This window comes from Embiotoca jacksoni, unplaced genomic scaffold (assembly GCF_022577435.1).
Source record: "Embiotoca jacksoni isolate LCO1_2020_lvr unplaced genomic scaffold, fEmbJac1.0.p SCAF_1, whole genome shotgun sequence".
Taxonomy (NCBI): Eukaryota; Metazoa; Chordata; class Actinopteri; family Embiotocidae; genus Embiotoca; species Embiotoca jacksoni.
Window position 1 is genome coordinate 21,494,435 of NW_027185229.1, and position 121,340 is coordinate 21,615,774.

A 121,340-nucleotide genomic window follows, 5' to 3' on the forward strand; every position below is an offset into this window, starting at 1 on the left:
AGCATTTTTCAACCTTTCCCATTTTGCCAAGGATCCCGAAACGTATCTGGGTTTGGGATCCTGTCCAAAATGTTGTCAGACAATTACAGTATATGAACACTGTGAGCTTGCCAGTTGTAAAAACAAGCACTTCCAGTGGGCATACATTGATGGGATGCATTTGCCGTAAAGTATTACATAGCAGCCTGTTCTGTGGCTGCTGGCTGAAAGCGCTCTCGCTCAGTACTGGACCAATTTCAGAAATTGTTCTTACCATTAGTCACTTGGAGCCCAAATGGTGGCAAAATAGGGTCCAGATTGAAAAATGCCCTTTAAGAATGAGGATGTCATCTTCATTTGAAGAGATGGAAAACCAGAAAAAATATAGAAAACTGCCCACAAAAAGGCTGACACAGCTGTGCGCGTTGTTACAGGTCAGCTTACAGAAAAAGCAACTTGGCATATTTTCTTTGACCCATGTGATAAATGTAAACTCCACCTTGACATTACTACAGCAGTGGGATGGATACGTTGCTTCATGCAGATTGGTTTGTGCAAAAAAAAAAAAAAACCCTCCCAGCAGAAAATGGCTGAAATGGACAGTCAATAATGGCTATTCTGTCTGATTATCAGGCTACTTCTAATTGCTTGAGTTGTCAAGTCTGCACTATTTTTTGTTAAAGTTACATTATATGGTGTTTACAATGCAATGAAGTCAATTACATACAATATATGGAGACTTGATGTTGAATGACATGGAAGATACAGTTGAACAATTCTTCAGAATCAACTCATGCAGCACAGAAATGGATGCCACATGGTTTGTAGGATGGTTGATTTAAGGTACATGCAATTTTCAGCAAATGGTCCGAAATATGCAAAGCAACTGGTATGGTCCTTTTTAAAACTACATCTACGTCCTCAGAGCCTCAGAGCCTTAGAGTCAGAGGGGATTTTGAAGAGCTACTTGACTCTACATCGCAGCTGTGATTCGGTTGTTACGTTTGTGATCTCGGTGTTGCAGATGGAGCCAGTTTAACACTCTTCAGTGAGCACTGGATGAAAATCAGTCACAGTGGAAAGAAAAGTGACAACCTTGGCCTAGGCATGCATCAATTTCTGAACAACAGATTGTATCCCACATGGCCCCATGCAGGGGGAGACTGCCTCGGCTTTTTAACCGGCATCTGCTCTCTGTTCTCCTGTTTGATCCTGGGCATGGCATGGCACTTTTTCTATTATGTTACCAAACTGCGATGTGGCAGCTATAACACAACATGTCCTTCTGCCATCAATGTCAACTCCCCAAAAATCTCAAGTGCCACTTCACAAGACGTGTGGCTAATTTGGAGCAGCGAATCAAGAAGTCCCAGAGCAGATTATGTTGCAAAACACGCAGCCATACAAGGCCTTTTTGTGGGCCGGTGGCTGGACAGAAAGAAAAAAGGAAATCGGTGTCTGCTTTGAAGATGATTCCAAATGAAATATTTTGCCAGTTAAGGCTCCTTTTGAAAATGGGTCTACAGTGTGTCAATGCCAGATGATTTCGGGCATTAGGGTCCAGTTTACAGATTTCTTTTTCTTTCCCTTTCAAAGGAAGCAACAAATTTGTTTATTGAATGACATGAAGATATCAAATAGAGGAGTCTGACTCTTTCATTTAGGGCATGAAAATGTGATGAAACTCATTGTGACTGCCAATTTTCACTCACTCCCCTGTGACATGGAGAGCTTACAGCAGTCTGTTGCAACAATTTACGACAACACACGGAGAATATTGTGGCTCTTGCATCTTTTTCTTTTATGAGCCTTCCACCCACCACAGAGTTAGAACAGTCCTCTTTATAAGAGGAAAAAGAAGAACTGTCTTGAGCTCATTAAGCTTAAAGCATCTGTCCCAGATGCTTGGACAGAGAGGAGGGATGCGTACACATGCCTCTGGTGTGCTTAGAGCTTAGAGCCCACACAGATTAATGTGATTTAAAAAGATACACATGCACTGGCAGCTGAAAACTAAAAGCCAGTAAATGAGAGTTAGAAATGCAGAAATGTGTCAGGAAACCAGTGACAAAAACAACATTTATTTTTTAAATAATTTTTATAAGAAAATAAATTAGATTTGTGTTTTAAGCGTTTACATTTGCACATTACAAATGTTTAAATTAACGTGAATAACGTATAAAAACGTCCTTCAGTGCTCCCTGCTATAATAACAGGAGTAGTAGATACAACAGAACCTACCAGTTCTTGCTTCAGTCGTCTCAGACACGCATCCATGTTCCTGCTTTCTGGTTTGGAGAGCTGCTGTTCCATTTGTATTATTTTTGCTTTAATAAAAGGATTTCAGATGAACCGCTTCGCCAGTCACCGCTGGAGCATGACTATGAAGGCTTTCTCCTGGGCACCCAAATGAAAACAGCGCTCTCGTAAAGAGACGAAAACAATTTGCAATTGGAGATACGCAAATCCTGTTGAGGAATGCGCGCGCGGCTCGTAATGAAGCGAATTCTGTGATTAAAAGAAAAAAACAAAAACAAAAAAAAAACAACAACAAAAAACTCCCGATAACGGAAATGTGTTTACTCCAAAAAATGATAATGAGGTCCTTCTTGTGGTTGAACCAGGACACTCGGTCCGTGTCTCCTCCTCAGCTGCTTGGCTGCTGTTAGACTGAGTGTGTGTTGCTCAGTCTGTTTTCCTCCCTCTGCTATTTTCCCATTCATGAGGAGCGCTTACGTTGCCCATCCAATTTCCTCCAATGAGTGAGCCTCTCGGGGCAGACTATCTCATTTAAACTGATAAAACCGGGAGCCATCATTTATTATAGCCGCGTAGATTTGTCCACAGCAGCTTTAATGATTTCACAGAGCTATCAAGAAAAAGACAAAAACATCTGGAAATGTTTGAATAAAGGCTGAAAGATAAGATAGTTTGGACTGTTGATACAGCATGAAAATCAAAATATCTGTCCCATAACAGAGACAGAGTAATAGCCACTATTGCAGCACACTGAACTAAAAGAGGAAGTTAAAGGAGGATGTGTCTAAAAGAAACCATATGTGTCATGCAACGAGCCATAGGGACAATTTCCTGGCCACCTTCACTGCAGCCAGAGAGGAAACACCTGAGCCAGGGGCTTTTGTGTGACTTGGAAGTGATTCCTTATTAGCATAAGGGAAGGAAGAATTGCATTTACAAGGCAGCTATTCTGGAAGTTGTTTATCACTCTCTCCCTCACAGTATCACAAATCATTGTGCCATTAGAAGGAAACCAAACTCAGGAAAATTAGTGGAAACTATTTTAATAGTTAATACAACTGCAATTACATTAAGGCAAATATTATTATGTCCTGCTGTCTTTATGTCCCCACTACCTGAAAGCCGAACACGGTGCAGGATGTCAAATTTCTATCCTTTTAAATTGATCGATTTTAAACTTTCTAGAACCTGAAATCTGTCATTGAATGTCTGGTCAGATGTGTTATTACAGTTAAATAGTTCCTTATTTCATACAAAAGGATTCCAATTTTATCTGGGTAAAGTTTTTCAAAGTTAAGTATTGTATTCACACTACTATCCAAAAATGGTGAGAGGTGCAGTAGCTATGTGGCGTTACTGTGGTTATATTACACTACAAACACAAACAAATCAGACCCTAATCTATTGTGTAGATTAGTAGTGTTCATCCAGTTCCTCAGTCTGTCAAGGGAAGAGCCAGGAAACTTGGTGCCTTCTGACCTGCTTTTTGTCCTCTGAAAGTTTTAGTAGTGGGCCTGATGCTGGTGATGCATCCCAGATGGACTGATGCAAAGAGGGGAAGAGAAGGAAGTAGATCAGAGGCCACTTCCAAAAGCAATGAAATGGGAAAAATTAATAAATCATCTGAGCATGACTCAACTTCTGAGAGAGAAGAAGAGCGTTAACCCACTTGTATGTTTTATTCTCTTATCCTTTATACATTTTCAAAGTCTGGAAACGATGATAGTCTTCCTCTGTGTTGTCATGGTCGAATTATAACCGTTTCTGTTTTATGTCATTTCGACTGCAACTTAAGAACTTCTTTTATTGCTCTGATTTATTGCAATTTATGATGATACAAAAAGGAGCAAATATATACATTTAAGAAGCTGAACTGCTATTATAAAGGCTTTTAAAAACGTTCTCAATCATTTTCTCAGCAATGGATTCTTACAAGAACGGTCTTTTCTGACATTTGGGAGGTTGTTAGTTTTGTTGTCAGTCAAATCTGAGCAAACTGCACCCTTACAAGCGGATTAACTTTTGAATTAAAAGTCAAATTTTTGAGTTTCTAAAAAATAGGACTCTGAAATTGAATTGCTGCAAACCATTTTCTGTGCAGTACACAGAAAATGAAAAAGTTCAGAAATTCAATCTGCACTGAATGTTTGAAGACACAAACGCCTCTCAAATAAGTAACGTTTTCAAAGAGCCCCTCTGAGAGTGAGTGGGCTGTATATATCTGGACTGGTACGATGACATGTGGGTCTATTTAATGTCAAGCAGGCTGCCTCATGATTCACATGATACAGTTTCATCCCAAATGGGACCCCCTGAGCTGCAGCTGCTTCTTGCCCAACAGCCCACTTCCTCCCAGCTGTCCACATAAGCACACAATGGAAAAGGAAGCATCTCCTCAGATCACTCAGCAATGAAACATAGGTGGTACATGCAGAAGACGCAGCAACTGTCTTAACTATAAGTCATCCTCTACAGATTATTAAAAAAATCTTTAATGTAACTCAGTGAGTGTAATGACTTGTTTGGTTGTTTTGGTTGTCAAAACAAAACATAATCGTCCCTACAGTGAAACCACATGGTATGGTATTATGACTGCATTTAAAAAAAAAAAATCATAGCTACCATTACACACACACACACACACACACACACACACACACACACACACACACACACACACACATATATACATATGCATACACTGTCTGTGTTGTGGTTGTAAACAGAAACTGCTACTGATCCCTGCTCCTGGGAGTAAAAATGGAGGAGATTTAAAGCTAAGCTATGAAGCTGGAATGTGTTTCAGGTCAGATTTCTGTGTCTTTCTCTTGAGAAAATCATATGCATCGTTTTTATGAACCAGAAGTTTGAATTAACCTGGCTCAAGGACAGAAAGAAGAACCCGTGCTATAGTAACAATCCCAAAACATACTAAATAATTACTTTTCTACTGTAGTCACTATAAATTGTGCACCAGGTTCAAGAACATACTTGTGTCCCATACTGTACACGCAAGAGCCCCAAGGACTCACAAACTTATCACGTTTATGGTGTAGGAAGCGCTTTTGTAGGAAAGGCCCTAATTTCAAAACCCCAAATTATCACAATGTAATCTGTGAAGTCACCAGCCCGAGTCAATCAGTGTGAGCTGAGAGCTAACTCTGACTTCAGGACTCACCAACCATGTTCAAAGTTCATATAAATTATGCATCAGGTCTGTTAATGGATTTACAGTGAATGTGAAAGCGGCTATCTCTGTGAGTTATGTCACTTATCTTTGCTGTAGCAGTGAGAGTAATTGAAAGAGATCAGCACGTCATTCTTTCATGTTTTAGATTTAGCAGTAACAAGACCAGGCACTCTGATGATGCAATGTTCCCCAGTTAGTGTGATAAGAAATGTAATAACTGTCATTACTAAACTGTTAAATATTTTCATAAAACCATGTCTCATGTCTCTGAACTGACAGGTTATTTCTTAATATTATGTTGCTACATAAAACCAGCAACTATTGGCCTACTTTACACAGGGACTAATAAAAGATGTGATTATGTAGAGAGTAAGAGGGATCATTTTTAGTTTAGTTAGTTATTACTTTATTACTCATTACCTGTCAAACAGAATGTACCAAATGCTTATTGTGATTACAGATAAAGTAGAAAATGTGACAGGATCTCTGAGTTTTACAATGAATTCAGTATGTTGATTAATCAACATGTTAATTAATTTTCTTTTCTAATTTCTGTTTGGTTGTCTTGGTTCCTATCAGTTGTTTTCTATTTTTTAGAGTTTGCAGAATTGTATCTCAGCTGTTGAAATGTGTTGTTTTGAACACATAATTAATGTAAAAAAAAGATGATTATTTGCTGCACATTTATCACAATGATGACATTTTGTACATGCTGTATTGTCTTTAATATACTGGACATATGTAATATGCCTACAGCAGACAGTTACCTATATTGATTATTGACCTTTAGTACAGCGTGTACTGATAGTCTTTATCTAACAGAGATGTTAGTTTGCTGCCATCTAGAGGTTTGGATGCATCACTACAGGACTTGCAATCATTAGTTTAAGGAAGCGTTTCAGGCCTTCAGCTGAAACGTAGTTGTTTTAAATGTCCCTCGCTCATTCACTGTCCCATCTTTTATGTCTGTTCTCCAGTCAAAGCATAAAAATGTGATGTTTCCAAAGCACTGTGTCAAAGTGGGGCAGCAGTTTGGTGGGTAACAGGGATTTTTATGATCTCTTCATTTGCATTGGATTTTCACAAGGCAGACAGACATGTTTTGTCAAAGAATGTATTTCAGTGTTAAAGAATCATAGGGCTAAAATTTGCTTTTATGTTCCCCTGACCCAATGTTGTGTTTTTTTTGTCCATTTTATACTGGAAAAGAAAAAAACAACACTTGTATCCTGATCTCACAGAACAGCATAAGACTCAAAGCTTTTACATTAAAGCAAAAAAATTACTCAGAAATATCTAATCTCAAAAAGACCTCATTATGTTTGAGTTGTTTCCTCTCAGCAATGAAACAGATTTGTAAAGCAGTTGGATACGTGGGTGTTTTCCTCCAAGCAGAGTTAGTCATAGTGTGTTTGAGTCATCTGGTGCCTCTCTGTGACGACGTCAGCCAGACAACCTCTAATTATGGGTATTATGATGGTCGGGATGACATATGTGGCCAAGAGTGAGCTGACAGTGAGAACACCTGGTTAGACACATGAAAGAGGTGTTTCACAAATGCCTCAGACCTTGTGTAGCTCATCATGTTACATTATTCAGATACTGTTTTTTTTTTTCTTAATGTTTCTTTTTCATCTCTGCCTATTGAGGTTCTGGGTTTACATAACAGGACTAGATTAATCATCTGACTGCGCCTCTTTTGATGGACAAAGTTTGGATATTATTTAATATGAAAGATAATAATACAGTTGGGGTTGTGGTCTATACGTTACCAAATGTCATGTCGAGTGTAATTGAGTGTAATTAAATGTATTCTCTGCAGTTGGGTGTCCTGCATAAAACAATTAAAAGTTAATAAAGGAGGTTGTAAAGTTCAGCAATTAAATTGTTCTGTGGAAAAGAGAGAAAATGGAAAGTAAAAGATGGTGTTTGTTTGCGTGTCAGTACGCTTGACATGCAATACAATTACTTGGACACAATCTTTGAATCTTTAATCTTTCAATAACTCAATTTAAAATATTAAAATAGTTTAATATAAAACAATAGTTACAATATATTTTGATAATTGTGTATTGGAAATGTGTTCAGTATTGCCCCACACTCAAGAAAAGGTGAATTATACAGTTACCTTTTGCGTTGCACCTTTAGTTCCCAAAGTGAAAATCAGCTTTGAAGAATGTTGAGTCATAAAAACCACAATAAAAACAACTGATAATGAATACAGATTTCTCTGCAGATATTCCTCCACTGCGACAGGAGAGAGAAGAAAGACGAAGCTTAAATGTTGTGGCAGATTTTAATTTTCATCTGACACTTCATAGTTGTTATAACAAACAAACTTGACAGAATACTGTATACACAGCAAACAGACAGAAAAGCTCAGTTCAAAAGGATAAAAAGATAAGAAACAACACAAACAGCGATGCCAAGACTTTTTAAAAAAGTGACCCAACGATGCTTTTGAAATCAAGTCCATCATATAATGACAAGTATCATCGTACCTTAGTCACTTTGGTGTCAGAGAGGTGCTCTCTCTAAAAAAACCAAAAAAACAGAACAGTTGAAGCATAATGGGGGTCTATGATGTTGCGAAAACCCTATTGTACAATTACCGTTTCAGTGGTAACAAAGATCCAAGTTATGAACAACATGACTGAGCCGACGCTCGATATTTTCAGCAATAACGGCGTGAAAAAAAATCTAAAGGGTTTATAAGTTTTTCCTAAAGCAGCATAAAGAGTACCTCTACTGTGTTGTTCGTATAGAGGATGGAAAAGTGACGGTTTTGGCACAAAACTTCAACTTCGGTTTTAAAACATGACAAAATACGGAAATGCAACGCAAGATATACCAAACACAGCAAAAAAAAAAGAACTTCACTTAGTTCTTCATGGTTCACAAACACATTACGTTAAATCATCAGTTTCCACATTAGCAAAACAAACAAACCAAAAGACAAGGAAAAACACTTTGTTCATTTGATACGGATAACTATAGCACACTTGGCAAGTAGCCACAAACTGTTTCAAACAACAGGCATTTACCAACCAATGAGCAGCAGGTAGGTACATGAATAATTTATTCAGGCAAGAATAAGGCCAGAAACCAGACCATAGTTTAGTTCATTTGCAGTTGTTGTATACATTTGGTCTTCTTATTAATAGCTTATTCTTACACATCAATTTATTGTTGACCTAAACAATCTTACCTCAAGGGTCACTTACTGGCTTTTCCCTGCGTTTTCAGCTTAGTAGCTGGTATGATTTCATCTATAGCACTTTTAGTTAAACAAGTGCAGTGAAAAGAAAAATACTGAAATCTCTGAAAAAGGAGGTAAGTATACCTTGCATTGGGATTGTTCTTCTAAACTGGCTTATTCTTTTTTTTAATACTTTTACATTTCTTCATACTTCTCTGTGGCAGTTTGATGGAAGACACAAAATAGTACAACAGACTTGGGCGCCAAAGAAAATGCCAGTAGATTAATTATACAACAGAAAGATTTCACAACAAAAGACTGATGACATTGAGGCTAACTGATGTGTTGACTGGTTTGTTTTTCCCCTTTTTTATTCAAAAATTAAAAATAAATAAGGTGAGAAGATGACCTAACAATTCTAGGCAAAAAAGAGTAAATGAATGCCCCAAAATTATTTTTTACTTTTGGATATTTTCTTTTTTTTAAATTTCTACAAATAATCAGGTTTTAAGCAGCTTTAAGTTTCAAATTCTGTTGAGAAAGCTGATCTGAAGATGAATTTGCGCCGCTCCTGCAATTGTACAGACAATGCTAAACCTTCTTGGTATTCAATAATTAAAATGTCTGTGATGATTACAGACAGTATCATTTTCAGTTGCCTCAACCTTCAGCACACTTAATGAATTTATAAAAAAAGAAATCCTTTATTTTAAATCCTTCTTTTTTGAATATTGAATGTGTGCTGGCGATATTGATGCCAAAGCAAACATCTATCATTATTGGTATGCGTGATACTGACCCTGCATTACTGGATTTTTGGATTGCAAACCATATTTGTAGTATTGCCTACTTGAGCAAACCTGTTCCTGTGTAATTTGCCATAGACATTAATGAGCAAAGTTTTTTTGCTGGGTGACATGTTAACATGAACATTGTCATTTCTTGTCAGTCAATTCCACGTACACTGTACTGCTACTGTACACAATCACTAGTATTTTATACATGTTCATCTGCAGCAAGAATGGTTCCAAATAATAGGTCTGGGCAATATATCGATATTTTATCATATCATGACTAGGCGAGATATAGTCTTTGATTTTGGACATTATAATAATGCACAAGTGTTGTCTGAATTTGCCAGATTGTTTTACCTGTTGTATTATTTGCCTTTGCCCACTTAGTCATTATATTGGTATATATATAATATATATATTTATATTTATTCATTGAGTTTGAGTAACATGAGTTAGTGTCTAAGTACCTCAAGAAGGAAGTGGGGAAGTGTTGTTGGTCTTTTTAGATGACGTGTTGACAATAAGATGCATCTGGAACAACTCCAGCCTCCTCCTTTGATCAAAATATCACACCTTCACTTCAAAGTAATCCTGCGGTCAGCCCAATGTATTTTTTCTTTTTTTTTTTGCCATCAGGTTGAGGGCCATTGCTTCATTTGACCTTAGTATGAAAGCCATGAAGAGTGTCAGCCTGCTGTCAGTCACCAGTAAGAACTTTAAACATGAAGCAACTGAAAATGACATGATGAATAGATATCATTTCCCCCCAAAAAAGAGCATCCTATACTCTTTACAGTGTCCAAAGAAATTAACAAAGAACGACGATATTAGCAGCATCGGGTACCGCGACTTTTTCAAATGATGCTGTAAAGAAAACTAAAACTGTTTTGATTCCTTTTTTTTGTTACTCAAAATACTTGGACAAACAACACACAACACAAACAAGACCAATCAAATTCCAGTAAAGATAGTCAACATCTTTGTCTTTCTTTAATATTTATAATCGACAAATACCCCTTTCCCTGCAAATTTGTGACATTTCAACAGCGTCTGCTGATGTTTATGCTAATTGCACAATGTCTTTCACTCTTTTCCACAGTACCCGCTGTAAAACATCTCTACTGCAGTTAGAAACTATTAGAAATGCAGCAATTCTCTCCATATTTACAGTACATACACAACATGACAAGTGGGTGATTCTCCGTTCACATATCTACATTCCTCTACCTCAGTAACTGGTGACTCCTCTGGAGTACAGCTCTCCTCTTGTTGACCCTGTGAGAAGGGACACGTTGCACCCATCAGTGTGTTACCTGCTGCTCCTTCCTCCTCCTCCTCCTCCTCCTTCTCATCTTCTTTTCGTTCCTCCTGCTGAGTTCAGCCAGAGAGTCACAGAGCAGAGACTTTGATGATGTTGGTGCCAGCTGAGCTAGTTGTGGTCTGGATGCTCGGGGTAGCTGGGTGACCTGGAGGCGGCGGCGGCGCCCTCCGCTGCGGGGGTCCGTGGAGACCATCGCCATCAGGGGTTAGAGCGGGGGGCGTCGGGAGGCTGATGATCGCTGTGGTGATGCGGCCGCTCCTGCAGTTGATCCTGCTGCTGTCATCTGTTTTTAGGTTGAGGTTTGAACGGCTGTTATAAGAGAGAGAGAGAAAGAGAGAGAGAGACATGTATGATTGTGTACAATGTATGAACTGCATACAGATTGTAGCTACATCAAGTAATTGATGGATGGATTAGTTAATCAACAGAGAATTAATTGGCTGGTATTTTGATAAATAATTAGTTGTAATTAGTTATCTTTTTTTTTTAAAAGCAAAACTGCAAAACTTTCTCTAATTTCCGTGAGGAAATTCACCTTTTCTCAATTTTTTTTTTATAAAACTGTAAATTAAATATCTTTTTGTAAATTTCAAAATAAGGGGTTTGAAGACTCCAGAGAATTTTTTAGCATTTTATAAACCAAATATTCAACAACTAATTCTGAAAATTAGTGGAAGATTATTCATTACTGATAATATTAGTTAATTGCAGCCCTATACATGTAGTATCTTTTTATCTGTTTTAAGTTAAAACAAACTTCCAGCATGACATCTACTGCCTCCAAATGATCAACTAACCCCCCGTGATAACTCCACAACTCTTTCTTCATTTTTAAGTTTTAAAGCTATAGGAGCAGAAAGAAGTAAGGCCCTTTTTGTTTCCAGTTAGTAGTCCTAAATTACAACCCTGTTCCAGAATTTTTTTTGACTCTGTGTACAATATAAATAAAAACAGAATGTGATGATTTGCAAATCATGTAAACCCATATTTAATTGAAAATAGACCAATAATTTAAGTATAATGTTCTGTAACTTAAAATTGCAAAGAATTTGGGGATTTAATCATCTTTTTTGAATTTTTTTTTTATGTTTAGATTTGCAAATGAACACATTGTTTTTATTTACTTATGGGAGTCCACGCGAGCTGTAATTGTTGATTGTGTGTTCAGAATTTTTTTTTTAAACGTCTACATACTGCTGATAAATACTAAGTAGGAGGACATAACATGAACTGTTACCTAGAGCCATATACCTAAGATGTAACTCAAGATCTCTGCACATACAGTCTTAATGGCCTGACATCACTCCAAAAAAATTGAGTAACAATTTTCTTAATTTGGGTAAACAAACTCTTGCAAACTATAAAAAAAAAAATATATATTTTTGAATTTGGAACATTCTTCCGAACAATCTAGTAGCAAGTCTCTGACACTGCTGTCATGTCTGTGTGTTTCTGATGTTGAGTATCACCTTGCGGTGTGCGACAGTGGGTCACCGCAATGTATATGGATGGCACTGAGCTCCTGCAGCGGGCCGTGGTGTGTTGGGACGAGATGGGCCGGTGGCAGGCTGGCGTTGCGCAGAGGAGTGTTTTTCTTTCCACTCCGGCCACAACAGCTGCCTACAGGGCTGTCATGGCTGGATATCGAGGGGCTGCGTGAGGGATAGGTCTGCAGCGGCGTTTCTAAACAGTTCTGCTCGTATAATTGCTCATCCACAAACTCATGAGACTAAAGATAGAGGATGGTTGCAGAAAAAACAGAGGGAGAGCAGAGAAGAGAAGAAAACACAGTAAGTTAATACAGTCATGGGACTTGATGCCTGGAGTGCTATACCATTTCTAAATCAAATATAATTCAAAGTATCTAAGAATAAAATTATGATACAACACATTATTCACAAAATCATGCACATGGCTCATTTACTATATTGGCTACCTGCTGACAGATCCAGTGTAACAAATCTTTGTTTTTTTGCATCCAACATTTTTTGCAACAGTAGCTTTAAATATTCTAAATGTGTGCAAACTAGGCATTCTCTTCTACATGGTATGGGATGTTACTGTCATTAATCAGGTTTAAGCCCATGTTGTCTGGGCCTGATCACTTAAACCTCATTGGTGTGGCCTCAAATGCTGCAGTTGAAACTGCACTTGTGATTTAATCAGAGCTCAGTTGCTGTATACTGTAGAAATCACCTAAACTCATCAAGAGGCTACTGCAGCTGAAATTTAAAGGCCCCACATTTTACACTCTACCAGTGTTTCATTTTCAGTCTTGATATCAATAGGAAGATATTTTTGTGGTATTGGGTGCCAAATACTATTTCAACATAGGTTTAGATTTGGTCTTATAAGCTTCTCTCTGGAGCTCTATGAAGAACAGGTTATTTTGTGTCTGTGTCTTTCAGGTGAATTGAAATCAGTGACCCTCTCTTCTGATTGGCTGACTCCTTTCTGACTGACACACACCCTGGCCAACCACAGGTTGTCTTCAGTCTTGTACCTTGTTAGCTGTGCGACAGAATGACTGTTCAGTGTTTTCTTCCACATCAGAGGTTTGACAGTGGGCCGTGCTGAGAGCGGACATATGACGTGAGCGTGAGTTTATGACATCACAAACTTATGGAAATCCAAACACCTTATTTAAAAAGTTGCTAAATACCGACTGTGTGCATTTATCACTGGACTAAGCATTTGGACACTTTTATAGTATTTATGCAGCACCCAGACATATTTTATATTCAACCAGAAATGGAAATTATAATTTTTTAAATATGGCACCCTTAACATAAATTTAATACAGACTCGATTTTAACAACGGCTCAAGGTTGTCAACTTTCATAAATAAATAAATGAACCCATGCATAAATCATGTGTTACTTAAAAAAATAAATCAAATGTTTTACCATGTATGTTTTTTTAGGGCAACACTGTAACAAGTGGTAAATTTAGAATTAATTTCACTTCACTTCTTTCCATATAAACTAAAAGAAACATAGGGGCGAATGTGCAACATTATGATTTACAGTTGACAGAAATATACAATGTTGTACAATGCTGCAACTTATGGTGATATTTAACTGTCACAAGTGTGAGTAGACATGTTTTATCAAAAGTGAGGAAAAAAAACCCTCAGCATGGACTCAGGGTACTGTTTCCCACTAAATGTAATTCATTTATAAAAGCAAGTTCATTATCGTTGAATTTAATCATTAGATAACTGTCATGGATGAGAATTGCAATAATCATACAGACAACATCACTCATTCAGACTGACTAATTGAATAACATTATAGAAATGTGCTCAACATGACAGAGACATCTGTTCTGTACATGCTGATAGGTCGTCTGAAACACGTTCTCACAGCACGCTAAATAACAAACCTGCTGTGGGCAGCTCAGACACCTGGTTTGCTTTATCTGTAGTTCACCTGTGGTTCATCTAAACTTAGGCTTAATTTGGCACAGAAATCGGTTGAAGTTTTTGGCACAGCTGAGATTTTGGATCTACAGGGTGAGTCAAGTACAAGCTTCTGACATTTTGCAAACAAAAAAGGTTCATCATCACGAGTCATTGAGGAGTGGTGAACATTTTTATTATGGTCTTTTAACAGTGAATTTCAACTTAATCAATGTCCTTTCACCAAAAAAATAATATTTGTGAGTATAAAAATACATATGTAGGAGGTTAAAGTTAAAAGAGATAAATGTGCACTTACAGTGGTTTTCTCTAGACAGTGCAGTAGGTGGTGGTGTTGGCTCTCTAACAGAGAGGTGGATTTTGTCAGCTTATGCTCATCCTCTTCTGTTCCCTGTGTATCAACACACACACCCCAACACAAAAGCACACGCATACATGCATGCACACACAGACAATTGGTTGAGGTGTCAAATTATTCAGGACATTGCTGGTGTACATGGCCTCGGACATCGATCACTCTGCATAGTCTGCTGCTAAAATGACTGATATTTACTGAAGACTCTGAAAATGAACTTTGTCTTCAGTAATGAAAGTCAGTGATGCAACGCTTTCGTTCTGCTTCGTGTCGTCCATTTTGAACTATCTTGGTTCATGCTTACTGATTTCGCTCTCATTTTTATTAGGAGCAGGTAGCCAACAACTCCTGCTGCTTGCTTTCAAACCATTTACTAGCCAATTAGTTACATAATAGACCACATTTCTGCTCGGTGGGAATTGATCCCTCAGCCTTAGGTCTGCCTTGGCAAGTGGTTTGTTTATGATTTATTTTCTATTGTGCAGTTTTTCTGTCACCAGTGCTGTCATTCCCTTTGGGTTGGTTACTTGTCTAAGCAAGCAGGGACAATAACTTCCCGTTTCAGTTTATTGAACAAAGAATATATAAATTCTAAAGCTGTGTTACTGCCAGCTTTCTTACTTAATTATCTAAGTAGGTACCACTGAGTGTTATTGATGCTGGCTGCTGAATAGTTATTGACATCTGAAGCTTCAGAAAGCAGAAAAACAGAAAGTATGGAACCATTTGTTGGTATTTCTCCAAACAGGGCTTGGTTTCAAAGCTCAGCCTCCAATGTAGCTTAGTCTCAAAGTTGTCACAATTGCCAAGTAACATGAAAACTGAAAACAAATTAATTCCCTCCCCAAACCGTGTATTGTTACTCAGAAGATTTGCGTAGGAGGTGATCCAGCCCAAGGACTCTCATTCAGATTCCAGGAACATGAACAATACAGTGATGTGGGTATGAGAACAACACATTTTCTGATGTCTTGATGCATGGATTTGTCCTCCTAAGAGAGAAGACTTTTACAAACTATACAGCTACAGACTGAGTCTAGGTTAAGGTTTAAAGGTACTGTGACATATACAGCCACTGAGCTACGTTGATATTTCAATACGTGTCGTAACTAATGGAGAATAACGCTTTAATTTGTCCTAAATTTGTTTTTTTCGGAGAGGGGTTTAATGTGGATCAAATCTGCCAAAGTAAGTGTAAGACAATTTAGAAATATATTATTATGGGTGTTTATAGGTAAATTCTGATGATCTATTTTTTATAGTAAAGACTCACTAACCTGGCAAGAGTGTGTATTTCTGGCTCACTGAGTAGGTTAAACACAAGTTCATCTCGAGCTGGATCCATGTGCCATATCATGTTCCTACATGGCAATGTAATCTCCAAGATTTTGAGCATTTGAGTCACATCATCTTCAACTTCACAAGATGGGTCCTGTTTCTTGTTACTTTAGAGCTGCATGATGTAATTTTTCTCCACTCACCTGGGGAGTTAGCATTTTCAAGATCTTTCTCAAAGTGGATCTGCGACCCAAATGTCAAGTTCCTGAAGATGTCATGCAGGACTGTAATTTGTGGAATTTCATCGCTTATCCAAATGATGACTTTAAAATCCCATATCACTTTAGTCTTCAACTGAGTCAGCGATTTATAAAGAGTAGTGTAAAAGATTTAAATTCCAAAAAACATTTGAATTCAGTGCTCTTTGGGAGTTGTTTTGCTCACTGTTTCACGTGGAGGATGATGGTTAATATTACTTTGGTATGCATTTAGTTGAGATGGGTCCAGGATGTGGTACAGTAGCTTGGTTTGGGATAAACGTTACTGTGAGGTCAGGACTTCTAGAGAGCTGTGTGTCATTAAATCCTTACAAATGTGAGTCCGCCTATTATTCCATGTTATTCCTCTACACAAACTGAATGCAAACAATTCAAAGTGTGAGTGGAAGCTTTACTTTCAAATGGTAAAATAATACTATTAGTGAAGGTAATTATTTTCTTAAATAATGTAAAGTAATTGAAAAGTTTTCTAACACAGATCATCATATTGCCTAACGTCAGTTGTTATACTCTGAAAACATGTTGCTGCAAAAAAAAATAAAAGAAGGAAAACAAAATCATTTTGTTCAACTTTTTCACTTCTTATTCTCTCATCTACATTTATTTGTCACAGTTTGCGTGTCGTTATTTTTCCAGCACTGGCACAGGAGCAGGACGTCTCCATTTTCTCTCCTTCTCGACATCGATCTGATGAGTTCAGTTGTTTTTCTAACCAGGGAAACATCTGTCATGAACACCAGACCAATTTGAATTATTTGAAAAAAACCAAAAAAACCAAAAAAAACCACATCAGATTTGGGAAGCAATTCAGATGTCTGGAACCAAGCGAAAAAAAAAACATTACCAATGAGGGCGCAGAAGAAATCCTGTCAAATATAAAAAGTGAAAATTAAGTAAACAGCATCACAAGGGATAAAGATGTAATGCCTTCTTATGCAAGATTATCATAATACTTAACGAGATTATCAATAAATCACCTTCTATGAAAATAAGCCCGTGATTTGGGTAAAAAAAATTAACGGCTGTCAAAAACTTTAAAAAAAAAAGCCCCAAAATGCAAACGGACCTGCAGTGAACTTCTAATTCTACTATGCTGTGAGACAGCCAGTCATTTTGTCTGACTGACTGTCAGTGGTGACAGCACTGTAATTTGATGCGCTAGGACTCCGGCAGCCTCATCACAGACACAGAGGGATGGGGATCGCTCAGCACTCACAGATGGCATTTATATGATAATTCTAACCACTTCCAGACACCCATGAGCTTTCACACTGGACTTGATTAGATCCAAGTGGATTTCTGTAACCATCTGCAAGGAGAGGAGTGTGTCACTGAAGGCAAGACTGATGGATTGGGAAGGATATAGGCAATTTGCTCATGCATTATCAAACACATTTTCCCATGGTGGTGAGAAATATGTAAAACAAGAGAAGAGCAAAAGTGCAGTAGGGCAGAGTTTTTTTTAAATTGATGTTTGGTGGCGGACATCTACAGGAGAATAATGAGAAATTGCTTGACATTTCAAAAAACATTATTATTTATATTTCTGGGGAGAGACAGATTCTCGTGTCCGAGTTAGAGCCAGGAGTTTATTAGCCTAGCCTCGCATAAAAACAGGCAGGGAAAAACAGCCTCGGTCTGTACAAACTTGAAAACTATCCTAAAGTTAATCTCTACCGTCTCATTGTTCAGTGGCACAGCTCTGTTTTGAAGTTGGCTTCAGTTTTTTTTTTCAATGCACTGACCACTTAATTATCACCATGAGCTACTCAATTAAAAACAACCTCTGTTGTCTGAGCTCGCCGGTTTCACAGACATGGATTAAACCAAATCTGAGACTTAAAAGGCAACTAGATAAAAGTACTTTGTGTGATTGCACTGATAACACTTGCACAGGAGATTATTGGCATAACACCTCTGCTACCACCCTTGTCCTGTATAGCAACAGGAATGTAATGACTCCAGTTTCTGCTGCTCTTTTATGGCCTCTAAATTACTCTTGAATTGTCTGATGGTCAATTATGGTGGTAATTGTTGTCATTGTGTTTGTGTGTGTGTGTGCACCGCAGATGTGACGTTGTTGCTTCCAAGCAATTGAGTTGCAGTGAACTGAAATAATTAATGAAGAGGTGTTTGACAAGGAACAATATGATTAATGTCTCATACTGAAATTACAATCTGCTAGCATGGCACATAATTTTTAATGAACACATCTGAAACGACTTCCTGGAAATCATTGCACCCACTTGGTGTAGGTGCTTCTTAGCTCTGAGAGGGTCAAAGGTCAATCTCACCGTCAGCTCCAGCAGTTCGTTGAGTAGTCCGTTGCGTTTGTTGTGGAGGAAGGCGTTGGCGCTGCCGGACTTGGCTATTTTTATCCTGGCCAGTCTGGTTTTCTGGGCGTGGGAAGAAGAAGGGGTCATAGCATCAGACAGGGTAGGCGGGAAGTCACAGAAGATGACTAATGCCTTATTTAATGGTGAGAATCTGCCAACTCATCAGCCAAGCTCTGTAGTAATCTTCACAGCTACTACTGTACTTCTCTTTTCTCCACAATTTAAATGTTCTTTCTTGAAAATGACTGTTGTACAGATTATTCTGCCTGGTTGCTCACCAACATTCACTACTGTATATGACCAATAGTATGTGAACAGCCACAAAGTACATGCATATGGGCTTGTTGTATAATTAATTTCAAGTCCATGGGCATAAATAAGTTGCTATATACCTACAGTGGTTTTGGCGCATTTAACCACCAAAGCTATAATGATGTTGGATAAAGCCTTATTTTCCAGTTTCTGCCAGATGGTGTTGAATGGTGCTGAAGCCGTAACTCCGTACAGGCAAAAAAATATATTCCATAAATGTCCATAATCTCTTTTGGCTTTGTATTTAAGAGCACCGCCATGTTGAAATAGGAAGCCTTGCCTGAAATGTTGACACAAAGTTAGAAGCACACTTTTGTGTTACTAAGATCAACCCGCTAATAACAGTTATAGACCAAAAACACAGAAGAGTATAAGGTAAAACAACAAATTTATCTGTCATTATTTTGATAATTTAGTTTCTAAGCAATTATGCCAAATATTAATAATACTGTTGTAGCTTTCCTACTGTGAAGATTTGCTGCTTTTACATCATAGGAAACCCTGACAACCTGTCTTGGATGTACACTGCCTTTGCAAAACCAGCCCCCCCTGAAACACTGTACAAGACAAAGCAAGCATAGATAATGAATGGATGGAGATCATAGAGAGCTGATCATTACAGGGATTTTTGACTATTGGTCAGACAAAACAACATGTCTGCAGATTAAATTGAGATTTAAAATTTTGTGATGGCTACCTTTTGAAATGTTCCTGATATTTTACAGACAAACATTAAAAGTTAATGAAGAGAGTTATTAAAATAATTGTTTAAGTAGATGCAGGCCTAATTGAGAAAGGGATGTACACATACTTTTGGCCACAAAGTACAGACTGCATTGATTCAACATTGTTTGGATACATGTCAAAAGAAATGTTGAATTCTTTTTTTCAATGAATTTTTTTCTTTCATCTGTGAAATCAGCCCACATATTTTCGAATGTTTGATATGTTCTCTCTGTTCCTTCCAGTCCATTGATACTGTGTTATTTAAAATTTATGTTTGTTTTTATCAGAATTTCATGTGGACCCCGGAAGACCCATAAACTCAAGCTAATGAGGATCCAAGAAAAGGATAAAGAATATTTCTTTGAAAGTGAGTTTTTGTATCAAGTTGTCAAAGTTCTCAGTCCGAACTATTTCAAATTGATCATTTTAAAATATGAAGATTCAGATTAAAACATAAACCATCAGATAAACACCAAAAACTATCAGGAAAAAAATGAAATAAAAAGAACTACGCTGAAACAAGGAACAAATATATATGCAACATGGCCCAACTGCTGATGCGATTCAGACACGGCACTAATGTATGGTTTATTGCGTTAGTGCCAATTCTGCCCATGAGAGACTGAGGAGTTTATAACAATGCATCTGGCTGCTAAATGTAAAATGAGTTTGATTTCAAAGCTTGTTTGCCAACATTCATCAGTTTAATTTACTCTTTCAAGGATGAGCGAAAAAACTGCCATGTGATTAACTTTTTACGTCTCCCTCTGTGTTGTAAAAAAAAATGTAACTCTAAAAGATAGATGCAACAAAACAAAGGAAACAGAAAGGGAATGAGACAGCAATTGTATTGGAAATTTCTTAAAAATAAAGAAGACATCAGGACGTCTGTATACCAGGGCCTCAACCCCTTGTGGACACATAAGGTTAGCGATTCCTTTAACCTTGTCCAGCTTCTCTCTCTTTCCCCCATTTCAGAAACAGCAGACACACAGAGCAATATCTGCTTCCCCGACATGCATCAAAAGTAATGGAATTAGTTTGGAAACTTCAAAAATTGTCCGTCAGACTGTAGATATCTGTGAAGGTGTAAGAAATGCTGGAAACCGAGATGTCATGATAGAGGTTGTGTATGTATGTGTACAGTATGTGAAAAGGAGGAAAAAAGACCATTGACTGCTTCTTTCTTTGTAACTTCAGAGTGTGAATGAATTTGGAAGTGAAATTTGCTGTTGTGTGCTGTCTACTTTTCTTATTGATCAAAAGCACTACTTGACACAAGAAAGGGAAAAAATATGGAAGTATAACTAACTCTGATCTTTCTATAAAAGGAAGAGCTCTGCAGTTAGTTGCATTGATGTTCTGCTGAGCATTGTGTCATCTCTGATGCTTAGCTGAGCTCAATAGGTTCTCTAAGAGACTTTTATTCTCAACACATTCTGAACTGATGAAATCTCTTCTTTTTCTGAAATCCAGATGTATGACCAAGGCCCACTCAGTTCATGTCCAAAGGCGATCTGGAGTATTGAGACAGATTTTTAAGTCAAACTGGTTTAAAATCAAGATACCAAATGGTTGATGAAAGTGTCATAGATGGATCAATATTTGTCTCCCTGCAGTAAAAATGATTTATTTTCCAACTGAGCTCTGCACTGTCTATTTTCATGCAACAATAACATCATATATGCCATTGGCTGAGCTGCAAGCGAGGCCCTTTCCAGGCCGGTCTGCTTTTGATAACCTCCAAATCTTATTAATTTATTTAAAAGTTTGTTTCAACTCCAAAGACAGTTTTCTGGTTCCTGCTCCGTCCACTCAATGAAAATATTACTTAACAGTTAATTACTATAAATCACAACCCAGTATCATGCTAAAACATAATACACCTGCCAGTCCACTAGAGGATAGCATGTCAGAGCCACATTTTGGCGCACTTAGGCATGAAAAGTACATGCATGTGAGACCAGGGTCAAAGAGGGAGATCATGTGATGATGTACAAAGAATAGGGGTAGTTTGAAGAAACAAGCATGGGACTTTCACCTGGACGATTTTTGTTTGAGTTGTCAAAAAGCAGAAGACAACATGGATTAATTATAAATAACTTGCATAACGTTATGTATTTACCTTACATACCGTACGTTAAGTTGCTCATGTGACATACATCTACTTTTGTTAAAAGGCCTCTTTCAACCAAAACCACAATCTTTTCCTAATCATGTGGTTTTTGGTGCCCAAACCTGAGGCTTCTTACTTATCACGCCTGTAGGTGAAATGTGATACTGACACTCTAGTGGCCTGATGGCTGTATTACACAATTTGGCGGTATACTGGGTTGCAAATGCTTATGGAGCTGATTAGCTAGGATGTTGTCTTACAAAACTCATGTTGAACGTGTTGTACAACAGTAAAAATTCAAATTGAATTCTTAAATCTGAACAGAGATGATTTTGCCTTTTCAAAACCAAAGAAATATGTAAAAAAGTTCAGATCAAACTCATCTCTAAAATTTAAATGGTGATGGAGAAGTATTTCTCGGCTGGAGAAGTTCTTTGAGGTAAATTACATCCAATTGCACCCAAGTTTCAGTCTGTTCGGCCTGGATCTCCTCACCACTGACTTAAACACAGTGATGATAGATTCTGGTGATTTTTACTTCATCTGTGGTCTTGATTGACCGTACAAGTCATGGTTCAACATTACCACCCACAGTCCGACAGTCAGACTACTGGAATATGGCAGAAAAGCTTTCACCTCTTGAGCCTTGAAACTTCTGCTTTATAGACACCTCTTCCTTTTTCTTTTCTTCTTCCTTTTGCACTAATCAAACCATTTTCTTTCAGACTTTCCCTTGCTTTCTCTAACTGTCATCTTCGTGTTTTCTCTTTCTCTTTTCCCCCTCGTCTGACCTTCCTCTTTTCTCTCCTCTTCCATCGACTTATTCTGCCCTCAAGTCTTCGGTCTTTTTTTCTTTTTCTTTTCAACAACCCGCCATCTCTGTGTGGCTCCACTTGACTTTGCTGTCCCATTACAGGTGTTACCTCAGTCCACTTACTACCTCGACACTCACTGGCAGTCTTAACGCGATCATGCTGCAATGCAGATTTGTGCAGGAATAAAAAAAAAGAAACCTATCTTCTTCTGCAAGATTTCTTTCCAACTTGTCAGGAAATTAGGATCATTAAAGGGGTTGTTTCTGGGACTAATTACGTTCTCTGGGTTATTGAACCTGAAAGAGAGACACTGTACCCTACACACACTACAGTAGTTAGTTGGCAGTGACTGTCATTAAATCCAATTTCAATTCTCGACTTTCTATTTTCTGACTGAGAAGCTACAATGGGAAAATGGGAAGACCTTTTTGTGAAGTCAAATCCCTTGATGACCACTACATAATTGTAAGGGGAACCTGGAGCAGCGTGTTGTGATAGAAGAATGAAGGCAAATGAGATCCAGAGAGGAAGGTGAGGCCAGGAGAGATGCAGTAATAAAGGGAGTAGGAGCAGATAAGCAGGGTTAATATAAAACAGATCTCCTTGTTTCCCTATTTTCTTTCTTCTTGTTCTGTTTTCAAAGTCAAACCAAAGGAAAAAACACAGACCGCAATATGGCTAAAGAGGGGGATTTATGTGTAACCGTTGAACAAAATGTACTGTGTGTGTGTGTTTAACCCGTCATACTGTAACACAAATGCAAGTAACTTTTTTCATTGCTTAAAGAATTGTAGCATGTGCTGCAAAGTCCAGCCTCCCTTTGTTCCAAAAGTACAGATATCTTCTATCTCTACTTTATTTCATTATGTGTACAAAACATCTGTGCCAACTTTTCCTTTTAGGTAAAGTGCCATTAATGCAAATGCTTGGAAATGATAAAAAACACCTATAGTAATGACTTTCCAAGTGAATTGTAATTAAAACGGCAAGCAGTGATATGCGGGCCCTCGCATGCTGCACGTCGGGGAGCCAGCGTACCTCAAAAAATGAAAAAAAAGTCATTCAACAAAAGAGTCATGACTTTTGTTTTTTCTATTTTGGACGAATATGATTTATTTTCATATTTTGAACGACTTTTTTTGTCATATTTCGAACAACGTGCTATAGTATGACTTTTTTTTCCATATTTTGATGACATGCTATAGTATGACTTTTTTTTTAATCACTTTTGGACGACATGCTATGGTAGGACTTTTTTTTTTTTTATCATATTTTGGATGATGTGCTATAGTATGACTTTTTTTTCCCACATTTTGGACGACATGCTATAGTATGACTTTTTTTTATCATTTTGTTTTTATCATTTTGGATAACATGCTTGGTATGCAATTTGGTATGACATTTTTTTTCCCCCATATTTTGGACAATGTGCTATAGTATGACTTTTTTTTTTTTTTTTTTAATCATTTTGGACATGCTATAGTATGACTTTTTTTTTTTTTCCATATTTTGGACGACATAATGTGACTTTTTTCACATTTTTGACAACATGCTATAGTATGACTTTTTTGATCACTTTTGGACAACATTCTATAGTATGACTTTCACATTTTGGATGACATGCACTTTTTTTTTTATCACTTTTGGACGACATGCTATATATAGTATGACTTTTTTTTGACATATTTTGGATGGCATGGTATAGTATGACTTTTGTCATATTTAGGACAACCTGCTAAAGTATGACTTTTTTTTCAGAATTTGGAAGGAATGCTATTGTATGACTTTTTTGAAATATTTCGGACGACATGCTATGGTATGACTTTGTTGTCATATTACGGATGACATGCCTGTTGTGTGCCTTTTGGTATGACTTTTTTGAAATACTTTGGACGACATGCCATATTGTGACTTTTTTGTCATGTTTCCACAGCATGCTATTGTATGACTTATTTTTCATATTTTGGACGACATGCTATGGTATGACTTTTTTGAAATATTTCGGACAACACGCTATAGTATGACTTATTTTTCATAATTTGGACGCGATGCTATAGTATGACTTTTTTTTCATATTTTGGATGACATGACTTTTTTGAAAGTATGAAAAATTGTATTTCATTTTGCCAGCAGGTGGCGCTATGACTATGACAGAATATTACCATACAGGTGTCTTCAGGCCAGGACTTTTATCAAAGATGTAATGTTTGAGGAAGATTGGAATATGTACATAAAATTTATAGCAACTTGTAGTTTCATGGCAAGACACTCAAAATGGCTGCCATGCCATGGGCACACGATTCGTTGAAAAAAACAAATTCCTTTGATAACTTTTCATCTCCCACGTGTTAAGATAGGACAGAAAAAAGTCCCTAAAATAATAAAAAAAAGTGGTTACTGACACTTGCTTCATCAGTGGGAAATATAATTTGATTGGAGTAGCTTCATGATTTATGTTGTAGTAAAACATTCTGCAGCTGAGGTCTTTTATGTTTAGTGCCAAACCATTTGTAAAAATTAGCAGAAATTTGTGTTTTTTTTCTTGATGGCATTGTGTCATTAAACATCTAAACTCGCCTAGATCCCCCCCCCCCCCCCCCCCTCTCCCTGAAACAGATGTTAGAAATACCATCAAGTACTACTTTTTACTAAAGTTGTTAAGTGGTTTGATCCCCCAAACTAACATTTTAACTCTGGGATCACCACTTCACAAAACCACTACGCTTATTAATTTTTCTGCTCTTTCCTCCCACTACTTGACTGCTTACTGGTCAAACATATTTCGCTCAGAACAGAACCTGATGAGAGGGACACTGGGCTGCATAAGAGTCTAAGGGAGCACAGTCCATTGTGTTTGGACAAATTCAAATCAGAAAAAAGAAAACCATCCATACTAGATTTTTAACAATTCAAATCAGACTTTTCCCTCCTTGATAGCTATCAGCAGCTCCTCTCTAACTTAATGGCACTCTTATCTCACCCCGAAAAAAGGTCAAGCCCACTGGGGAACTGTAGCGAGTGGCTGGCTAACATTTGGTACTTGGATATGAACAGTGTGTCTGAGGAAGGGAAAGATAGTGGGTGTGGTAGCATGTGTGAAAGGATGTTAAATTAATGTGAAGGGTAACATTACCCTTCCCTGTGTGTTTGTGATGGTGTTGAAAATTGTGGGATTAAGTCGATTGGAGGACTGATTTAATGTAGTTGGACAATTCTTAATTGGGGTCAATCCCTTTCACCATCACCTCTCTTTTTAAGTTTGCAAAATGCCTCATCATAAAAAATAAACTAAAATCTTTTAACCCTCTCGCATTATTTTAATGATTTTGAATATAAGAAAAAGGCTTCCAAGGTTGTTTGTTTTTTTTAGGTATAATGATTATTATCAACCCACCCAATGTTACCACTTAATCCTCTCATGCATTCTCATTAACTTGATAACACCTCATAATCCTGGTGCACTTCGGCCTTTTAAAAATCAAGAGTGTGCACTCCTAATGGTCAGGTAATATCCAACAGTTATTTAACCCACACATAACCCTTGCCTGTCCCTTCAGGGCAGATTGGATGGATAAAGACAGTAACTTTTACCTTCTGAGCACGCCGTTTGTCTGCTCTCTGGTTCTGGTGGTAGATGCGGCTGAAGTTTGAGACGATGACGGGGACGGGCAAAGCGATCACCAGCACGCCGCTCAGAGAGCAGATGGAGCCGAAGATTTTTCCAGCTATTGTCTTTGGTACCATGTCTCCATACCTAGAGATAAGACGAGTTCAGCAAAGTGTTAATTAATGCAGTGTTAGTTCATATTGCTTTGTGTAGTTTATTTTGTGGTTTATATTAAGTTGCAGACCTGCAGTTCATCTTTTAACAGCCGGGTGTGTGCTGGACGGTGTGCCTAGTTTCTTTTCTCCTGTTCTTACTTTCTGTTAAATGGAGCCTTGTTAATTCTGTTCCCTGTCTTTTTACGAACTGCAAGGCCTAAGGTGGTGGGGTTGGTGCCTCCCGGTGTTGGTGTCTCACTTCGTGTGCTGTGTGGTTGTGTCCTGAACCCTCACGTCTGTTTGCGTGTGTGTGTGATTGTGTGCACACGTGTGATCGGGGTGCCTCCTCTTTCTGGGATCCTCACTTTTAACGGTCCACCTCTCCACTGGTAAGCCGGTAAGCCGCAGCCCTGAACATCTCTTTCAATGATTGTATAGGTTAAGGCTCTTTTATTAGTAGTTAGTGCTTAAAATTATATTTTATTGAACCACTGTGTTGAATATTAATTTTGTCATAATGAAGAATATTTGTTTAGAATGGAACCACGTCTCCTGCGCATCAGTATAACGAGTGCTTTCTGAGTTCTTGATACTGTGTGGGGCAAAACTTATTCTTTAGGTGAAATTCATAAAGTGGCTTTGTCGTACTTTCTCAAAACTCTAATTACACCCTCCTTCCGCCACAAGTAGTTGGAGCTACAGATTTTCAGAGATCTGCACTCTCCGACTGCCCTTTTAGTTCTCTGTGGGTTCATCATCACAGGTGACCCTCATAGACACGTAGTAATGTGATCCATATTTAACGTAAAAATATTAATTAGAAGACCTTTTACATACAGTGGATGGAAAAATATGTGATTTCAGTCGCAGCATTATAATCTTTGCCTGTTTCCCTTTCTTTGTTCCCCATTTTAATGCCTAGTGTTCTCTGCTTCCTTTGGGCCTCTGATAATTTGATTACACAGACGAATGGTTGCTGTAACAGGTGAAAAGAGGCACAGAGCTAGAGCCACTTCTATTTACACGACTCAGACCGGGCATAACAAAGCCATGCCGGTGGAATCCAGGGCCAGAAGGAGAAGCCAAGCTTGACTTGCTGGTGAAAGCTGTGGGCCATGGTGCCATGTAGTGAAACAAATTAATTTGAAAACAGACTTTTGGGACAAGTTTGTAAGCTGGTGAGAAAAGGCAACAAAATCATCTCTTGTAGAGTCCACTGACAAAGTTTAATGCTGTGTTCCAAATGGCGTACTTGTGCCCTAACACTCACTATTTTGAGTGCATAAATGCGTTCACACTGTCAGTACAGAAACATGTAGTGCATGACAAGTACCAGGATGATGTACTCAAAACGGTCCAATTTTTTTTTTTCTTTTTCACTACTGCTGCTGGACAGAAGAATCAGTGTGTTTATTGAGTTTGTTAAACAGGAGGCACAAAAACACATTAGTTTTTGGGTCAAATAATTTAAGCTGCAGATATTTTGGCAGGTGCCGTGTTCACATGCTAAGGTTATTTACTGCAAGTACAGAACAGCAGTGTACGATTTGAAACAACACTATCCAGTCAAAATTCCTGCACTACACGGGTATGAGTCCTAAAATGGAAGAGCACTATTAATTAGTGTACTATGGCAATTATGCCATTTGGAACACGTTATAAGTAGTGACGTGAAGCAATGGAAAACAACGTTCGCTGGTGCACAACAGGTACCATTTGCAGTAGGTAGAGAAACAGTGTAAATAGAAAGTAAGACGGTAAGAAGGAGCATATCCTGCGTACCGCACTGTTCTTCCAACCCAAGTCCTTGACAAACCGGTTTCCAAAAGAGCCACTTTAAAAAAAAGCTGATCATGAGGGTTGGTTTTAATCCTGTAGGTTTCACTAAAACACTTGCACTTATCAAAAGACCCTTTTTCTTCTTCCTTTCTGATTATTTGGCCTCTTAGTCTCCTTTGAGTTTCCTCTCCATTGCTTTCTCGACACAATGAGACTCTTGACAGGTAAGACCCATGCACTGTTGACCGCTGTGCCCCTTGAGGACTGCTCAGACGTGGGTGTGCCCTGACTTTCTACTTTCCTGACTGTTGTTTTTTTTGGCCCAAAGCTTCCACTCGAGCCTACTCTCCATGCTGAAAAGCGATATAATCACTAGAGTTACCTACCTCCTGCTTACTATCCACAGGCTGAAGAGCTGAGGGATTATCACAAACCCAGCCTTCTGCTCTGCCTGAGTAAATACGTGAGAGGGAAGAATACGATATTCTTCAAATCCTATATCAAATTGACTTTCATATTATTTTTCTTTTAAAGATGAGTAGAGATGATGCAGAACTCAATTAATGACAAAAATGACCTTCACTGAATGAACCGACATCCTGTTTCAACCTATTTTTAAGTTCATAAAGCAAAAGATCAATTGATCATATCTTGTTCACGCTTAAACCTTGCCCACACTAATACTGATATTTATCTAAATGGCTATTTTTTACCATCGGTTTAAAAAAAAGAAAACAATTTAAAATGTATTTTTTTTTATAATGCTAACCGACTTAAAGAAATGGGTATTTATCCACATTGTTGTTGTTTTAGACACATGCTCAATACCCGAAGCAACAACTGGCATGCAAAAACTGAGGTGTGACATGTTACACCATTTTACATGTCTACACAGAATTATTTTTTTAAATCTGCACTTTTGAGGGTGTTTTAAAACATCTCAGTTCTCTCCTGTTTTGGTGTTGTAGTATTTTAGACTTTAACAATGTCTTTATTCGTCAAACCTAAAAAAATTGATTGTTGCCTGCTTTGGTCATGAGTTTAAAAAAAATACAAATAAAAAATGGAGTACATGTGTTATCTATCCCTTTGAAAATACAAAGCTTTAAGGCAGAGCTGCATCAAATGATGGTGCAAGCTTAGCCAACATCAAGATGGATCTCAGATTTATTATTCATGTTCACAGAAAAAGAATAATAGATTTTTGTTACTCTTCCAATAACAGACTCTTTTTTTTCTGTGAGTAAAACGGTTTCTTGTGTTGTTTAAGGATTCAGGGTAGGCAAGTTAGATGTGAAGAGCAAGAAAGGAAGAGTCAGAAATATGAAGGATTATTACCCAAGTGATGGAGATTTGACCACAGGGCATGTTGTTATTGTTTCCGAGTTCTCATCCAGGCTGCCAGAAAATCAGACAAATTATTTTATAGCTCACTCCGCATGCTGTCTGTCAGGCGATGGAGATGACATTATCCTGGCTGCGTTTCAGACTGCTTTGTTGTAATAGTGTTTGACACTTCACATCCATATGATGTGTCAATAATCATTACAACTGCAATACTGTGGAATATTCAAAACGTTTCTCTTTGCAGTGAGTTACTTCACGACAGGGTGTCATATTTCGAGGGAAAGTGTGCGCCAAAACACTTAAATGATGAATAGTTTGGTGCGATTACTTTTGTGCTGGCACCAAAAGGATTTTGACTTCTCATTTAATTCTGCTGCTATACCTTCCTCCACAGTGCTGCTCACCTGCTATGTAAAATATACATGTACTCTGTCATTAAAAGGTCTTCCAGACAGTCTTTTTGTATCTTTCAAACAGTTCTCAAACTTGTTTCCAAATAATTGCTGACCAGTTGATGACTGGATCAGTCTGATGGTGGAAAAAAAAGAAGGGCTACATTTAAAAAAAAAACCTTCAGCGTATGCTTTAACCCATTTGCTGCACATCTGTAGCTTGCTCGTGTGTGTCCACACTAGCAGCGTGTCTCCACACTGACAGCGTGTCTACAGGGGTAGTACTACACTACTGCAATTTGTTGAGAATTTAGATTTTGTCGGAAAAAAGCTTTAGTTGCAAATTAGACCTCTGGTTGTGAGTCAAAAACTTCTGGTTGCTTGTTGAGTTGGATGTAATAAGATAGAAGTTTTTTTTTTTTGGTGGCTTTTACTTGGATGCACAACATGGCTGTAGACACACACCTCGCTCCCTCTCACAGACAAGAGATGTGTGTTGAGCTACATGAAGGTCATTATATTGGTCTTTTCTATTGAAATACTTTTAATGCGGTAGCACAAATTTCACCTTGGCTATAGTTCACATTGTCAATGCGTAGCATGCCAATCCCTAAAGCAGCATATACCTTGGCAGGCTGCTCTTACACATACCGTTTACGAGATATTTCAAGTTGATGAGGTTACAACTGTAGTTTCCCACAAGTGGTGCAGATCCCTTCAGTGATGTGTGATGCTCGTTTTCAACAAAAGTTTCCTAAGAACGGCAAATTAAATGATATGTGCCGCTGGAAATACAAGCACCGTACCACTATGTATCCCGCTGAACGGATTGGCATGCTGATGGCATTGAAACATGAAAAAAACCTTTCATTAGAAAAGAGCAGTATTGTCAACTGACCCTCATGTAGCTCAACACACAGTCCTCTCCTGTTGGGTATTTACAGAGGGAGTGAGGTGTGTGTCTAGGTGCTGTGGATCCTAGTCAAACCCACCGATATAAACTCTTTTTTCCTTCATCAGTGTAGGTCCTGCCCATTATATCCAACTCAGCTCGCAACCAAAAGTGTTTGACTCGCAACCAAAAAGGTCTAATTTGCAATTAAAGCTTTTTGTGGCACAAGGTAAAACGCTCAAGTCTGTAACTAAAACAAAAGAGTAAGTGATAGTTTGTTTGTAACCCAAATAATTTATTTTTCAGTTCATATATTTTTACTAACAAACTTGATCTTTATTTGCTGTGTCAGAAATCTGCTCTCCAAACAGTTTTTGTTTTTTTTATAGTTGCATGGCTGCAACACGATGACTAGCACCAGTAGACCACCAGGAACTTAATGGAATGGGCATGATTTCATAGAAAAATAAATGATAAAAGCAGCACGCTGAATGTATCCAAAGGTAGCAAATTAAAAGTATTGATTTTTTTTCAAAAAATCTACTTAAGCTTGAGTAAATAGTATTCTGTATTAAAACTTCTCATAGATCTACAATTAGTACCCTCATCACTCCACCTCTGACCATTTTTTTGGTAAATATAATAGTTTGGCAAGCCAGGACACCTTCAGTTCATTTATAGCATTTTCTGAGACATTTGAGTTATCCGATGGCTGCCTTTTGCATTAGCAAGCACATACATTTGTATCTGTTGGAGTTCGAGGAAAAGTGACAGCTGCAATGTGAAATGTCATAAATTAGAAAACTCCTCACTCAAATAAGTGATTAATTATGGAGTTGACAAGTCACTGACATTCAGAAATATCAATATTTACGTAAAAATACGACAAAACAGTACAGGTCAGGCAGGTGCTTGTCTTCCAAATCGGCAAATATGGTGAATATATGATTTGCCTCGATGTCAGGACTATAGTTGTTAACTTTTCCAATTCAATGTACTGATACATCATGACAAATAGGTCAGATAAACAACAGCAAATGATGAATTGTTCTGTGGAGGACTGAAAGAGTACTTAAATGATGCAACAAGGTACAAAATGGAACAATAGGGCAATTTCTCTGGTAAATGGACTTTAACTGGCATTCATTAGGCTACTTTGCTTTTTCCACCTGTTGCATTTTAAAACAGAAACCTGAGGTGGGAAAATCATTTATTCAGTATCCTTTTTAATCTCTTGCTTGTTTTGTTCTTTATTAAACGAAGCTCTGCTGTTACTTCCACAACACGTGGAGTGAACAACATGCTCCTGATAGTTCTGTGATGGACAACAAATATAACAGACTTGGATTGGATGTACTGCATCAAAAAGGCACTATGAAACCAAAGCAATCAATCTGGCTGAATGATTTCTGCTTATGGGAGGCAGAATTGAAAGCAGCAGAGTCAAACCAAGTCAAACTTTTTTTTTACAGCTGAGGTGAGAACATTTAAAATCGTAAGAGCAACCACAGGACAGAACTAGTTTTTAATCATACAGGGCCTGTGTTATTGTTGGTTTGACAGGTGATTTCGAGCTTACACTTAAATTTCTCATTTTATTTATTTCATGAAGATTGATTGCCTATATGAGGGTATCTGAAAAATAACCTGAAAATCCACAAAATGACTTTTGCTTCTGGACATGTAAGTCATCAATCAACACACACAAACACATTGGTACTTCCATCCTTGTAAGGACCCTTACCCTAACTTTAACCATAACAGCTTAATGCCTGAATCAAAGCTAAACCTAATTCAAACCTGAACCATGAAAACAAGTCTCAACTTTCAAACAGACGATTGAAGGTGTGTCAGAAAGTGGCCCAATCAAAGGTTTTAACACATTTATTTTACTGTATTTTTTTGTGTATTTGTGTGATTTGCAGGTCAATAGATATTTTCAAAATGTTGTTTTTGTCATGATTTTTTTTACTCTGAATGCAAATATCACAGTAACGTATTATTTTTTCAGCTGGAGATTGATTGTTCTAAGCATTAGCTTGACGAACGCACATGCATCAACCAATCACATTTTGCAAAACAAGAACAGATGTGACATTACACAAACTCAGCTCAATAACTTCAAGGATTAAAGGAAAAGTCTGCACAGTGAAGATGGTCATATCTCATGAGTGGTCATGGTCATATTGCAATTGGATTTCGCTAGTTCGTTAGGTGAAATACTACCGCAACGTATCCGGCGCCCTCAGTCTCTCAGTCAATACTCTCTTAACTCCCCTTCCTTTTCTCTACCTTGTAAAATGGGATGTACCTGAAATCTTTGAAAAGACAAGTTCATCATCACTGGATGATGTTGAATCCAACATTTTTCCCAAATAATGAGCTGGTGCAAATCATCTCAAACGTTTTTTTTTTTATATAAACTTTTTAATTTGAGTGGTGCAACTGTTACAAATTTGTATTGCCGCAGGTATGAATTGGTTTTAAGTAATATATTTACAGGTGTGTCATTTGAATTTATGTGTTTTTATTTGTGTAAAGAACTTCTGAGTTAATTATAGATGGCTCCAAATCACACACACACACACACACACACACACAATCTGTTACTGCTTTGGTACTCAGAAACAACACAAAAACAGCTAAATAACAAAAATAGACTACCTACGGAGCAGTGGAGAATGCAGCACGGTGGGTGGTGTGAAAGAAGTTGGAGGATGATGATGCTGATTGTTTTTAATACTGCTGCTGAGGTAATTTAATGGACTACTTGAACCAGGCTCAAGAATAATTTTGAGATCATACCAAATGAATAAATTACATATTGATGTTGGCATGACAGCTGAGCCCTTTGAAATGATTCTTAAGGCCTCCTCAGTGCATGGAAAGACTGAGGAGTGTTCAAATGTTTAAAACCCCATTATGACATGACCTTCTCTTGATTCTGGCAACTGGCCTTAGCACCAGGGAAGATTTTGAAGGAAGAATGTAAAGGGCAAAAACTTTAAGCTCATGTCTGCCCTTGCATGAATTTGAGTTGTTTATTATTCACCGATAACATCGTTATACTTTGTAAATAATCAAAGGCTTCTGCTGTCCATCTGGTGCAATTCATTTTAAACTAACAAGACAAAGATGACTAACAATTTTTGTTCAGGTGGTTTTGCTGACAGACAACACCAGAACAACAGGGATATTTATATATAATTAGTCTAATGAGGTCAAATTTATCCCACGTTGCAAAATTGTTACTTTAAACCAAACATCAAAGCCAACATTTGCCTTGTTTTTAACATGAAATGTGCACATGTAAAGTTTCTGAAATGATCATTTTCTAAATAAGGATGTATCACTCTTTCATGTCTTTAAAGGATTAACACATTCATATAAATCTCCTGCATATTTGCTAAGCTGCTGAACCCTGATTGCTTTTTGTCACACTCACACATTTGCTGTGTGACAGTGCAGGTTAATAGAAGATCTCCTTGCATGATGTTTACATAATCTGCTTTGAATCTGAATGCTCTAATAGTTTGCTGCTAGAATCAGCGTTGGATGATCCCACTGTAGGTAAGAGTGCAGAGTTTAGAGAATGTCAGCCCACTTTGTCGGCTACTCAAACAATCACTTAAAGAACACACAATGATTGGGCATTGTTTTGAATACATGAAAAGAACTAAGTCATGTTAGGTAACTGCTTGCATTAAAATCAATATAGATTTTACAGTGCGTTTTGTGTTGATGTTTATTATTATTGATTGTGTCTCATTTGGAAGGAGGATTTTTTTTTTTCAAATAGTTTGACTGTTATTGGCAGTTATCATCATCATATGGGCATAGTTAGTTCGGGAGACAGTTATCAATGGTATATGACCATTAGACAGTAAAAGTGATGGGGGTACCAGACCTTCATCCTCAGGGTAACAATAATTGGATGACATATACCAGAAACCACAATTGCTGTTACCCCGGTAACTCTGGGTTGTTACCAAATGAAACTGAGAGATGAACCTCTCAAGCTCTTGGCTTTTTTAAATTTCCATCTTAAAAAAAAATTCAATCAGTGTCCACTACAAAACTGAGGCCAAAATAAACAACCTTGGGCTCTATGAATAAGGGACCCTTGTGGGAATACTGAATTGCAATAAAGCTGCTTGTTACCCAGCCAAAATGACATTTGATAGACTGCAGAAAAAAAATGACCTTTATATTTCCACCTATTCAAAACAATAAATTATGGAATATTATAACAAGTGGGTGACACTGATGTTGATGAACCTCTTCTAAAATTTAAAGTTTTATGCAACAGAAGTGAAGCACAACAAAGCTGTATCAAATTTAGTGATACTAGTACAAGGTGGGCTCTTAAATTAATGTGCCACACTTGGCAACCTTCAAAAAATGGTGCTTGTTGTGGGACAGATTAGTTCCTCGTTGGACCTCCAGGATTATAGGGATTAAAGATTACGAAATCAAAATATACTTTCTCACTGATAAAACTGGGCCCCAATTTTTTTATTTGGGCCAAAATTAGTAATAATAATAATAATAATGAAGGGGGGGGGGCAGCCAGATGATCAGACAGGTTTGCAAAAAAGATAACATTTTATCCAGATTGTCTGACCACTTAAAACAAATTGAACAGACCGAGTAAAAAAATCTCACTAATAATTCCTCATTGCACAAGATGTGCATGTACAATTACAGTATAGGTCAAAGTTTAACCGAGTTGGGAGACAGATGTTTACATCACAGACAGTTTTAGACAGACATTTTATCAGTCACCTTTTTTTTCCTCTTTCAATAATTAACTGGAAATTATTGTTCTCACTATCAATAGAAATGCCCCAAATTTTAATGAACAGACATAATCCTTTACTGCTCACAGCATGAGCTACAGCTGTGTGGTGGAGCCAAGATTGGTTAATAGAGCTCTGACTATGTAATCTCTGGAATGTTAATAGGCACATAAAACACACTCGTTTTTATATTTTTTTTCTAATAGCAATGTTAACCAGTTTGACAACATAAAAATTACAAGTAAAGTCACATGATGAAAACGGTGCTGGTTGCTGAAGCCTCATTTTGAATGTGGGTAAAATTAAACACTTCCCTCTCCCTACAGGTGAGGCAGTATTCACAGGTCAAACACCTCCCCTCAGCATTACCGTGGTCTTGTTTGTTGCCCTCTTTCACATTTCAGGACACATTTACGACCTTCTATTTTGTTCTCATCAGCACAGAGCCCAACCTGAAACCAATCTGCTCCACTAAATCTCCAGACGGTGAACATGAGAAATGGCTAACTTGACCATCTATCCAGGGGGAAATGCAACACAACCTGCTATACCGATATTCACACACAATCTCACCTTTCTGTTTTCTACAGGAGGGAGGCGATAGACGGGGTGATCACAACGGAAACAAGAAGGAGGAACAATGGGGTGAGATGGGATTAAACAGGAGGAAAAGAAATAACCCGACGTGTGTTGTTACATACATGGGCATGTGAGGGATGTGGGATATTAGTCCGTGTGACCTGCTGCCACTGGAAAGAAAGCACCATCCATCATGACCTGTGTCGTGAGCTCCTGTTTAAATTAGAGGCTGGTCTATCTCACCAGGGAGCATTAACATCAAAGGACAAACTATCCTGCCACAGAGGGCAGCTGAAAATGACCGAAACAATAGAGTTTATTTAAAAGCATGAATAAAGCAGGTTCATCTGAGGTTTATTGTTGGCGAGAGGATGATATATGAGAGACCAACAGCTGCATAATAGCTGAAAATAAAAACAGTCAAGTAGGCCTTCTTTTTTTCACCTTTTTTTACTCGGGGAAATCTTCCTAGGCAGACCTGTCCTTTTGGACTCCCTGCTTAATATTCATACCCCAACCCAGTAATGCCACTGTCCTCTTCAGGTTAATAATTAGTTTCTTAACTCTCCAGTTTCTCTCTGCTAGTTTGTGTTTTTTAAAGTGCTCTCTTTTAACCAAACCAAAATTGCAGTTATAGTGAGTTTAAAAGAGTACACCACTTATTCAGCATTGCACTCCTGTAAGACAGTTTGAAAAAAGGACCAAGATTGTTGCAACACAACCAGAGATACAGATAATATCACAGAAGAGCTAGCTGCAGACAAAATAGCGCACATTACTCCTTTCTTAACACTGTAAGAAAGTTGTTCAGTCAGGAGCCGCTCATACAAATATATGTGTTTTGTCTCGGTTGGGCTGTGAGGCGATTTTGGCATAGTGGAAGCCTGGAGTCAAGCAACCTCTGAGATCTGGCTCAAAACTATTTTTACACACACAATCATTGAAGAAGGAGCACCTGTAAAAAGTAATAAATAAATTTTTCTGAATGTCACAAACCTCTCATTGACAACGTTTTCCAACAGCAGAGCAGGTCTCTTTCTGCACTACCGACATGCTGATTTCTCAGTCATCATTTTGAAATTTCAGAGAAATGATTAATGATTCATTTTTTGCACTTATATTAAAATAGATTCTAAAAATTAGACTGCTTTGGGGAAATAATGGCTGGAATGTAAATATATAGATAGCGTTTATCATATATAAATATTCATTTAAAATGAAGCTTAGAATACCTATTTTCACAATCTACATAGCAATAAGGGACATGGGCAAAAACACTTCAACAAACAGTTAATTTCACCTGCACCTTGCAGGTGAAAACTGTGTATGGCTGGTCTGAAGTATGCCTGAGGTGCAAACATTATTCTTTTATAAATAACAGTTAATGTCTGGAATTTGGCATTTACAGGATTTCTGTTTGCACAATGTTCATACCTCTGGCCACTGGTCATAAACAGGATATATTCCTCAATAAATGTTTCTCACATTTTTAAAGTTACTGCCAGTGGGTTTACTGAAGCCAATACTCATACAAGCGAGTCTCACAGACAAAAATAAAAGATTTAGCATAAGAATACAGAAACCTACCCTGTATAAGAGCCAGTGTTAGTTAGTTCTACAACTTTATATCAGTATAGTGCTGCATGTATTCCCACTTTCCCCTCCACCCTGATGGATTATAAATCTGAATCATCCTCTATTCTTTGCCTCATGTTTGTCAAGGCTGCACAGACTTCACCATGGAGTCTCTGTCTATGCTGTTAGAAAGGATTCATTGACAATTTCAGCTACACAATCATCAGAAGTAATGAAGCACATTGTCCCGAGGATGTGACAGGAAATACACATTTGTCTTTTGTTTCACTCTGCTGCAGAGAGTATATGGTGTTTGCAGCTCAGAGAGGGGCTCGGGCAGCAGAGCATTCAAGAGAAATGGTGAATCAGTGGTGGGCAGGGCAACGGGATTAATGTTGACTTATATTTATAGCGATAAAAAGACTACATTGAAACAACATTAAGCCTGCTAAACCTGGCAGACAATAACAACATTTTTGCTGGAGTCATTAAGGAAGCTTTGCTCTGAATTAAATTATTTTTCATGATGAACAGAGGGTTTAAAGGATTGTACTATATGACTGCAGTGAATAGCAGACATACTTATCAGGGTTGAATAATTCAAATTTCAGCGTGTTTGGAATGTTTCAAAGTGATGAAATACTGGGTAAAAACCAACCAAATGTTTGCAAAGACACAGTCAGTATTTTAATCAGGGACTGATGTATCTGAATTCAAACACTTCAAATCCTTTCTGCGCAAAACTTCTTCACCTTTCTTAATTAGTCAGAGCCATTGTTAGAGGTCTCTCTTGTAATTCCATTCAAAGACACATTGCAGCAACCAACTCGTAATAACTACACAGCTTATCTGGTTCAGTTGTTGGGGGCTTGATGGCCTGTAATCGGCATGTATTGTGTGTCTGTGAAATCATTACTTTTGTTACAGTTCTGTGTAAACATCTTTGAGTCACTCTGAAACAAATTGCAAAAGATGAATGCTTCAATAAATACAACAAAAACAAAAACATTCTGGTTGCCATTAATCATCCCATCTACAGTACATCCAGAAAGTATTCACAGCGCTTCACTTTTTCCACATTTTGATATGTTACAGCCTTATTCCAAAATGGATTAAATTCAGAGACAGGATTGTATCGAGGTACAGATCTGGGGAAGAGTACAGAAAAATGTCTGCAGCATTGAAGGTCCCAATGAGCACAGTGGCCTCCATCATCCGTAAATGGAAGAAGTTTGCTTCAACAAAGTATTGAGCAAAGGCTGTGAATACTTATGTACGTGTTATATATTCGTTCTTTATTTTTAATAGATTTGCTAAAATTTTAAACCAACCTTTTTCACTTTGTCATTATGGGGTATTGTGTGTAGAATTTTGAGGAAAAAAAATGAATTTAATCAATTTTGGAATAAGGCTGTAACATAACAAAATGTCGAAAAAGTGAAGCGCTGTGAATACTTTCCGGATGCATTGTATGGTGCATGCACACAGCAGACCTTCCCACCTTTATTTGTCCTTAGAGTCAGGAAACTTGTCCTTATATAAGTTAATATGGACTCAACCTTCTAATTGATGTTGTCTGTGAACTTTTCAATGTAAGAATATGAGCCATCTGGTAAGTCGAATGTTGGACAAGAGGAGCCATAATTGTAGCCAACGATTTCACCCACTACCAATTAGTTCCTCATCTCTGCTTGAGTTCTGCTTCTCTTCCTCCTGGCCTTAATCACCATCATCAGGGGTATGTATCCAGGGGAAGGAGCAATAGTACTTGATCATTGGCTCATGAATTTCCTCCATAGTGTGATGGAATGCCTCACAATTAGCTATGGATCTGGGGAACTTGCCTCTTGTGTCGTATCAGGGGCAAGGAAATGAGAATGTGTCAATTAATAAGCAGGACATGCTGTTTTGTCATTCCCCACTAGCTCTCCTTAATGGGACAACCTGGTAATTCTGTGATTGAGCTCCTTCACTGACGCTATAACAAACTCTGCACTGATTTTACAGGAACCAGAATGAATTGACATAATATCAAAGAACATCTGGGTATAACATGCCCACCCTGTCTTAAAAATTACTAAGTAAGTAGTTTGCATTTAGAAATTACATTTGGAAGGAAAGCTAATGCCAGTCAGAAACATTTATAGTGACCAATTTTGGTAGCATTATCATAATATCATGACAATACGACTGCCAGACAGCTGCATTACGACAAAACAGACACAACACGGACACATTTAGGAAGAAGAAAAGTATTAGCAGTCAAACTAAAAAAATTAGACGGTGAAGCCAGAGAGTAAGGAGCTGTTATTCACCCAGATGGTCAACCAGACACGGCTGATCACAAGTGAGTAAGTGTACTGAGATGTTTGCTGGATTATAGCCACCCTTCTGGGCAAGACTCTACAAACAGCTGTTCAGTACATTTCATCTTCAAAATACAGGGTTCATATTAAGGGACTAATTCAGCAAACCTAAACAAAGAATTAAAGAGAGAACGCGGTAGGTTTCTTAGTTTTTTTTTTCTGAATATACAATTTCAAGATAAAAGGCAATGAAAGAATACACTTTAAGATATGAACAAAATTGTGAGTTAATTAAAACCAACTGGCTAATTGGGGAAAAAGGAGTTTAACTTACAAAAAGTAGTAATAGCAAGTGGCTAAACAGAAGAAATAGTTGATTTAGTGAGCAAGAAGAGCATTGTGACTGATATTATGAATCTCAAGAATGTGACTGTTCTTTGAGTGCGCAAATTGAAATTTCTCATGGTGGCATTCATGCCGCTGCATGGGATTACCGTTCTCCAAAGTCAAGGACACAGAACTTTACAAAACAATCCATTTAGCTATTGTGTTTTGAAATGTAACACGTCTCTAGCTGATTATTTTAAAGAACAAAATGAGAAGCGGAAGATGAGAAGAAGAAACTGAACCCCACCCAACTTTGTTTCAGCAGTTAGATGAGCCACTGCTAATTGCAGAGAAAAATTCTATTCAGATTAAAATTTGTTTCAAACATCAAGCCTTCAGTCAGTGCCAATCTTTACATCAATGCAAAACTAAGGTATGCAAATTACACAACTGTTCATCAGCACGCAAGGTAATTAATTAGCAACAAAAAAGAAGAAGGGTGCGACCAAACCACATGCTGTTGCAAACAAGTGAGAATGTTAATCACACCTGTGCAACCAGTGGGGGAGTTAGTGTGGAGTTCTGGGAAGCTTGCTGCAGAGGTGTTAATTAGTATTACCATAGTGACTATTAAAATGAGCTAGCATCTGCACACTGTTCCACAAAACAAATTTTCACAAAGTACTATTTACCCAACACCTCATTTTACCTCTGGTGGGCTTACGAACCTCCCAGTGGTGAAACTGCCGTTTCCATTTTTTTCAGTTCCATATTTCCATCAAACACCTTCCCATGTATCTACCCTTCACTTGCAGTATATCCCTTCTCACGTTCAACCTCCAATCAGCTGGCTCTCTAGCTGGCTCCATTAGAGAGTATGAGATGGGAGCAGAAATGTAAAAGCTTTCTTTGGGATCTTTTTAAAAAGCCTCCTAAGTAGGTTACATGAGAAAGTAGGTTGCCAGAAAGGCTCAAGAGAGCCAAGGAGCTACTGTTGTATCACTCGAGAGGAGTGGCATCCCACTTCAGGAGTCCATATAAAGAGATGGAGGATGGGAAAGGAGAGGTGAGGTATTTGTGATGCAGCAGGTTGAGTGTAATTGACCTCACATGTGTCCTGGAGCGCAGGGATCAGTTAGAGTGGTGTGATTGCAAATTCAAACCCTTAAATGAGTCTTTTTTTTTTTAGACCATACCCATTTGGACAAAATAATCAAATCACATCTAATACTTTACTTTATTATGATCACAAATTTATTTTTTTAATATATAATCATTCTTTTTTAATTTATAAAAGGTAACAGTCTCGAAATATAACTTATTTTTGCCCTATCTTAGTCAGCTCTGTGAGAAGAGTTACTTTATATATTCCAACAATTGGGAGAAACCACTGTGTTTAAAGGACACCCTCCAGTTAAAGCCCTCTGTTCTCCTGAATCTGTCTTCTGCATATTTTAAACAAAGAAACATCCCCGAGACGCCTTTAGATTTACAGCAGTTCACTTTCACTGTGGCCAATTTAGCTTAACAAATTTAATTTCCTCATGATACTATAAGAAGTAATCCTTGCTAATTAAATTTTAATTAAGCATGAAATTTTATTAGACAATTATATTTCTGTGTGGGGCAGAGGATGCATGCTGTTATGCAGCAGGGTTGTATGAAAAAGACTTAAAAAGAAAAAAAAAGAGAAAATCTTTAAGTGACAAAAAAGATACAAATGGATGTTTGGGAAAAGAGAAAGAGGGGGAGAACATGCAACGAAGGTTTAGCTGAAATTAAACCGGCATGGATATAACTGCAGTTACACGTCTTAAAATATGATCTTAACCACAAGGCCACTTCACATCCCATAAAAGTAATGCATTGAACAATTTGATGGTAATGAAAGTGTTAACGTTGATTCAACAACTGCATAGAGTAACTTTAGTTTACGTTGAATAACAGCATCCAGTGTATGGTATGTGTTAGTAGGTCTCTGGTTTGTTGAACACAACTGACAGCAGAAATTCTGCCTTTATAAAAGGTAAAAGTGCTACACAGCTGTTGTTGCTGCAGTTGTGTTCATGTTGAATGTGTTAACTTCATGGGTGACATCAAAACAATTTTCTAGATGAAATGGGCAAGTCATTGCCATGGTAACACTATTACTTCACTTCAACTCTCTAGTGTGTCTATAAAAATATGACTGAGAAACAACTATCATGAGTGTAAAGTGATTAAGCTCTATAACAATGTACAATAATTATGCATTATCAGCATTAATACTTAAACACGTTAACTTTTAGGAGAAAAGCTTATACACATGATTAAAAAAAAAAAAAAAAAATAAAAAAAAAAAAAGCTAACAGCCTAGACTTTTCAACAAGATTGTTAAGAACACCTCTTTGTCACTTCACACGTTATCCAAACATAAGTCAGCAAAACAGAGAAGAGGTGATTACAGTCTAAAGACAAAATGGAATTAACTAATTGATAAGAGGTCAAGTGTTTTTTTTCTTTTAATGAGGGACAAAACTTCTGGGAAATAAAAGGAACCAAGACGTAAGAGCTTGAATTTTAAAAACAATGGAGGCTTTATACAAAAAATATTCCTACTTTTTGAAATTTATATTCATTGAAGGTTCCACTTGAATTTACTAAAACTGAAAGGCTACAAACTCAAAAAAAAAAGTGAAAGAAAACAGCTGGCCTTTAGGTCCACCAAGGCAGTGAGAAATAGTAAGAATTAGGAAGTATCATTTTATCACACATGAATGCAAAATAGTTCGTTTCTGCCACAGAGGTAAAAAAAAAAAAGCATAACAAATAGTTTCTGGCAATTTCATCATAAAGCCAACCTTGAGGATGCTTTCCAATATATGTCATATTTAGGTGTTTTTCATTTAATATTAGAAAAATTTCACAGCACCACAAAAAAAATAATGAACGCTAAATGCCGTCATGAATGTCAAAAACATATAAATGGCTTAACAATATTTACATAATGATGTGAGATATCTGTGCCGTGGATGTATGCAATTAGCAAGAATATGATCACACACTTGTGCGATGAATATGAAAGAAATCCTTGTTATTCCATCACTGCAGCTAAATAAAGACGGTATACCCCACCCACAGCCCTCCGTACAGCTCATTCACAACAGCAATGACTTTCTTTCCTCTGATGTTTCTAATTAAGGAATCGGAGCCACAGGCACTTTGTTTTTCCCTTGTTGGTTCAGTAAACTGTGCCCCCAAGCTGACTGAATTTATACCAAGAAAAAAAACAGCAGCACAGGACTCCCTTCCCTGCATATTTTTGGAACACAAAAAAGTGACAGCAGATTCAATATCAGCTCTGTACATTATAATAGTTTAAATTTGGTGATCTGTAATAAGAAATATTTTGTTTTACAGTTTTGTTTTGTTTTTAGATAAAAGGCGCAACAAAGCCTTAACTACAACTATAATCAACAGTTTTAAATCAATAATGTATCAAATGACAATGTCACAACAATGTGAGTGTGTGAAAGAGGATAATGTGAGAATTATCACCTGAATTTCCTGTTTCCCTCATCTTTAGCATTTTACTGCTTCGTGTCCTTCAACTGATTATCTAACTGTGCGCTCTGCAATTTTAGGCTTTGTTGGCTTTGTTAGCACTCTACGTTTTACGCTGTAGCTTGCAACGGTTTTCAAAGCTCTAGAAACCCATTGTACACTATATGCACAGTACAAAATGACAGACGAGTGTACCTTGATTGCTGGTGAGTGCCGTGGAGAATTTAAAACCCCAAGAGCAGATATTCCATTCAGGAGTTGGTATAGCCCCAAAACAGGTATAAAAAACATTACGTTAAATCAACTCCAAATTAAATGTTAATGTTGATCTGTATCTGATAAATGTGTAAGTATGCAACTGTTTTTTCAGAAGTTTGACCAAAAAAAACTTAAAAGTTGTGTTCTTAACTGTCCCACTACATCCAGGAGGCCAAGTTAGGTCATTGCAGGTTTAAATTTGAATTCACTGTCAAACATTTTATTGATATATAAATTGCTCTATTATTACACTTCATATTATTTTTTATCATTTTATTTTCTTAATTTGACTACAAAGACTGTTTCTTGGGATTATTAGTTATATTCCACTGATTTGTTAGTTATATTGTCGCTTTTCTTGAATCAACAATATTATTTACCCCATTGGCATCAGTTAGGTCCCGCTTTATCTTACAAAACACATTCGACAGTAATTAAAAAGGCTAAAAATCGAGTAGCAAAGTGGTGGCAATCTTCTAGTTTGAAGCTTTTAGCGTTTGTTGAATAATGGAAAACACATTCCATACTGAAACATTGTGTACATACTTATTCACATGCACCTACATCATTACAGAATCAGTAAGGGCATGTTAATTATCACTGATGCCTGAAATCCGATCTGACAACTTACAAATAACAATGTGGACAGTCAGCCATAAAGAACGGGATATGAGAAATAAATCAGATTTACCTGTAGTGTGAGCATATTCTAACAAGGTTATTAACTGTAATAAAATAGTGGAGTATAGTGAATTAGACCGGCTGAAATTCAACACCCTTAATTACACGACATTATAGGAAGCGATTTTTATAAAAGACAGTTTCATTTTGAAAAAGCATTGAAGCTCTGTACATGCCAAAATACTTTTACGAAACAACTGGATTGTCAGAGCAAGACTGGAAGTTCAAAGTCAGTGCACATTATTCTTGAATAACACAGACTAAAGAACTCAACTGAACCTGTGCTGTGAGATGAGGTCAGCCAGCAGACATTTCAAATGAGCAACAAAGGCATTAACCAGCTAAATTATGAGGCGCAACAACTGCACACTAGCCAAAGAGGTTGTTATGATGTCAGTTTTAGGTGTACGCTTAGGTAATTTCAAGACTATTGCCATCTGTTTAGGCTTGTGGCTCCATGTACTAAGCCTTTAAACAAATACTTTTTACTTTGCCATTTCCTTGAGCAGCAAACATCTGCTCAGCTGAGATATGTTTTAAATATTAGGCAGCGGTGCTTCCCCAAGCTACCTGGCAGTTGCAAAATGAATTATACTTGACATTTTCCATGAGGGTGATAATGCTGGGACTCTGCTGGAAAGCATGTTTATTTTCTTGTGTTATTTACATGCAGGTTTATTGCCTTCTTTGCTCAGCTGGTATGAGTATTGTAACTCAGTTGTGAAGGGATGTTCACAAAATATAGTCCTGTGGGTTGTTTGTGTTTGTGGGATATTCACCTTTTCTTTATTCTTTGACTTTGTATCTCACCTTGTATTTCATTTCATTCTCTTCATCTTCCAATCTCTGTCTAAAATCACTCTCCTCCCATGAGTCCCACCAACTGCAAGCAGAAGTGTGAGCAGTATGCAACAGCATGGACATGTGAGCTATCCAACAGGGAAGGAAGATGCAGATCAAATACACGTGTCAAATACAGATCCAGTTTTACTGGACTATAATCTTTTAGTATGCATATTTTATTTTATTTTTTTGCCAATAGCTTTTATAGTGACTTCACCCATTTGGTTTGTGAACACAGTTTGGAGATATTTGAATATTTGGGGATGTGCTAAAATGTACTGCTCAGAGTAGGGGACCATTAACAGGTACCATATGTACAACTGTATTAGCCACACCTTACTTTTTATGGCATACTGCCATTTGACACAATAAAAGGTCAAATATATCTGGAAGTAAGTATTACAAACATACATACATTATTTGTTGTCATCACTAAATAATTTTTCCTCTAAGCCATTGGTATAATGATGTAGTATTAGTCTTATAAGCACAGAAAATGTACAATGGATAAGGATGGTGTATGTAGTCGTGTTTGAATGTCCAAGTCAAGTGTGTGTGTGTCTGTTTGTGCGTGCGCTTATGTGCCTCAAACTGATTACATAAAATAATGTCATCATGTGGAGGTCACACATCATTACGTGTTTGCAGGCTGTTGTTAAGGTCTGGACATCTGCAGGAATGTCGGCAAGGAGAGGTGGATAAAAAAACAGAATGAGGGGAGCGAGATCCATAAATGGTGAAGGGCATGAGGGTGGACAAGGCCTGCTTGATGCTTTTAGTGGGATTGTTATGAACTGAGATACATGCTAGGCAAGTCAGACTTGCACTGAGCTTGAATTAATGTCTTAATAAAAGAAAAGACAAAAACAGTCAATTTTATATTCATAAGAAAAAGAAAGGATTCACTTTGATAAGCTTTAATGATTTGAATAGTCAATCAAGAAGCCTTATGCTTAAGTTAAGAAGTTGTTTATACAGTAGCTGTGTCATTGTTCATAGAGCAAAGCAGGACAACAGCAATGCAGGCTAAAAACTCAAACAAACCCAGACTCGCTTTGAACTTACTACAGACTGAACTGTTGCAATGCTGAATGCAGGAAGCTGCTTAACGTTCCCAACTGATCGGGATACCCTTTTTATTTCTGAGTAAGTCTGGTATTTTGAGCAAAAACTTCAAAAAGCGAGGTCTCCAGGTTAAAAAAACGTTTAAATAATCATTTGATGAAGGACTGGGAATTTGATGTTCGACACTGTTTCACTATAAAAGCACATACTGACTAAAGAGCCACCAATTACATTTTAAATTAATTATGTTCCTGTTGAATGTATGACTCAAATATGAGTATTCCATGGCAACATAAGCAAAAAAATAAACAAAAACTAACAGATTAAAATGACAACAACAAAACCCTGTTATGCTTCTATGTAGCTAATTAAAAAAGTTGGGTTTCAAGGACTTAAAAATTCAAACAACATTATGCAAATCTAGATAGAATATTTCATTTAAGAGTAAAACCACATTCTCCATAGTTTCCAACAGATCATTCGTATGACTATGACAACAATGCATAGGTTGAACTTCTTGAAATTCTCTGACAAGGTGGGAACTGGAAATCAATAGAGGTTATGCTTAACGAAGCAGCAGAGCTGAAATAAAAAGTGGGTATAGAACTGGATTTGATCAAATCAGTCCCATAATAGCATGAGGAAATCAGATGATAGAAATGACCGAAGAAAAGATAAAGGTCATATCTACGCTCTTCAATGTATCACAGAAAAAGGAAAAGGTTTGCGCTTCGGTATGCTAGGCCCTGCCCGAATGCCAAAAACAAAAAAGCAAACAACAAAAGGCATAGCACAAGAGTCAGAAATATGCCGTTATCGATTCTTCTGAAGCTCCATACCCCCCCTCACACCATGTCTCTTCCATCATCCCCCTGCTTTCATCTCATAGAAGCTGGGGTTGCTGAGAGAGAACAAAACGTGCTCATTCTATTCAAAGCTCTTCACCCACTGTGGTCCTCAGCAGGAGAGTCTATAGCCCAATATACCCCCCATCCCTTCCCACTCAGGCTTCGAGGCCTCACCTCATGCCCTTTCCGACTGATCTCAACCTTTAGCAGTCAGCAGAAACCCCCGAGGAAACCTGCTCGCTGCACCGCGTTTTCACGTTGAACGCAGGGTGCCTGTCAGAGGTGGGCAGGGTTATATTCTATATACAGACTGCAGGACCAAGTTAAAGAAATGCAACTATTACCTGTAATCTATGTGCTTGAATTACAGTGTGGCTTTCAGGGTCAAAGGGGATTTCTATTGAATGGAAATAAAAGGAGCTAACAGGCCTAAAAAGCCGACACATTGCATTTATTTAAACTAAAGTAGTGCCCATCGCTGGTCAACACAATGTTTTTAAAAGAGATACACTTGTTATTAGGGTATAACTGCCAGAAATAGGCTTAGAATTGCGCTGTTGTTACTTTTTTAAATAAAAAACTAAAAAGGTGGTACGTAAAGCACTTTTTTATGTTGAGGTAAAAATCGGTTTGAATTTTTCTATTAGGCATGGTTTTTAATTTATATTACACCTAAAATATGTTCAAATCTACCTCTAAAGTGTACAAGTGTATGATTTTCACTTATATTTAGCCTCAGAAACATCCCTCTTTAGTGTCCAGCAATAGTCTGCCAACATACAAGGGCTCCTCTTCACTTGGGACTGCTTTTTTCATGAGTATACTGGAACTAAAAGTCCATTGGTGATGTTTGGATTTAGCATACAAAAATAAACAAAGGACAAAATCTTTGTTAACCAGTGTAGTAACATGTATATCTGTATGAAAGTTTAACACAAAAATTAATCACAAGTGAGAAATGTGTGAACATTTAGGATGGGTGGGCAGGCAATACATGGTGGAATGTGCTGATGGCGAGGGTATTTTCATGACTAATCACTACAATGCACAAACTGAGAAGAGGCCTGGGTGTTGGGAATCAATCATTATTTCATCATCCACATTACAGACCACTGAAAACCTACATAAGCACACATTTAAAACTACCAAACCGATAATGTTAATTACACTTCCTTTATTTCTTTGATAATTCATCTAATCTTTTCATCTCATCTCAACATAATTAATTTCAGTTTTAGGAATGCCACAATATGAAAAAAAGAGACTTCGCTGGAGTCCGTTTTACTTACAAAATCTCCGACGTCAACACAAGTCGTCCGTATATATGGTGGGATCTCCCACCTACACCTGAAATTGTGTTGCTCCCTCGTACTGCTACTGATTCCACATTGTCATAAATTATCCTGTTAAAGGAGCGGTAAAGTAAGTGGGACATTATTTTTCTGTACAAGCACAAAAGAACAACAACAGCGCATTCCATTTAAGACAGTGGTATGTGGCATAATACAAAGGGTTTAGCAGTGTTATACCACAGGCATGGACATCCTATTGAAGCATTTGAACTTTAAGTTTGTTCACTTGTGCTCTGCAATGGCTATGACTGAAATCAAATAACTACGTCGACCGTTGCCCCCACTCACGGGCACTGAGTGCAATTCACCTAGAACAAGGACCTGTAATTTACAAATCACCTTTGTTTTGCTGTCTGGGGGCATCTTTGGTGTCCAGCTGTCACTGTCTGAAACAGGCGTTTGTTTATCGCAATCAAACTGAGCAAGTAGAGGCACTGCAGATTCCACAAATTACATTCTTACTCTATTGGGCAACACAGCGTTCTGAAATTAAGACTCTAGTGGCTACAGAGCATGAGAGTTGAACTTATTTTCTGTTGTAAACACAAGGAAACAGAAATTAATCTCAGGACACATTGTGCAGCGGAGGTAGAACTCAGGGGAAATAATCTTTTCATTTTTTTTTCACCTGCCTATCTGTTTTCAGAATTCAATTCATTTTTTCTGGTAATACAAGACCTGCCTCCGTGGAATTTGGTGGTCAATATTATTAACTTTCTAACAGAATCTACTGTTCCCAACATCTGAGTTTACAGTCTGTGCGTACAAAAGTTCCACACGCCCCTAAATTTTACATGCTGTAAAAAAAGACAGCCCTATTGTAGAGTATTGAAAAGCAAGGCTGTGAGAAAAAAAACTGTTTCGTTATCATCTTAAAAGGCAACTGAACAGAGAATTCAGCATTAAAGAAATGTAATGCAGCACTGACATACTGTATGTTTTGAAAGATTCAAGTCCGTTGAACTTCAGACCTCACTTGTCATTGCAGGTGGTTATGCAGCCTTGAACGAATATACATTGAGAGGTGCTGTGCTGCAGAGTATAGACAGTATTTCAAAACACCTGCTGTAGATAGGAACGCAAAACGGATTGTTTTAGCCTGCTTTGAGTTGGACTAGTCTGATGTGGCAGTGGGTATAGCAACGCAGAGGGCCCCAGCAAAACAAACAAACAAAAAAAAAGTAGGATCATTTGGTAAAAAGGCAAAACTTTTGCCAGACTAAAATGCGCTGCCAACAAGACACCGTGTTGGCCAATCAGATACTCGCAAAGTGCACATTAATGGTAGGTAAATATTGTCATGTGAATACCATATTTGTGCTATTTACCTCAAAATCATTGCGATGGAAGATAAAACACTTGTCGTGACAACTTTCCAGAGTCTCTACTGTTTTCACTCTGAATCCTTATATTATAAATCACTATAATCTTGTCACCTCTTCAAACTATTGTTACTCAAAGGAACTTTCTGGATCATCCTCACCCGTACCTAAAGCAACACAGCCACCAAGACCTGTTCATTTTAATGCAGGGTTTTCTGTCTGAATACCCGCTTACCCTTTGAAGCAGATGGCTAATTGCTAGGATGAAGCCATTGTCCCAAAGCTTTAAAAAAAGAGTAGTAGTTTATAACTACAGACCACAGTCATCTTCAGAAATCAATTAAAAATGTCTTTACGTGACACCTTGGTTGACAATGAGGTGACTGTTACTGTAAATATACTAAGTTTTATTGCTCATTAAAAGAAGGGATTCATTTGGATTTCAATAAGAGCTAACAGGATTTGCTGTATTCTCCACTGTCCATGTATTTCTTACAGTTCTCCAACAAGTTCTCTTAATTAGCGCAATACTATTGCAAGCAACTTCAGATCAGACTTCGTTGATCATATTTAATATTTGATATCAGCATATATAAAATAATGGTGAGATCAGATACAGAATTTCTGCCCTGATGTTAGTCCTTCTGTCATAAATACAAACGTTAAAAACTAAGACTGTGAAAGACAATGGAGTTAACTAATTTAGCTAAGCCTGAACAAAATATTGTATTTTAATTGATATTGCCCTGTTTTCACTTGAACACTTTTCATTTGCAGTGATTTAAGTAGCTGGACAATTTACAATGCAGCCTGCCGGCTGCTCACAAATGGGGCAACAAGACTCATTTTACATTTTGGAGATGAAGCCTGGCATATTTATTATTCAGAAGCATAACTTCCACTAGCCTGCAGCATACAGTATATTCTTCATCAGATTGTACAAAATTTCTGTCATAGTATTGCTTTCATTTTCTGACTTATGTATGAGGTGAAGTAAATGCACACATTTGTAAGGATTGGTTGTGTTGAAAGGATGTCCTGAAAGTGTGATAGTACAGACAGTACAAGTAAGGGAACACATGATTATAAACCCAATTTCATGTCTGTTGTGACTACTATTGAATCACGTGGACCTTGTGAGTAGTCAAGGCACTCAGTGTAGGCAGTGAAGGATGAATGCACATTGAAACTCCGACCATATTGAACTCGGTGTTCATGGGGGTCCCTGGAAGATCACCGAGCAGTGTGATCAGGAACTCATCTGGCTCAGCTTCTGCCTGAAGCCCAGGGGACCGGAGCCTTGTGTTAACAGCATGACAGCGTATGTACACTGCACCACCAGAGTTCACTTAAAAAAAATTCACTTTAACAGATGGCCTATTTGGCTGCAGCTCTTTAATTAATACCGACGAGGCTCTCAGTTTCCATTAAGTTTTCGGTTCTATCATCACTCTGAACTGCATTTTTATGCGTTTTGTTGTCATATGTAAATTTGTTTTGTAGCTGCTCATAACTGACTCCAAATATGGCCCCTGAAATTGTCGGTCTCTCTTGTTTAAAGAGGAAATCCTAAAAACATAATTTTCCATACCGGTTAATCCTAAAAACTAAAACTAAACTCAGTTCACCTGAAGTCCAAACAGCTTTGTACAAAACTCTTATTAGAATATAACTGACATATTTTTGCTAGATCTGTAATATTATCCAAAACCTAGAAAATGTGTTTTACCTTTCAATAGTCACTGTTGTTTAATTTTCTGTTCAAAGCTCTCGATATTCAACATTACAGCAGACATCCTTAACCTGTATATCAAGTAGTCAAACTGATATAGTCTCCCCAAGCAGAAAGGCTCAATTTAAGTGGTGATAGTGTTAAAATATATTCAACCTTGTATTTCCCTCAGCAACTGTGCAGAGGGAAATACAGTAAAAACACACAGGTTCATCCATCTCCTGATATCACCTAAACACTCCCAGGTGCCTCCTGTATTTTTAGCTCTTACAATTAAATCAGCATACCTCTGTGCAGCTTTCAACTGCTCACTTTGGCTACTGTTGAATATCTCTCTTCTATGGTTTCCAGGGAATTTGATCATTTGTTACAACGCCTGTATACCAAGATGTTCCACACTGGTAAGCCTACTTTCATCAGTACTGAGTGAAGAGCAAGTAGATTGAGAGCATGAAAAATGGTCATATGGCGAGGTCAAAAGGCTGCACAGAAACACTGCCTCTCATTAGCTTACTATGAGCCATGGTGAGGGGACTCTCGGTCTGGCTGGACTCTGATAAGAAGGTGTCAGCTGGTAGCAGAGACAGAGAGGGAGCTAGTTTTCGCCACAACTGCTGAAGGCAAGTACAATCTTGAATTCATTAACCATGTCTTCATTCACTTATATTGTGTTGGCTTGAATTCAGCTGTTCTTTATCCATTTCAGCAAAGCAACAGCTTTAAATACCCTGTTACTGGTTTTACTTGGCCTATTAACTTGTGCTGGGTTTATAGACCTGAATAAACCAGAAATATCCTAAATAGCTTTTGTAGTGTTTTTACTGGCATTAGTCTTAAACCCTGAATACACTTTATTTTATTTTTTTTGGTTTCACAATGTTTAATGCCGTCTGTGGCTTTCTCAATTGCACTGTTTTTGCTTTGGTTTTGTGAAATTAATTTGATGAGATGTTGGACCTAGATTATTACAAAAAATACAGTTTTGGGGAGTAACTAGATACATGTATTTAAAATATAAAATAAATGTTATTGTAATCAGTTTCAGTTACTGCGAAAAAAAAATCTGTAATTAAACAACAGTTAATTTTCAAGATGTTGGTGAGTACAATGGGATTATTTGTCCAACTTGTTTTTTGGTAAAAATTTCATATGAAGAATATAATATTCATTCTGTTACTGGAGCTTGTCTTAGCTGACTTTGGGCAAAGGTTGGTACACTCTGGACAGCTTTATCCATCTTTGAATACAATGACACAAAACTGCCTAAAGGTCACAGAATTGTTTTTTTCTGTTGGAGTCAATGGCCTGTGATGCTCTTTAGGAGCTCAGCCTGCATGAGCAGGGTAAAAGTAATGATGCCTGCCCGTGGTCCTGATTTATGTTTACGTTTAGCTGTGTTAACATCTTACTTCCATGGCTGTACTTTTGATATATGATGAGGTTTGTGTGAATATATGGCGACACATCTATCCGTCTTTCTATGCAGCCTTGAATGCTAAAGTGATATTTGTTAGCAAATGTTTTATTGACGAAGCTGTGATTGCTGCGCCTGCAGGATGCCACCTGTTTGGATGTGGGTGGATATCCATCACTGATCCTGACATACAGAGTCATTATCATTAATTTCCTCCACTCTCCTCTCTGGATAACCATTTTCATATCATCAGGTAATGTTGTGTGGGTTTTTTTGGACAGTAGAATCACATCAAGTAATTCATGGCATTCACTATCAGCGTGGCTCTTAGACCATTCAGTATGTGGTGCAGGGATCGGGCAGTGAGGAAACAAATACAGCAGTCATTACTTTCATCTGCGATTGTGACTACAGGAGCCCTGAGTGTCAGTTAACATCAGTGTTGTTTGCTTGTTTTGTAAAATGATGCCGCTGTAGTTTCAAGAAAGACTAAATGTTACAGTTAATGGGTTTCTAAAATTCAGCTGCTTTCTCTTGTCACCTGTTTGCTATGAGAGTCTGATTCATCATGTAACATGTATTTTCCAAGAGATGATCCATTGTTTGACGGTAAATTGGGTCTAAATGAAGAAGTGGGCGCTGAAGTAATAGAAGCGAGAGAGAGTGGGAGACAGAAAGAAAGACTTAGTTATGGGAAGAGTTGTGGGCGGTGGGCTCAATAAATTCATTTTCAAAGCTTAAAGCATTTATCGTGCTCGAGTGGTCATCTTGTGGCTCATTCATAAAAGGGCTGTGCCATCATCATCAACCACTCAACCATTAACACAATACAGTCCCCTTGTGTCTCATCTCTGGTGTGCTAATACTTTACAGTGTGAATTAGAGATGTGTTGAAATACAGAGAAAAAAATGGCCTGGTCAACAACACTAGGTTTTTGTTTTGACAATTTCAACACCAGATGCTCTATGTGGACTCTAAAATGAGAGGTACAATGAACTGAAAGTTTAAAATGCTACTCTGTTAACAAGCAAACCAAGTGGCCCTACTAAAGTGTCCCAGATGCAGCAGATTCCAACCATGAAGTGCTTTGAACTCATTTGTGGAAAGTACATTCACTCAAGTACTGTACTTAAATACAATTTTAAGGTACTTGTACTTTACATGAGTATGTCTATTTTGTGCTGTATTGTATTTCTACCACTGTAATTAAGAGGCACAACATATAATAATAAACAAATAAATCCGGATGTGTTTTATGTAAGATAAGACAATTGTACCGGGGGAATTCACAAGCTACACCAGCAGCATATAAAGTAGTTAAAGTCAAACTAAAGGCAGTAATTATAATCTGATAAGATATGTTCCTGAAATGAATGATTCGGCAAAAATGATTTCTGTTTCTACACTGTGGTATTCCTGTGTCTGCTTCAATAACTGCCTGCATTTTCATTATTATATAGTTTACTCTTTAGTGGTGGACACTACAACAAAATGTTTTGGCTCATGCAATGTGTATTATTCAATATATTTTCTGGCATTTTCAGTCTACAGTCCCTAGTGAAGAGTTTGACCATGAACAAAGAGCAAGGGGTATGGCATGCATGAACTGTATGGTGTTCCTGTTTCGAGGTGCAAACCTGGGAGGAGGACACAGGGTAATAGCTGCTACATCTGATTTATTATTGCTGACCACTGCAGCTGAGGAAATTGCGTCTGAAATTTAACAGCCAATTTGAAACGGTGAGAAAAAGAGAGAACGAGAAAAATGTTGCCATAACAAGTAGATGCTGCAGCAAAGTACAAGATGCATTATGAAGTTGTCAGCACAAGTTATTTAAAGTTATTAGATTGTTTCGCACAAAAATATAAAAATATAAATAAATACATATACTATATATAAAAACAATATATATATATATATATAAAAAAGATAAAACACAGTATGTTTTGATTTTACTCTTCTACTTTGCTGAGTGCCCCTCTGTTTGTATTTTTCCTGTTCAATGAAAGACGACTGAGGCAGCCTGTTATACTTATTGAGTAGCTTTGTTGTACAACTTTCTTATTTGTATATATATTATGAGCAAATAAGTTATCCTACCATTATTTTTCACAATTAATCCACTCACTAATCCTTTTGTTAAAAGGACATTCAGCTATTAAAATATTTCTTTACATACAGTATAGACCTCCTCAACCAATTTTCAGTCAAAGAAACACACACACACACACACACACACACACACACACACACGCACACAACACACACACACACACACACACACACACACACACACACACACACACACACACACACACACACACACCAATTGAACTGCTATTGAGCTAATTTACAGCTGCAATCTTGCTAAAGTGAAAAATTGCTTTGGCCAACTTTGCCTCCCTTGACAGTAATTTGCAACAGGCTTACTAAATAACCACTGGAGTCTCGTGGATGGCTATCAGCACAAGAAAAGTGCTCAGAAGTTGTACCCTTTATGACTCTTCCTGGTGTAATTAATGGTGGAAAGGAGTGCAGAGAAAAACGGCTTCATTTTGCAGCTCAATCTCATCGTGAGGTACTGTCAAAATTATTGTCTTGCTGCACGGGCAGGATTTAGAAGCCAGAACAACTAGTCTCTTAATTGTTAGAGCAGGCCAGTATAGTAAAATACAGACCTTACCAGTTAAGATTGATCATTTGTCTTCAAGTTTACCAGGTAATTGTCAATTTTTTAAATTGTTGTCTGAAAGACCATATTTTATGGCAGCAGTGGCATCTGAGCCAAAACTCTCACCGTCCCAATACTTTCCAAAAAGAGCACCAAACAAGACAACCTGTCTATTGTACTGAGGACAGTGAAGGAACATTTCTGACAGCTCAAGGGAATGAAGCATTGTGCTGCCACTTCGTCTGAAGAGAAAAAAGGCCACGGACGAAAATTTAAACAGAGTCAGGTTGGTCTCTATGGCAACTCCTCACTTTGAAGAGCTGCCCTGGTTCTTCCAGTTTGACTTGGTGCTAACAAGATGTTTCTGGCCAAGTCTAAACATAGACGACACCTCACAATTTTGGATAATCCTGACCACCCTCTCCACCACCTGCTGCAGGGACAGCGGAGCACTTTCTCCAATAGACTCCTCCAGCTCCGCTGTCACAAGGACAGATACAGGAGATCATTCCTGCCCACCGCTATCAGACTATACAATAACTCACACCTCGCCAAATCCATCACACAACAATGACACCCTTGCACTGCTGTTTTGTTGTTGTTTTGTTTTAATTCATTTCACTGTTGTTTTGTTTAGTTTAGTTTAGTTAATATTATTCTATTTTATTTTATTGTATAGAGTGTGCATTTTTTTAATATATATATTTTTGCCCTGCATATGCTGCTGGAATGTAAAAATGTCCCTCTGAGGGATTAATAAAGTATCTATCTATCCATGAGGAGGTCTTATTGAGATCACCATGAGTTATTGGAAATGTAAAACTTAATTTTGGGAATTGCATTCATACACTAATATACATCACAACTTATTCTAGACTGCTTCTCAAACCTTTGTAGGCATGTGCAGGCAGTGCACCCAACTATAACTACCCAGCTCTTCCTTAACCTTGTCAATCTAGATACTTCATGCCATTTGGTATCCTCATGCAATCAACTGTTCTCTCTTAGTTTCTATGTCTTTCAAATTCACCAATCTAGCACAGCACATATTTTTAACAGTAGCAGATTTGTTGCATTTTTTTTTTTTTTTAAACAGTGGGTTGATAATATTCTACAAAGGTCGAGCACTGACTTTGCTGGTAGATTTTAATTAACATGTAATATCAGGTTGATATTTCTAACTGCCATGGTAACACGTTTACATTAAAATGTCAGATTAGTGTTTTACTTTTACATGAGAGAAGGCAGTGAGCCCTATTAAGATTTACCAATGATATGCTAAGTATTGGCTTCAGAAGTAATGCCGCCGTAATACTGCAGCTGACGGGGTAGCATCCTTATGTTGGGAACTTTATCTGCATTATGATCTGCTTTATCATCAAGGCATGGTATTTTTTTGAACCCTTAAACAATCTATTCTGCAATCATACAACCATCTGGAGTTATCAGGTTAGTCTACTCTTTTTAAATGAAATCAAACATTTAGTATTTACCCTTTCAGCCACAGTTAGTATTGCATTATTCAGTAAAGATAACCTTATAGCTAACAATGACATCAAAATTATTGAGGAAAAATCCCCTGCTCCTGTTAAGAGCAAAGAGCAAAAAATCTACAAAATAAACGTTTTCTCTAAATGTGATGAAGATGAAAGACAATTAAGTGAGAATCCTTCAATGTTTGAGAACAGAAATCACTGTACAGTTTTGGACTGTACTTGTGTTTTGAAAACGGATTGTAATAAATTGACGTAAATTTATTTAAGTCAAATTAATACAAATCAATCATCCTGTGTATGGTTCCTAATATTGTGCTAAAAGACGTGGAAGGGATTTTTTTTCTGGCTTGATGCGCTTTACATACTGCAGGCAGAAATGCCGTCATTGCTGTTGATGTTGAAATTATACTTGTGGAAGCACTTTCCAAAGACAGAAGAATGACTCCGATAACATACACAGCAGGCATGTGCACTTGCAATAAGATGTCATATCAATTTAGACCTAACCTCATCTTAAATACAGAAATGTAATAATTGAAAATTATAAATAATGCCGTTATTGTATTTTTAAAGTCTGAAGTGATTTTCTTCTGTGATTGTGGAAGTTCTGACAAACATACCCACCATTGGCTGCTTTACACTTTGTCATAGCCACTGAAGATTACAAAGACCTCCAACCATTGCTGAACTTTCATTGTTCCCTTTTCATGATTCAACAGCAGTACATGAAGAGACGTGCCAGGCTTTATAGAAGGTTTGTGGGCACAGACATGTGGGAATAGGGGGAATGCATTATGATGCATTAGGCTAGAGTATTCCACTCTTTAAAAGCGGTGCACTCTGAGACTTATCCCAGGATGAAACTAATTTCCTTGTGCAGCAGGTGTTTTTGCCACATGTACAAGACCTTGAATGAAATGACCTTGGGAGGAAATAACATATTTGGTTACCTTGTTACTGTGGTCCTCGGAGAGTCATTGCCCAACGAAAGAAATGGTTCAGTGACATTGTGAAGGCCAAATAAAGCCAGCTGCACTCTACAGAGACGGTTTGACAATATGCACACTGGCAGCTGTATGGGCTTCTGATTTTAGTCTTTCCATTTCATTATGGTGCTTCTGTCACCCCACTTTCACCCAACTATGTCCAAAATGCAAACATTTCCATCCACAACGAAGTATGTCCTTAAGATTTATGTAGACTGGGTCTCTGTGGGTTGTTTAAGTTTTATGAGATTTGTTGCCTCTTAAGCACTGAAGACTTGATTTGGAATGCTTGAGAAGTTACTTCTACCTGCAACAAATGATTTCAAGCATCAGGAGAGTGGTTTACACCTATCTATGTAAGGCGAGTCATTTTAAAGTTTGCATTTCTGAAAGAACAATGGTTGGGTACTCATGTTGGTGCTACTTCAAGAAAAGGGCTAACTACTCCTTGTTGTATGATCCTTTAAAAAGACTCAGACGGTAGCCATAACAAACTTATAATACCAAGATTCGTTTTTTTTTTTGTTTTTTTTTTATTAATAGTAAGCGTTCTATGTCCCCACAGCTGGAGAAATCAATCTGGAGATAGCAATGTTTCTAGAAATGTTATATTGGTGTAATAAATGTTAATACTTATGTAATTCTGTCAGCTTACCCGTTTCGTCATTATGGCATTAACTAAATATAGTGGTGAGAGAAACTCTCATGTAACCTCATAAAAAGGATGTCAAGGATTTCCAGGAGCAGAGCCGCTGAGGAGAAGAGGGTGAGGAGGAGAAAGATATTTCCAGAAACAAGACAAATAAATCTTCACAAGGCACCGTTTCAACAGGTGGAACCCTATAAATTATGCATGTGACCCAGACTTTCTACTATTTAAACAGTGCACAGTAAAAAAGTATAAATTATTAAGTATTTGATAACTTGGCTGCTACTCACCTTTAAAGCATGACAGTATGTCAGCCCATCAGCACTGACCTATCTAGGAATATTTTTTGGTTTATTTGATAACACCTCAAAATCATTAATACATTTATGTTACTGTTAAAATTAGGTGAGGCATACTCTCTGAGAGTCTAGTTTTACCTTACTTGCCCCCAAAAAAGCCCACCTTGCCTGAGTCTTCTGCGCTTTGTTTCAGATGCGTTATGTTCCTTCCGCCTGTGTAACTTATCAAACAGACACAGCAGCCTGGAAGCACAGTTTGCAAGGCATCTGAGGCATACTTTGTGTAATATCAGGGAAGTAAACATCTCCTTTTTACGTGTACATTTGAGGGAGCGTTGCACAAAAACAGCAGTGAATATTACAAGTGTATTTAACCACACATCCCCCAAGATGAGGTTACGTTTTGTATAGAAAAATGCAGGATGAAGGTATACATTTAAAGAAGACTCTAACAAAGAGTGACAGCAGACTGGTGACAAATGCACTTCAAAAAGAATATATGGTAGCTGTACTGAATTTATTAAAATACTAAAAGGAAAAATATTAATTGTCAGGTTATTGTTGGATAATTATGCAGCTGAGAGCAGGCATTAGCTTAAAAACGTAACCTATGCTGGTGCAGTAAAGCTCTGTGGGCAGCAGTTGCAAGAGGTACAATATTTTCCATGTGTACTGTTAGTTTAGTGTTCAGCAGTTTAATATTTCAGCATGCTAACTTTTGCTGATTAGAACAAAACACAAAGTAGAGCTGAGGCTGAAGGTCATGCCATGAGTTTGCAGGTTTTGAGTTACAAATGAAACTATTGGACAAATGCAGAAGGAAAAGTGTAGAAAGGACCACAGTTATTACAGTGAGGGGAACATTGATGTAAGATCATGGCAATCCATTTAGTAGTTTGAGACATTTCACAGGAAAAACAAAAACAAATACAAGCCTCATGCTGCTTCTATCGAATACATATTGAAATATTTAGCAGGATAATTGAAATCTTTGATCTGCTGGTGGCACTAGAAGGCTCTTTCTCTGGGCCCCTCAAAAGATCATATGCCACTAAAAATCTAAGTTTACCCATATGAGAGGTGAACTTAACTGTTACACAATTTGACCTTATTTATAGGACAAAATCCACAATCATAATACTGTAATTATTGACTTTCTGACAGGCCTTGTCTGCACTCTGACCGCATTGGATGTGGTGTTAATGAACCCCTTGTGTGTAGAGAGGGTTTGCAAGTTTATTCTGCAATTACATCTATACATGGTATATATAACATATGCAAGATATTAAGGTATTACAATGCATGCATATACTGTACTTCATAGCTCTTGTTCATATTTCTTTATATAGAAATATGATAGAAGCCTATGGGCAGAAATATGTGTCGGTAGAAACTGAATTTGAATCATTTATATTAAAATTGAAATGGCAAAATTGAATAATTGCTTTAAAAACTAAATTTTAGTTTGAAACTGTATTTCCAAAAAACTTGAAACTGAATGTTGAATTTTGAATTAATTTGCTTTAAAACCGCATTTAAATATAACCGAATTCAATTCCCACATTTCAAATTCACTTCATGAAATTCAGATTCAGTTCGTGTCTCACACATCCTGGTCTTTGAGGAAGAGCAATCGAGCGCAGATTGACATGAGCTTCCTTTCACAGTTATTGCTATGCTATAACTTCCTCCTGCTCCCGCTGCGTTCATGTATACAAGTGATGGCGTAACCAATGGCATAAGCATGGTATAAACTCCGGGGAGATCCAAATGACAAAATGTTCCGAGTCAAAGTTCATTTGTATTTTGTTGATTTGTCTCACATCTTGTCATCACACATCATTATTTTACCAGAAGTGCAGTGACTGACCTTGATAATATTAAACTTATTAATATTGACCTTGATAATCATTGATTTCATATAATTCTGCTTGTGTTAGACTATTTTGCGATGACTGCAACATATTTTTTCAGACAGCAAAAGATACCCGAGTAGGTATATCTTAGTAGACGAGCCAATAGAAAACGTTTCAGGTAACTGTTACTACTACACATTGTTCTTTATAACTTTGGTAACAGCTCGTGAAAAGTACATCCACTAAAAGGGTATTTTTCTTTTCACTGACAGGCTCAGGTTTTTATTCTAAGTGACTTGACAACATTATGGAGAGAATCTATGCAGATATACTTTTTGTCATTCAAGTTTTCAATTTTTTTTTGGTTTGGTCAAAGATCATATAAAGTCAGAAACAGTCGTAATATCTCTGTTCAAAGCCACCAGGCTAGAACAAAACTGCAGTTCTCTGCAGGTGAAAATAGTGTTTTTATGACTGAAGTCTGGTGGCTTTGATCGCAGCAATATTACGGCTACCCTTGATTAAACTAACAGTTTTACCTGAAAGGTCAGCTTTTATTGACTTATCTAGTCAGCTGTTCCATATCAAGGTATCTGTTACTTACTGTATGAAAAAAAGACACACTTGTTATTAGGAGGCGTGACTTCCTCATCTGTTCACCTGCACTGACAGAGGAGCACCCGACATACAGCATTAGCTAGCTAGTGATTAACTGTAGCCTTGAAAGGAATCTCTGTCAATCGGCACTCGTTTGTTCTTCCTCAAAGACCCAGATGTGCGAGACACAAACTGAATCTGAATTTCATGAACTGAATTTGAAATGTGAGAACTCAATTTAGAGAGTTGGAATTTTCAGTGACATTAAAATGCGGTTTCAAAGCAAATTAATTAAAATTCAAAATTAAACATTCAGTTTCAAGTTTGAATTTGAGTTGAGCAATTAAAATTAAAATTTTTGAAGCAAGATTTGCAATTCAAATTCAAATATAAATGATTCAGATTCCGTTTCTACTCACACATATTTCTGCCCATAGAAGGCTCCCTGTTGTTTTTGACTGCTCTGCTATTAGCTGAATCAAAGATGTATTAACTTTCTGGTGAAACAAACCAAACATTTCTAGCTCGTGATGCTTCTTTATAAAACCACACACCACGTGATGGCTTATATTGTGAGGAGGAAACAGGAGAATACTGAATGACAAGTTTGAAAACATAAAGTGTATAACTTTAGAAACTTTTTTAATATCAAAACATATTTCGATATCATTATATATGCCTTTGTGACATCTGCCAAAGGCATAGATTATTACTCCACTTCAAGCCTCCATTCTCAAAATCCTTTCTTAAATTATTAAAACAAACAGAGGTTCAGATACAACAAGCTCTTGAGGCTGGATACAGAAAAAAAATCAATACTAGCAATCACTGTTAGATGTGAGGTGACAGCTATGTGGAAAACAAATCTATGCAATCTCCTGAAGAGTTTTATAAAGAATTGAGAAACACAGGTGCAACACAAAAAGTCAGAAGTGCAGACTAAATAGAAACAAATGGGTTATTTGGCACGCACACAAGGCCATGAGCAGCAGCGGGGCGCTGAGTGCACTCTTTATATTTGACCCTTTGCCACAAAGAAGTGCCACTAAATTAAGCCAACTGACATTGGTGCCTCGTTATGGGCCATCTCGAAAATTTCAGCAACCGCAGCGGTGTCCAAACAAGCAATTCAAGAGTACAACATAATATAATGAGACTTATAATACGTTTAATGGCCCTGAAAGCGAAAGCCCCAGCCTAATATGGGAGTCACATAGTCTCTACACTAAATTCCAGTTCAGTGTTGAATTTCTGCATGAGACTGATATGTGGGTTTATTTAACCATCTGTAATGGTTTTACTGCTGCATACTGCTATACATGTCTACATCATATGAGCACATGAGCCATTGTAAGGGGACAATGATCTAAAAATACTGAGCAAGAAAAAACTGGAGTTTATATAGTTAAATGTGTATGTGACAGGACATTAGCAGGAAGCCATTTTTCCTCTGTTGTGACCTCATTAGCCTCAAGGCAATTTTATTCCTGGATTTAGAGGTAAAATCACTGACGCTGCACAAAATAAATCCGTGTTCGAAGTGTGACTTCATTGGGTTCAATAAATGATAAGATAAAAATCAGGTCAACCTGAAGTTACTCCACAGTCAAAATGTGACATAACACCGATCTACTCAAAAGACAAGCTATTTGAGGGATGTGAAAACAGCAAAAGAATATTTTGTAATTTCACCCTCTGAAAAGGAACAACTGACTGGGTATCAGCTTCACGTACAGCTCAGTCAAGCAGAAGTAGAACAGCAGAACAAACTGTACAGAGTAGCACACACTGATAAAAGAAATATCACCACACAATCAAATCCAAACAGGTTTCTGTACAGATGCTTGTTCACGTTATTACTTAACAGAAATTAACCCTAAATGTAAATTATGATGAAAAAAATACAAGTGATGTGGTGTAATCTGATGACAATTGTGAAATAAAGATTAATAAAATAAAGTTAGTAAATAATGAAGAATCAAACAAGTTGTGATATTTAATTTGTGGGTTAAACCATTTGGTAAAAATGTTTCTCTTTGTTTTTCTTTAAAAGTAAAATAAGAATGAAAAGATATAATTTAATGTGCCATATTTTCAGCCTAATTCAGCTTCAAAAAGATTGCATTAAATATATGGCAAAACTTTTTGACAGTAACAAAACCGCTGTCATACTCTATGACGAGCAATGACATCACGAGCGGCCCATTAATGTCACAAGGTCTTTGAATAGCTGTTTTTAAGGCTCAAGTCTGGCATTTTGGTTCTTGCCATCTCAGACGTTATTTTCATACATAGAGCAACGCAGGAACAGCACAGATCCGGGTGCATTGGCATTTTGATGCAGTACAAGTGGCTTCTTTTTGCGCTTGTGCCGATTTGCTATTTTTGTGGCGCAGATTCACCTCCTAATTGACACCAAAATTGCACTGCACTGGCACCTCTTTACCGACACAGGTATGAAAACAGGGCCCTATGTTTAGTGAGAAGAAAGACTTACACGACTGAATAGAGGAAAACTCCCTGCGTCAAAAAAAGTTTTCTTTTCATGGGTATGCTGAAACTTTAGCCATGGTATTTGTTGGTAGTAAAGTAGAGAGGCTGGCTAGCTTGTAAGAGCTCATTATAACTGTGTAGTTATTAGATTTTAACATTTTGCCTTATAACTATTGATACCCAGCAAGAGAAACTTCCTTTAGTTCTTGGACTACATAAAGTGTTATAGATAGGATGAAGGCTTAAACCCACTCTGGGAAAAGTATAAATGATTAAAAATGTGCAGGATTTTTCAGGTTCTTTCACAACTATTTGCACATAAAAGAAAACAAAGTGTGTATGAGTACAGAATCTCACAGACACAGACATGCCTTAAACAAAAACAAAAAAACAAAATCTGTTTTTTGTGACAGTAGTTTTTAAAGAATGATTATTGTGATAATGATGTTTACTGTGGTGTTTTTTTTTATCCCAGTAATTGCAGTATTAACAGGGACAATAAAACCATTTGCAGTAAATCTTTTTGTTGCATCTGATTAAAGTCAAACTTTTGACGATCACGTTTAGAAATTGGTCTAGACCTGTTTTTTGCAACTCATAAATATTGCTAAAGTTACTCCAGCATTGCCTAAGAACATCATCGAGCAAATTGTCAGCCTTTATCTCTTCCTGCCTGGATTACTGTGACTTCTTGTTGAAGACAGTCTGCAATTTCACGACTTCCAATTGGTTACAAATGCAGCAGTCAGGCTTTGGACAAACACTAAACAAAGGGAACATATTACGCCAATTCTGGCCCAATGACATTGGTTTCCTGTATATTGAAGAAATCAGTTGAAGATTGTCCTGTTCACATTAAAAGCTTATAGCATTGCACCCTTTTACTATTGCCGTAGATAACGCAAATCATCTAAACAATTGCTTCTAAATGTCCCACAGTACAGGCTCGAAACAAAGGGCAACTGGGCTTTTGCCTAAACATTATAGCCTCCTTCTTACTGTCAGGTCAGCTGAGTCTGTACCACTCTTTAAAAAGCTTTTTTTTTTAAACAAAAAAAAAAATCAACCATATGTATGGGCTGTCATTGTTACAAAATTGTTGATCATCCCTATTGGTTTTTCTATATTTTTTTTGTTGACCATTTTGTGTTATTGTTGAATTTATGCATTTTTAATATTCATTGTGAAGCACTTTGTAAACACTGTTAAATCAATTACACATGTGCATTACAATATAAAGTATATCAAACACCTACATTGGATGATTTTTTTTTTGTGTGTGCAATAATGTATTAATATCATGCAACATTTAATAATAATAAATAATGTGTAAGACTTTCTGTTACATATCCATCATGATCCAAACAAAAGTTCAACAACCTGTTGTATTTTATGGTTGGCTTCTGATATTTATATTAATATACTGGACAGTCATGGCACATGATTACTCTGTTGCTCAAATGAGAACCAATCTGCCCATCCAAGCTGCTATTCATTATGGGGTGTTCAGAAATGGAAGCAGCTCTTTGACATTCAAAAATGACATACAATTCACTTGGTCAATTTATTTCTCCAATTGGTCGCAGTTAGTAATTTTTGTGTTCCGTTGACACCTCAATTACATTATAATAGCTTTGAAAATGTTGTCTTAATTTCTGTGGCTCATTCTTTTTTTCAAAATGTATTTAAAATGATGGTGATGGAGAATACAAGGCCAAAAATATGAAAAGCTCAAGCTAAAACAAGGGCAGAGAAATTGCAAATGAGCCACTGATCATGATTGCTTTTTGTAGTTTTGCTTCACCAATTTAATCATAACAGAAACGACTAAAAAAAAAAATAAGAATATGTTCTTGGTTTCAAATGCTTAATTGCAATCCAGTCTGATGCACAAAGGTTCACTGCCCCTAAAATTGAAGTATAGGCTTAATAAACTTCACTTACATGACTGCTATCACACATTAATAAGTCTGAAAGCTGCATGGGAGTAAATAAAATACTGTCTTAAAAGCCTGTTTAGCTAAATTACTGCTACACATCTATTATAGGCCACAACCACAACCAAATACTCAACTAAACCAAACAAATTACACAACAACTGCTTCCTATACAACATTAATAACTCTTTGCTTTTTGAATTTCATCAAACAAGTTGTGATTACATTTATTCTTTAGTATCCCTCCAGTTTTTTAGTGCGTTTCATGTTATAAACCAGCATCACAGTTCGCTCCACTTTTGGTTCACAGTTGCTTTTTCTTACATTCTTTAAACAGCACATCTGGAGAAACTAAACAGTGAATTCAGATCAGCCAGTCCAACTGTCATCTTGCATACCTTTTATGGCAACTGTTAAGGTCTGCAGCTTGTGTTCATGACGTTAATTATTACATCAGATTTGGGGGCGCTAACTCTCATCCCTGCCACTTGACACTCGACTGCAAACCCCCCCAGTGAATGCTGGAAGTCACAGTGTAAAGAGGCCAACAGGACCACATCATCTGCAAACAGCAGAGAGATGATCCCCGATCTTTGGATAGTTTCAAATTTAACTAAACTGGGATTCACCAAGTTGATTTATAGGATTTGGATTTGGCCATTTTTGTTTGAAAGGTCTTTTTTATATTTAAATGAGTCTCTTTGCAAACCTGAGGAAGAGAGAGATAATGCTCTCTGCAGGTAATTACATATTGCATTTGATTTACCCTGTTTGTGAGTTTTTTTTTTTTTTTCCCAATAAGTGCTTCAAAAAGAAATCTGGAAAGTATGAAGACAAACAGGTAAACAGACCACTCTTTGGTTTCCTGCTGGATTTCACAAAAACAATTTTCCCCATTATTCAAACAACAAAAAACAAGTATACAGTTAAAAACGATCACAGAAATCACAGAAAACTTCAAAACATTGTTGTGTTAATGTCGCCATTTCTAATGCATAATAATATAAATAACCATTATTGTCAATACTAATTGTTGATTAAGTTAAATAAAGAACCTGTGCATTGCCATTCCCTGACGATGACACAATATTGCAACACTACCCTTCAATAGAATGTATTGTGTGACTTCATTATAACAAAATAACATGTTGACATAATGTTGATTACTTTTGCTGTACAACTAAAAAAAACTCGTTCTAGTTAAAGGATCTCTATCTTGCTTCATGAATGACACAAAACCACCTCATCACTTTCAATTTTGATATTGAAGAAAAAAAAAGATTTGATTTAGACAAATGCCAGATCACACTTTTTTTTTTTTTTAACATCTACTGAAGTCTGGCTGCATATAAATTGATATTTAAAAGTGAGGTAAAAAAGGGAGGCACGACACTGTATCCTCAAGCTGCATTTCAGACTGTAATGGAAAACAAATAAACATGCAGTATTTATAATGTCAGGTAGACATATGCACCCCAGATGACACGCTCACACAGTTCGTGAGACATTCACCTATATGCAATTTGAATTTGTTTAAAATGAAAGGCACGATAAAAAATGTCTTTGTTTCTCTCCGTGTCACGCACTGCATTTCAATTTTTACGATATGTTCAATTAACCTTCACTGTCCTCTCAGACACTATAACCATACCACTTGTTTCCTTGCCTGTGTCATCCTTCACAGCACATTGAAGGTTAGTAATACATTTTCTTTACCTTTTCTCTGTGCTAAAAAACGTGCCAGCTGTGTAGTGAGATAAGGGCCAAGCATCTAAAAATAACTCATTCAAGTACAGAGCATGCCATGTCATTCAAGGTTCTTCTTTGTGCCCTTATACCAACATCTTGAGATAGCATGTTGAAAACTAGATAGCATCACATCTTCTCTCCTCATTGCTTCCTTTTCTTTTTAATTTGACGTTTACTACCTTCCTTTTCCTTTTTGCCCTCCCATTATAACGCGATTGCCTTTCTTTGTTCATACCTTCTCGTCTATTGTTTCCTTCATATTGATTAGATGTTTTTATTTCATAAAATTAAAATTTGTCCATCTCTCCTCTTCCATGCTTTTGCATTTCTTGCCTTTTCCTTAACCTAATTTCACATCATCTTCCTAAACTTCCGCTCAGTTTGTTGACCATAGCGTGCCAAATTCAATCTCACACACACACACACACACACACACACACACACACACACACACACACACACTCACTTATCTGAGTGCGTGCCACCACTCCAAGGCCAATCAGCTAACCGAGCGCAACAGGCCACTACTACTCCCTCAAAGGCTTAGGAAACATGTCATGGACAATATTACAAATTTGTAAAGCAGACAGCCAAACATGTATTAATTTACATTACAAAAGAAGAAAACTCAAACATGTTTGAAGGGGCCAAACAAAATTTCTTCTTGCGCTTGCTGGCAAAAAATGTTGTCATTCCTTGCTAAACATACACACAGCAGAGGCTGTCTCCGTGTTTGATGTGGAAGGTGGGAAGGAAAATCAGAGACGCTGACAGCTCTTGATTACAGCGGAGAGACTTTCTTCAAGGAAGCTGACAAAACAAAATCCCGCATATAAAAAAATGTAAATGCCTCAGCCCTATTTTCCCCAGCACTAGTGGTTTTCTTTATGACATAATGACAATGAAAGGGAAGAAATATCTTAGTAACCTTTGATATACAAAAAGCACAGGTCCCTTTGTCTCACTGCTGACATGTTTACTGCTTCATTCAGACTATGTGAGGAGAACATATGTGCATACTATAATGGTTAAAAAGCTGCTGGTGTTTACTTTATAGTCTGTAGTCACTTCAGTGCTTTGTTATTGCAAGTCAAACATCAAAAACAATCATTATACTTTAGTGGCAACAGTATAGTCCTAAAAAATTGGGGGTAGAAAAAGAAAAAGAGATGAAAGGGAAAAAAAGGAACAAAAAACTTGGGAGTCCAGTGACAGCAGAAAATGACAGTGAACAGTTTGGCCTATTCAAGCTGGATTGCTCTGAAGATAGATAAAGGGTTTTCAGATGAAGGGTTTAATAAAAGAAGTAACTAAATTAATTTTAAAACTGAAAAATTTTGCACTGATGGAGTAAAATATATGCTGCAGCTGTGAAACCATTAGCAGCCGTTTTAAAGCTGCATTATTAAACATATTTATACTAACATTAAATTGTTAATGCGTCTCCTAGACATCTGAAATCCTCAGACCCTGTTTACTTCCAGACCTGAGACCTTTAGAAATGCTGCATTTTGTGTCATGCCTTCACCTCTGGAGTGTCCTCCCAAAGGAGATCAAGACTTCAAACCCAGTTCACAGCTTTAAACTGAACATTAAACTTATTATTTTAGTCTTGCCTTTATGTTGGTTTAGTGGTATCACAATTATTAACTATTTATGGACTTTGTGTTGTTTTTTTATTGGGAGTTTGTTTTCAGTTTATTTAATTTGATGTAATTATCTTTATGTGTTTGGTTTTGTCTCATGTTTATCCTTTGTAATTTTACTCATGTAAAGCACTTTGAGTTGAACTTGTATGAATTGTGGTATACAAATAAAAATGACTACTACAACTCTGTCACAGCACCAACCTGTCACTCAAAGCAGCCCCATCCTTAATTATGCATGTGATTATGCAACTTAAAGCCTTCGTACAATTTAAACGGGTGAGTAAAATAAAAATTCAGTTCTCACATTGTTGTCATGAATAGAGAAATTAGCTATACATACTAAAACAATTTTTGTAGCATTAGGCTTTAAACGTGCTTTAAACAGACAGTCTCAAGTGGCCATTCGAGGAACTGGTTTTAGCACTAAGTGTTGGCTTCATCTTTGAGCCCTTGAAGCTGTCACTTGGTTATACTGGATGTCTATATTTAAACTTTGTATATAGAAAATGTTTTGTGGAAACTTCTTTATGTTAGAATGTACCTTTGTATTTATTTAATGTGTGGTATTAAATTGGTCATTTTTAAGTCAAACCTCCTCCTATACACCCAAGGATAATTGCTTGATCATTATAAAAAAGAAAATGATGCAACTCTTGTGATGCACTAAGAAATCGTTTTTGCGGCGATGCGTCAGCCCAAAAAATGACTGCCGCTCCTGTTCCCGAACCTGGTTCATGCAGAAGTAACACGATCTGATGATCTGACAGGTGATTTTTGTGTACACATGCTGTGCTGCTGCGCCCTGAAAGATAACTGATGGAACTACTAATACAGTTTTTATGCAGTGTGAATAAAAACTCGGCACCGCAGTGTTATCAGCCAATTTCTCTTGTTTACTGCTGTCAAACTAGAGGTCAGCACATGAAAGTGCTTGTGTGTACATTGAGGGTAGTGTGTGTGTGTGTGTGTGTGTGTGTGTTGAGCACATGGTACACCGGGATAAGGCTTTGGTCACTTTACCAGCAGTCGGAGAAAGAGAAATTGCGAGAGAGAGCAGAGGTTATTACGAATGGCAGGAACCACTATCCTTTGCAAGTTTAATTCCTTTTAAATTAGTTTAGGTGTTAAATGAACCCGTGTTGGAACTAAATTAAATTCCACAGCTATCATTAGAAAAGCTTCTATTAAAGAGTCTTGTGTTGGGAGATTGGCTCCAAGAGCATCTTGCCCCGATAAAGGGAAGAATATTTCTAATTTCCTACAAGCTCCACTCGTTTTGACCCCAGGGGTCCAGCAAGGCAGCAAAATAGCCCATTAATTCTATTTGAAAGCAGGCTGCCACAGAAAACTACTATAGTCTGTAACCTCTGATGATTTGTGTGAAAGAACATTCCCTCTTACAAACGATGCAGCTCTACATCCCAGTTCTGTTTGAGCTTGAAGCAGAGTTCCTGAATTATTAACTAAACAATGTATGTCATTTCAGAATTAATTGGCATTCATTACTTCCCCAAATGCTATCCAACTCCTTACTTCTGTTACCAATTATCCAGTATTAACAGTAAACACAAAACACCCAACATACAAAATATAGCATTTACATAACAATAACATCAAAAGGCTAGAAACAACACAGCAATTCCATTTTCCTAAACGGTGAGATTCCATGTTTTGATCAAAAATGAAGAAAAAGCAATGGTTGTTTCAATATTATATGTATGCTTTAAAAAAAAAAAAAAAAAGTTAGACACTTAATTCAGTTCCAATGTGAGACGCTTTGTTCTACTCAGTGTTAATTAATCCCTTTACACATAAGCAGGTGTCGAGCTAAGAGCGAAGTTAAGAATACCTTTCATCAAACCCAGGCCCGAGATTATGGTTCCCTTTATTGTCACTAAACTCACTGCTCCAGACTTGTTTTTGTGGTCTTAAAGCATCGTGGGGGATCAGTGGCCAAGTCAGACAATTGACCCCATTTACATGTTTTAAAATATTCATGAGGAACACAGACTTTGAGGCAAAGAATTTATGGATGAAGCTTATCAGTTGCTGAAAAATGCCAGTTGCCAAAAGATCCAAATTAAAAAACAGCAATGTTGATGGGTAATACAAAAAAAAGTCCGAAATTTTGTCGATTCATCTATAGTCTCTATGTGGGGATACATCAGAAAGCCTGAAAAGTACACGTGTTGGGCTCTAGTAGTTAGTAGGATGCTTTTGTTAATTGATGAAGCCAAATGCGAAACACTTGCCGGTCCCATTGTTTGATATTGCTGTAAACTGATTAGCTTTGGGTTCTAAACTATTGTTGGGATAAAACCAGCTATTTGACAAAGGCACTTTGGAAATTTGTAATGGCCCTTTCCACTATGATATAGTCCAGACCCTTTGCTGGCACATCAGTTTAATAAACCCCTGCAATTAGGCCTAAATAAAAAAATTTAAAATTTAAAAAAAAAAAAAAAAGGGGTACTAATATCTTCCAGAGAGAAAAAAAACAACATTTTCTGATTTGACCCCTTTATTGGCAGAACCAAACCATTGGTGAGTGCTTTCTAAACATATTACAAGTACTATTGAGCAAATCTGATCTGACTCCACCATCTGTAATGTTTAATCAACATCAGCACCTGTGTTACACGTAATTTGTGACCACTGGTATGTGCACATTTGTAATTTTATTTTCGATCTGGACTTTATAGAGAGTGCGTATTACATTTTGTGTTCCACTTTAGAAATTGGCAATGGAGACCCTTTAAATGCTTCAGAAAACCTGCGGGAATGAAGCAATGAGCCAGGCGAGGTGTTTTGACTAAGATTTATGTTTCAAGAAGGACTGTCCAAGACCCAAGGTGGTTATCGAGTCAGAATTAATTGCGGTGTTGAGCCCCATGAATTCGTCCGCCAGGGTCAGACTGTCAACACCGAGTTCAACTGTGATTGGCTCAGTCGTTTGAGGGAAAACATTCGGCGCAAACGATGGCACTCGTTTTCTCCAACATGGCAACGTGCTAGTTTTTCACCCACAACAACCCAATTGTCTCTCCTCATCCCCCAACTTGGTGCATTTAAGTCCTGGACTTTTTTTTTGTTCTCCAAATTTAAGTTCAAGCTGAAGGGTCACAGTTTTAACACTGTGGTGGAGATCCAGTGTGAATCGCAGATGGTAGTTGGTGCGCTCACAAAATGGGACTTTCAGAGACTGTTTGAAGCCTGACCGGAGTCCGGGGAACCATGCATCGCTGGATAAGGGACTACCTTGAATGATGGTGGTTGCATATAAATTGGGTACATTTTTTGTTTGTTATAGGCGCAGTCACTGAACTCTCGATGCACCTCGTACTGCATTGGATGTCCCCACACAAATTAATCAATCATATAGTCTAGATGAATCTTTGTACACATGGGCAATTGAGAAAATATACATAATACTCCACAGACTTTCTCAGCATAATTTGAGTTTAAGAAATTCACTGAAAAATTTGCTCAATCGATATTCATTGATCATTAATTACTCAATGTGTATTTGCATGAGTAAGACAGTTTGGTTCATGAACAAAACTGACACACACCCCCTTGTTCTTCTTTCTCAGCTAATTTCCTCTTAATTTCAATCAACCCTGCACCACCAAGCTCTTGTGAACCCAAACACCACTCGTCTGACCTCACTCTTCCTGCCTGTGGCCCCTGGGCCCAGTCCACTTTGTCTAATAGAGATGTTGAGCAGAGAACACAGAGGGGAGCGAGCTAAAAGTCTCTCTGAAGAAAGAAGCAGATTATATATAGCCACTGATTAAGGCAGAGATGGGAACATGACCTACATGCATAACAACATTTCTCTCACTTTCTGCTACAGAACAAGCCTCCGTCCAGGACCAGGACTCCACAACTGGGAGAATCACTCTAATTATAACACCAGAGTCAGATTTCAATGCACACCTCATTAATATTTCTCTCATTATTGAGTTAATAATGTTTTTAGAGGCGTGGGAGACCTGGGAGAGCCAGTGGCATGCCAGTGAACCTTTGCTTTCAGTGCACCTGTCATGCAGGTAAAAACAACTGCTCTCATCCATCGTGTCTGGATCGTGTATCAGATTATAGTTGAAACTGCTAACTCCCTTTCACACATAGTGTGCGTGTTCTCAAAATAGCTATTCCACTGGGAGACTCATGAGGAGTGAGGGGAGTGGGGGGGGGAACTGGGAGAACAAGACAGTCATGGAGAGAAAGAGAGTGGGGGAGAGGGTTTTCTCCTCCCTCATCAATCTTTTGGACGCTATCCCACTGATGCCAGTGGCGGTGTATCCGGCCAGCTCCGACAGTGCCAGCATCGGCAGGCAGCCGCGGGGAGCAGACCTTACAGAGATTCAATCCAGATCCTTTTATCAGCCACCTGAGGTTGATTTAACACCCCTGTTCCTGGACAGTGAAAGCGGCTGATTATACAGCCAGTCAGTCTCCTTCCCCCCCGTCATCTCCCACAGCTCCAGCCCATTACCCAGAACTGCTGCGCTGTGCTGTCTGGGCTCACGCAGACACGGAGAGGACGCGAGGAGGCAGGTCATAAAGCCAAGACAAGATCAAAGGCAATAACTATGCATGTGTGTGAATGAATCAGCATCTGAATGTGTATATGTGCTCTTTGGGGTTATATCTCAAACTCATCTGATAAACAGTTGACAGACTTTATTGTCAACTGTCAACATCAAAGGTTTAGAACTTTTCAATGAAGAATTTGTCATTAGAATTCAGGCCTATAACTTATTAGCTATGATTTATGCCTGATTTATATGCCTCGATGTTTGCTGGCTTGTTTGTGTGTGGTGGTTGTTTCAGTACTTCACAGCACTTTAATGGGGCCATGATGTCTATAATTTGATTTTACTGAACTTTAAAGCAGTTTTTTCTTACTCAAAATAAAATGGGTGCTTTACTGATTTTACACATGAAGAAGTTTACTCATCATGAGAATCCATCTAACAGTTAATATGGACCCAGGATGTGATGTTAAAAGGCTGTATAGCAAACTGGGAATACGGAGTTTAAAAGATGTGGGAATTTGGTAGGCAATGAGGGTCTAACAAAGGAGAAATTTGGGATTCAGTGGTTTTAAAGCTAATTCAGTGTGGGGACATCAAATGTTTTCCATTCTTTTCTAAATGTGTCTTTCTAAAACTTTAAAGAGTACAACTTCAGGGATAGGTTATGGTTTGTATCAGCTGCAAATGGAATGAGAGCGAATGTTTTCAGTAGGTTTTGGATCACCGGAAAATTAATATAAACACTTAAAGTACAGAGTATGTTGGGTCAAAGACTCATTATGGTCAATTTTTATATCAATATATATATATATATATATATCTAATGAAGGCTTTTGGTGTGGAAATAAAAACTAAAGCTGATAAATAATAAACACTGTGATGAGTTTTTTGTATGTCATTTAAACTTATATCTCATGACAGATATACTGTACAAACAGACGCACAAAAAAACAGATAGATTTGAAAAAGAGAGAAAGATAGACATAGAAGAGAGATTGCTTTAAGATAACCAGAAGCGCTCAATTAGAGACTGAGAAAAAAAATAAATAAAAGAAAAAAACAACAAAAAACATACCATCACTATGTTAGATTAAAGATGTTCCTCTGTGACTTTTTATGTGCATTGACAGATGGGTTATTGGTGAACTCATCTCCTGAGCATATGTCCTTCAGCAGGCAAACAGAACGACAGGCGACAGGCAGGAGAGAATACGGAGCCTCATGAAAGGCTGCTGGTTGTTCATTTGCAGTTGTAATTACACACAATAGCCTCTCTTACGGCACATGAAAGAAGCTGAAGGAGATCAGAGGGCACATACTGTGCCGACATATTTTCATCCATTTGCTTTGTTTCTTTAGCGTGGGTTCTAAAACAAAGACTACATTTGCACTTCTGCGTTTGTTTGTTGACATGTATATTATAGGTTTGTGGGGAAAAACATTTTTTTGGGGGTTGTGATCACAGAAGGTCAATGCACAGTGCTGCAAAAAGCAAAATACCATGTACATGATATTCAGATTTATGTGCAGTACTGAAGCACTGCCGAACATGAAATAATATTCTTATTTTAAATAGTGTCAAATTAAAGTATTGCTTTTTCTTATTCTTTTTTAGCTTCCTTCTTGGTCTTCCCCCATGGTTTTCCTTCAGAAGTAAACTTCATTTTTAGTCGGTTAAAGAAAATTGAGCAGTATTTTATCCCAGAAGACCACAGGAAGTCTGAACATACACTGTGTATCCTTTAAAGTTGGTTTTGGACTTTAGATATTTGATCTTTTGCAGAAGTATTTCAAACAATTTTGTATACAATATCTGGTATTGGTTTCTGTAGAGACACCAATTGAATTTCAACATTCACTAAATGATTGCATGAGCTCTAACCATGCACCAATTGACAGTTACCTGACTGCAGATACGTGTCCTTGGTACTTGATGAGGATCTATCATCAGAGCTGTGGATGGACCACGTGTTCCGGTGCTATTGTGTGTCAGACATAAAGGCTCAACACTCAAACACATTGTTCAGGTTTACAATTTACACAATGCATTCCCCTTGGCATTTACAGTATATCCTTTTGTAGGTGCAGTACAAAAGATAACACTTATAATACACGCACAAAGCCACACACATACACAAATACTGTAAGGTAAGGTCATGCTGCAACCCGTTTAGCCCTTACACAAAGACTAACAGAGCTTTTCTGGTCTGGAGATCTATGCTTAGGTTTTCATTGGATTTTCATTTTTTGTATTTGTGCAGAGAAAAAACTCTGACATACTGACCACAACCTAAATAATAAAAACAAGTTTTCACCAAAATAATGATTCTGAAATAACTGCAGTAATATCAGCTTCAAAGACAGAACGTTCCAGGTCTGCCAGCAAAACATGTCACTTTTTATCTTTTTTTTTTTTTTTAAAAAACACTAAAAATAAAAAAAATCCACAAGGCCACATCCTTAGGTATCTTGTTTAAAGTCAAATGAGGTGCAGCCTGACAGCACACACATTGTCTGGTCAAGTATTCATAGTCCCTGAACACATCACTCTCAATGAAGAACACTTTATTGAGAGTGGTCCTGTTTGAGGAGGTATATGTGCAAATAAGTGTCTTAAATTATATTTCATTTACAGAAATAATTCTATAAAATAAAGACTTTTTGGGCTATATAAATGCTTATTAATAGTAAAATGAGAGTTTTATATTATTTTAGTTCAAATTTAAAACAATACTTACATACATAAATTTCAAACCTTATTGGTCTCTTTATTTGTTCCTTCTGCCGAAACTGACCAGCAAAGGTGAGGAAAAAGGGAAATCCCCAGTCCTTTTAAAGTCTTTTAAAGTTAAACTAAAGATAACATGAGTTTTTAGCAGTCTGAGAAAGACAAATTAAATGGATATATTCCAAAGTTAGCTACTTCAGTTTGAATTTTTTGAGTTTTCAGACATTTTCCTGCGTGGAGATTTATAGGTGGAATGGTAACACAAAGAGGATTCTTTTGTACACTAAAAATGCTGTAATACAGAAGAACAGACAGACATAATGTAGTGTGAATAACATTAATTGATAATTGCTTAATCCTTAAGGTTTATTTTTCCAGGGACACATGCTAAGTATTTGCTGTTTCCAGATACTCAGCTGATGTTTTTCTTCATTTTATTAAACTATAAACTCCATCTCTGTGTTTTTGACTCTTTGACAAACAAACCAAGCAATGTGAAGACAACACCTTCAGTTCAGGAAAATACTGATAGTAATCATAGTATTTCTCACAATTTTCGATCATTTTGTACACCGAGCAAAAGCTCAATTAACCTTGAAACCAGGTGGCAGATTGTTTGATAATGTAAATAACTGTTGGTTACAGCTCGAAACTGAAGTTTTGAAAAATATCATTTTTATTCGTCTCACTGCTTAAGCATCATATCAGCTGAACTAAAGAATGTAAAACAAAGTCTCAAGCTAAATTGGTCCCGAGTGCAAAACATTATTTTCATTCATCACATTAATAACTCTAAAATTGTGAGACGTCAACATTTTTCTTGGATCATTCTTTTTGTATTGGCCATGTTACTGTCCAACTTGTCTCATGCCACAAAGTCAAATGCTGCTGTTTTCTCAAAGCCTCTCAGACATTCAAACAAGTTGCCCAGAGTTTAAGCGCCAAAACTATGTGGTGAGGAAAAGATCATTTTTGAGTTAGATGTCACACACGAGATGTTTGTTTTGGTTAAGGTACCAAAACAACTTGGTTATGTCTGGTAAAAGATCATAGTTTGGCTTAAAATAAGTATGTTACACAACTAACATTATGTTAAGTGAGTTTACTTGTGTAACTTAAAACAAGTGCACAATGATTTTTGGTTTCTCATGGACTTGAACAGCAGTCTCCTAAGTGGAAGTCCTGTGTTTGATCGATCCATCCAGCCTCAACCTCCTCATTATGCAGATTTTGTCACTCTATATACAAAGTCTTCTTTCAACTTCTTTTTTCTACAACCCCATTTCAAACGTATGCATTTCATATTTTTGGAGAGACTATTGTGAAAAAGTATTGTCTCAAAAAAGACTTGGAAAAAAATTAAAGCTATTCTATAAATGCTTTTCCTGCCAGCTCATGTTGATAGTAATTTATTTCCAAAGCACATTTCTATTACTCATCGAAATCACTGAAACCACCAAAATTATTTTTGTGCATGTCATTCTTTCCTAAAGGCAGTTTTTCAATTTACGAACAGAATTATTTACCAAGAGAGTCTGAGTGAAGAACAGATTTTTAGGCACACAATTATTCTTCAACTTCATGACAGAGAACTCCACTCAGCCCAACTTTGGGAACACTTTCAAGTTCACCTTGCCATTCATGGCACCAAATCTCAGCGAGCTTGAAGGAAAGATTAAGAGCAGAGTGGAATCATAATAAAGGTGACAGAAGATGCCTCATGGGACATCTCGCCTCCAGGCATTGAGAGAAGAGATCTCACATTATAATGCAGTTCAATTATTTCCTCAGAAAGCATTTCTAAACTAAATATCTAAGCCATAAATTTGGTGCTCCTACTGTGGCCCTAATTAGTCGAAGGAAAATCTTGTCAGATAGTAAAATAAATATATAATTTTTTTCTGTAAAACAATCAAACTGAATCAATGTTCATTTAAAGATAACAAGAAGTCATGTCGTAAGATCACAATGGTGCAGACGTGGAAAATGTTAAAATGTTTTTTTCCTAATTGGATAGCCAATCATAACGGTTAAATAACAGTCATAATAATTTTTATAATTATTGAGACCTGGCATATGTTTGGGGTCCAGGTCACATTAAATGGAAAATGAAACGTCAACATTTATTTCTAAACCCAAGAAGAAATTACAGATGAAAAGGGAAAACACTGGTTATATCCGCACATCAGTCGAACCATTGACACACGCACAAACCTGTGCAGCATCTGGACATCTATTCAGTAACTAGAGGTTTTGGATGGATTCATCTACTATCTCCTCAACTGGCGAGCTATAAAGATAATATACAGATAAACGATATAGGTAAACTATATAGATAAACGCTACACTACCCACTGTTACTCACATTGGCAGACTCAAATAAGCTGCAGCCTACTGAAGTATGAGAAAAGGCTGTCTTAATGCTTATTTGAAATTCAAAGTGCTTCTCATAAATTAATACATTTATCAAAAAACCCCACACAAATGCATCTTGTGCATTTATTAAAATCATAAATGTCAAATACAAATACAGATATGGCACAGACATGTTTACAATCGGTACATTTGAATGTGTCCATGTGTGCACGAGTGAGTGTGTGTGCGGTGGGTGTTTGCATATGTCTACTACTCACCCCAGTGTCGTCATGGTGACTATAGTGTACCAGAAGGAAGCTGGGATGCTGGTGAACTTGGTGGAGCTGGAGCCCTTCTCTGCGTAGAACATGACTGTGGCGAAGATGATGATGGCCATGGTGAGCGAGAAGAGGAGGAAACCCAGCTCTGAAGCACAACTCTTGAGTGTATAACCCAGGATCCGCAGGCCCTGCGAGTGGCGGGAGAACTTGAAGATACGAAACACTCGAAACACGCGCAGCGTTACAAAGGCGCCGCTCACGTCCTCGTTGTCGGTCATCACTAGGCCGATGTAGTATGGCAAGATGGCCACCACATCGATGATGCTCATCACAGAGCGCATGAAACGGTAACGACTAGGCGCTGCAAACAAGCGCATCAGATACTCCACCGTGAATATCATGACGCAGGCAGTATCCATGCAGAAGAACGCCACCGTGTAGCGTTCGCCACATGGCATGTCTTTCTGGTTGGTGGTAGAACCACAGGGCACCGTCTCCACCACATTAGTGATGACTGAGATAGCAATGAAGAAACCAGTGACGTAGTAGAAGACCAGAGCCATGGTGGAGGTGTGGGGGTTCTCAAAGGCTCGCCACATTGTCTCTCTGCAGTTCAAGTTGGGCAGTTTCATGTCCTTGTTCTCCTCCTGATCATCCTGCAGCCGCTCCAAGTTTTCCCTCTTTCTATCCTTGTACTCTTCATAGCAGCAGTCACCAATGATCTCAGGGATGATGCCGAAGAAAGTCAGCTCCTCATCGTAGGCGGAGATGCACTCCTGACGGGGGTAGTGGAGCTTCCCTGTTCGGTAGAAGTTGAGGATGCTTCTGAAGGCATCAGGGTCCCGATCAAAGAAGTACTCCTTTGTCTCCTCATTGTAAAAGAAATCTTTCTCAGAGCTGCCAAGCAGGGTGTCTGGGTAACGATCCAGAGTGGTTCTCCAGGTTTGAAAACGACGGCCGCTGACATTGAGGATGATAAGTTCATCTTGTCTCTTACTGTTATCTCTTGGTGCCAGAGGCATGGGGCAGTTGGCCACAGGCATCCAGCCAATGGCTGCAGCCCTGGCAAAAGGGAGCCACGCTGCTACTCCTGTTGCCATTGTCAAGCAGAGCTTTGGAAGAAGTCTTCCTCGCCTTCAGACTCAACTGTCCTCAAAATGAACTGGCATCTGAAGGAAATATTGCAATAAAAAGAGGAAAGGTGAAAACTAACAGCAGCACATTAGATGATCAACTAAACTATCAATGTTTGCCATCATGGTGGTGCACACAAAGCAGTGTGAAGCTTGTTATATTTTGAGTTCCAAATCATTTTTTCACTCTTTTCAATTTCCAGTCACTGTCTTCAGCTTCTGTCCAAATCCAACAGATTAAAATGTCATCCAATTTCGAGGAAAAGCTGATAAAAGGCAACAACTAAACGACAAGTGCCAACCAACCATGACAGGTAGGCAGCACACAGGGAAGGTGGAGAGAGTTTCTGTGTAATTTAGAATTTCAAATGAACTGCTGCTGAAATCTGAAGACTCTCACAGTTTGGATGACAGGTACCAATTTTTTTTCAGAACTAAATGTTTTTTGTTTTGTGTTCAAGCCCACATTTCCTTTAAATATACAGAGACATGTACAGTGAATACAGTTCAGTAATTCAGTTCAATTAACTACACCAGCAGCTTCAATGAATAAACAACTACAACCTTTCTGCAAAGAGCCGCATCATGAACAAGCAACAGTGAGAAACACTGACTGTCAAGGACTGAAACAAACCTGTTGAATCGAAAGAGGGAACCTGCTCCAGATTTATCTACGTGGTAATATTACGCCCACTATCCCTTTCCTTAATCTTAAATTACAGTGATTACATTAATGAGATGTGCATGTTGTTAAATAAACTGGATCACCTCAATTTGTCATTAGAAGTAAACAGCCTATGTCCGTGCACGCAGTGACAAAATGGCAAAAGATGTAACATCCTCAAAACACTTTTTCCATGCACGTAGCGAACTTCTACAAGAGATGCATGTGTCCGCCTGAAATGTGCTTATTTCCAAACACATCTCAACATTTTCAAAGACGGCAGTTAAGTGAAAAGGGAACGGCGAACCCACAGACATACTCACGAAAAGGAGATCGAGTGGAGGAGGGAACAAAATCCCAACTCTTCCAAACAGAAACAGAAGAGTTTCTATGAAGACCGAGTGCTCAGTTACGAGTGAGAGGAAGAAGAGCACCGATCCATCCGGTGATGAGGCAGCGAGCACCTCTCCTCCTTGGTCGGTCGACAGACTCCCGCACCGAGCAGACCGCAATTCTTTTTTTTTTTTTCTTTTCTTTTTTTTTTAACTACGCGTTAAGCAGCAGAATAAACCACCCTGTCGAACCACGGGACGCAGAAGAAACGGTCTTCAATTTTAGGATTGAGCACGTCGTCTGACGCATTCTATATCCTGTTTTCTTTGTTTCTCCATCAGTGTTTGGAAAGTGAAATGAGATGGAGAGGAGCAGCGCGCTTCCTTTCCTCCAGCACAAAGTACAATGTGCGTCTCGCTCACTATGCCAGCTCCGTGTCACCAGCCCTCCTCCCCTCTGCCTCACTTTACCATCATTCGTGACAAACTCACCTGTCACTTCTACTGAATCCAATATTGCGCTGCTGTTTAGTAAAGCGGCAGATGTCACATTGTGACAGTTTATTTGTAAATGATGGGGATACTACAGCTAAACCGGATTTACTATAATCTAATAAACTCAACTATTATATTGGGATATTATTGAGTTAGTACCAATAGGCATGCAGCAGAATTACTGTCTTAACTTTACTAAATGCTCCTTGTAAACTAATACTCTGATGGATAATACTAATAGATGATCTGTTTTAACATGGCCGGATTGAACTTCTAGGGGGGTTCCAGGGCTGCTAAACCTCTGTTAACCCCCCCTTCCCCTCACTATGTGCAATGTGTACAGTTTTTTCTATGCTAGGATTGAATGATATTGGTCAGATAATAAGGCCACCATGATTATAGTACTTCCACCTTCCTTTTTTCTGCACCTGTTTAAAATAAAAAAAGGACTTCAGGATTAAAAACACTTTTTTTTTAGTCCTATTGGAAACTTTCCATCAGGTTCTTTGAAAGGATTTGATAGTCTTCCTTATACTTAAAGCCTTTTCCCTTGAGAGTGAGACATGGAACAGATAAACTTATCTGTTAATCAATGGATGCTAAGCTTGTTACACAAGCCATCAGCAACCCTTCCTTAACACTTTTAAGGCTGACTAACCCTGGGACTTTAAAAAACAGTCCTATTGGCTGACAATAATGTGAATACGGGTTAAGTCTGCAAAACCCTACAATATGTCCAATGCAGGTTTTACAACCCCGTTTCCAAAAAGGTTTGGACGCAGTTGTAGAATAACCTTTACACATTGTTAAATATCTCGCTTTGTACGGTATTCTGTGCATGGCATCATGTTTAAGGTTGTTAGAGATCGTGATGTGCAGGTTTGTGCAGTCTGCTATACACCTTAAACCTTGGTCTCGCCACACCTGACCTTTGCACCCTTACTTCCTCACTCTTCCACATTAGCGATCCTTTAGTCCATTAGCAAACATTGACTGACTTATAGATCTGTACACAAAATTCAAGGTGAGTTGGTTTTAGTTGTTGACTTTATGATAACAATATATCATGGGAATGTTCCACCCACAATGTCCACAAGGCTATTCTTATGCTGTTTAGACTGGCATAGCTCATAATAATAATAATAATAATAATAATAATAATAATAATAATAATGTCAAACTCTACCCTCAAAAGACTGTCAAATACAGCACTGTATGTGTGTTTATCCTTTAAATTTGTTTTTGGTTTTTTTCAAAAGTGTGTGCAGAAATACATAGAATTGATTGATTTATTGTTTTTTGTTGTCTAAACTGGAACCAAAATTTTAGAATTTCAATGGCATTGGTATTCATTACCAAATTTATTGAACGTGGGTATTGCAGGTAAAATATGAGGTGCAAAATTGTAGAAAGATTGAGGATACAGACATCAATAATGCAACGCTCTTTTACAGCCTCACTCCGAATTCATTAACTAATAATATCTGCTGTCGTGAAAACAAAAATGTAATTAAACGAACACCCAAATATTTTGCAAATGTAACATGAAGAACAATATTTGTTCCAGTGTCGCAACATTTGGTGACTGGTAATTTTAAAACACATCAATTTAGACATATTACCAAAAGTAAATTTTTCTTTTCAATCTTTAGAATAACACAGACCCACCAGATGCAGTTTATATGATTTATTATGCCTATTACAAAGCAAACTTTGAGTTAAATAGACAAATACCAGCTGACCTGCAGTGGAGCTTTCAGGTATTAGAATTGTGGCGCAATGGGGCAGTTACCTGCTTTGCCTGGTTGATAATCTATCCCTAGGGTTTAACCGTTGACTGTACTGAATTAGCAGTGTACACTATGTATATTGAGTAGTAGCTTGAACTGCATGACATCTGTTATCATGGATTATTGAGCAGAGCTGATGTTACAACAAAAACAAATCCTCGCCAGTCAGTTTCAAGGTTTGAGCCATAGTGCAGCAGTGCAATTGCCAATTGCTTTTAACTTCCTTCTCTTAAACAAGAGATAATTGTTAAGCAGAACTAAAAACACCATCCACCATCATTTTACTCAAACAAGCCTTCATCATCATCAAACTCTGTGGAAACAGAGAGTGGGTGTCAAACGAACCCCTATAGAGCCTCATCATCAGCTAGGAAGAAGCAACAAGCCCCACTGGCTCCTTCTATCTCCCACTTTAATCCCAGGCAGCATGGTCTGTTCATAGGCACCTCATGGGACTACGTGGCTGGATGAGGAAAGCTTTTGAATGGATGGCCTTGTGTGTGGCCGTTAGAGGGTAGAGGCGGAGGGAGAGGGAGCCTGTGGTGTTAAGACAGATAGGCTATTGATGGACTCCAGTACATTCAGATGTTCAGATGAAGTTCTGGCAGATATAGTGTAAAATATTCATGAATTGACTCTCTGAACATTTTTAAAGTTGCGTGGATTCTCACGCAAAGAGGCTTGCTTTTGTTTTATCTAAGGTCTTATTCCACCGTGGAGCTGAAGAATGAAAATATTTTTCAAGATTTGTTTTTCTAGTGTGTTTTCTTCGTAGTGTAACTACTTGTCTCAGTGAGCACTGAATACAGTTGATGCATAGACCCGTTCTGACACTATATCATTGAAGCACGAGTCTGGATGCACAAATTCACACTAACATCCATTGTTGCATCATTGCCTTCCCTGCTTTGCACGCATTTGAAACAAATATTAATGCTACAGCCAAAAGAAACCCAGGATGAAACAATAAAGTTGTCATTTTCTGACATTGCCATCATTGTCTGCAGCAGAATTCATCTTTAATTTTTAGATTTATTTATTTATTTTTTTTTTTAACATATCACCTCAATCTGCCAAATGCGAATACACTTCTTTCTGGTTTGCGGATCATTTTCCTCACTCCGACTTCTTCATGTGACATGTTCAAACCTCTACAGTGGCAGTTGAACTTAAAAGGACCATTTACTCGCAATTTTTACAGTATTTTGCACAAGATGGTGACAGTAGAGGCTTAAGAGAATGAAAAAAAAAAAGTAAAGAGAAACTGATGGGCAAATGACTTAAACCAATTAATTATGTGAACCATTATTCAAAGGCAGTGTTTCTGAGATAATGGAGTTGTGTTTATTGCAGCGTATTTACTTAAATTCCTGCTAATCCATCTGGGGTTTTCACTGTACATTTGTTTATTGGTGCTTATTTAAAATAAATGATTGTGTGAATATCACACAAAGAAAAATGTTTTGTTGAGACTTATTGTGCTAAAATTTCCACAGATAATAAGGCAATAGCATATATCATGTAAATATATTGATGAAGCTAAATTCACTTTCACATTTAGACATAAAAATTGTATCAAGTCATGTATTGAAATCTTACACAGTGATTGGTAACATTACTGTAACAGCTCATCATCCAATTTACGTTGATCAGAGCAAAAAACAGCTGAGATTTTAAGCTGTTTTCCATCTGGCTGTCCTGCACCAAGGGCCAATGCTTGCTGATTGAATGACAGTCATATTTGTTTTCAATTATAGCCCCGTTCACAGAAACAAACTCTGCCGAACCTGATACAGCCTTCATTTGCTGCCATTTTTCGGTACTCTTTTCATTTTGATTGAGGCGTTTGAAAGACAAAAAAAAGAGACATGTGATCATTATGGTGTCAGAAAATTCTGTTCAGGTTTTTTTTTTTTTTCTCTGGAGCTATCAAACATGTTTTTCATGGCCACATGAAGAAATATTTTTCTCTCCACTTTTGTTGCAGCATTAAGTCCACTGGGAAAATAAAATATCTGCAAAGTCTCAAAAGCACACTATTTATTTGCAAAAGTAGTAATAAATGAGAATGTACTTTGAGATCCCAACATTTACAGTCACTTAACTCACAAACTCGACAGATTCAAAATTAACTTTCAAATGAACGTCTTCTTTAATGAGTGGCTGACACTCACGTTCAACGTTTATTCTTTAGCTAAATAACGCAAGTTTGCACACGGAGTGCTTCATAATTTTCAGAAAGATAAAGAGATTGTATTAATATTGTGTTTGAATCAAAACAAACCAAACATTTTAAAGCTACAAAAAAATGACATTGTGCTGGTGCCCTCAGCTCAATGGACCATTTAAGCATCTTTCTACTGTACAAGTAAACATTTTACTCTTTTGGTTGACTTTCACAAATGTTTCTTTCCGATCCTTCTCATCACCGCCATTTCAAGCTGTGAAAAGGCCTACAAAAAAACTATGAAGTTAATGCAGCAGAAAACAGCAGACAGACAAAAAATGTGGCTAGAGAAGCATTTAGCAGCTAAAAGGCCAAATATTTCCTTCGGGTATTGGAAGAGACCAAAACAGAGCTAAAAGGAGAATAAACACGCAACTTACATTTACCATGGTCACAAACACAACTTCAAATGAATTCCATGTTGCTGATGTGCTGTTCATATCAACTTCATAAGGTGAAGATGTATCATTGTTGTCTTTAGAGTATGTTGCACTGGCCTCGTGAGAAAAAAAAATGTTAATGCATGTTTAAAGTTTCAAAGAAAATGGGATTTGGTTGCATCATGAATTACAAGATATATTATTCTTGTAATAAATGTCTCTTGATTTTTCAAAAAGATGATCTGTATCCATCGAGGCCACTATAGTTGCAACAGTTCAAACATCTCTTTCTGAAATTGTGTCACTTATTCATACTCAATGTAATAATGACAAAATCCTAGCCTCTGAAGTGGGTAATGTCTCACTGACTGATGTTTTTGGACCTTCACTGCAGTAGTGAAGATGCTTTTAACATGAGAAAATCACTATTTTTCTGCACTAAACTAACCCCTTCATACATTCTTAAATCTTTTTTTTATCATGCCAAGATGAAAACCAAAAACATCTTATCTTTTCAGAATTTACTCTGCATCATCTCACACTGCGGAACTTGTCCACAAAAAACACCCCTCACTATAGGACCCATGATGATTGCAAATGATTTGATGCAATCTTTATGCCAAGCCCCAGTCTATTGAATATTCATTCTTAGTAGGGATGTTGTAAATATAGAGGGTTTGATGTCCTTCTTCATTTGGTAAGATTCTGTCTACAGCTATTATACTTCACACTTCCATCACTAAAACAGCCATATTACTTTAATTCGAGATATATATACATTGGAGATTCAATGGGGATTCAAAGTAGAAGTCACTTCTTTGTTGAACTATACAATATAATGAATCTATTTTTAACAGTCATATACATAGATGTTGGGATAGATAAATAATAACTTAATAGAGGAAAAGAAGAAAAGGAGGTGTTGGTCAAGAAAACAAAGTAAAGGTAATTGAGGTGCACATGACCACTGGTTACCTCTGAACAATTACAAAGCATGAATAGCCCGAGAGGCAGTCAGCCCAAGAGGAAGGCGAACTAAACAGTGAAGAGATCATAGAAAGACATGGGAGTCTGAATCGTGAGTTAAAAAATCCCAAGTGTACATCTTAAAGAGAGAACGCAAGTCAAACCATTAGGCTGGCAGGCTATAGAGCCAAAGAGACCGTGTGGGTGTGGATAAATGAGTTCACATGAAAAACTAGTAGCATTGATTGTGTTTGAGTAATCATCTTATGAGTCACTCATGAAAAGATCCAAGCCCAGCGTTCATTATCCAAAAGGCAAACCCCACGACAGAGAAACGTGTTTGTGAATCTCATTCGTCCGACCTTTTGTGGAGATGCAGAGAAAAACGCATAAAATCTGAGGCAAAAGATGGACTCACTGCAGTGTTAACCAACATTACCAGGTTGGCTGTTTTTTTTAGCAGCTGCTCTTGAAGCCTACCACTTAGAGAGACATTATTTTGACTCTGGGAACCTCTTAAGCTTTGAGCAGGAGAGCAAATAAACACCACACAAAATCATATGTGAAATTCATAACAGCCTACAGCCAACACACGCAAAAAACCCGTTCAAATTAGGGGAGAATGAAGAATTATCATATATACACTACACACTGCCATATCTCTCACTAAAATGATGAACAAAAAGCTTTATGGCAGAGTTTTAAACTCATTATTCAATTGCAAATGGATCCAGAAACACAGGTGTGATAAATCTACAGGGAATTTAGGTATACATTAGAACGGTGATGTTGCTGCACTCTAATGTTAATGTAAATGATTCTTTCTAAAAGTTGTTTGTTTATTGCATCCAGTTCCGAGGTGCATGTTGAATTTAGATTAATACTTTTAAAGAACATATTACAGAATATATTTATAATATATTTTTTAACAGTGTCCTTTACAGAATATAAATATATTTAATTGAGCTGTCATGTCAATTACATCATGTCTTGATTTCATCAGTTAGAGGGCAAAGTCTTAATTTGCAATTCTAAATGGAGGAGTAAATGTGTGAAGATGTTAAAGATAGTCTGCATGGTGAAAGAGTCGTTTGTACTGTATTATCAAATGTGGTAATACCTTTGTAGTACAATACCAAGAATGAATGAGAGATGGAGCATTTTCCCCTCCATTATATTTAAATTTCCCATCAGAAGATTGCAATATTATCGTAGTTATGTGTTTTAATTAAAACTCTAACGAGCACAGTGAATGGTCCAAGGACTTCTAGGCTGATTTATGACAAAGTAATAATTTATATAGAGTAATGGATATTTTCAATTATAGAAGTCCTGGCTGACAAAACCATCAGCCTCAGTAGGTTCAAATGAGAAAAAACTTCATCCTGTAACAGCTTAGACTGGATTTCATGTGGGAGTCAGTAGTGATTTTTTACTTTTTTGTATTTATTTCACATTATTTACAGTTGCATGTATGCCCTCGAAAATAAATGACAGCACCACACATGCTCATAAAGCTGTGCTGATAGATCTAAATGTGACAGCAGAACGATGTAAAAGCCCAACTGGCTCTCTCCTGTCTTGACCTAGTTGCTACGTAATTGTTTGTGTCATTATGCGCAATGGTTATTCAGAGACATCAAAGCATTAAGCAGATGCAAGACAGCCACGAGACTGTCCTGAGAGGAAGGCAAGCTGAGCACCAAGTGTTGAACTGATGAGTTGATTAACTGACTGCTGTCAGATTTTATTAGATAGTAAACCAAAATACTGCAAAATTATGACATAATGGGGCTAGATGAAAAGTCTGGGGATCACCAAATGCATGACGATTGGTCTTGTGAGAAACATGGATATGTGGAAAAGATTTTATAGCTACCCGATTGTTTAAGACACTTCAGTCAGACTGACAGAGGAGAACCTCATGGTGACCCTACAAGAAAACTCAGAACAATACCAAAGTTGTTTGCACCCATCCTCTGGGAATCATGATCAAAATTTGGTGTGAAATATATGCTCAGATATTTTTTCTAGATTAGTGACTAATTTAACCAGGTGTTAAGTCTGGGCGATCACCAATATAATAATAAAAAAAATTCACCGTGGACATCAGTACAATATTTGATATTAATCCATCAAATAGTTGTTGAGATATTCAAATCTGTTTTACAGTGGTGAGCAAAAATTTATTTTAGAATTAATAAATGGAATATTAGGCAGAAAAAGTTCAAGAACACTGACTTTTTTAAGCATTGGACTTTTCTGAATAAACAAAATACTGTAAATAAATAGTGTGTGCGAGCGAGCGAGCGAGAGAGAGAGAGAGAGAGAGAGAGAGAGTGAGAGAGAGAGAGAGAGAGAGAGAGAGAGAGAGAGAGAGAGAGGCACTAAAATGAAAGAAAGTAGAAATCAAAGAAACTGGATACACCAGTCGCAGTGTGTGAAGATGGTGGCCAATCAGCCACGGGTCAGCGGCTGCACACTCACAAAGAGATGTAAGGTATGATGTTGTGATGACATTTAGATGATATTTTCACGGACAAAGTTAATTTTAGCTACAAAGCTACATTCATGCTCTGAACCTGATGGGATAAAAAGTCAAACCGAGAAACAACTGAAATCTGTTACTTTGATGAGGACAGTGCCGGTTTCCGATCATATCTTCTATTCAGCAACAGTGTGAGTAGTTACTTTCCTGTCATTATGGAGTAATTTATTCAAAACGCTACACTGTCAAAACCTCAGCTTTAATGGCACATTGCTGTTCTGGCGATTAAGTGAAAGGATAATTTAAAGGCTGTAAGTTCTGTCACAATGAAGTATGACTACAAATGCACATACAGTTCCAACACACTGCAGTATCATTATATTGTGCAACTGGCATCCACACACAAAAAAATACTTCCACTTTACATTACTTTGTCCAGGGGTATTCTAACATCCATATACTTGGTATTCCTAAAACTGACTTGATGATATCATTACATCCAATTTTCCTTGGCTATTATTATACCCCATTTATAAAAGCTCTGTCACTATATTCTGGAGCTTTAATTTCCAACTCTACTAGATTAGAGTGAAGTATGACCGAGTACTTAAAGATTTTGGCAGCAGGATTCATTTTGACTGTGTCCAATTTCCCCCTGGCCTGGTAAGTGTGTGATATGGTGGAAATACCTTATCTAAATACCTACATCCATATGGCATTTCTGTTTAAAATTGACTTCTTCAACAATTTGTGATAAACCTTTTTCTTTTCCTTCTTTAACTTTAGCTGCTCCAAATGTTACACTCCACAGTTTGTCTGTCATCTCAAAGTTTTAAATGTTTGTTTTGGGTTTTTTTTCTTGATGAAAATGAATAGGGTAGTTATTCTAAGGATATTTGCCATACTAAATAGTGAAATAGTGGCCCGTCTCAAAGACTGAAAGAGAGCACTGCACAAAAATGCCCAAAGCCTGGAGAGACATAAACAAACAATCTACTTCAACAGGTCTGATTGAGCCTTTGAGCCAATCTGTCTGGTGAGTAATAATGACAAAGCTAAAGGTAAACACTGCACTATATGACCAGTCACAGCCAACCATTTCACATCAGAGAGAGAATTACTTTATTCAAAAGTCAAATGGTGTTTACTCAAGTCCAGCCACGGATCGTGTTTAGCACACAAGACTCTGACCACTTCAGAATATTCCATCATGAAATTGATGCAGAAGTAACAAACATATTTCATTGGGACATGCCGACATCGGTCTGTCTTATGAAATCTCAGTTTTATTCAGACGGTGTTTGCTACCTTTTGCTCATCTTTTAAACACTTACCGGACTTAAAATTGTTTCTTGCAGTAGTCGCTCAGACGTTGGTTTTGTTATAGGAATACACCTGAAGATCCGCTCAAACAGATCTTTGATGCAAAGGGAAGTAGAGATGCTTTAAAAGCACTCACAGTTTTTTTTGTCTCTGAATCAATCATGCCACCATTTCAACATAAAAGAAAAAAAAGCGCCTGGCTTTCAGAGCCATATCACCTGAATAACACCCTGCTATGCTGTCCTGTGGGATACTTCCACCTGCTCAAAAAGCAATCTGTCCTTTGACTATTGATTGGTTACAGCCAAAATCTGTGAAAGAGAAACCAGAAAGGACTACTGTAGGTATTTTCTGTTCACCTGAGTGATAAATACAGACGTTAAAAAGAACATCTGATTCATAGAGTGACTGATTGACTGAAATGAGCAGTTTATTTTTAAAGTCAGATTTTGTCTCGTTAACTAGATGTCTTGTAAAAATAGATAACATTAATACTGCCGATGTAATATTATATTATATGACATTGCTCACCATATAGTGCTATAATATGAATAGCCCAGGAATTTTGTCCAAATTGGACAATTTTGTAGGAATTGACAATTTAGGGAATACCTGCACTGAACAGCTGTTGCCCAGTCAGGGTTTGGAAATGATAAGTAGAACAGCCAGTCAAGCTTGGAATTTCTCCACATGTTGAAGCAGTGCACAATACTGTATAGATTTTAGTCGTGTCTTTTATTCAGAACTCCAAAAATAAAATGCGAGCAGTAAAAGTGCCTGGATGTCTGGATTAAATAGTGTGTTTGTCTTCTCTATTGCAAGCTGCAAACGTGGAATTTCTGGCTAAAAAAAGCAAACTGTCAGGTACTGTGCGCAATATGTAAAGAGTCTGAAAGACGGAAGTGAAGGTCAGACTAGTAGATCAGCATGTAATGTGTTTAACTGTCGTACAGGAGACCAGCTTTCCTTCTGTCACAAGCACAACCTTTCCATAAACTTAACCATACTGTAGTAACTCCTTATGCAGATCATTTCAAATGTTGTCATTGTACATTTGAACCATTGTAAAGGAACGCCATGCAGGTTTATGAAAGCTCATTTTACGTATCTGTGCAGACAGCTGGTGAGTTATGAGCATCACAGATGGGCTACAGGCTTATTTATCATTAAATCAACAACAAATACTCCATGAAAACGCTCACAGCGGTGCTTTTAAAAACCAGAGGTGAAAACTCAAGTACTGTATAATTTTGAGGTACTTGAACTTAGGGATTTCCATTTTATACCTTTACTCCATTAGATTTCTGAGGGAATATTCATACTTTTTTTCTCCATGACATTTACTTAACTGCTTAATTTACTAATCTTCTGATAAAAATTGGACACAATGAAAAATATAACAAGCTTTTAAAATACAACACATAGTTAAAAATGAAACCAGTGGTATTCAACCTTATTTGACTTCTGATATCTTGCATGAAGCAGTGTGTGGGTGGTCTCACAGTTCAGTTGTCTGAGGTCTTTACTGCTCTGCCAACTAGTGATTTGTATGCCTCCATACTGACAACAGGAGGCATGCTCTCAGGTTGTCCATTTGTCTGTTCGTCCTAATCTTGTGAATGCAATAACTCAGCTATTAAGGAAACTTGTTCAAATTTGTCACAAATATTCACTTGAACGCACGAATAAACAGAAAATCTGTGTCCATAACTCAAGAATTCATATGCTGATTTTGACAAATTATCAAACCGTCTCAAATAGGATAAAATAAGGAAATGATGACATTGTATATCTAAAAGGTCAAAGATCAACTTCTTTGTGACATCACAGTGTTCTACAAAAACTCTTTTAGGGACATTATTCAACACCATAAGTCTTTGAAGCAACATCCATCTTGTAAGCATTATCTACAGTCAATCAGCTGTTTTGGCTAACCATTTGAACACATTAAAGGATTCCTTTCAAGTTACTACAACATTATATGAATCTGGAAGGATATAGATGTAAACTGCAATGACACTGGTTGGCGGAGGTGTACAACCAAGATGGCAATAATTCTTGTTCTTTCTAAATGTCACATGACCTTATTTCAATAAATGTTTTTGATCAAATATCTCATAAAAATCAGAAATTGGAAGACGGAGTCCAAAAACTGAAAACAGATTTGTGTATCAGAACTTTGTTTTGTTTCTCTTTCCTCTACAACCCCTAAGAATTCCTGCATAAAAGCTACATCAGCAGCTTGCTGCTTACACATTGCTGCTTAAGTATTAATATGTTTTTGAAGAGATTTAGTCAGATGAACCAAACCAGTAGTTTCACTTTAATACTTTAACTTCATTTGCATGACATATTTTACCCATGTAGAATTGTTTATTCCCGACGTGTAATATAGTATTTTTATATTGATGTATTGATACTTTTACACAAGCAAGGGATCTAAATACTTTCACCACTGATAAAAACTCACTTCTGGGGGAGCTCTCCATTTATTTTAAAATACTTTATGACACTTAATATATATATCAAAGTATATCCAAATTGTATGAACTGTCACCTCGATTACTCTCTGGCTTTGCAGATACATATTTAAATGAGCATTGTTAAGCAGGAGAAGCAGGAATAAAGAGCCATTCTTGACTTATTATAGCTGTGATATTTCTTATGAAGTAGATCATCTAATTCACTGTTATAACAGTGGTCATGTTAGATGTGCATATCCACACGCTCTCCTTTGAGTTATTATATTGAATCTGTCAAAGATCATTTTCCATCAGTCAAGAACAGAGTCATCTAAAATGGAATAAAACAATTGTCCCTAATACCCTGTCATTAAAATTCACACTGCATACTTGTTTCAGAGGAGCAGACAGAAGGAATTTGAGTTTTGGAGGGTGTAGGAGCCATTATGTGATTAAATTACCATTCATAATTTTGCTATCTGGTGCTTTTAGCCTGGATGGTTGCCTGGATAAACAGACCGATTCTTTCAACAGAGATACTGTATGCGAGTTCTAAATTATTCCATTATTTATTCAAATTACATTTTAGACAGAACTTGGAGTATGATTTGGGAGCAGGAAAGAGACATGATATCTACAGACTCCCACAATGCCTTTTTATATTTGTGCCTTTGATGATTTTAGCAGTTGTCGGCACGTGTGGTATTGCTCTTGTTATATTGTCAGCTGCAGAGAATAAACTATTCTTCTTTGAACGACAAGTTTAGACCCTTTTTTGAGTGAGAGACTGGGTCAAGTATTGAAGTGAAGTATTAAGTCCACAAGTCTGTTTAGTGCAGCTTGTTTATGAGAGAAAGAAAAGCTCTTTTGAATTGATTATTATACATTGTAAAGGACATAATAAGACACAGATCAATGTTTCAAATCTACTCTAGGAGTATTTGAGGTCAAGAGAGCAATCATTTCTCATTACAGTGAGACTTTCAACCAAACTTTTTCGGCCCTACACTGCCTCACAGTTGTCAAACTCAATTTACATATTTCTCCCTGCATAGTTTACAAAAACAGCTCAACATTCAGGAAAATAAGGTGAGGTGAATTCAATATAGAGTCACAGCGCAAACCCCGTGCTGTTCAACATATTGGTTAATAACTCACAAGGTTTGATAACAAAGACTGCAGCAGGCATCCAAATGTATGAGGTTGGTTTCCCAATTTGGGGAGAAAAGTCATTTTGGTGAACAGTGAAAAGTGAATGCATCTATTTGCAACTAAAGAACATGCCGCGAGCATCAGCACGCACGGTAACGCGAGCAAAAAAAAGGCTGCATTTATTTTAATTACTGTAATCATGTGAATTTTCGCACATTTGTGGTCATGACGCACCTCAACAATACACTGCCTCAGCAAATGTGAAAATGAGAATCTTGCCCAAACGAAAAGTGTGCACATGTGGTGTACTGTAAACGATACTGACTTTCAGCAACCTGTTATTTGCAGTTATGACCAGTGCAGGTGGTGAATTAGAAAACGCAGCTACCAGTACTGCTGAAACCAGTTCATATAAACATTTTAAAGAGCTTTATGAACAAATCAGTTTAGTTCAATCAGATTCAGACAAAAAAAAAAAAAAAAACTCTCATTTTTATGCGAATTGTGCCCAACATGTCTTAAATCACATCACACTATGAATGGTTGAAGCATCCAACCAGTCTTGGAAAATATTTGAGAGTGATTGATCATCACAAAAAATACTTTACAGTGGTTAGACCAGCCAACAGCCAAGTTCCTCCGTCTAAGTTAAACTTAAAGCATTTAGCGAAGGTTACCTTTTTTTCCTATACCAACATGTAGACAGACTTGTACTAGACTACATTTTTGGAGATCTGCTGCCTTCGAGCAAGGTTGAAGAAGCTATCGTTGATCCAATTAGTTACTGATTTGCAGCCATTCGGGCATGTGCCTTCAAAAAGGTAGGTTTAGGCCCTGTTGAACACACCATTCAAGGAAATGATTTGTGACCTAAAGGCTGAACTTTCTGAAATGGATGCTGTATGCACAACAGATATCTGTTCTGCTCTGAACAGGGCCTTTATGGGCATCGCTGTTTACTGGCTGAACAAACAGTTGAATCTCAGAGAGGCTGTGCAGTGCTTGCATGCCAGTGTGTCAAAGAAGCACTCAAAAGCATTGTTGGCAAAAGCATTGTCAGATATGTGTTAAGAAGTCAAAATCCAAATATAGATTGTGTTTACAGTGACAGATACACAACATTGTAACTTTTTGAAAAAGTTTTGGTGAAGAAGTTGCTGGAGACGATCCTGAACAAGTGGTTGACAATGATGAATCCGGAGCTACCTCGCCAACTGCTAATGAGAGCTCAGCTAAAGATGATGAAATGGTACTTGAGCCTCTCTCAGCTTTGAAAGATCCCCGTCCTCCCCCTCACAGAAGTTACATGGCTCCCACCTTAAATGTAATTGCCAAAGACACAAAACGGATAACTCAGACAACACAAAACCCTGTCTGGGGCTGTTTTTGCAAAGGCATCTGCTCTGCTCAACCAGTTAAAAAGAAAATAAAAAGCCTCTGATTTTGTAGAGGAAAAGCTTGGGATCGGCTTTGTAACAACAAATGGACACACGCAATGCAACACAATGTTTCTTGCTATGGCGTAACTGTCTCCAAAAGCAACCTTAACTCCCAAAGCAGATAACAATGAGCCTGATAACACTGCAACTCCTGCACAAACTTTGCTGTAAACTGTCTGTGACGAGTTTGTCCTTCAGCGATTTTCTTCAGAGAAAATTTACCTCATTTACATTGTGGACGTGATGATGAGCCCCTCAGCATTTACACTGACTGTCCTAGAGGGGCAGAATAACTACTTCTTTGGGTAGTAGCCTACAACCCTTGGATGAGTACAAAAAGTCCACTGATACACAAGCTCTTTGTATGCTGTCCCCTAATAGAGAACATAATGCAGGCAATGAAAACAAAATTTGAGGTTGGATGACAGAAGACCTTGATTGGCAGCTGTGGTACAAAATATTGGAGAGGAGTGCATCGACGTGGGTGTAGCTGCATGAGAACAGCGAATGACTTGTTACTGATACTTTTAGTGGCAAATATTGGTAGATCAGTTGTTGCTTTTATTCAAAAGATATTATGCATTAGTAAGTGAGTATGTGCATGCATGTATGTATGCGAAAATACATGAGAAAAACATTTGTGGTGCCAACAAAAAGAAGATATGTAATATTCCTGCTTCGAGTTTACGTGTACATTGGTGTACACTTGCATGCAAATGAAAAGAAGGAATTTATTTTACGTGTTGAACGTTTTACTTCAGTTCTTTTTGCACTTTCACTTGTAAAATACGAGACAGGACTGTAAATTTTGTTCAAATTAAAAAATTGTTAACATTCATTCATTTTGTGTGAACTACACTTTGAGCTAGCTCTTGTGAAGGGTGAACTTGCACAACCCAGATGCCAAGCCTCCACTCATCTTTCTTTTCTTGTAAGCCTGTGATTTGTGGTGGGCTCCATTTTTGTCAGCTCATACTCAAGCAGGTAATAGTTTGTCTAAGCTCAGAGACTTCTTGACATCTCAACCATAAATTTATTTGGTTATGTCTTTTTCATTTAATCCTTCCAGAGAACATGTTTATCTTTTAGTGATTGAAGTCAAATTAGACTTGAATAACTGAGCTAACAGGGGACACTTCATTAGATTTGCAGACTTTGTAGCGTCTAATCAGCGCTTTACATCAAGAAAGTAAGCAACTTGCCCATATACAGTATACTGTGAATACTAATAACAATGCAGCTGTTGAATATTGAATTTCACATCCAGATGGTACCACATGATTAGAATAGAAATATATTGGTAACAGTGACAGGAGTCTGATGCTTCAAGACACATAACCCCTCTTGAGATATGAAAATGATTAATCAGGACTGCTTCAAGGTCAGACGCTCGGGCAATTTACATTTACCATGGCCCGTAGCAAAACAAATCAATTTCCAAACCTTAACCTCTTCAGTGTGCTGAACAAACAACACGTGTGTATTACTGACAGATTCACTCACTGGGGGCCATTGAGGGGCTACATCCTCCTACACTCTTGAATACATCCTCTGTGTAGGGAATCAGATGCACACAAAAAAAGAAAAAGTGACAGATATGGAGCATTAGATGAATAACGAAAACCCCCACAGTACTGGGTGCCAGGCAACAGATGCTGATAACTGCCTCAGATTAGGTCCTAGATTGTCGCTGGCTCCCGCCAAGAGTCTGATGCTGTATTTACGGCTCCCTATTTCCAGCCCTCTTCTGATCGTGCCTTTTGCCACCATGGTGTGTCATCCCCACATTATGTCTGAAATCTACGATGGAGTGCCAGGTGTGAAATGGAGATGAGATATTCATTTTGAATACCAGAACAGTTCCACTTAAGCAGGGAATACTGCAGAAGTAAGAGATTGAAGTTTTGTAGTATTTGAGATTTAAATTGGAGCCCCAGATGTGAGGGGTTAAATAATGGCATTCGCGGTTTCAAGGGAACTTTTGAAACATAATCTGGGAACGTGAAATTATCACGGCTGAGGAAGAACTAACTAAAAATATTCTTTATAATTCAAGCAGCTACTTTGAAAGTTAAGCTGTACTTTTTTCATGATGTTCCTTCAGTACTGAGCCAAATGTCAATGTTCTGTTTAGACTTGGTTTCAGAAACTCACTGAGATCCAGGACACCTTTGAAAAAACATAGCCGTGGATTTGACAAAAACACTTCAGTCAGCGATTATGTCAGAAGAGATAAGGAAGAGAGTTTGGGGGAAGATTGGTGTGGAAGAAGTACAAAAGAGCAAAAAGAACTTTGCTGACTCAACAAAATTTTGACTTCTAGGTCTTACTTTTGAAAAGGATTTAGGGTTGAAGGGTTTAAGCATTCAATTTGTTAAAAACTTTGTTAACCATTGAAATGGTTTGTGAAAAATATACAAAACAGAGAAAGGAAATCCAGAGGAATGCAGTAATGTTTATAAAGTGGAAATGGAGAGTGTCCAGATCCTTTAGCTGAGCTAAAAGAAAAATATTGCAATATAAGAATACCACAAGTAAAGGTGCAGAACTGGAAATATCACAAGTAAAAATCTGTGATTATTAAAAAAAAAAAAAAAAAATGTATTCATGATGATAAGAAACACTTTTCAGTGTCATACAATCCCATATTATGTCACTGATGTATTAATGTGTAAGTATCATGCTCCTGTTGGTTGGTTTCAATATTTTTATAACTGTTGAGCAGAACTTAGTGTGTCAGGTTTTATAAACTGTTCTTATGTTTTCTTAGTCGGCAAAATTACTAGCAAGTTGTAACAGAGCGTGTAAAAGAGTGAAAAGCACATTTCTCTCTGAGCTGGAGAAATATAATGTAGCACAAATTGGAGGTACTCAAGAAAAGTGCAAGTACTGCAAGTTTGTAGTATTTGAGTAAATGTCACATACCACCACTGAATCCAAAAAAAACAAGTTTCAATATTCTTGATGAGTCCAGGAGAACAGATGTTTTTTGCTAACTCCATACTCATTGAACCTCTCCAAACAGACCAACACTGAGAAAAATCCTTCTTGATGGCACAATTTTAAGCCACTAAACCGTTTACCCACTTTTCTCAGAGATAAACCAAACTATAGGGACAACTTTGCACTGTTGATTGTTTTTAAGAAGGGAGACAAGGACAAGGCATAACGAATCTGAGGACACAGATTCTCCACAGCAGCCAGTCAGCAGGCTGAGTAGAGCAGCTTAATTGAAGAGCCTGAAATAGAGACTCTCTATTAGTGCTGGAGAGACTCCCTGCACCAGCAGCCTATCAGGAGTGACAATTCACTGACTTTGCTCTCTGTATACCCTCAAGACAGCAGAGTGAGAAAAAAGGGACAATTATCAAATAGTACAAATATGCTGCAAAGGAGGCTTATTTCTGCATGTTTTGCCAGTTCAGCGCTGATGCAAGGTGTATGTGCCAAAACTTTAAGCCAAATCGCAATGCTGAGCTGCACTTGTTTTTATGTCTTAAATCACAATGTAATTATTTTTGGCTGATGATCATGTCCATGACTGCATCAGCTGAATGGCCATCTGACACTATGAATCCAGTAATAGTAAAAGGGCTTGACTGTCCATTATGCTTATTCACAGTTCATGTGAAAAGCCCATATTTTCTGTACTATTTCCCTGGATGTGTTTTGGGTGATAAAACCACTAGTGGTCATTATAACATTGACTTGTGTTGTGTAAGCATTGCACTCTACTGGCAGTTGTTACACATTGCAGAAAGGGCTCCAGTTAGTAGCTGAGACAACCTTGGCTGTTCAGGTCTGAAGCACAATGAATTCCTCACATGTCATCTGGAGCTCTGTGACTCATAGCTGATAACAAATACAAAAACAACAACACAGCTATAGCTTCCCTATGGAATTAAACCTCCACAATTTTGTCTTGTTCCTGATAGCTACAAATAAGACACAGGAGGTAGGAAGCCTATCTCTGAAATCACAGAAAAACACAGGCTACGTTTGTGCAATACCTCCAACTATTTCTGCTCAGGGAGCTTTCAGTTCTTTTAGTTTGAAGCTAGCTGTTATTTTAGTTCATCATCAACTGTCTGAAAACCCACACTGATTTCCCAGGTGACCTCAGTGGCCCAGTGACATTTCTACCACTTTCTCCAGAAAGCACCCAGAATTACTGCAGCTCTGCAGATTCGAAGAGTGATTGTGCCACCAGATGGCAGACAATAATACTATAATCCCACAAATCCAGGAACCACTGCACGAAATGCTTTTGCAGGTATAATTCATATAAATGCTCAACAGATGGTTTATACCGTGACATTTATAAAACTTATTGCATTCTTTATTGCCACTGTGAGATAGACTGACTAGTGGCGATCCATGGATTTTTAATGTCATTATAAATATCCCAACTGGGAGATTGTTATATTTAATTATTTGAAGATATATGTTTTTGTCCAGGCATATTGAATTGAACCAGTTTTTTTCCCCGTTTCTTTGTTAGTGAATATTTAGTGTGTGTCCATGTTGTATTACAAATCTTCATCCTGTCAGTGTCATAAATGCTCTACACAAGGACTATTTTAAGGTACTTTACTTGGGTATTTTTTAGATAGGCCTACTTTATGTTATGTTTCTATGCAATTGTAAATCTTCTTACCAGGTGTACATATTACTTTTTCGGTTTAAGACCACCATTAAATTGTATCATTATTCAACAAACTAACTGCATATAAAAGTAGCTAAACTAACTCATTCTTGACCGATACACATCTCTAAAATGCTGCTTAAATTTAATATAGGCCATTTGTATTATGACCATAAATAAATAAAAAAATACACAATAAATGCAAAACTAATATTCTTGCATAGTATAACTGCGAATGCAGGACTTGTAGCCTAAAGTATTGTTCTTTTCAATTTTAGTATTAACCTACTTAAGTAAAGATGTGAATACTTATTCTCTTCCACTACTGCATTCTATATTTTCTGAAGGACAAAATATTATCATAATGGCATATCCCAAAACCGTATCACTATATCAAAATATCGAAGTTATTTTAGAAGTAGCTATAATAGGACTATTATATAGGCCTACAAAAATCTTATACTGTGCATAAACGACACAACGTCTCCATAACGTCACTATGCAACACAAACACACTATCAATCCGGTATAACATCAAGTCATTACAGTAGTTTGCGTGTCTGCAAGAGACTCTTTAAGAAGAGGCAGGAGGAACTCAAGAAATACTAAACAAAGAAATCCAACCAAAATCCAGGAGGTGGGACGTCACCGACTCGGCCCATTTCCCCATAATCTTGTCTCTCATTGGTCAGCGCTCAGGGCTCCTACTCATCTATTGGCTGTTGCGGCTGTCACTCGGAACGGTGCTCGGCCGTCCAGTATTCCGCTGGGATCAGAGGACGCAAATCAAGTGAAACAAATCTTCTGACAGGAGAAAAAGTTCATGCTGGAGTTTTCAAAGACCTCGGAGGGCCACATGAAGGTAAGGAGACCCACTGACGACGCTTTTGTGTCGGCGGCGGGTTGAGGAAGATAGTTTACGGCGGTTCACCGTGTGTATTTTGGTTCAAACGGGAACAAAAAAAAAAAAAAAAAAAAAAAAAAAAATGCAGCTAAAGTTAGGGCTACAGGCCGAGCCGTGTGAACAGATGATATGTAGATGCGTTTTCTGCGTGCGAAATGTATATAAATATAAATACGTATCCTTCTCAAACAACTTTTTAGCTCATCATCTCCTTTTGTCAGATGACCGTTTGATCTCCATGATGGTGCTGATTGATTTTACTTGCAGCGGCTCCAGTTGTTAAATAACCCTCAATTAACTCACTAGTTTTACTACCACCAGCTACTTTAATCGTCTTTATTGCGATTTCTGTAAGACTAGGCTGCACTAAAAGTTAGTCGGCAGGAAGCTGAGTGTGTGAGGAAGCAAGCAAGTGGCCTGCACAGAAATGAGGTTGCCAACAAATCCAATTTAGTATGCAGACATGCAGCATCTGGTCAGCCATCATCTTTAACAGAAGGGAATTCAGCAGACTTCTCAAGCTGTCCTGCCCCTCAGCTGACCCCCATTTAATAGTAAAGTATGTGGTTTCACAGACTGCGACATGAATTTATGATCAAGTTATATTTTCTTTCTTTTTTTTTTCTTTTGTGTTGAGTAGTTTTGAAGAAAAAAAAACACAAAAAAAAACCAATCATACTTCTAGCAACAAGACAGTTGGCTTCACTAAACCATTGTGCTGTCTTGATTAGAGCTGATTGATAGAAAAGAATTGCCAAACTATTTTTTATTTTGAACTGATGTATTGTTTTGAGTCACTTTTTATTGAAAAAAAAAAAAAAAAAATGCTAAACTTCACTAATTCAAGCTTGTGAAATGTGAATATGTTGTGCTACCTTTGGTCCTCCATAATAATAAACCAAGCACCTTTGTGTTGTGGACTGTTGGTTGGGACAAAACAAGATATTTTAAGCTGTTCCTTGGACTTTGGCTTCTCCATTTTCTGCCATTTTAAAAACCCAACAGCTAATCAGTTATTCAAGAAAATAACTGACAGATTAATTGATTTTGAAAAAAACAAAAACAAAAAAATCCTTATTTGCAACCTTAATCTTTAATCCAAGTCTTAAAATATTTTACCTTTATTAAAATAATATAGTTTGCTGTCTGAAATGCTCTGGATATTGTCAGCGTGAATTTTGCTGTGGTTCAACATGAGTTTTTGGAGCATAGAAACTCTCCCGAGACAAAACAAGGGAACATTAAATCGACTTTGGTGGGATTAGGGTGAAGGAAGTTCCTTTTTTTTTTTTCTCTCTCTCTCTCTCTCTCTCTTCTACTGGATACAAACACAAGCAGCTACTCGCACACGGTGGGCCTCTTTGCTCAAGAGTAAAGCATGTGTTTTTGCAGTAAGAGCTGCTGTGTGTTTTTAACGAGTTTACAGTGTTGCAGACGAGGCACATGGCTGACCAGGCTTAACACAAACAGGGATAAAAGGATTATGGACACAGGGCTTTCGTCATTGGAAGTTGAGCAAGGAGAACGTGTGGGAATATTTGTATTTCCCATGCTGTCACTCCGTGTTTGTGTACCCTCATGATAACCAACTCCAACTCTGGGGATTAGGTGGAATAATATCAAAATGATGCAGATCTAAACAATGACACACGAAGGCTCCCGCTGGCCCAGACGGTTCTCATAACACAGCAGAACACTCTTCTCACAGTGATTACGGTGGCCTGTGAAATTAGCAAGCAAGGCTGTAAACCAAAACCAAGGGAGGTGTATGTACTGCAGTTTAATTAGCATTTCACCCCGTGGTAAAGCCGCAGACCGTGAGTGCCGCTAAAGGCAGATCTAAAACACTGTGTGCCTTCTTTGCGAGGGGGCGCTGCTGTAGCTGCAGTTCACCAGGGTCACTCCTCTTCTCACTTCTTGCATAACTCTTCGACAGAAGTGTCGCGTTTGTCACGAAAGGTTTCTTTGCTATTAAAGATGACTAGAAAATATCGCAGCCTCTCTCTCTCTCTCAGATATGAAAGGCCGAGGGCTCCTGCCTCTCATTATGCAACCGCCTCTCAAAGGGATGAGCCCACCCTCTGCTGATGACTTCATGATGTGGAAAGTTGTGGTGACCACAGAGTACCCAGAGCAGGCCTGCCGAACGAATGCTAGTTCAGGTGTGGATCACAGTCCAGTAGCGGCACAGAACAGAATATTCCGGTGATTCTAGCCCGAGTCCCAAGTCTGTTATTAAGTAGCCAGTCGGTGTAGCGTTCATCTACCGTATCCTACACCTCCCACATGATGAATCCCATCTCGAAAGGAAGCTTATTGTATGTAGTAACATCAACAGCTTTGATCTTGTTTCAAAGAGGGGCCCGTATACATTCACTTGGGCAGAGTGTGGTTGGATGTTTGAGATGTGGTCACCGCAGGGCTCGTCAGCAGAACCAACACAGCTGTGAGATTACAGCGCAGAGACACTACAAAGAGACCACATCACATTTCCAACACAAAATAACGAACTGTCACAGCACCCGTTATGAATGGAACACGCAGCAGGAAAACAAAACAATGTGATGTTCAATATTCAAAAGTTAACTTGCACGCATACCATCTGTCAGCCGGCTTTAAGTCTTTAATACTGATAATAGATTAGTCTGAGCGCTGGAAGACGAACAGTTTATATCTGATGTGATGTCTCAACATGTCAGCTTGTGAGCAACTTCAGTGGAAAATCTTGACTTCACATCTCAGATGAGCTTTTGCCATATCATGATATCACAATATCCACTAAACAATATCTAGTCTCATATCACATTATAAAACATCGCTATATGGACCATCCCTATTTTTTGTTTTCTCTTTTAAAGTTGTATGACATTAAACTACTACACATGTCAATTTAAAAATAAAATAAAAATGAAAGTCTTCTCTTTTACCTTTTGCCCTCACAGTCCAAACTGAACATGGAGAGTTTGACCAAGCCGGAGTTGCTGATGCTTTTCAGCATCCTGGAGGGTGAGCTGGAGGCCCGGGACCTCGTCATTGAAGCCCTAAAGGTACCCATCAACAGAACTGAGAACATAGCCTCTTCACAATTTCTCTTTTTAATGTCAAACACTCAACACATTGGGCTGAAAAGTGGCTGTTAAAAGCTGGTGGTTTTGTGACGGTGGCTGTGCTCCGTTTGAATTAATGTCAGAAACAATTCAATTCAGCCGTGACAGGTTTTTGGCAGCGGTGATTAACTGCCTACAGAAATGACCCAAATCACTCCTGGAGTTGTCACCGTCCATTTGTCCTGCATGTTTAATGGATAATTCAGGTGTATTTCAACCTGTTGCGTGGCTCTGTGGTTCATGCAAATTTTGCACTCTCCATTTCCATTGGAACGTAGATTATACATTTGAAACATGGAAAGCAACCCGTCTGTGACCGTAAAGCTAAAGCATTTCTCTGGGTTTGTCCAATTTGCCCGAAGCAAACTGTCTTTGCCCCCTTAGAATAGAGTGAAATCTTAAAGGCATTGGCTCATAATGACATAAATCATCTTTTGCATAAGCTTGAATTAGTAGAAGCACCAGTGCACATGTATGTAAACTCAATTAGAAAAAGCCACAGTGCGGAGCAACTACCTCCACCCTTAAGATGTCTTACTTTGGCTGGATTAATGCTGCGTTTCAATTAAGGGATTGTCAGGCTCGTCAGGCTACCCATGCCGTGTCCTTTGCCGTGTCCTGTCCCGCAGGTCCACATACTCGTGCTTTCTGTGACTGTTTGTGTTGCCTTAAGGATGGATTGTCATTCAGTCAAAAAGGCTGAAAAACACCGTAAACACCGTCACTGCAGCCAAACCACAAATTTTTAAGATAAGCAGCGAGTTGGAAACTTAATGATGCAGTATCTCTGCAAAAGACAGGCATACTTTTGTGAAACATTTATACTGCTCTCTGCAGACTTCACTTCTGCCAGTCATATTTGAGCTTTACTACATTATGCTCTGGGAATGCTGTTCACTTTCTGGGTGTAAAATGCACCATTGAAAGAACAAATTGGAAGGCAGCCATCTAAGAGGACCAACTGCTGAATGTTCGTATGTTGTGTCTAGACCACATTCCTACATCTCCCCTGGGATCTGGCCATCTAAGGCAAGAGGAGTTACAGCACACTTGGTGCCTGATGACTGAATGTGAGTGAGAGGAGGAGTGAACAAATAAACATTGGCCTTAACTGGAGCTCGAGGGGAACATGGCTGTGCTTCTCTAATGGTTCCATCGGCACAAACTATTAACCCATTCATCTAATTTATTGAATCAGTGCTGCAGTGTTCAGTCTTATGGTGCTTTGTAACCTACAGGTCAATAAATCATCTAAATGAATTAAAAACAATTTTCTTGATCAAAGTTTTACATCAGTTGTGCAACCTTTTATTCCACTTGTGTGCGGTTAGATTTTTTTTTTTTTTTTTAATCCCTTTGCACCACAAGATTCTTGTTTTTTCTAAATCCGTCAGCAAACGTTAAAACACGAGCTCGTACCTTTCTGCTGCGCTGTTGTTAAGGAACTGAAAAATGAGGACTCTTTGGTTTCGGCCTCAAATGAAACTAGATTGTCATCAGTAAAACATTTCCAAATAATTCTTTTGTTTTCAGAAGTGGCATGAATATAAGAATGGCAGCGTTTGTCTTTCAATGATGTATCTGCTGACTGAGGGATTTCTGTGAAACTGAACACAGACTTTCACGAAGCTAAGAAGATGAATACTAGTTAGTCGATCCTTCTCGCACCACCAGCAGATCAGAGTTTTGACTTTGAAATATCTCAACATCTGCATGGAAAGTGGCACCAAATTTTGTGCAGACAGTTGTGGTTCTCAGACAATTAATCCCCCTGACTTTACCTCCAGTGCCTCCGTGAGGTTGACATTTGTGGTTTTGATTATAATGTCCTCACAACCACTGGATAGATTGCTTTAACATTCATTTTCCACATTATTATATATTCTGGCAAGTTTGAATATCCAGTTGCAGGTTGTCTAATGCTTTGGTTTATGACCAAATACCTTCCAAACAAATGACTTTTCCATCAGCCTCAGCTATATTTTGTTTTCAGCACCTACAGCTACATTAGCAAATGTTAGCACAGGGGCCAACCGTAATTAGAGAAGTAGCTCCAGCCCTGATGCTTATGTAGGTCTTACTGATGTGTCACCACGACACCGTCAGTGTCACGTGAGAAATGTTAGTCTGAACCACAAGTCACCCTGGTAACAACACCGTGCAGCATCAACTTCTTTTAATAGACTGTCACATGCGTCATAAACTGCTCACTTACTTTTAATGCTGTTTTTTTGTCTATTTAAAAGTATGAGAACTGGCAAGTTTTCATCTGTAGTCTCACTGTTTTAGAAAAATCTAACATTCTTATCATTGACTTTCTACAAGATATAGCATCAGTACAGGATGTGAGATTAATTGTGTGTGCGTGTGTTTGTAATGGTTCTCTATATTTAATTATGCAGAACTATCAGTGGTATTTTAACTATCCGCTGCATTTTTCCCCTTGTGACTCACTACTGCAGCTGCTCACACTGTGGCTTTCAAAAGGAAGTCAGTCTTTGGCAACGCTCAGATTTGGCACACAATGCCCGGCAGCGATCCAGTCATCCCTTTGGTTTGGGAAAGGAATAAGAGTCTTTACTTTTAAGTTCAAAAGTGACTCAAATATGGAAATGAGCCTTTAATTAACTGTAGAGTTCACATGGTGTGGTTGACCAGAGCTTCCAAATGGAGCTACTTCAAACAGATATACCTTGCGTTTTGTTTGGTAACACTGAAATGGGAAGGAATAAGTTTTGTTTCGAAGTCAAGAATAACGTAGCATTCGATGCATTGAGCAAAGAGAGATTACGTTGGCTGGTATTTTTTTTTTTTTTTTTTTTTGCAAGCAGACAATATTAACTACATGCATGAGCATTTCCGACTATTTAGCCATTTGACGAAGCAGCTTTGCAATGTGTACGACTTCTGGGGTAAAAGATTCATGCATCACCTTCCTTTTGTGTTATAACAGATCCTGTTGCCAATATTGCGCAGCTGAGCGACTCCAGGCATGTGTCAGCAAAAGATAAGGTGGATTTGAACCAGTGCAGCCCTGGCACAAAGACAGCTTCCCAAGCAAAAGCACACCGGTTGCCAAGAACTGTAGTCAAAAGACAAAGGCATGAATAATGAAGCTAGACTGTGATGCATAACAGCCATGCGCTGAAATGGTGACGGTTGTTGTACATGCACAGTGTGATGTAATGAATAAGCTCTGTTAGATTTTGGGTGCGAAGTGTTGAGTAACATTGGAAACGTTTCCTGTAATCCCTCTTTTCACTCTCTGCACTCTTTGCAACAGTGGAGGATTGATGCAGAGGAAAACAGCCTCCCTTTGTGTTGCGGAAGTCCACATCTGTCTGTGCACTGGGGGGCTGGGGAGGGAACTGAGAGGAGCACAGTCTGTGTTTATGAGGGACTTTCTGTGTAATAGGGACCATGTGAGTTTAAAAAAAAGACTCCTGACAAGTTAAAGGAAAATGATCTAGTTGTGTTAATGTGTACACTCGTAGAAGTAAAGAAAATCTTCCTTTCGTTATTTCTTCCTCATACGTTTCAAAAATGCTTCCTCCTCTATGAGCACTGAGTTACGAATCGAGTGTTTTAATATATATCCTTGACGTGGGCATCAAGAATGAAAATTCTCATCTCAGCTTTTTTTTTTAATCTTTGACTGTAAAGTGACACATCAGAGCAGACAGTCACTGACGGGAACAGGGATGGGCGGGAGGCCAGTCGCAGACAGACTTCTCTTCAGAGCCTTCTTTTCAAAATCAGGCGATGGCTTATATTGACGCTAACTTGCTCTGCCTGTGCTATTCTTAGCTGCAGTATTTGTATAAATCAGTATAAAACAAACCTGTTGTATAACACTGTGAGTGTAAGGACTAAAGTATGCCGCATGCCACGTTAACGAGATATCCTGCATTGCACAAAAGTCAGTTACTGATTTGTTGAATAGTGATTGGGCTTTCGATAGCGCCCACATTTAAAAGGCATTTTTTAATTCTCCTGGGCCACCATGTGTTTTCCTGTTTCACCCCTCCGTGCCGTTTGATCCGCCTTCACAACATCCTCAGCGGACCGGATCAAAAAAAACGGCAGCAAAGCCTCGCAGCCTTGCTGGCCCTCCTCTCTTTGCGCCACATGAGCCGATGCTGAAGATGAAGAAAATGACAATCACAAAGCCTCTGATCTCTCGTGGAATATTGTTTGAGCTTTGCTTTTCTGTCTGAAACCATTCATCAACAGTCCCCGACTGTATTTTACAGAAAACAACTGGGTAGAGCCAGCTTCATAAACCTCTAACTAAGACACTTAAACAAGACCTGTTCAGTCCTACAGAGTTATAGTCGGTATTATTAGGAGGTCTTGGTATTTAATTAGTGTTTTGTCTCGTGTGCTTCTCATTTCTATCTCCACTGGCTATGCATGTCCAACACGGTCGTATCAGAATGTTTGGCTTACCACTGCAAATGTGACTTTTTGAATCAATTATATGCAGCCTTAGGAAATTATTCATCGATTCCTTCTCCTCTTAATTTTAAGGCTGCAGCGATTCGATTAAGCGGAGCGGGTATCTGCCATGAAGAATGATCCACAATAGATCCAGTTTCATGTCTGTGTCATTAAAAATCTCATTGTATCAGTATTCAGCATCAGAATCAGTATAGAGGAGAAGAAAATGCATCGGCGTAGTTGATAAAAAATGTTATAATTCTACTCAAATCTACTGCCATTTGGGAGGAATCATGGGATATCTGTGGGCTCAGCTGGAGCTCACACCCTCAAAGAACAGCAGCATGCCTGAATTTTGCCCCGTAGGCCTGTCCGCACTCTTGACCACACTTTAAACTTCTCGGGTAATCTTGGTATCAGTCATCGGGAGCTCTGTCCTCACCCTGCCAGAGAGGATACTGGTCTCTCTAATCTCTCGATCCTCTTTTGTTGAAACCTCACTAAGACCCGCTGCCGAGCTCCGCTACAGCCCTCCCCTCCCTCTCACTTCAGCCCCTTTTCACGGCAGGCCTTAAGGCATCTGCTGAACCTGAAATGTCTTGCTGCCATTATCCCTCCTTTGTCATGAGTTAAAACAAGAGAACAGGTCTGCCTTGGCAGAGGCTCATTCCAGAGCAGCTGTCCTGCTAAAGATAGACAGACACACGCCATCTGTTGCTCCTTCCTCCTGCAAGTGCTCCTTCTTCTGGATTTATTTTTTTGGGCATTTTCTCTCTTTATTCCCCCTCCTTTATCTACTCCTCAGTCGCTGCTCTAGTGTCAGAGATGGTGATTAGGCTGTGCTGAACGCAGTGTTTGATTTTCTGTTTTAATGAGAGAAAAATGACAGCAGCACGTGTTAACTAAAGTCTGAACTGCCGGGGAATGTAATTATCAAATCATGTCACAGCCTAATCATTCACTCTTGTGGATTTCCATGGTTTGTCCGAACAGTACTGCCTGTTTGAACTAATGGCAACTAAGACTAGATTATCCATGGCACAGACCATTATATACACAATACGCCGGTGCAACACAGAGTTAGCATTTCTAAGATGCTGATGCTCACCAGGTTCATTTTCAGTGAGCACATATGTACTAATTAATAACCATGTGTGAATATTATTAATTGAGAAAACAAACTTCTAGATAAATGAAAACTTTGACCTGATGATGGTACTAGATCGGGGCTCTCCAAACTTTTTTTTTCCTCTGAAAGTTAGTTTTACAAAATGAAAAGTGTCCGAGATCTTTAGTAACATTTATTCACATAGCTGAGCTCCACCCAAAACCAGCTGAATTTATGTGAACAATAACACATTGATTCTCAACACGCACGTGTACCACAACAACTTAAATTCAACAGCTCGTGCAGGCTTTTCTTCTCAAAGCATTTCTTTATGTTTTCTTTAATGTACAATTACACAGATGTTCCTATCGCGACGCACGCAACTCGTGTGTGGTCAAACTGGTTTGAAAAGTGTCAAATAAAGCGTTTTACTATAAGATTTCACCAGGAAAATCCAGTGTTTCCCCTTTGATTGGGGCCCCCTACCCCTCCTTAAAGAAACACATGTCTGGGTTAAAATCTAGTATATGGCTAGACCCTGTGTAAAACTGGAAGGTTTTTAATTTGAAAACTTGCGGCATTAAACCAACCAGCGGTGTAACTTTGATCTCTGACTCCCTCAGTCAGAGACACTCGCTTTAAAGCTCTAACCCCGCTGTTGCGGGTCAGCTGAAAATATTCTATTTTATATTATTTACCTAATTTATTAGCAATTCTCAGATCAATGTGACAATTTCTGCTGCATTTTGTAGGCGCATTGCAGGTTGGAGACCATTGTGCATCAACTTCATAGTGGCACCAGAGGAGAAATCAAGAGATTACCTACATCATTAGGATCCATGAACACAATAGTATCTGAACCAGATTTCATGGAAGGCCATCTAACAGTTGGCATGTCGCTAGCATGGCTAGAAATGTACCTTTGAAAATATCAGAATCCAAAAATGGCTGAGACTCATCAGTCTGAGAAGCCAGAAAAGTGATCCAAGAGAAGATTAATATACTACAGCCCCCGTGTCATCAATGTTTCCTACTATATAATCTTCAAATAGAACAAGTTATTCAACTTGTTAATTGACTGGCTCTCTTAGTGTACAGTCTGACTCTTCTCCCGTCATCTCCTCAGGCGCAGCGTAAAGAGCTGTTCATCCAGGAGCGCTATGGAAGGTACAACCTCAGCGACCCCTTCCAGGCCCTGCAGAGAGACAACGAGGCTGTGGGGGGCCAGAACAAGGAGGCGGGCTGTCCTTCCTCCACCTCCAACCCTCTGGTGGTTCTCAAACTGGTGGTGAGCCACTGCAGGAGGATGCAGGAGAAGATGCTGGCCCAGCTGGCTGCAGCTGAGAGCAGGCATAGAAGGGTTAGTCTGGATTTGGGTTTCTTAATTAAGAGAGCCACAAATGAGCTGGTTCTTTATGCACATATGGGGAAAAAAAAAAAAAAAAGAAAAAAAAAATATAATGGGGAAATATAAAAGATAAAAGTGAGTCTCGATGGTAGAGAAGGGGGAGGCAGCCAGTAAAGTCCAATGCAAGTAGTGCATTGTGAACGACACATATTTTTATATAATATATAAAAAAAAAATTATAAAGCAGCACTGCTGGCAACAAAATCTTGGTACACAAAATTAATTAGTTTAAATCGCCTCCCTCCATCAAAACCTTTTCGCTCAAATTGTTTTCCAGAAACTGCAGAATAACAAATTAAAACCAGCTTTGTTTTCAACTTGAACTGTTTCCAAGAGGCACACTAATCCAAAAGTACCGTACAGGTGCAAAGTAACGAGCATGAATGAAAAAATAAAATACCTGAACGCTGATGTCAATTTTCCAGTATTCCTTTTGTTTCTTTTTGAGCTTGAGGTTAGAGCATAAACGCGCCATTATCTGGAGACATTGTTGTCTTCTGATTTCATTTCAAGTTAATTGTACATGTAAGGATAGTTTGCCCTATTTTTTTTTCTTTGTCCTGTGTGTATTAGTTTCACATAATTAATAGGAAAGAACGTTGCCTAGCTTGCTGCTGAATGCTCACTTCAGTTTCATATTTTATATTCTGAGTAACAAGTCCCCAAAAACACTTGTGGTACACATATTTTGGTATGTAAATGACTGTCTTAAATAAAGACTTACTATAAATGAAGTCATAATAATAAGGTAATAGTTACTTTGCATTACTCGTTACTTTGCGTTACTCGTTACTTTTCATTACTTTGCATTACTTGTTACTTTTCGTTACTTTTCGTTACTTTGCATTACTCGTTACTTTGCGTTACTTTGCGTTACTTGTTACGTTTCGTTACTTTGCATTACTCGTTACTTTGCGTTACCTTGCATTACTCGTTACTTTTCGTTACTTTGCGTTACTTTGCGTTACTTGTTACGTTTCGTTACTTTGCATTACTCGTTACTTTTCGTTACTTTGCGTTACCTTGCATTACTCGTTACTTTTCATTACTTTTTCGTTACTCGTTACTTTTTCGTTACACGTTACTTTTCGTTACTTTGCATTTTTTGTTACTTTTCGTTACTTTGCATTTTCGTTACTTTTTCGTTACTCGTTACTTTTTCGTTACTCGTTACTTTGCATTTTTCGTTACTTTTCGTTACTCGTTACTTTTTCGTTACTTTGCATTACTCGTTACTTTTCGTTACTTTTTCGTTACTTTGCATTACTCGTTACTTTTCGTTACTTTGCGTTACTCGTTACTTTTCGTTACTTTGCGTTTCTCGTTACTTTTCGTTACTTTGCGTTACTTGTTACTTTTCGTTACTTTGCGTTGCTTTTCATTACTCGTTACTTTGCATTACTCGTTACTTTTTGTTACTTTGCGTTACCTTGCATTACTCGTTACTTTGCGTTACTTTTCGTTACTTTGCGTTACTTATTACTTTGCGTTACTTTTATAGGATGCCTCCTTGTCATCAATGATAGCAAAAAATATAAAAATAAAATAGAACTTGGTTGAACACAGCTGTGGGTCATTTTGCGTTACTTGTTACTTTTCGTTACTTTGCGTTACTTGTTACTCTGCGTTACTTTTGCTGTTACTTTCGTTACTTTTCGTTACTTTGCGAAAGGGTTAAGAAGCTAAATTTAAGTAATTTATTTTTCTATCGATTGACTCGTTGCAGCTCAGCACATTTTAACTGCTGCTTCCTGTTTAACACATCCAGGTTGTAGGGCAAACATTGGTATTGGAGATACAGTAACTGAGAACAAAAACAAACCATTTCATAATTGCATTGCCAAAGCAAAGCTTTTTAAAACCACAGTTTAACTCATCTAAGTATTATGTTCATTCTATGTAGATGTTTAACTCTGTTGCTGTTATCATCTGTGCTTACAGTGTTACAAAATAACCATAATTAGCCTTGGTATCAAGCAGACCAAACCCATGCGAGATGATTTACTCCCAAATTTCTGCCTTCCGGCTGTTTCAGGTCATTACCGACCTGGAGGAGGAAAAGAGGAGGCACGCTGAGGATACGGCCGAGGGAGATGATGTCACTTACATCCTGGAGAAGGAGAGGGAGCGCTTACAACAACAGGTGCCCGTTCTAATAATGATGACGCTGTAGAAATCACATGTTTAAAGCAGCAGAAGGAATGTTTACCATGTTTGCTGGTTGTGTGTATTTTGATTATGTGCTTCCAGCTGGAATTTGAGCGGAGCCAAGTCCGCCGCATGGAAAAAGAACAGAGGCGGATTGGTGACCAGCTCGAAGACGAACGGGCTCAGCACAAACAGCTCTCCTGTGCTTTGGCCAAAGAGTGCAAGTGGGCGAGTGCCAGGGCTCTGGAGGAAGGTCACCGGCTGACTGAGCTGAGCCGTAAACTTGACAAGGTATTAACATTTTCAATCCAAGTTCGGCAAATCATTTAACGTCTTACCCCTGTTTTACAAGTGTTAGGCTGTCCACTGCTGCTTCACAGGCTTTTTCTCGTTCAGGAAAAAGAGGCTTGTCAGGCTCTGAGAAAAGAGCTGGAGGATGAGAGGACGAGAGCTCTGAGGATGGAGGCCAGGGTGGAGGAGCAGCTGGCCGAGTTTGACACAGAACGTGAACAGCTCCGCTCTCGCTTGAAGAAGGAGGAAGCTCATTGTTGTCAGCTACAACAACAGGTGTGACCACCGGGGCACATTCGTCACTATGGAAGCAGCACATTTTAAATAGTATCTATTATTATTGTTATTATTATTATTATTATTATTTCAGAAAATCGTACATAAAATTAACCGTAGGCCAAATTTCTGCTTCAAACAATGAATCTTTCTTTTCTCCATTTGTGATCAGGTCGAAGAACTGAAGAAGAAGCTGCAGGGGGTGGACATGATGAAAGAAATGAGAGGAGCCATTACGGCTCCAGTTGAGGCAGGAGGAAAGGAGTGGGACCCTAAAGTTCCTCCAGGAATGACATTAGGTGACACTATTAAGGTCGAGGACATTGAGGAAGACGGAAACCAGTCACCTGTGCAGCCAAAAGTCAACGGTCACCATTGTCCGATGGAGACCAACGGGCATCATAGTTCAAACAACACTGTCTCAGAAAAGATATGCCAACAGGACGGAAATGAAAATCCTCCAATTAATCAAACCCAGACGTCACTTTCCTCCTGCAGTGCCGTTTCCCCTACTCTTCCTTGTTCCTCCCCCTGCGCCTCACCTGTTCTTGCCAAATGCCCACCAGGCAGCCCAAGTCCTGGGAGCTATCAGTCGCCGTACCAAGCTGGGATCAACCAGCGCTTCCATGCTGCTCGTCATAAGTTCCAGGGTGCGTCTGACCCGGAGGCTCAGTCCCAGGCTGTCCAACCTGCTCTTCCCCTCTCGCCAAAGGAAGTCCCTCCTGTAACCAGCAGCTCCTCCCCGGAGGCCAGCCCAGTCAAGCAGATGGCCCGGTGCACAGTCACTCAAGTCCTGTCTCGTTTCACCACCGTCCAGCAGAGTGCCACACCAAAGCCTGCCGTACCAAACAACTCGCCCTTCGGTACAGACTACCGCAGCCTGGCAGCACCCTTGTCTCCAGTCATTGGAAGAGCCGCAGGTGCAGTTCCCCAGGGGATCAGATCGCCCACCATATCCAGGGCAGACAGGGGCAACCCTCCTCCCATCCCCCCTAAGAAGCCTGGACTGGCCCAGGCCCCTCCCTCCCCAGCCGCAGTGCCCAGGTCTGCTAGCCATTTCTCTGAGAGCCCCCTCGCAGGCAGCTGTGGCCTCACCTCCAACCAGGAGGCAGTCAAAGAACTGGACATGGTGGTTTCATCCAATTAACTGATCAATAGATCCATCAATAATTGTCAGCTGCTGCTTTGCTTACGGCATCATAGTTTAATCCACACTTTTTAAGTATGATTTAGATATTGTCGTGCACATGAAAGGATTTATATCATTGAACAGAGGTCCCTTTAAACACTGTTACATTATTTGTATTTATTGGATGTATTTTAAATATGTGCGGAGGCATCATTTTAGGTTGTGGTTAAGGGGGCCAGTACAGATGAGCAAATACAATTGAATTGAAATTTCAAAAGGTGCCAATACTATATCTTGGGCACACTGTACTGTTACAATATATTCTTCTTTTATGGTGTCATTCTTGCAAAGAATATAAACCAATTTATTAACTGAGGACATTATTTTATCATTGTACTTTGTCTCAAGTATATTGCTTTTATTTGAACATAATATCTGCAGTAAAATCCTTGGACCAATTTATGCTACAGGATATTTCAGATACATCATATTTCAGTGTGCACTCATCTTTTTTACATAAAACTATGTAGTTATTTTTTTGAATATGCCTTTGTTTTTGATAAATAGTATGAGATCAGTGATCTGATCAGTGCTGTATCGTCATGTATTACTTTTTACTGCATAGTTATGATAATCATGTAGGCTGAGATTGTGCGCAGGTACCATTGTACATTATGTTTTTTAAGATTAGGTGTTTTGATGATTGTCATGCTTTTGTCATTTACAATGAACCATTAAATAAGACACAAGTACTTTATAGTCAACCATAGCTTTGATTCATCATAATCCAACTGTCATGTTGGTCATCTCTTCCTTTATCAGATCCTTTACAGTACTCTGTAGGCTGCAAAGTGACATACTTAATACATTTATTTCAAAGATTCTCATGTATTCTTCTTTATTTATACCCCCACACAAATGATATATTGCCACCAGTAGTAATACCAGTAGTACTACCAATCTGATGAGGTAAAGCTGTTTACATCTGCGATTTGGTGAGCTTTAGGGAAGGGTTCAAGAAACCATTTTTTCCATTGTCAATTAATCTGTGATCCTTTACAGTCAAGAAATTGATCATTTTTCCTTTAAAATGTCAGAAAATGCCAGCCTGACCTTGTTTAATTTGAGCAAATGTCCCAAAACAAACGATATTAAGATCACATTTGAGAAGTTGGAACCAATGGATTAATTTGTCATTTGTGCTTGAAAATGACTATATTGATGATTTGAATATCAGAAATGTTGCCACTTTATTTTCTGTTGATCTAAACTAGGACTCCAAGCATTGGCACACGATATTGATAACCACAACTGCCATAAAATTCTGCTCGACTTCAAATATTCTGACGTCATGGATGTCACGAAAGAAATACATACAGATGCATGAATGCATTTGATTGGAAAATTTATACTTCAGCTTTTATTTTAGTAGATCACTTTCAGATATTGATTTACCTACTGATATTCATGTTTAAAATTCCCCAAATGTCCTGCAGCACTTGTTCATATACAGTACATACTATGCTTTTATAATTGTACTGCCACAAAGTGTCCTCCAGAGGTCAGTATTTGATAAGTAGCTACGGTAAATAGCTCACAGCCGGCTGGGAAATACAAAGAGCAATCAAATATCACTTGGATATTTTACTCCTTAAAATATTACTTGTGTCCTATAATGGATCTGGATCATTTAAAAAATATTTAGTTAATTGTATCATTGTGCACCATAAAATATAACTATAAAAATGTGATAAGTAAAGCAATAACAGTCTATACTGCTCACTACAACAGACCAGTTTGTGAATGTATGCAGCTTCAAAATTTTTTAATACGACTTCATGGTAACATGGAAATTACCATTATCTTAATTGCAGGGCTTATGCAAAATTTGTAAAATCAATTTTGGTGATGATGCTATTAAGAGACTGCATACAGAAACATCAAATATTATATCGGTAGCTTTGTTCTGTCATCCTCGGGAAGTGAAGAGTCAACGGCGGACACATTTTATGGAAGTAGATTTCATATCAATTGTATGACTGTATTTCGGATGCTGATAAGAGAAGTCACACCTTTTGCTGTTCTTTCTGTTGCAAAGGTAAATTACGAAATCTTATGAAGTGTTTAAGTTGACTGGGTGTTATTTTGTGCACCATGTTGCTCCAACGATAAACAGTTTTTTTGTGGTGGTTGTTTAAGTGATGCAACTTATGAAGGAGAGTAGGCTGCGAGTGCACACAAAATACAGAGACATGTTTACATGATAAATATCCCTTTCTTTAATGTCACAGTATATATTTCGTCTCCGTCAGTGTGGCCTGACATTGAGCCCTCACTGACACACTAACCCCCCCCCCCCCTCCCACACACACACACACACACACACACTCACCTCTGGTTGTTGGGGAAGGGTTGGCTGGTTAACAGGACAGGTCACCTCTCTTTTGCTCAGCTCACCTAATTAACATTCCAGTGTAGGACAGCAGAGCTGCATCCCAAATCCAGCACAGCCTGCTCCTCCAGCAAAGCCCCATCTTTCTCGGGCCTCCATAAACACAGGCTCAGGTTGATGAGCTGTGAGGGGCCACGTCCAGGCTGCTGTCACTGCCAGCACGGCTGCTCACTCTGTACTCTACTGCCGTGTTCTGCCGGGAGAAACTGAGGAAGATCTATATTTTAAAACCTCAGGTGATTAAATATTTTGTCTTGGCATTTAGGTATTAATTATATATTGATATTAAATTGATCTTTTTTTTTTATGAGTGATACTTTTGTAAGACTATGATATGCATCAGGGTTGTGCAGTTTTACTGCTTGTAAAAGTGCAATAAGGAAAAATAGCGTTCCAATTTTTGTGCTGCGTAACCAACTTGCACTTTCAGCAGATGGATGTCTTTACACATCTGCGGTGAAATGAAATGTCTTTGTACATGTTAATATTCAAGCACTGGCTTAATAGTCAAACACTGACTTCAGTGTTTGGGTTATATGACTTGGATAAAACATAAAGCCTTTAAAAAAAAACAAAAAAAAAAACTTTTATTCCTGCTTTGGATCGTGACCCAAAATGAGTCTTGGCTCTGTTTATGATGGGATCCCACATGACAAGAGGTGTTAAAATATGTTTTTTCTTTTTATTCTAAAATAATAAAAAGAAAAAAAAACATATTTTATAGCATGCAGTTGAGCAGTAGATTATATTTCTTTTCAAGAGCCCAGCCTCAGATTTTTTTTTTTTTTTTCTCAACACAAAGAGCTGATGTGTAAGATTTTGTGCGACATGCTTGAAATAAAGCTCCACAAATGAACTTGAACTTGAAAAGGATTGCTGCAAGCCACATGTCCCTACTGGGTAGACCTGCTGCAATGGCAGACAAGGCACATGGTTGCAGTCTCATGTTATGCAAATTAGATGACAAAACCGAGGTCAAGGAGGGAGCACATAACCCGTCAAGAAATGTACAGCCTTCTCATTGCAGACCTGTTTCAGGAAAGCACAACAGGCCTGTCTAGACGTCAATTGCCTCGTCTGTATCAGCGATGACTGCTGCCACCTCACTGGAATGACAACAATTGCCATCTAAGCACTCATTTGTGCTTATAGTGGGTCAATCGCTTTCTTATTCTCTTGCCCTTTTCTCCATCCAAAATTAGCCCGGGCCATGAAATGGGCCTAGAATAGGAGCTCAGAGCACCCACACTGAGCCCCTTAAAGACCACAGCTGGAGCTGGCTCAAAGAGAAACGGAGGGGAGCGGGAGGGCTGGATGATGAGTGTTATCGCCACCATCACCTGCTCCCTGTAAAGCAATTTGTTATAGAGTTGTCGCTGTAAAATCCATTGCTTGTCCTGGGGTAAAGAAAGACGGGGTCACGTGTAATGGGGATCTGTGTGTTGCTCCAAATCCAGAAATGACATAACTGAAGGACAAACAGCTGGACTACGAGTGTCTGACTATGATCAAGAGGAAAATGTCCAGTGACAGAGGAGCCAGAGTTGAGGCCTGCAGTATTGAACATTTGTTTCAGAAAAAAATATTACAATTTCCTGATTAACTATTGAATAATTGTGTAGATCCTGCAGAATTCCCAGATGAGAAACAGTTTACACTCAAATTTAAAACACGCCATTACATTTGCTGTTGGCACTGCGAGTATTTTTAGGCAGCCTGCATTGTTATTGACCTTTACTTACATCCCTAACTAACACCCCTGGATTTGCACTGATTAAAATGACCTCACACACACACAGTCCACAGAGAGTCTTCTCTGTGTCTTTATCTACCTGTTTTACACACGCGCACACACACACACACACACACACACACACACACACACACACACACACACAGAGAGAGCGCCAGGGGACTCACTGAAGTTGTTGCAGGGACAAGACAAAGAAATGTCCTTGAGGTGGGTCAGATGTTTCCACATTGGCTCGATGAGACAAACCCGTCTCAGGATCGGGACTGTTGATATGAGCTGAACCACAAACATGCACTCCAGTGGCATTACAGGAGAGGTCCAAGTGCTTAGAACCGAGAGGGATATATTTTACTCTCCCACACTGAATCACACGGCACGACTTCATTAAGTTATCAATCATTTTCTAACAGAACTATATTGGGCACCATACCACATTCAGAGAAACCAGACATTACAACACACGACAGATATACGCCATGTCAAAGGTCAACAACCATGCTGCATTCACTGTATGTGAAGTTGTCTCTTCAAACCGGAGACAGGTGACTAGTGCTATTTGTTGAAGCACAGAAGCGCAGTTGTGATGCACGTGCACAAGCGCACATATAGGCGTATGCACTATTAAGCTGTGGCTCATTATTAAAATTGTGTAACCCCTGTGTAGGCAAGTTTACATACAATAGTAATGTAGCCTGGATATTTTAAATCACTTTTATCTGATAAGGTCAAGGTTTTTTTTCAACGGTTGATTTGGATTCCTCATCTAAAGTATCTCATTTCAGTTGCAAACATGTTGCTGCACATGTTTCAAAATAAAAGGCATGTTAGAAATGAAAGGTTTCTGCCAAATAAAACGCTAGAAAATTAAACTAGTATTTGTTTGTATTAACACATAATACAGTGACTTTAACAGGGCAAACGGTAGCAGATCAAAACAAGGCTTTGAGTTAAGTGACTCAATCAATACACCGTCAATGCCACTTTGACCATTACATTTGCTTTTATCGACTCTTTGACATGCCACGACATATGTTTTAGATATGATTAGATCCTGACGCACAAAAAAAGAGGATTTCCATTGGATCGAAAGAACTGAACATTTTATTTCCTCACTTGGAAAAAAAAAATGGTCAGAACGTCGTTCTGCTGTGCTTCGTCAGCTTTACGCCTATGGTTCCGACACAAATTACTGACCAGACCAAAAGTTTTTTGTTCCATCTATATCTCCACCCTTAAAAGGACTGCACTTAAGGTGGATGAAATTTTAATCACTGTGGGTGAAATATTTATTTTGTGCAAAACATTTTATTATGTTCTAGTCAGGTCACTTTGAACTTTAGT

The 121,340-nt window shown here is 38.0% G+C and overlaps 3 protein-coding genes across 6 annotated transcripts in view; 1 reads left to right on the forward strand and 2 right to left on the reverse strand.

Annotated features, from left to right (window-relative positions):
- inka2 (inka box actin regulator 2) overlaps window positions 1-2,672 on the reverse strand; it is a 15,355-nt gene extending 12,683 nt beyond the window's left edge. Inside the window, exon 1 of the mRNA XM_069147463.1 lies at window positions 2,221-2,672. Coding sequence (XP_069003564.1) covers window positions 2,221-2,292 — 72 coding nt within the window. The 5' untranslated portion in view covers window positions 2,293-2,672. The remainder of the gene's footprint in view (window positions 1-2,220) is intronic.
- A 5,038-nt stretch (window positions 2,673-7,710) lies between these two features.
- LOC138197018 (A-type voltage-gated potassium channel KCND3-like) lies at window positions 7,711-82,025 on the reverse strand. 3 transcript variants are annotated; one of them, XM_069147476.1, is made up of 7 exons: window positions 81,608-82,025; window positions 79,485-80,656; window positions 25,971-26,133; window positions 18,369-18,470; window positions 14,462-14,554; window positions 12,212-12,471; window positions 7,711-11,051 (listed from the first exon to the last, which is right to left on the reverse strand). In XM_069147476.1, the coding sequence occupies exons 2-7, from the start codon at window positions 80,585-80,587 to the stop codon at window positions 10,811-10,813; spliced, it is 1,962 nt and encodes a 653-aa protein (XP_069003577.1). In that variant the 5' UTR covers window positions 80,588-80,656; window positions 81,608-82,025; the 3' UTR covers window positions 7,711-10,810. The 3 variants fall into 3 exon arrangements, with proteins under 3 accessions (XP_069003577.1, XP_069003585.1, XP_069003594.1); XM_069147484.1 differs by having other exon boundaries at window positions 81,604-82,025; XM_069147493.1 differs by lacking the exon at window positions 14,462-14,554.
- Window positions 82,026-101,750: 19,725 nt separating this feature from the next.
- LOC138197038 (CTTNBP2 N-terminal-like protein) lies at window positions 101,751-116,677 on the forward strand. Of its 2 annotated transcripts, none has more exons than XM_069147504.1 (7): window positions 101,751-101,845; window positions 104,830-104,934; window positions 111,669-111,902; window positions 113,986-114,093; window positions 114,201-114,389; window positions 114,495-114,665; window positions 114,838-116,677. In XM_069147504.1, the coding sequence occupies exons 1-7, from the start codon at window positions 101,807-101,809 to the stop codon at window positions 115,810-115,812; spliced, it is 1,821 nt and encodes a 606-aa protein (XP_069003605.1). In that variant the 5' UTR covers window positions 101,751-101,806; the 3' UTR covers window positions 115,813-116,677. The 2 variants fall into 2 exon arrangements, with proteins under 2 accessions (XP_069003605.1, XP_069003613.1); XM_069147512.1 differs by having other exon boundaries at window positions 111,669-111,830.
- Window positions 116,678-121,340: the final 4,663 nt, after the last annotated feature.

Coding starts and splice junctions, on each gene's coding strand:
- LOC138197018 (XM_069147476.1), bottom strand. CDS start 80,587: ATGGCAACAGGAGTAGCAGCGTGGCTCCCTTTTGCCAGGGCTGCAGCC. Junction 18,471..25,970: donor ACAAACGGCGTGCTCAGAAG/GTAAAAGTTACT, acceptor TCCCACGCCCAG/AAAACCAGACTGGCCAGGAT. Junction 11,052..12,211: donor CCACTGTCGCACACCGCAAG/GTGATACTCAAC, acceptor CTCTTATAACAG/CCGTTCAAACCTCAACCTAA.
- LOC138197038 (XM_069147504.1), top strand. CDS start 101,807: ATGCTGGAGTTTTCAAAGACCTCGGAGGGCCACATGAAG. Junction 104,935..111,668: donor TCGTCATTGAAGCCCTAAAG/GTACCCATCAAC, acceptor TCATCTCCTCAG/GCGCAGCGTAAAGAGCTGTT. Junction 114,390..114,494: donor TGAGCCGTAAACTTGACAAG/GTATTAACATTT, acceptor TTTCTCGTTCAG/GAAAAAGAGGCTTGTCAGGC.